Source organism: Salmo trutta, chromosome 39, assembly GCF_901001165.1.
Source record: "Salmo trutta chromosome 39, fSalTru1.1, whole genome shotgun sequence".
Taxonomy (NCBI): Eukaryota; Metazoa; Chordata; class Actinopteri; order Salmoniformes; family Salmonidae; genus Salmo; species Salmo trutta.
This window is the reverse complement of record NC_042995.1, coordinates 22,437,161-22,581,339: the sequence shown is the minus strand read 5'-3', so window position 1 is coordinate 22,581,339 and position 144,179 is coordinate 22,437,161. Positions and strand designations below refer to the sequence as shown.

Below are 144,179 nucleotides of genomic sequence, written 5' to 3'. Positions count from 1 at the left end.
TATGAAATTGAAAGTAAGTTTGAGCACATTTCTTTAATCTAGAGGACCATTTCTATAATACTCAAATTGAAATGAATTGTGATTGAAATTAATTGCGCCTACTCGAATTTGCACCATGAGTTGTCCATTTCCAACTGATTGTGCTGGGTCTGCTGCGTCAAGGTTCAGCACCACAATGTAAGTTACTAAAATCTGGCTTATTTTGAGGTCAATAACTCAAATACATAATATGCAACAAACATATTTTATAAATTCAATTATAGTAGTAGCAAGCTATTAAAGTGCTCTCCTCAAACTAAACAGAACATAGGCTATTCCTCACAGAAGAGAGGTTTTTGGACTAGGCCTAATCATAAATTATTTTCGGAAGAAACCTTTGACTCTTAAACTGCCAACGTAGTGGTTAAGCAGCATACAAACACGTTTTTGATCACTAAAAGCAGAACAGGCCGGGGTTTAGGATTAGAATACAAATTGCAGTGTGTTTACACCATCCCGGGATCTATCTTAGAAATATAACTTCGCTCTGTGCTTCTCTGAGCATGCACTTCCTAGCCTATAGGCTATGGATCATTGAATTGAGACCACACTAAATAGCCTATAGGCGCAATTGATATTGCACGCCCAGTGGAGAATCAGAGATGAGGCACACATCGATATATAGCCTAATAAGAAACTCATTCTAAAACACTGAGAAATATTGAAATGTAATCAATTACATGACCCTCCGCTGGACTGGATTTAAAACATACTAAACCCTCCCCTTGACTGACATTTAAAAAGCATGACCCTCCCCCATTTTCCTCCAGGTAACCATTCTATAAATTTTGATCCATCCCTAACTCAGATGCATTTAGGTACTGAAAATAACAATGGGAATACCTGTGTAAATAGTTTACAGATCATTTGTAAATCCATAAGAAATAATGATTCATTACCTATAAACTAGTATACACACACATATATATATATCCCACTTATTCAAAGTTGTATAAACCCTAAAGATATATATTTTTTAAAGTTAAAACTACAACACGAGTTTCAACTTAGGGGGCTAAGCCCTCTTTGCCCCCTAGTGGAGCCGTGCCCAATACAGCCAAGTCCATTTGCTATGTGGTCTCATCGAACATTTCAGCCTTAAGCTTTTGGTATTTCATTAGGATCCCAAAACCTGTTGCGAAAGCAGCAGCTACTCTTCCTGGGGTCCTCACAACATAAAACATGGCATAATACAGAACATTAATAGACAAGAACAGCTCAACGACAGAACTACATACATTTAAAAATGGCACACAAAGCCTATATATCAATGCATACACACAATTTATAGGCCAAATAGGGGAGAGGAGTTGCTTTATCAGTTTTTTTTAAACTAGGTTTGCTGTTCATTTGAGCAATATGAGATGGGAGTTCCATGCAATAATGGATATATATATATATATATATATATATATAAAACACTGTACGCTTTCTTGAATTTGTTCTGGTTTGGGGACTGTTTTCACGTTTCTTATAAAAAGAAGTGACACAGTCAGTCTCTCCTCAGCTCTTAGCCAATAGAGACTGGACACTGTCAAGTTGATAAGGCTAGCGAAACCTGACTATCCATGTATCAACAGACTTGAAAAATATGTCTCTGAATATGATTAAATATGTCGTTTTTTTTGTATTAGTATTTCTGTTAGCCCTCTCATTATACTGAAGAGCAAGACATGATTGGTTCCCATATGGTCTAGCGGTTAGGATTCCTGGTTTTCACCCAGGCGGCCCAGGTTCGACTCCTGGTATGGGAATTAACTGTTTTAATATTGGGCTCCCAAGTGGCGCAGCAGTCTAAGGCACTACAGCTCAGTGCTAGAGGTGTCACTAGAGACACCCTGGTTTGAATCCAGGCTGTAGCTCAACCGGCCATGATTGAGAGTCCCATAGGATAGCACACAGCCAGTGTAGGCCTTCAGGTAGCCTAGAGTGTTGAGCCAGTAACCAAAAGGTTGCTGGATTGAATCCCTGAGCTGACAAGGTAACATTCTGTTGTTCTGCCCCTGAACAAGGCAGTTAACCCACTGTTCCCCGGTAGGCCATCATTGTAAATAAGAATTTGTTCTTACTGACTTGCTTAGTTAAATAAAATAAACATGCCACTCTGTTCTGGGCCAGCTGCAGCTTAACTAGGTATTTATTTGCAGCACTTGACCATATTACTGGACAATAATCAAGATAAGTCAAAACTAGAGCCTGCAGGACTTGCTTTTTTGAGAGTGGTGTCAGAAAAACTAAACATAACCTCTCCCCATCTTTACAACCACTGAATCTATGTTTTGACCATGACAGGTTACAATCTAAGGTAACACCAAGTAATTTAGTCTCCTTAACTTGTTCAACAGCCACACCATTCATTACCAGATTCAGCTGAGGTCTAGAGCTTAGGGAATGATTTGTACCAAGTACAATGCTCTTAGATTTAGAGATGTTCAGGACCAGTTTATTACTGGCCACCCATTCCAAAACTGACTGCAACTCCTTGTTAAGAGTTTCAGTGACTTCATTAGCTGTGGTTGCTGACGCGTATATGGTTGAATCATCAGCATACATGCATGTACACACAGGCTTTTTTTAATGCCAGTGGCAGGTCATAAGCTTTGTTGCAACAAGGATCCACCATACCTCTGGACTACACCCTTTCCCGTGGGTGGCTGCCTGGAAGACAAAAACAGGGTGATTTAAGTACACAATACAAAATCACATGATACGTTAACCATGCAATAGGAATGCTTGACACATGGAAAGTGGTGATACCTGTGACATTCTCACCCACTTTAAAATTAGTGTTTCCTCACACTAGTGAGTGAAAACACTGCAAAATGACACACGTGCAATATTATGTTTCACACACCGGTTAGCAAAAACGATTAAAATATATAAACCCCCCATATTTACTCAAAACAAACAGTCCCCTTGAACAAAAAGGTCTCCAATATCTTCTAGCTAGCAGCCAGGGCCATTCTTGTAGTCGTCTCCATCCACCGTTTCCTCTCTCCTGGTCGACCTGGGTCATCAGGTGGCCCCATCCTGGTCGCTACAGCCCCATCGCTCACCCACTATGAGTGGACCATTCCATCCATCTCTCTGCAGGCCCCCATGGCAGTGTTATTGCAGGCCCCCATGGCACTCACAGTGGTCATACCTTCCTTTGTGGTGTCTCATACACAACAGAAGTTCCCATGATCCTGGTGCAGAATACACAGGGTTTTCCTCTCCCCATTTTGACTGATACCATTCAACTGAGTAATAAAAAGATTCAATACAAGTAAAAGTTGTCTCTCCATTCAGAGACATCAGTATCAAGCCTGTCTGTCAGTCTGGACTTCATCACATCATCTTGCAAGTCTCCATGTGCTGGCTCCATACATGTTTCTGTGAACACATAGTCACTGTTCTATTTCCAATGGCAGTTAGGGATACGTGATATCTGACACACAAACATACTATGTTGAAGTTTTAACAGGTCAGACTAAACCCACCTAATTCTGTTCTCCCTATCAACGACCATTGGTAATCAGGCAGGAGCTCAGGCTGGAGGTGAAGTCTTTCCCAGATCCCCATTGATGGGCATAGCAGAGTAGATCAGCTCCTGGTGTCACACCCTAATCTGTTTCACCTGTCTTTGTGATTGTCTCCACCCCCCTCCAGGTGTCACCCATCTTCCCCATTATTCCCTCTGTATTTAAACCTGTGTTCCCTGTTTGTCTGTTGCCAGTTCGTCTTGTTTGTCAAGTCAACTAGCGGTTTTGTATCAACGCTTGCTTTGCCCAAGTCTCTCTTTTCTCGTCCTCCTGGTTTCGACCCTTGCCTGTCCCCGCCTGCCGTCCTGTACTTTTGCCCCTGTTGCTGTAATAAACATTGTTACTTCGACATGGTCTGCATCTGGGTCTTACCTTTATCCTGATACCTGGCCCCTCAAAGATAATGGCCGGTCACACACACAGAGCACTGATTACATTATCAATGTTGGTTATGATTATCCTGGTAGAACCAACCTGATTGCTGTGTTCACCTTTCTATTTCACTTCAGATATAATAAAATGTGAAGTGAAATAGAATGGTGACAGGCTGGTTCCACCAGGCTAGGTTATGTCCTGGACATTATATTCCCTGAAGAAGTAGAGAATAAGCAACAAATTCACATAAATTATTCACATAAATTATTTTTCACAATTGGTTTATCAAATGTATCAAAGTAATGAAGTGGGTTACCTTTTGTATTTGTACAATTGATGAGCCTGTGAAAGCTGTTGCCGAAGGTTGCTGGCCGGATACTTGCCATAATGTGGCTGACTGTTCCATTCATAGGAATGCTCACAGCGAGGGCATGTCTGCATGATCTTGATGAGGGCCCCCAAGACCCGTAGGGCGGCGCACAATTGGCCCAGCGTCATTAGGGTTTGGCCGGGATAGGTCGTCATTGTAAATAAGAATTTGTTCTTAACCGACTTGCCTAGTTAAATAAAAAATGTAAAGGTCTGGCACCCCGCCAAGCAATGGTGATATAGTACAGTAATGATATTGTACTAAGATGATACAACAAACAAATTGCATTCAAAACTATCAGGAAAGAGAATGGAAAATATATAAATATGAGAAGGGTAATCTGCTTTCAACAAAATCAAAAAACCACAAACATACATCTTCTAAATATATGTCCACATCTACCCGTGGAAGATATAAGGTGAATGCACCAATTTGTAAGTCGCTCTGGATAAGAGTAATGTAAATGAGTTAATACAATTAGAAACATTATTTTACAAGTCCACTGGGTTGGTGAAAAATGTCACATTTCTGTGAAGCTGAGCTCCCTTTGGTTCTCAAAGCCTCTTTGTCTAAGAGAAAAACAGGGTCAACAATTGTTGTCGTCCTTCAATTATAAATATAGCTAGAGAAACAATGTCATTTGGAAGCTAATTCTGTGCTTTACAGATGAAAACTGACTGGCTCTAAATTGGATTAGATTTAGGCCCGTGATGCCTTTACACGATGCAACCAACTGTGACATGTTGTGCTATGGCCCTGAGTTGGCTTCAGTTTGTTGCTGCCAGTTAGCACATTGTTGTAGTCAGACATGAGTTAGTTATTAACGCCAGAACAAGTCAAAATTCACCCAAGGCTGAAAAACAGCCAAAGAACGTTGGTTGAGCTGGAACACCAGCGCGAGGCCATAGCAACCGGCTGCGCGAGTGAGCTATCGTGCATAAATGTATTTTGTCCCCCTACACCAAACGCGATCACGACACGCAGGTTACAATATCAAAACAAACTCTGAACCAATGACATTAATTTGGGGACAGGTCGAAAAGCATTAAACATGTATGGCAATTTAGCTAGTTAGCTTGCAATTGCTAGCCAACCTGTCCTATTCAGCTAGCTTGCTGTTGCTAGCTCATTTGTCCTGGGATATAAACATTGAGTTATTTTACCTGAAATGCACAAGGTCCTCTACTCCGACAATTAATCCACACATAAAACGGCCAACCGAATCGTTTCTAGTCATCTCTCCTCCTTCGAGGCTTTCTCATCTTTGAAATGATATAGGTGATTGGCATCTACACTTTTACCACGACAACCGGCAAAACATTTCGTCTTTCAATCACCCACGTGGGTATAACCAATGAGGAGATGGTACGTGGGTACCTGCTTCTATAAACCAATGAGGAGATGGTACGTGGGTATCTGCTTCTATAAACCAATGAGGAGATAGGAGAGGCAGGACTTTCAGCGCGATCTGCGTCAGAAATAGCAGTGTGGGTGCAATAATTGAATAACATGGATTTCTAAATTTATTTTGTGACGCAGACGTGTCCGGTCTGGTCAGCATGTTAGAATTCAATTTTCCCTAAATGGCACCAAAAAACGTATACCTTTTATTTTACCACTACAATCTGTTTTTAGGATTAAACTGAAAAAGAACAACTCGTTTAGAAAGTAAACATCCCCATGTTGATGTTGCCAAGTCTGCTTTGGTCGGCATAACGAAGAAGTAGAGAAAAAAAAGTTGACTTCTGACTATTTCTGGTCTAGCGATCGATGACAGAGTACGCTGCCCAACCTTATGTCATTAGAAAGAGGGGATTTTTTTTATTAAAATGGTGTCGACTTGAAAAAAATCTAAATATACACATTGTGAGATATTTGTCAAAGTAGACCAGCATGCCTCTCCATAGGAAAACAATGGGGGGAGCTCAGAGTTCCAAGGGCAAAAAGTATTTCGGGGCTAGCGTTTGATGACAATGGAGCACGCTGTCCAGCCTTACATAATGTCAAAGAGGAGATTCTCATTATTAAAATGGTGTCCGACTTGAAAAAGTTTAAATATACACATTGTGAGATATTTGGCGAAATAGACAGACATGTCCGTGTAGAATTTTCTCATAGGCAAACATTGGATTGGGGCAGCTTAGAATTCCAACATTAATGTGTAATTTCTGACATTTGAAATGCTAGCTTATGATGACAACTGACTACGCTGCTTAGCCTTACATCCTTACAAAGAGGAGATCATCCTAATTAAAATGGTGTAGAACTTCAACCCAGAAAAATACATACATTTTGAGATATTTGATGAAATAGACAGACATGTCCCTATTTCCCCAAAACAATGGCAGTCTGAATGTTCTAAGAGCAGTCTTTTTTTTATAACTAAATGTAAGGTGTTTTTGGTTTCTGTCAGTTTCATTGTTTATTGTTATGCTATAAATTGTTATTTTATGGTTGTAACTGATCAAATTAAATATAACATTTTATAAGTCTGAGTAATTACAACATTAGTAAGGATATAGACTTATTCTGTATTACTGCAATTAATAAATTATTCCAATAGATGGCAGCATAAAGACCACGAATGAAATTTCATAAGATAAGTTATCTTCTGAAATTTCCCTGTAGCTCTGTTGGTAGAGCATGGTATTTGCAATGCATGGTGTTTGCAATGCCAGGGTTGTGGGTTCGATTCCCACGGGGGGCCATGTATGAAATGTAAGTCGCTCTGGATAAGAGCGTCTGCGAAATGACAAAAATGTAAAAAAAATCTCTCTGGATACACCACTCCCCTGCACAGGAAAACTCCTGCAAACATTTTTTCTGTCCCTTTCCACACTGCTAAAGCAAGAGGAAGGACTGAAAAGCATTCAACAGATTAATATAATGATCAGGGTGCAACTTTGGTTTTAGTAGTGGGGGGGACATAACTTTTTTTCCAGTCGGATAAACACTCCAAACAGCCTTCTATACCGCTCGGAGGCGTCTGCATCACATTCCAATGATAAAACTGGGGGGGACAAAAATGCAATTTCATAATGTGGGGGGGGGGGGGGGGGGGGGGGACATGTCTCCACCGTCCCCAGTGAAAGTTGCACCTCTGATAATGATGATTCATGTTTATTATTACCTGTTTTTATGCTCATGTTTTGAAATTATACTTGATTACTATTTCAATAACAATTATCAATAATCCTGAACATTAATTCAGTGACCTCTGTTCGAGAAAATAGTACTTCCCTAGTACATTCATTGTCAAATTCATCAACCAGCATCAATCCGCTCTGCCTTCTCGCACAAGTAGCCTGTTGAGGTAATTTGCTAACCGCAAGGGTTGCATTATTCAATCTCTTGGCGGGCTGTGGAAAATGCACTCTTTTGTACTCAGAGGCTTGCACTGTATTAAGATATTAAGATATTTCAAAATACTGGTATGCTAGGGTTGAGGTTAGTACATCTGACTAGTAATTATTTGGCCGGGTTCAATACTTGTAATAGAATATTTCATGTTTTGCTCTCCCAAAAGCACTTGGCATTCTCTCAACCAGCTTCACCTGGAATGCTTTTCCAACAGTCTTGAAGGAGTTCCCACATATGCGGAGCACTTGTTGGCTGCTTTTCCTTCACTCTGCGGTTCAACTCATCACAAACCATCTCAATTGAGTTGAGGTCGGGTGATTGTGGAGGCCAGGTCATCTGATGCAGCACTCCATCACTCCCGTTCTTGGTCAAATAGCCCTTACATAGCCTGGAGGTGTGTTGTGTCATTGTCCTGTTGAAAAACAAATGACAGTCCCACTAAGGGAAAACCAGATGGGATGCGGTATCGTTGCAGAATGCTGTGGTAGCCATGCTGGTTAAGTGTGCCTTGAATTCTAAATAAATCACAGACAGTGTCACCAGCAAAGCATCCCTACGCTATCATATTCCTCCTCCTTGCTTCCCGGTGGGAACCACACATGCGGAGATCATCCGTTCACCTACTCTGCGTCTCACAAGGACATGGAGGTTGGAACCAAAAATCTCCAATTTGGACTCTTCAGACCAAAGAACAGATATCCACTGGTCTAATGTCCATTGCTCGTGTTTATTGGCCCAAGCAAGTCTCTTCTTATTATTACTGGTGTCCTTTAGTTGTGGTTATTTGCAGCAATTCAACCATGAAAGCCTGATTCATGCAGTCTCCTCTGAACAGTTGATTTTGAGATGTGCCTGTTACTTGAACTCTGTGAAGCATTTATTTGGGTTGAAACCTGAGGTGCAGTTAATTGCCGATTTCTGAGGCTGGTAACTCTAATGAACTTATCCTCTGCAGCAGAGGTAACTCTGGGTCTTCCTTTCCTGTGGTGGTCCTCGTGAGAGCCAGTTTCATCATAGCGTTTGATGGTTTTGCAACTGCACTTGAAGAAACTTTCAAAGTTCTTGGATTGACTGACCTTCATGTCTTAAAGTAATGATGGACTGTCGTTTCTCTTTGCTTATTTGAGCTGTTCTTGCCATGATATGGACAGTCTTTTACCAAATAGGGCTATCTTATGTATACCTTGTCACAACACAACTGATTGGCTCAAACGCATTAAGAAGGAAAGAAATTCCACAAATTAACTTTTAACAAAGCACGCCTCTTAATTGAAATGCATTCCAGGTGACTACCTCCTGAAGCTGGTTGAGAGAATGCCAAGCGTGTGCAAAGCTGTCATCAAGGCTACTTTGAAGAATCTAAAATCTAAACTATATTTTCATTTATTTAACACTGTTTTGGTTACTACATAATTCTATATGTGTTATTTCATAGTTGATGTCTTCACTATTATTCTACAATGTAGAAAATAGTAAAAATAAAAACCCTAGAATAAGTAGATGTGTCGAAACTTTTGACTGGTACTGTATTACAGTACCAGTCAAAATATATATATATACTGCTCAAAAAAATAAAGGGAACACTTAAACAACACAATGTAACTCCAAGTCAATCACACTTCTGTGAAATCAAACTGTCCACTTAGGAAGCAACACTGATTGACAATACATTTCACATGCTGTTGTGCAAATGGAATAGACAACAGGGGAAAATTATAGGCAATTAGCAAGACACCCCCAATAAAGGAGTGGTTCTGCAGGTGGAGACCACAGACCACTTCTCAGTTCCTATGCTTCCTGGCTGATGTTTTGGTCACTTTTGAATGCTGGCGGTGCTTTCACTCTAGTGGTAGCATGAGATGGAGTCTACAACCCACACAAGTGGCTCAGGTAGTGCAGCTCATCCAGGATGGCACATCAATGCAAGCTGTGGCAAGAAGGTTTGCTGTGTCTGTCAGCGTAGTGTCCAGAGCATGGAGACAGGCCAGTACATCAGGAGACGTGGAGGAGGCCGTAGGAGGGCAACAACCCAGCAGCAGGACCGCTACATCCGCCTTTGTGCAAGGAGGAGCACTGCCAGAGCCCTGCAAAATGACCTCCAGCAGGCCACAAATGTGCATGTGTCTGCTCAAACGGTCAGAAACAGACTCCATAAGGGTGGTATGAGGGCCCGATGTCCACAGGTGGGGGTTGTGCTTACAGCCCAACACCGTGCAGGACGTTTGGCATTTGCCAGAGAACACCAAGATTGGCAAATTCGCCACTGGCGCCCTGTGCTCTTCACAGATGAAAGCAGGTTCACACTGAGCACGTGACAGACGTGACAGAGTCTGGAGACGCCGTGGAGAACGTTCTGCTGCCTGCAACATCCTCCAGCATGACCGGTTTGGCGGTGGGTCAGTCATGGTGTGGGGTGGCATTTCTTTGGGGGGCCGCACAGCCCTCCATGTGCTCGCCAGAGGTAGCCTGACTGCCATTAGGTACCGAGATGAGATCCTCAGACCCCTTGTGAGAACATATGCTGGTGCGGTTGGCCCTGGGTTCCTCCTAATGCAAGACAATGCTAGACCTCATGTGGCTGGAGTGTGTCAGCAGTTCCTGCAAGAGGAAGGCATTGATGCTATGGACTGGCCCGCCCGTCCCCCAGACCTGAATCCAATTGAGCACATCTGGGACATCATGTCTCGCTCCATCCACCAACGCCACGTTACACCACAGACTGTCCAGGAGTTGGCGGATGCTTTAGTCCAGGTCTGGGAGGAGACCCCTCAGGAGACCATCCGCCACCTCATCAGGAGCATGCCCAGGCGTTGTAGGGAGGTCATACAGGCACGTGGAGGCCACACACACTACTGAGCCTCATTTTGACTTGTTTTAAGGACATTACATCAAATTTGGATCAGCCTGTAGTGTGGTTTTCCACGTTAATTTTGAGTGTGACTCCAAATCCAGACCTCCATGGTTTGATAAATTGGATTTCCATTGATTATTTTTGTGTGATTTTGTTGTCAGCACATTCAACTATGTAAAGAAAAAAGTATTTAATAAGATTATTTCTTTCATTCAGATCTAGGATGAGTTGTTTAAGTGTTCCCTTTGTTTTTTTGAGCAGTGTAAATATTTTGCCTGAAACGTTGTTCCCTCTGCTGCTATTGGACCAGGTCTCTCTTGAAAAAGAGATGTTATCTTAATGATAAAAGAAATCTAAATTGTCATACTTGAGTAAAAGTAAAGATACCTTAATAATAGAAAATGACTCAAGTAAAAATGAAAGTCACCCAGTAAAATACTACTTGAGTAAAAGTCTAAAAGTATTTGGTTTTCAATATACTTAAGTATCAAAATTAAGATAAATTGCTAAAATGTACTCAAGTATCGAAAGTAAAAGTATAAACCATTTCAAATTCCTTATATTAAAACAACCAGATGGCACAATTTTATTTTTGCCAGGGGCACACTCCAACACTCAGACATAATTTACAAACGAAGCATTTGTGTTAATTGAGTCCGCCAGATCAGAGGCAGTAGGGATGACCAGGGATGCTCTCTGTTTAGTGAGTGTACAGATCAGAGGCAGGGGATGACCAGGGATGTTCTCTGTTTAGTGAGTGTACAGTTCAGAGGCAGTAGGGATGACCAGGGACGTTCTCTGTTTAGTGAGTCCTCCAGATCAGAGGCAGGGGATGACCAGGGATGTTCTCTGTTTAGTGAGTGTACAGTTCAGAGGCAGTAGGGATGACCAGGGACGTTCTCTGTTTAGTGAGTGTACAGATCAGAGGCAGTAGGGATGACCAGGGACGTTCTCTGTTTAGTGAGTGTACAGATCAGAGGCAGTAGGGATGACCAGGGATCTTCTCTGTTTAGTGAGTGTACAGATCAGAGGCAGTAGGGATCACCAGGTATGTTCTCTGTTTAGTGAGTCCTCCAGATCAGAGGCAGTAGGGATGAGCCTCATTTTAACTTGTTTTAAGGACATTACATCAAAGTTGGATCAACCTGTAGTGTGGTTTTCCACTTTAATTTTGAGTGTGACTCCAAATCCAGACCTCCATGGGTTGATAAATTGGATTTCCATGGATTATTTTTGTGTGATTTTGTTGTCAGCACATTCAACTATGTAAAGAAAAAAGTATTCAATAAGATGATTTCTTTCATTCAAATCTAGGATGTGTTGTTTAAGTGTTCCCTTTATTTTTTTGAGCAGTGTATACTTTTTTTTACATAGAATTAAGCATAATTATTATGGCTCTAGATTGCAGGGAAAATCTGTTTCAGCTGTTTCAAAAATGCTAAATTCAGTGTTTAGCCCCCATCGGGGCCACACCCAGAGCTATCCTCAGATTTTTTGGGCCTCTCGCTAATAATTCCGTTCATTCGTTGTCCGGTCAGGTGACTTGGTGCTCGAGCAGCCTCGGTATCGTTCTCCATTAAACAAACACAGTCAGCTGCACTGCCACTGAGACGATCTCTGAATACATACCGACGGAACATAGAATAATACACCATACATAGGACGCGTTGTGACAATAATACGGCATGGGGGACCGTATGGCTTTGTTGCTGCTGGTTGTTGCGACCACGGCGTTAGCAGTTGAGGTAAGAAACTGGGTAAAGATAGTCGGGACAAGGCTGAGCTCCATGGCTATTCTTCTCTTCCGCTGCTATTGCGGGAGCGAGCAGCCGGGTGATTCCAAACCATGGGGGCTAATTACGCATGAATAGAACGAAATGAAACCAGACATTCAGCAAGGCTGTGAACATATTCCACGCCTGAATACATGTTGGACAGCTTTTTATCGAATTTAGTCTGACTCGAAATCATAGAAGTAGCATAGCCCGTGTTTAGATCCCCTTTTGCCCAGTGCTGTTATAAACTGCTATATTTCTGCCATTGCTTGAATTGAAATCTAGTTTTATAACCTATGGATAAGTTTTTTATTTTTCACAATTCAAGATGAGAAATAATGACTTATTTTACACAGAAAGGAAGACCCGATGAAGCGTTCCAATCTAGGCTACGGCTGAGATTCCTGTGTAACCTCTGTAAACGAACGTGATTTTTGTTTGTGTGTAATTGCACTTCAGAACAGCCTAGTCTAAACAGGTTTCTCTAGTGGCAATATTGATTGTTGTATCCGGAGATTATGGGTAATAGGATCACCATTTGTAGCCACTTGTGTAGTTTTTTTTTTCATGGCTTGATGGTATATTTTGGTGGTGGGCGTGAAAGTAAACATTTAACGTTATAGTGGGTTATTCTTTCCTTTAGATTTAGCTTTCTGTAGCCTAAAGACACAGGCTACTCCCTAAAAAGAGCCAACGAGTAGACCTATGACCCATTAATTCTGCACATTGCGCCCATGGATAAGGGTAAAATCGCCTATGTTTTCCCTACGTCAACCTGTTTCATGTTAAACTAGAGAATAAAGATAATGTAGTGAGACAGAAGTAAGATGGCGGCGGTGCACTGCAGCATTCCATGAACCCAGAGGCTCGGGAACGCAGGGACACACCATTAGGTTAACATTTCTCCCGATAGGCTGGCTACCTGTTTTTATTTTATTTATCACAACTTATCTAACCGTTTCAAGAAAATCCCCTGCTAAAATGTCTGTTAAAGTCATGAGTTGTCTGGAATTGGCCCTGGTGTGGAGAGGTTGCACACAATCACCGATCATCTCTCTCTCTCTCTCTGTCAGGCGCTATTCCATGTCGGTGTGAATGTGGCCTTTCACGACATTCTTATAGTGTTACAGTGTAACACAAACGCTACATTTGGTATGCCTGTGTGTGGGTACTGCCGTTTGAATTTGAACAAATGATACCAGGCAGTAAGCGGATACATTTGATATGGGTGGTACTTGAAAGATGCGGGTCTGTGGGCTAGCTAGGCTACCCACACAATAAGCATTACTCTTCTCACACCTCAAGTTCAATATTTCAATGTCACTCAGGTTTTACTAGGCCTTCTCACATCCATACACCTCTAACATAGCTAGTTGTTATATGTATTACCCCTAATGTTTCTGACTATATGTATCAGTTCTTAATCTTAGTTCAATATAGCCAAAGGGTGTTGGTGATATTTCAACATATTAAGATCATTTCAGTCAATTAAATGCCAAATAGTCTATGAAGTCAAACCTCCCAATAAGAGTTCATAGTTAGTTGGTATTTCCCATATTGTGGGTTGTCAATAATTGACAATTAATTCCTTACATTTTTGTTGGGAAAAGAAAGCTGATGTAGTTTATAATGCTTTATTACTTGGTATACACATGTATAAGCCACAAATTGAACAGTCTTAAGGACAGAGGGCAGGGCTCTCTTGTTAATCCGACCTCTATACAGACTGGAGTGTAGGAGCAGAATTTCAGTTTCCCATCCTTGGTCGACGAGCAACCCAGGCAGTCTGTCAATGCACTGCAGTCATTCAAGCCCAGGGCAACACAGCCTCTCACCCATTAGCGTACATTATACCCATTGTCTCCCTTTGGCATCCACTGCTCATGTTGCAGCTTCATCCAACCACCCATTTAAAGCGCCAGTTTCCAATAGCGCGTTAAAGGGACAATTAGCTCTATGTTAGTCTCTACAATTCCTACCCTTGTAATGGTTTGTTGTTGTGTGCCATTCATTGTCTCTGTTTTGGGATGTTTCTCAAGCCATGCCAACCATCCTCCATTTTAAGCCCCTTTTTATGTTTTGGTGGCGGTGCCTCTTTTTCTGCCTGCCAGATAGAAATTCCTGGCCCTTTATGGTGTTGTCATGGTACGTTTATGTTGTTCTCCCCACGTTGGGATGTTCCTCCCCTTTCAGGATTTGTTGTATTTTGTACCCTCTTTCTCTCCCATGTAGCCACACTGGACATCCTCACCTTTTAAGTAATGGGTTTGTCTGAAAAGGTCATGTCACCTATCCCTTTAATGACATGGCAGGTTTTCAGGAGAGCTGATCAGTAAAAAGACCTGGCATGGTGGTGTAAGGCTGGCTTTGTGCGCTGTAAATTGGCCTTTCAGATTGCATCCATGGCTGGTTATCTCTATCTTGCTGTTCAGTTGGCATGAAATGGAGTGAAACAGTGAGTGACTACCTGAACTTGTCCAATGAGAGACGTTTGTTTTCACATTCTGTTGCAAAACATTTTGCGACGGTGTGCCCTAATAAACACGACCATGAAGAGCATTACAGAGCAAATATATGATGATATCACTGTATCATCTGATATGAAATGTGCAGCAGTGTCTGGTACAGACCACATTTAGAAGCTCTCACAACATCAGGATGGGCTCGATTGAGAAGCGACTCAAACCCCACTCTTCACAATCCCTCATCTATACAGATCATTGGTTCTGTGCAGGTGCTGCTCCCCAATGAAACCTGGATGAGAGTTATCAGGGACCCCACCTCCAACCAGGAGAGAATGGGTGTGTTCCAGGTTGTCTTTTTGCATTCATGCTGCACATCTCAAAAGACTACTCTATCATAATAAAGTAGCACCTGAATCATTAAACACTTCTCTAGGCTTTGTGAGTTCTGATCATCTGCAATAATGACGACCTGGAACGCGCCCTATAGCCCTGCTGCTATGGCAACCCCACCACTGCCCTGTACAGGCCAGTGGATCACGTCTTAACTGTCAGTGTCACCGTCATGGACGCTGCGTGACTGACGCGAGTCGTGTGTGTGAGAGACCTTCACGTTCCCTCATACAATCCTGGAACTTGATCATCTGAGCGACCAAGCGCAGTCAAAGAGCCTGGTGGAGGTCGTTCGTGATGATTTCAGTTTTTAGGGGGCTAACTCACTGTGGCTTATAGTTTTGTAGAATTAATCCAAAATGGCACCCTATTCCTTATGTCGCCTTTCCAATAGGGCTCCGGTAAAAAGTAGCGCACTACATAAGGAGTACAGTGCCATTTGGGATGTAGACATAGTCCACGTTAACATAGCTGCAGAGAGTAAGAGCGCGATGGAAAGAGAGGGAGGGCAGTCAATGTGATGTACATCGACGTATGGGACAGTGATCTGTGTGACCCGTTGATTGAGCCCACGTGGATATATTAATTAATAATACAGCCGATGGCAACATGCTCCTGACATACACACAGACAGTTAGATACACATGCACACTCACTCTACACAACAAAGCCAATACATAATCACACAAACACAGCAGCATGTGTCTTAGGAATTATGCAACACATACACAGTCCCTCTGACAACAAAATGGCCACTCCTTCTTCAGTCAGCCTCCTTTATTCTTGATTGACTTGTCCTACTTGACCAAATGTCTCCCAAAGCAATCAAATACTCTAAAACATGTATTTTCTGAATTCCAAATCAACCCCTAGCCCCTACCGTGTACAGGCTACACGCCTAGACACTCCTATAGAGCTGACTGTTTATGAAAGAATTTGGTAGGTATTGGTAATGGCTTACTTTTACCTTTTCATTTAGCTAGGGTGTAAATATAGCCATATTGATTCCACCGATCTAACCATCCAATCCTCTCAGGTCGACAGGAGTGGATAGGGAGTAGGGGGCTAGGGGTTGATTTGAAATTGAGCAATTATCCCTCCTTCTCCCATGTTGGGTCTCCTTTTTGAAATGATTGAGCTACCTGCCTTGCCCACCTCCTCTCCTCCCGCCTTATCCCCCTCTTCCCCCCTCCTCCTGTGTTTTGATGGCGGTGGTGCCCTCCCCGGTCGCCTGGCACCCGCGCTATAATTAGAGCGCCGCCTCCCAGAGATATTCCCGTCTCTGCTCTCTCACGCTTTCTTCCTTTCATTCCTCCCTTATTCAAGGTTTTTTTCACTGCCTCTTTCTTCAGAAGCAACAGGCCTAAGTCTTCCCTCATTCAATATCTTCTCTTTTTCCCATTCCTCCCTTTCATTCCCTCCTTATCTCTTTCTTTTTACTGCCTTTTTCTCCAAGACAGGCTAACGCTTCCCTCGCTCAACCCTCGACAGTGTCCCTTTTGTATATTGATTGGCCTTGTGTATATTTATTGCTACATGTACTGTGAAGGGAGTTATGCGTATCGCTTTATAACAGTTTCAATCAACTATTACCTGACATTTGGAGAATTTAATCAGTGCTGTTCTAAATGTTGATTTGGGCTTTGATTTAATCCACTTGCTCAAAATTGCATTGTTGATTTATAGTTTGCAGTTGTTCCGAAGTATCTAATATCTCTAAAAGGTCCTCTTTGTTTCATGAACTAAATAACTTAGCTGAACTGTGAGTAGCATAGCGTGTGTGTGTGGTGTCAAGAAGGAGTGGGATGTTCTTGGCAGTGCCCTGCTATTCCCAGTTCCTGTTTCCTTGTCCCCACCATTACCTAGGGTTGGTTTCCTGTATTTGTGTGACGCAGGAGGAGACTTATAGCCTACTGTGTGTGTGTGACAGTAATGGAACATGGCTGTGTGTGTACATTTTGAGTTTGTGTGTCCTGGCGCGTTTGTCTCGCACTTGATTCGTTTTGTACATCTCTCCCGTGTGTGTGCATTTTAATCTCACTTGATTAATTGTGTGTGTTCAGTGCCCCACTAAGATATGTGGGACGGGTAAGCAATGCATCACTGCAAGGATATGCTGCTGACCCCGTACATTACCTTATTTCTCAGTATGGGGAGCTTGTTCTTGGAAACATGCAAGCATGTATCGTACATTGACTTCACATAGTAGACTTGTTCCATTGTGGCTCAGTTGGTAGAGTGCTTGTACTAGGCTTGGGCGGTATCCAGAATGTTATACTTTCATTCCGACCTTGTGCCATATTGGCATAATTGGTAACACCGTCACTGAACACCAAGGGGTGCTGTTTTCAAACCCCACTGATACTCTGTAATCCGAAGGTTAGCAATGCTAACAGGTACCTGTAAAATCCCATAGAAAATGCTAACGATCGCATTGCGAACATTTTGTACAGTTTCCGACCTAAACTATACATGACTCAAAAATGCTACTCAGTTTGCTGCACGCACAAAACAAATATTAGCCAGCAAGGCTCTTGATACATGACGAATTTCTCTGTTACCAAGCCTCCCGAGTGGCGCAGCTGTCTAAGGCACTGCATCTCAGTGCTAGTGGCGTCACTACAGACCCTGGTTCGATCCCGGGCTGTAACACAACCGGCCGTGATCGGGAGTCCCATAGGGCGGCGCACAATTGGTCTAGCGTTGTCCGGGTTAGGAGAGGGTTTGGCCAGGGTAGTCCGTCATTGTAAATAAGAATTTGTTCTTAACTGACTTGCATAGTTTAATAAAACATTTTCAAAGTGAATTCTTGTTGGAAGAAGCTAACCACATACAGTAGCTAGATAGCTAACTAGCTACTAAATCAGCAAACCAAATTAGAGGTCGACCGATTATGATTTTTCAGCGCCCATACCGATTTATTGGAGGACCAAATAAGCCGGTGCCGATTTAATCGGCCAATTGTTTTATTTGTAATAATGCCAATTACAACAATACTGAATGAACACTTATTTTAACTTAATATAATACATCAATAAAATCAGTTTAGCCTCAAATAAATAATGAAACATGTTCAATTTGGTTTAAATAATGCAAAACAAAGTGTTGGAGAAGAAAGTAAAAGTGCAATATGTGCCATGTAAGAAAGCTAATGTTTAAGAGCCTTGCTCAGAACATGGGAACATATGAAAGCTAGTGGTTCCTTTTAACATGAGTCTTCAATGTTCCCAGGTAAGAAGTTTTAGGTTGTAGTTGTTATATTATTATAGGACTATTTCTCTCTATACGATTTGTATTTCATATACCTTTGACTATTGGATGTTCTTATAGGCACTTTAGTATTGCCAGTGTAACAGTATAGCTTCCGTCCCTCTCCTCGCTCCTACTTGGGCTCAAACCAGGGCTCAAACCAGGAACACATCGACAACAGCCACCCTCGAAGCAGCGTTACCCATGCAGAGGAAGGGGAAAAAACTACTCCAAGTCTCAGAGCGAGTGACGTTTGAAACGCTATTAGCGTGCACCCCGCTAACTAGCTAGCCATTTCACATCGGTTACACCAGCCTCATCTTGGGAGTTGATAGGCTTGAAGGGGTGGGTATAATTTGTGGAACGTTCCAACAGGAATCTGTTCCAAAAAACATAAAGTAAAAGGTTGCCAACCAACAACGCATACAAAGTAGCAACGCATACAAACCTAGCTAACTAACTGCCAAATAGGCATCAACTCACCACGTAGCTTATTCTTAATGTTTGTCCATAGGCAAACAGACATGTGAGGACAGACATTTTTCGGAATAAACGTGATGAGTGAAAAACGCAATGAAATAGACCACTCCCTACCCGGTGTCTTATTCTCCCGCTATACAACTTTGTATGCGTTGTTTTTTGGAAACCTTGTTATTTATGAAGTTTTTGGAATAGATTCCTGTTGGAACGTTCCACAAATTATACCCACCCAGGTTGAAGTCATAAACAGCGCAATGCTTGAAGCACAGCGAAGGGCTGTTTGAATGAATGCTTACAAGCCTGCTGCTGCCTACCACCGCTCAGTCAGACTGCTCTATCAAATCATAGACTTAATTACAATATAATAAACACACAGAAATACGAGCCTTGGGTCATTAATATGGTCGAATCTGGAAACTATCATCTCGAAAACAAAAGTTTTTTTCTTTCAGTGACATACGGAACCGTTACGTATTTAATCTAATGGGTGACTAAGTCTAAATATTCCTGTTAGGCATTGATGTTTATGGTTAGGTACATTGGTGCAACGACAGTACTTTTTTCGCAAATGCGCTTGTTAAATCAACACCCGTTTGTCGAAGTAGGCTGTGATTCAATGAGAAATTAACAGGCACCGCATCGATCATATGCAACGCAGGACACGTTAGATAACTACACATGGTTGATATTACTAGTTTAACTAGTGATTATGTTAAGATTGATAGTTTTTTATAAGTCTAATGCTAGCTAGCAAATTACCTTTGCTTCTTGCTGCCCTCGCGTTACAGGTAGTCAGCCTGTTAATCCTTGTGGAGTGCAATTTAAGGCAGGTGGTTAGAGTGTTGGACTGGTAACCGAAGGTTGCAAAAACGAATCCCCCCTGAACAAGGCAGTTAACCCCTGTTTCTAGGCCGTTATTGTAAATAAGAATGTGTTCTTAATCTGACTTGCCTAGTTAAAGGAGTAAAAAATAAAATAAAAAAATTGTTGTGAAAACTTGAAATCGGCCCTAATTAATCGACCATTCCAATTAATCGGTTGACCTCTAAACCAAATGCATAACTGCAAAGCATTTAGCATATTTTAGATATTTATCTTAATTGTTTCTCCAAGATGGCTCTGCAGTAGGACGTGTATCTGTCTCGGTCTTTGTCTTTTGTCTTTTCCTGTGTAAATAGCGGGTCTTTTTTGTATATATCTTAATCTCATTTTCAATCTACGAACTAAATAAACTTTCCTGCAACCCACCTCACCCAATGTGGTACGGAGCTGCTAATTTTTAATCCTTATAACTGGAACTTCTATCAGGAGCTAGCCAGTGAACTAGCTGCTAGTCTTTGTTAGCCACAGCTAGCGGTTCTTGCTTTCCCCCCTGTCATCAGCCAGCCTTAGCTTGGACAACACCTGCCAGTGTGCACAACGCGATATCAACCCAGAGCATATCGGACTGCTTCTCTCTACCATATCACTGGATTCCTACCGCTCTAGATCATTACACCGGATCATTACTCCGGATCATCGCAGCTAGCTAGCTGCAAACGAGTGGTTACTGTTAGCTAACGCCTCTGTCCAGAAGCAAGCACCAGCTAGCCTTGAGCTAGGCCCATATACCAACTAATTCTAGGGCTACAATACCTCCTTCGCCAATTGGCCTGGACCCTTTATTGTCGACACGGAGCCCTGCCAATCCATCACGACTGGACTGCCGACGTGATCGCCCGATGTGGTCTCAACAGCCTATTCTGTTAGGATGTCGCCGAAGAACCAGCTACTACCCCCGGCCCGCTAGCTTTTCTGAACGCTGTGCCCCCTGCTCGCCTAGCGTAGTAGTGACAACCGAACAGCATCCTGACTCAACTATTTCTGTAGAGCCTTCAGTCCTGCTCTAAATGCCTTAGATGGGTCTTTCGTTCCACACAGATGCAGAGACCTCACCTGGCTTAACTTGTACATCCAGAGACAAAACCTCTCATCGTCACTCAACGCCTAGGTTTACCTCCACTGTACTCACATCCTACCATACCCTTGTCTGTACATTATGCCTTGAATCTATTCTACTGCGCCCAGATGTCTGCTCCTTTTATTCTCTATCGCCAACACACTAGACGGCCAGTTGTTGTAGCCTTTAGCCATACCCTTATCCTCCTCCTCCTCTGTTCCGCTGGTGATGTAGAGGTTAACCCAGGCCGAGTAGCCCCTAGTTCCACTCTTATTCCCCAGGCGCTATCATTTGTTGACGTCTGTAACCGTAAAAGCCTTGGTTTCATGCATGTTAACATCAGAAGCCTCTTCCCTAAGTTTGTTTTATTCTCTGCTTTAGCACACTCTGCCAACCCTGATGTCCTAGCCGTGTCTAAATCCTGGCTTAGGAAGGCCACCACAAATTCTGAAATTTCCATCCCCAACTACATTTTCCGCCAAGATAGAACTGCCAAAGGTGGTGGAGTTAGCGTGCAGAGTTCTGTCATGCTATCCAGGTCTATGCCCGATCAGTTCGAGCTTCTACTTTAAAAAAACACCTTTCCAGAAATAAGTCTCTCACTGTTGCCGCTTGTTATAAACCCCTTCAGCCCCCAGCTGTGCCCCTGACACCATATGTGAATTAATTGCCCCCCATTTATCTTCAGAGTTTGTACTGTTAGGTGACCTAAACTGGGATATGCTTAACAACCCGGCCGTCCTACAATTTTAAGCTAGATGCCCTCAATCTCACACAAATGATCATGGAACCTACCAGGTACAACCCTAAATCCGTAAACACAGACACCCTCATAGATATCATCCTGACCAAGCTGCCCTCTAAATACACCTCTGCTGTCTTCAACCAGGATCTCAGCGATCATTGCCTGCATCCATAATGGGTCCGCGTTCAAACGACCACCCCTCATCGCTGTCAAACACTCACAAAAAAACACTTCAGCGAGCAGGCCTTTCTAATCGACCTGGCCCGGGTATGCTGGAAGGATATTGACCTCATTCTGTCAGTAGCGGCTGCCCGGTTATTATTTAAGTGCTTTCCTCACTATCTTAAATAAGCATGCCCCATTCAAAAAATGATTCACTTTCCAACAGGACAATGACCCTAAGTACACAGCCAAGACAACGCAGGAGTGGCTTTGGGGCAAGTCTCTGAATGTTCTTGAATTGCCCAACCAGACTCTGGACTTGAATCTGAACGAACATCTCTGGAGAGACCTGAAAATAGCTGTGCAGCAACGCTCCCCATCCAACCTGACAGAGCTTGAGGATCTGCAGAGAAGAATGGGAGAAACTCCCCAAATACAGGTGTTCCAAGCTTGTAGCGTCATACCCAAGAAGACTCGAGGCTGTAGTCGCTGCCAAAGGTGCTTCAACAAAGTACTGAGTGAAGAGTCTGAATACTTATTTAAATGTGATTTTATAAATTAGCGAAAACCTGTTTTTGCATTGTCATTATGGGGTTGTGTGTGTAGATTGAGGGGGAAAAAAACAATTTGATCCATTTTAGAATAAGGCTGTAACGTATCAAAATGTGGAAGTCCATGGGTCTGAATACTGTTTTTAAATCCTTAAACTCAGACTTGGACCACACACCCTCCCCACCGAATAGCAGACAGGGGAAGCAGAATAGGGATTGCTTTGAAATGCTTGCAGTTAGCCACTGATTCTTTCCAAACCAATCATTGTTGAATTTGCAAATTAATATAATTTTAAATAAATGTTTTACTTTTTGTGTAATGTTTATGTCCATTGGCTGCTGAGCACCGATACGTTTATCAATTTCTCTTCATTTGACAGGAATTTAAAAAAGTTTTGACAGTAGATTGTCGACGTGATCAATGAAGACTGCTTGCTAGCTAAGATTTTGAAACTTAAATGTTGACATGATCAGTCCAATCAAAGCTATGTTAGATATGTGATTTGATGTCATTTTATCTTTTGCCTTGAGCCTTCTTGGATGGGCACTTCTAATGTAAATCAAAGGCAGCACCCAAGGGGGCGTGAACTGCTTATCTCTCCCTTAGATTCTGATAAAAATGGAAACCGGATGCACCTGAGCTCAATTTTTAGTCTCATAGCAGAGGGTCTGAATACTTATTTACCTAAGGCATTTCTGGTTTTTATTTGCAAAAATGTCTAAACCTGTTCGCTTTGATTATGGGGTATTGTGTGTAGATTGTTACAGCCTTGTTCTAAAATTGGTTAAATATCAATGTGGAAAAGGTCAAGGGCTCTGAATAATTGCACTGTGTGTGTATATACATGCACATGCAGTACCAGTCAAAAGCCCTCATTCAAGGGTATTTCTTTATTTTTGTATATGAAATAACACATGTAATCATGTAGCTTTGCACACTCTTGGCATTCTCTCATCCAGCTTCACCTGGAATGCTTTTCCAACAGTCTTGAAGGAGTTCCCACATATGACCACTTGTTGGCTGCTTTTCCTTCACTCTGCGGTCCAACGCATCCCAAACCATCTCAATTGGGTTGAGGTCGGGTGATTGTGGAGGACAGGTCATCTGATGCTGCACTCTATCACTCTCCTCCTTGGTCAAATAGCCCTTACACAGCCTGGAGGTGTGTTGGGTGATTGTCCTGTTGAAAAACAAATGATAGTACATTTAAGCTCAAACCAGAAGGGAAGGCGTATCGCTGCAGAATGCTGTGGTAGCCATGATGGTTAAGTGTATCTTGAATTCTAAATAAATCAGTGTCATCAGCAAGGCACCATCACACCACCTGCTCCATGCTTCACTTTGGGAACCACATGTGGAGATCATCCATTCACCTACTCTGCATCTCACAAAGACTCAGCGGTTGGAACCAGAAATCTGAAATTTGGACTCATCAGACCAAAGGACACATTTCCATCAGTCTAATGGCCATTGCTCTTGTTTCTTGGCCCAAGCAAGTTCTTCTTCTTCTTCTTCTTCTTCTTCTTCTTCTTCTTCTTCTTCTTCTTCTTCTTCTTCTTCTTCTTCTTCTTCTTCTTCTTCTTCTTCTTCTTCTTCTTCTTCTTCTTCTTCTTCTTCTTCTTCTTCTTCTTCTTCTTCTTCTTCTTCTTCTTCTTCTTCTTCTTCTTCTTCTTCTTCTTCTTCTTCTTCTTCTTTTCTTCTTCTTCTTCTTCTTCTTCTTCTTCTTCTTCTTCTTCTTCTTCTTCTTCTTCTTCTTCTTCTTCTTCTTCTTCTTCTTCTTCTTCTTCTTCTTCTTCTTCTTCTTCTTCTTCTTCTTCTTCTTCTTCTTCTTCTTCTTCTTCTTCTTCTTCTTCTTCTTCTTCTTCTTCTTCTTCTTCTTCTTCTTCTTCTTCTTCTTCTTCTTCTTCTTCTTCTCTTCTTCTCTTCTTCTTCTTCTTCTTCTTCTTCTTCGCAGCAGCAGCAGCAGCAGCAGCAGCAGCAATTTGGCCATGAAGGCCTGATTTCACGCTGTCTCCTCTGAACAGTTGATGTTGTGATGTCTGTTACTTGATCTCTGAAGCATTTATTTGGTCTACAATTTCTGAGGCTGGTAACTCTAATGAACTTATCCTCTGCAGCAGAGGTAACGCTGGGTCTTCCTTTCCTGTGGCGGTCCTCATGTGTGCCAGTTTCATCATAGAGCTTGATGGTTTTTGCGAGTGCTCTGTAATGGACTGTCTTTTCTCTTTGCTTATTTGAGCTGTTCTTGCCATATGGACTTGGTATTTTACTAAATAGGGCTATATTCTGTATACCACCCCTACCTTGTCACAACACAACTGATTGGCTCAAACGCATTAAGAAGGAAAGAAATTCCACAAATTAATTTTTACCAAGGCACACCTGTTAGCTGAAATGCATTCCAGGTGACTACCTCAGGAAGCTGGTTGAGAGAATGCCAAGTGTGTGCAAAGGGTGGCTACTTTGAAGAATATCAAATGTAAAATGTATTTAGATTTGTTTAGCACTTTTTTGGTTACTACATGATTTCCATGTGTTTTTTTTTATCGTTTTGATGTCTTCACTATTATTCTACAATGTAGAAAATAGTAAAAAATAAAAACCCTTGAATGAGTAGGTGTCTCAACTTTTGACTGTTATTTATTTATATATTTTTTTAATACACACACACACACAGTACAGGGGGTAGGCTGTCATTGTAAATAAGAATTTGTTCTTAACTGACTTGCCTAGTTAAAGACAATACAGTGCATTCGGAAAGTATTCAGACCCCTGACCTTTTCCACATTTTGTTATGTTACAGCCAGTCTTATTGGTTGACAATGAGGTTGTCAACAGTCGTCATAGGGACACAGTAGCACATCTCGACCAGATGGGAAAAGACATCTACGTCATGGCCACGGCAACCAGTCTTCCGTTCCGGGTGCAGGGTGTAATTGGAATGTTGGCAGGCAGGGTGTGAGGGAAATGAGGGGCTGACTGCCCTCTAATCACTGTAACACACTCCCACATCCAACCTACCAGAGGATCCGGTCCCAGAGACTAGCACCGATAACATTACACACACTCATAAACGTGTGCACACACACACACAGAGACACACACTCCAAAGACCAAGCACATGTACCATTTTCCCATAGCGTCCAACCGATATTCCAAACAGAACAAGGCTCTGTCCTCCAGGACAGTGGTGGAAAAAGTACTAACTTGAGTAAAAGTAAAGATACCTTAATAAAAAATGACTAAACTAAAAGTGAATCACCCAGTGAAATACTATTTGAGTAAAAGTATTGTTTTTTTAACCTCTTATAGTTAAGGTACTTAAGAAAAGTGGTGGAAAAAGTACAATTGTCAGACTTGAGTAAAAGTACATGCTATTCATCAAATTCCTTATTGTGCAAACCAGATGGCACAATTTAAAACATTTTCCCTTTTGAGTTAAGGACAGCCAGGGGCACACTCCAACATTCAGACACAATTTACATACGCAATATGTGTTTAGTATCCACCAGATCAGAGGCAGTAGCGATGATGGGTGCCTGAATTGGACCATATTGCTGGTGTGCCTGAGCATTTGAAATGTAACGAGTTCTTTGGGGTGTCAGGGAAAATGGGTGTTAAGTACATATTTTCTTTAGGAATGTAGTGGAGTATATTAATAGTAGTTATACATATGTATGTATATGTTATATATATATATATGATACCCAAGAAAACTACTTAAGTAGTATTCAAAGTATTTTTACTTATTTGTTTGTAAGTCAGTCTGTCTGTTTTTATACAAGGCCTCTGGTTATTTCTCTTTCCTCTCCAGTCATTGTTGATGTGTCTGTCTACTCAGTATCTGTCATTCTTATCGATCTGTTTATGGTCTGTCTCTATACGACCTGGCTGCATCTAAAATGGCATCCTATTCCCTTTAGAGTGCACAACTTTTGACCAGAGCACATTTCAAACACAGCCAGGGAGCTAGACAGACCATAGTGTTGTACTAGTAGTGCACTACATGGGGAATAGGGTGCCATTTCAGACGCACCCTCTGTCTCTGGTGGGTAGAGACGGGCAGAGGACACTCTCCAGACATAATAGCGGATCTCTGGGGCGACATTCGCTCCGCCAAAGGGTCTCCCTAGGTCTGAAGCAGATCCCAGTGGCAGGCCTGGGACACTCAGATAAGAGAGCCACAATTAATGCTGCCCCGGGATTGTGGGACTGGTTCACAGAACAGGGCCCGGGAGGATTAAATCAATGTGTGTGTTTGATATTATACACTTGTTCTTCGGGGTGTGTGTATGCGTGTATGTACGCCACTGCACGTGCATGCATATGAGGTGCGGGTGTGCATGTGCGTTTTCATGCTAATAGAATGACAAAGCAGAAGGTGGACCCAGCCGGAAGAATTATAACCCCTGGTCAAAACCCACGAGATCCCCATGCAAACCAATGGGAAGAACCCTATACCCATTGGTCGAGCTAGAGGAATGGTCAGTGACCCACCAATAATAGCACATTGACACATTCTCACTGGACAATAGGTACCAGGCAAGTTTTCTGTTTAACTGAACGAGTCAATACTGACTCAGACTGTGGATCTTAGATACAATATGGAGCAAAGATCATGTGTGAGAGACCCGGTATGTTTTGTCTGGTTTCAATATAGGTCACTGAACGAGGTCACCCGACTGAAATGAGGCCATGATTTAATTCAAATAACTTTTTGTCCTGTGTAGGGCTGTGTAGGGCATTTTTTTTGTTGACTGGTGGATTGTTTGGTTGGTAGGCTGTTGGTTGACCGATACTGTTTTTTTTAGTTAAAAAAATAAAGAATTTATTGCAGGTCTTTGACACCTTTCTCAGTGGACTAATCCATTGCGGAGGCCGCGGGGATGGCACACGAGTAGTACATTTACCATTTAATTCCCATTTCTAATCTACAATGTTTGTTTAGTTACCGTCATTTCTGTTAATGCAATATACCCAGGTCTGCTTCCCTTACACACTGTCATAGAAAAACAGTCAGCGTGGCTTCTTGTCTCTGTGTAAGTATGTCGACAGTACGTTCCTACTAGTACCAGCAACCAGCTGGCTAGGCGCAGTCCAAAGATTATGCGTGGGTATAGGATTGACTGACTTTATTTTCAGAAATGGACGCTGTCTGTTTCATGGCCCACTTTCAGGATGAGGCAAATCTTCCCTGTGTTTTCAGGCGGTGGCTGGACCTATTGTAATGCGTGTTCTAGTTTCCATGGTATCAACTTTTGCCGGTGGAGATGTGTGCAACTGGGATCACTAACCAATGCAGTGCACCAGCTCCAAAGGCGTGATTGATGAGAGCAGTCTCCCATGTGCTGTGCTAGTAAGGCTAGTACCAGCAGTACCAAGCTTTGGATTAAGGTATATTTACATTGGGGAGTACTGCCATTTTTTGTGAATAAGACTTAGGCATTTGACCAGACTGCTCCTTTCTTCCTGATTCTCCCAGAGAATTGCCCGATGTGCTATCACTTTACATTTGGTGTGCCGGTTGACCATTTTGACCACCGTATAAATTGTTTGTTGGCCGTTTGGGGGGAAAACTCTTGATGTTGCGAGCTGGGACTGTTATTCCTGCATTTCCCTAAATTAATCTTAAATCAACTGTATTAGCCTTTTTACTGTGTGCTTACGACAACAGTACATAGGTCTGTGTTACCTCCAATATGGTCCTATGTGGGGTACTTTACATGCAATATCTAGTTCGATGGTGCAGTAGAGACAACAGTATCTTGTGACAGCAGCAGGAGGGTACCATGGGTGGTATCCGTGTGGATTGGGCCCTCTGTGGGATATCTCGGCCAGGCAGCTCAGCGTAATCCCCCACCCAGATTACTGCCGGCAGGCTGGCCAGCCGATAGATGAGATTGCAATGCTGGCGATGGATGAGAGTGGGCAGAGGCAAGCGATGGAGCAGGTGGCTCAGGGAAAGCCCTGTCTCATGTCCACTACTCCTTTGTTATATTATTCTGTCTCTCTGTCTGTCTCTGTGAACCCTGCACCTAGGAAAACCGTTAATCATTACTGTTCTACCTCTCCCGACTGGTTTGTGCTCCAGGGTGAAGTTTTCCCAAGGTACATATCTAGGATCTGCTTTCCCTCCCCCAATCCTAACCTTAAACTTTGGGTCAGCTTTGTATTTCCTGCACTAAGATCAGGGTCTAGGGGCAACTTCACCCTACTCCACTGGTGCTCATAGTTTATACACCTTACGTACATCACCTTCCTTGAACCTCATACGCACAAAGCCTCATTGTCCATTTATATCCCGCCCTCTTTCGTCTCTCGCTTTGTTGCTTTCTCTCTCGCTCTTTCTAACCTTTCCATGCCAAACAGTCTGATTTATAAGACTGCAGTGGGATTTGGCTGCTCCCCAGGCCACCCCCCCCCCCAACTGTTTGCAGAGGGATGGAGAGTGGTTTAGAGAGAGTGCGAGGGAGAGTGTTCACACATCAGAGTAGCGGGTAGGTCTAAAAGCAATATAGGGATTGCTCCACCTAGGCCTCTGTTCCAATTTCTTCACATTTAAGACACTTAACATCTAAGTGATAAGTAGAGGACGGGGGGCGCGACATGGAACTGGGTCAAATTTCAAACACATTCTAAAATCCTTTATACATCAGCAGTTGTCACAAAGTGGAATTGGGTCATTGTAGTCTTTCTATAACAAAAACCTTTTTCACACTATTGTGTCAACCTGAACTGTGCTCTTTTGGCTCGCTTTCCAGTGAGTACTGACTGGGACGATGGCCAGCCTGCTTTTGTTACGAACTGCTTCTTTCCAGCATGATTTGAGTGGGGCATGGCAAGCTAACTATGCCTATATTCACTTTGGGCTGGAAACAGATATGTTATGGGGCCAGCTCAGCTTGCTTTTAGTGACTGGACCTAGCCATGTGAAAATAAAAGATCCAAGCAAAATGGTTTGGGATGGGACGGTAATGTGGGTATAGGAGCGTCATGTGCTATCTTACCCAATCTACAGGGTTCTCCAACTCCAATCATTTGGTGTGCAGACTTTTGATCCAGCCCTGCAGTAATGCACATTATTCAAATATTAAACTAAAGGTTGTCTCTCTGGACCGGAATTAGCTGAATCAGGTTTGTCAGTAACTGCAGGGCTGGATCAAAAGTTGGAGAACCCTGTTCTACACCATTGATTTCTTGTAGAGCAGAACTAAGACTCTGATCTTGCACACACATCACAAAGGGAGGTGCACCTTTCCACTAGTGTAAATATACAGAAGAAAATTACATGACTGACAAGCAGATGTTTCAGCTAACTGCAGATCTACCCACTGGGCAAAGACATCAGTTCAACGGCTAGTTTTGATTTACATTTGAGTTCAATGTGAAATCAGCAGAAATGTTAACCATGAAATTGGATTTAGTTTTAAAGTTGAGTGAAGACAACAATTTCCCCAAAACCTTCTACGTTGATGACTTTTTGCAAATCCAATCAGTTTTCCATGTTAATTCGAAGTCATCACATTTCCTGGTTGAAATGACAAGGAAACCACATTAACTTCTTATGGACGGTAGCGTCCCACCTGGCCAACATCCGGTGACATTGTAGAGAGCGAAATTCAAAAATACCAAATTCAAATATTTAACATTCTTGAAAATATGTTATACATCAAAATAAAGCTTAACGTCTTTTTAATCCAGCCGCTGTGTCAGATTTCAAAAAGGCTTTACGGCGAAAGCAAACCATGCAATTATCTGAGGACAGCACCCTGCATACAAACACATGAAAATCATATTTCAACCAGGCAGGTGTGCCACAAAAGTCAGAAATAGCGATATAATTCATGCCTTACCTTCGAAGATCTTCTTCAGTTGGCACTCCAAAATGTCCCAGAAACATCACAAATGCTCCTTTTGTTCGATAATGTCCTTCTTTATGTCCCAACAATGTCCATTTATTTGGCACGTTTGATTCAGAAATACACCGGTTTCAACTTGTCCAACATGCCTACAAAGTATCTAATAAGTTACCTGTAAACTTGGTCCAAACATTTCAAACAACGTTCCTAATCCAACCTCAGGTACCCTAAAACGTAAATAATCTATTAAAATTTAAGACGGCATAAACTGTTTCCAATACCGGTTAAAAACAACGTGAGCGCACTCCGGTTCACGAGCATCAAAACCGTAGAGTCCCCCTGGAGTGACACTTACAATGAATAGCCCTACTTCTTCATTTCTCTAAAGAAAAACATTGAAAAATCTCTAAAGACTGTTGACATCTAGTGGAAGCCATAGGAACTGCAACAAGGTTCCTAATAAGGGTATCCCATAGAAAACAATTGGAAAATCCTATGACCTCAATTTTTTCCCCCCTGGATGGCTTGTCCTCGGGGTTTCGCCTGCCATATCATTTCTGTTATACTCAGACATTATTGTAACAGTTTTAGAAACTTTAGTTTTTCTATCCAAATCTACCAATTATATGCATATCCTAGCTTCTGGGCCTGAGTAACAGGCAGTTTACTTTGGGCACGCTTTTCATCCGGAGGTGTAAATACTGCCCCCTACCCAAGAGAGGTTAAACCAGTTTGTGACCCTACTCACTGGGCAGTCTCCCTTTCCTCAAACCTTACCAGATCAAGTTTTATTGGTCGTGTACACATATTTTGCAGATGTTATCGTAGCAGCAAAATGCTTGTGGTTCTTCCTCCAGCAGTGAGGTAATACAGTGAGGGGAAAAAAGTATTTGATCCCCTGCTGATTTTGTACATTTGCCCACTGACAAAGAAATGATCAGTCTATAATTTTAAGGGTAGGTTTATTTGAACAGCGATAGACAAAATTTCTCTCATTAAAATGCAAATCAATTTATAACATTTCACATGCGTTTTCTGGATTTTTTTTTGTTGTTATTCTGTCTCTCACTGTTCAAATAAACCTACCATTAAAATTATAGACTGATCATTTCTTTGTCAGTGGGCAAACGTACAAAATCAGCAGGGGATCATACTTTTTTCGCTCACTGTACCTAGTAGAGGTTGACCGATTATGATTTTTCAACACCGATACCGATTTTATTGGAGGACCAAAAAAAGCCGATGCCGATTTAAAAAAAAAAAAAAAAAAACATTTTTATTTAATTATTTCAATTTAGCCTCAAATAAATAATGAAACATGTTCAATTTGGTTTAAATAATGCAAAAACACAGTGTTGGAGAAGAAAGTAAAAGTGCAATATGTGCCATGTAAGAAAGCTAACGTTTAAGTTCCTTGCTCAGAACATGAGAACATATGAAAGCTGGTGGTTCCTTTTAACATGAGTCTTCAATATTCCCAGGTAAGAAGTTTTAGGTTGTAGTTATTATAGGACTATTTCTCTCTATACGATTTGTATTTCATATACCTTTGACTATTGGATGTTCTTGTAGGCACTTTAGTTTTGCCAGTGTAACAGTATAGCTTCCGTCCCTCTCCTCGCTCCTACCTGGGCTCAAACCAGGAACACATCGACAACAGCCACCCTCGACGCAGCGTTACCCATGCAGAGCAAGGGGAACAACTACTCCAAGTCTCAGAGCGAGTGACATTTGAAACGCTATTAGCGCGCACCCCGCTAACTAGCTAGCCATTTTTCATCGGTTACACCAGCCTAATCTTGGGAGTTGATAGGCTTGAAGTCATAAACAGCACAATGCTTGAAGAATTGCGAAGGGCTGCTGGCAAACGCACAAAAGTGCTGTTTGAATGAATGCTTACGAGCCTGCTGGTGCCTACCACCGCTCAGTCAGACTGCTCTATCAAACATCAAATCATAGACTTAATTATAACATAATAACACACAGAAATATGAGCCTTAGGTCATTAATATGGTCGAATCCGGAAACTATCATCTCGAAAACAAAACGTTTTTTCTGTCAGTGAAATACGGAACCGTTCTGTTTTTTATCTAACCGGTGGCATCCCTAAGTCTAAATAATCCTGTTACATTGCACAACCTTCAATGTTATGTCATAATTACGTAATATTCTGGCAAATTAGTTCACAACGAGCCAGGCGGCCCAAAGTGTTGCATATACCCTGACTCTGCGTGCAATGAACGCAAAATGAGACAATTTCACCTGGTTAATATTGCCTGCTAACCTGGATTTCTTTTAGTTAAATATGCAGGTTTAAAAATATATACTTCTGTGTATTGATTTTAAGAAAGGCATTGATGTTTATGGTTAAGTACAGTCGTGCAACGATTGTGCTTTTTTCGCAAATGCGCTTTTGTTAAATCATCCCCCGTTTGGCGAAGTCGGCTGTCTTTGTTAAGAAGAAATCGTATTCACGCAGTTCGCAACGAGCCAGGCGGCTCAAACTGCTGCATATACCCTGACTCTGTTTGCAAGAGAAGTGACACATTTTCCCTAGTTAAAATAAATTCATGTTAGCAGGCAATATTAACTAAATATGCAGGTTTAAAAATATATACTTGTGAATTGATGTTTATGGTTGGAGCAACGTGTACCTAAGCGATTATATGCAATGCAGGACATGCTAGATAACTACACATGGTTGATATTACTAGTTTAACTAGTGATTATGATTGTTTTTTATAAGATCAGTTTAATGCTAGCTAGCAACTTACCTTGGCTTCTTACTGCATTTGCGTAACAGGCAGGCTCCTCATGGAGTGCAATGTAAAGCAGGTGGTTAGAGCGTTGGACTAGTTAACCGTAAGGTTGCAAGATTGAATCCCGAGCTGACAAGGTAAAAATCTGTCGTTCTGCCCCTGAACAAGGCAGTTAACCTCTATGGGACCGGCGGGACGAATTCGTCCCACCTACGTAACAGCCAGTTGAATCCTGTGGCGCGATTTTCAAAACCTTTGAAATGCTATTACTTCAATTTCTCAAACATATGACTATTTTACAGCTATTTAAAGACAAGACTCTCGTTAATATAACCACACTGTCCGATTTCAAAAAGGCTTTACAACGAAAGCAAAACATTAGATTATGTCAGCAGAGTACACAGCCAGAAATAATCAGACACCCATTTTTCAAGCTAGCATATAATGTCACAAAAACCCAGAAGACAGCTAAATGCAGCACTAACCTTTTGATGATCTTCATCAGATGAAACACCTAGGACATTATGTTATACAATACATGCATGTCTGTTCAATCAAGTTCATATTTATATCAAAAAACAGCTTTTTACATTAGCATGTGACGTTCAGAAAAAGCATACCCACCGCAAACTTCCGGGGAATTTACTAACAATTGACTAAATTACTCACGATAAACGTTCACAAAAAGCATAACAATTATTTTAAGAATTATAGATACATTACTCCTCTATGCACTCGATATGTCCGATTTTAAAATAGCTTTTCGGATGAAGCACATTTTGCAATATTCTGAGTAGATAGCCCGGCATCACAGGACTAGCTATTTAGACACCCACCAAGTTTAGCACTCACCAAAATCACATTTACTATAACAAAAATGGTCTTACCTTTCCTGTTCTTCGTCAGAATGCACTCCCAGGACTTCTACTTCAATAACAAATGTAGGTTTGGTCCCAAATAATCCGTAGTTATGTTCCATCAGCGTCGTTTTGTTCGTGCGTTCTAGACACTAGCCCAATGGTAAATAACGGTCGCACGCATAACGTGACAAAAGATTTCTAAATATTTCATTACCGTACTTCGAAGCATGTCAACCGCTGTTTAAAATCAATTTTTATGCCATTATTCTCGTAAAAAAAGCAATAATATTCCGACCGGGAATCTGCAATTAGGTAAACAGCCGAAGGAAAATACTGCACGGGGTCGAATCGGGCACTCGCCTAATTCCATTGTCCTCTGATGGGCCACTTGGAAAAGGCGATAATGTGTTTTCAGCCTGAGGTTGCCTCGTCATCGTTCAGGTTTTTCCCGGGCTCTGAGAGCCTATTGGAGCCGTAGGAATTGTCACGTTACAGCTAAGATCCTGACTCTTCAATAAACAGAAGCAAGAACAACAACACCTTGTCAGACAGGCCACTTCCTGCATGAAATCTTCTCAGGTTTTTGCCTGCCATAGGAGTTCTGTTATACTCACAGACACCATTCAAACAGTTTTAGAAACTTTAGGGTGTTTTCTAGCCAAAGCCAATAATTATATGCATATTCTAGTTACTGGGCAGGAGTCGTAACCAGATTAAATCAGGTACGTTTTTTATCCGGATGTGAAAATACTGCCCCCTAGCCCAAAGAAGTTAACCCACCGTTCCTAGGCCGTCATTGAAAATAAGAATGTGTTCTTAGCTGACTTGCCTAGTTAAAGGTCCCCCAAAAATTATCGGCCAAATCGGCATCCAAAAATACCGATTTCCGATTTATGAAAACTTGAAATCGTCCTTAATTAATCGTCCATTCCGATTAATCGGTCGACCTCTAGTAAGTACCTAGTGATGCACCGATATGACATTTGATTTTTGTCCAATTCCGATATTTTCCTTGTAAAAAAAATAAATTAAAAAATAAATTAAAAAACGATACCGACATTTACAATTTAGCAGCCTTTTAAGCATTCTAGTACAGTTAAATATTTAACACACACGGACGCAGTGGTCGATGGCATTACAGTCCCTGGTTCGAATCCAGGCTTTATCACATCCGGCTGTGATTGGGAGTCCCATAGTGCGGCGCACAATTGACCCAGCGTTGTTCGGGCCGTCATTGTAAATAAGAACTTGTTCTTAACTGACTTGCCTAGTTACACACACACACCACTGACCAAAAAGTTATTTTGTATGTATACTTCCGACTTCAGCTGTAGATATTTTGTACCTGTTTCCTCCAACATCTTACACGGTCCTTTGCTGTTGTTCTGGGATTGATTTACACTTTTCGCACCAAAGTACGTTCATCTCTAGGAGCTAGAGCGCGTCTCCTTCCTGAGCGGTATGACGGCTGCGTGGTCCCATGGCATTTATACTTGCGTACTATTGTTTGTACAGATGAACGTGGTACCTTCAGGCGTTTTGGAAATTGCTCCCAAGGATGAACCAGACTTGTGGAGGTCTAAATAAAAGCTTAAAATAAAGTGGTAATCCGAACTGACCTATGACAGTGAATTTTTATTAGGATTAAATGTCAGGAATTGCGAAACTGAGTTCAAATGTAGTCGTGGCCAAAAGTTTTGAATGACATAAATATTAATTTTCACAACGTTTGCTGCTTCAGTGTCTTTAGATATTTTTGTCAGATGTTACTATGGAATACTGAAGTATAATTACAAGCATTTCATAAGTGTTAAAGGCTTTTATTGACAATTACATGAAGTTGATGCAAAGAGTCAATATTTGCAGTGTTGACCCTTCTTTTTGAAGACCTCTGCAATCCGCCCTGGCATGCTGTCAATTAACTTCTGGGCCACATCCTGACTGATGGCAGCCCATTCTTGCATAACCAATGCTTGGAGTTTGTCAGAATTTGTGGGTTTTTGTTTGTCCACCCGCCTCTCGAGGATTGACCACAAGTTCTCAATGGGATTAAGGTCTGGGGAGTATCCTGGCCATGGACACAAAATATCGATGTTTTGTTCCCCGAGCAACTTGCCATAAGGCAAAAGTGATAACTATCATGCTGGAAAAGGCATTGTTCGTCACCAAACTGTTCCTGGATGGTTGGGAGAAGTTGCTCACCGGAGGATGTGTTGGTACCATTCTTTATTCATGGCTGTGTTCTTAGGCAAAATTGTGAGTGAGCCCACTCCCTTGGCTGAGAAGCAACCCCACACATGAATGGTCTCAGGATGCTTTACTGTTGGCATGACACAGGACTGATGGTATCGCTCACCTTGTCTTCTCCGGACAAGCTTTTTTCCGGATGCCCCAAATAATCAAAGGGGATTCATCAGAGAAAATGATTTTACCCCAGGCCTCAGCAGTCCAATCTCTGTACCTTTTGCAGAATATCAGTCTGTCCCTGATGTTTATCCTGGAGAGAAGTGGTTTCTTTGTTGCCCTTCTCGACACCAGGCCATCCTCCAAGTCTTCGCATCACTGTGCGTGCAGATGCACTCACACCTGCTTACTGCCATTCCTGAGCAAGCTCTGTACTGGTGGTGGCCCGATCCCGCAGCTGAATCAACTTTAGGAGACGGTCCTGGTGCTTGCTGGACTTTCTTGGGCGCCCTGAAGCCTTCACAACAATTGAACCGCTCCCCTTGAAGTTCTTGATGATCCGATAAATGGTTGATTTAGGTGCAATCTTACTGGCAGCAATAGCCTTGCCTGTGAAGCCCTTTTTGTGCAAAGCAATGATGGCGGCACGTGTTTCCTTGCAGGTAACCATGATTGACCGAGGAAGAATAATGATTCCAAGCACCACCCTCTTTTTGAAGCTTCCAGTCTGTTATTCGAACTCAATCAGCATGACAGAGTGATCTCCAGCCTTGTCCTCATCAACACTCACACCTGTGTTAACGAGAGAATCACTTACATGATGTCAGCTGGTCATTTGATGGCAGGGCTGAAATGCAGTGGACATGTTTTTTTGGGGATTCAGTTCATTTGCATGGCAAAGAGGGACTTTGCAATTAATTTCAATTAATCTGATCACTTTTCATAACATTCTGGAGTATATGCAAATTGCCACCATACAAACTGAGGCAGCAGACCTTGTGAAAATGTATATTTGTGTGATTCTCAACTTTTGGCCACGACTGTATTTGACTAAGGTGTATGTAAACCTCCGACTTCAACTCTAGCTAAACTATATAGCTAGGTGTCATCTAAAATAATCCTAATTTATAAAACAGTTCTTATTTCATTTATGGTGGTTGGACTATGTGAAGCTAGCCACAATTAGGATTAGCCACAATAGTGGGCAGCAGGTAGCCTAGTGGTTTGAGCGTTGGACTTGTAACCGAAAGGTTACAAGGTCGAATCCCCAAACTGACGAGGTAAAAATCTGTCGTTCTGCCCCTGAACAAGGCAGTTAACCCACTGTTCCTAGGCCGTCATTGAAAATAAGAATTTGTTCTTAACTGACTTGCCTAGTTCAATAAAGGTAAAATAAAATAGTGGACTTTGCGGTTTGCCTCCAAAATAAAAGTATTGCATGTTTCTACTATTTGTATTCATTTGCATTGTTGTCAATTAAATTTATTTTGAAGGCAAACCGCAAATCCCACTTGTGCCTAATCCTTAATGTTGCTAGCTTCACAGCACATAACACGGTGCGGTCGAGCTTCACTAGCCAGATGAAGCTAGCTGGCTGCTTATAACGTTAGCTTTGGGCAACAGGGTTAAGTTGCTGACTAGTTATTTATTTTCTTAAACTGAAGTTCAATTTCAATAGGCGAACAACAAGTGGCAACCTAGCTAATACTTACTCACAAGGATTCCTAAATCGTTGCAAAGAATAATGAAAATGACTGCAGGTTTTACTGGTCATTGTTTTCAGGCTGGTTGTATTGGTGCTAGCTAGGTACCAAGCTAGCTACCCCAGAAGTTGTGGTCAAACTTTATTACCAACGCGGTATTGTAAACGCATTGATCGTGGCCGGTGTTTGCATACTTTTTCGTACAGTTTTGACAGTGCTACTGTATCATTTTTGACACGTAAAGACCCAAACGGCATTCCATAGTATGTATGTCGTGAAGCTAATAGCAGTGACGCTATTCCTGTGTAACTTCGGTTGGGCAACATCTAAAAAATAGAGCACTTGGTAGTGTGTACTGGTGTTCGACCAGTTGGCGAAAGCCAACATCACCCACGAAAGAGAACGGTTGATTGTCAAGGGAAATGAATTCCATTATCTTGGCTTTAATGGATTTCGCCTTTGAAATTTTGTTACTCTTTCAAATGACTGCTTGACTTGTTGACCGCTCAATCCACACAGCTGACATTGTGGGCTAGTTTAGGAATGCTGTGTTGTACGTATAACGCAACATTTTACGTGGTGTCATTAAGTCATGCACCTACGTTTATATAGGTATACACGTCAGCTTTGACATCGGTTTTGCACAACGGGGCGTTAAACTAGACATCGGCCGATACCGATGTTGGCATTTTTAGCTAATATCGTCCGATTCCGATATATCGTGCATCCCTAGTAATACCTAACGATGCACACACATCCCCAAAATGTTAAGGAATTAAGAAATATCAAGATGAGCAAAGTCAGCCTGGATTATAAATGTATATGATGGTGTGCATAGATATTATGGACAGTATAGAAAAGGATACAGCCGTAGTTATATAGGGTAAGCCTTGACAAATGTTTGTGGTCCAAAAGATTGGTTGAAAAAAAATGTTTTTACTTGTATTTTTCCATATAGACGCACCCTATGTTTTAATGAAATGAACTATATGTATTGAGCTTGCCTGATGCTGTAAGCACGCAGTTTGATGAAATAGGACAAAAAAGATTAGAGGGAGCTAGAGATCAAGATAACCTTATCCGACCATCCTCCTGCTGGCTTTCTCAGATTCTGACGTTACTCTCCTAAAGTTGCTGGTAATAGGCTACACAAGGAGTCTACAACCTTTCGCATGTGGAATGCCAATTTATCTTAGCATTTCTACCGATCTACATGCCAGTTATGATTTTCATATGCATATTTTTGTGCAACATTTTCATTTATAATACCGTCTTCGTATCTCACAATCATTGGCATGTGGTTAATCAAAAATGAAAATGATACAAACCTACCATTGACAACTAAGTAAAAAAAAAAAAAAGCCCACATAAAGCCAACAAATAACAATTTGGCCTGCAGATAAAAACATTTCCTGATTTGAAAATAAATATCATATAAACCAAAGTGGCTACGCATGGCCTGTCTGCAACGAACTGGAAACGTATCAACTTAGGTCCGGCCCGAAGCTTGCAGTATTATATAAAATGTGTGTGTGTGTGTGTGTGTGTGTGTGTATAAACTCAGAAAAAAATAAACGTCCTCAATATCAACTGCGTTTATTTTCAGCAAACTTAACATGTGTAAATATTTGTATGAACATAAGATTCAACAACTGAGACATAAACTGAACAAGTTCCACAGACATGTGACTAACAAATTTAATAATGTGTCCTGAACAAAGGGGGGGTCAAAATCAAAAGTAAGCCAGTATCTGGTGTGGCCACCAGTTGCATTAAGTACTGCAGTGCATCTCCTCATGGACTGCACCAGATTTGCCAGTTCTTGCTGTGAGATGTTACTCCACTCTTCCACCAAGGAACCTGCATATTCCCAGACATTTCTGGGGGGAATGGCCCTAGCCCTCACCCTCCGATCCAACAGGTCCCAGACGTGCTCAATGGGATTGAGATCCGGGCTCTTCGCTGGCCATGGCAGAACACTGACATTCCTGTCTTGCTGGAAATCACACACAGAACGAGCAGTATGGCTGGTGGGATTGTCATGCTGGAGGGTCATGTCAGGATGAGCCTGCAGGAAGGTACCACATGAGGGAGGAGGATGTCTTCCCTGTAACGCACAGCGTTGAGATTGCCTGCAATGATGACAAGCAGCATCCGATGATGCTGTGACACACCGCCCCAGATCATGATGGACCCTCCACGTCCAACTCGATCCCACTCCTGAGTACAGGCCTCGGTGTAACGCTCATTCCTTCAACGATAAACACGAATCCGACCATCACCCCTGGTGAGACAAAACTGTGACTCGTCAGTGAAGAGCACTTTTTGCCAGTCCTGTCTGGTCCAGCGATGGTAGGTTTGTGCCCATAGGCAACATTGTTGCCAATGATGTCTGGTGAGGACCTGCCTTACAACAGGCCTACAAGCCCTCAGTCCAGCCTCTCTCAGCCTATTGCGGACAGTCTGAGCACTGATGGAGGGATTGTGCCTTCCTGGTGTAACTCAGGCAGTTGTTGTTGCCATCCTGTGCCTGTCCCGCAGGTGTGATGTTCGGATGTACCAATCCTGTGCAGGTGTTGTTACACGTGGTATGCCACTACGAGGATGATCAGCTGTCCGTCCTGTCTCCCTGTAGCGCTGTCTTAGGCGTCTCACAGTACGGACATTGCAATTTATTGCCCTGGCCACATCTGCAGTCCTCGTGCCTCTTTGCAGCATGCCTAAGGGAAGCAGGGACCCTGGCAATCTTTTCTTTTAGTGTTTTCTTTCAGAGTCAGTAGAAAGACCTCTAGTGTCCTAAGTTTTCATAACTGTGACCTTAATTGCCTAGAGTCTGTAAGCTGTTAGTGTCTTAACGACAGTTCCACAGGTGCATGTTGATTTTAATTGTTTATGGTTCATTGAACAAGCATGGGAAACAGCATTTAAACCCTTTACAATGATCTGTGAAGTTACTTGGATTTTTACGAATTTCTTTAAAAGACAGGGTCCGAAAAAAGAGACGTTTCTTTATTTGCTGTGTGTGTGTGTGTGTGTGTGTGTGTGTGTAAAAACTGTTTCGCAGGGGTGTAAGTATAAATACAATAAATCTAAGATGTCAAATGTTATCCCGGTTTGATAGCTAAGGGGCTAGATGTCAAGATCAAGCTTCTTGGTTACAGCAGACATTCAATCCCCTCCTGGAGAGAGATCCCTGTTACCTAAATGGTTTTGTGGGTTGCATTTTAAAAAATATATATTTTTTAAAATGTATAGCGCCCCTTGTGTGCACATTTGGCAATACTGTATACACTGGTATGGTACAGAAACGGTATGACTGGAAATCTAGATACTGTACACATGGACGAATACATTCACACACACACTTCTTTTAACCTGTTTGTGGGTTTTATAACAATCTGGCCTTAAATGGCCGTGTACTGTTATAATCTCCACCCGGCACAGCCAGAAGAGGACTGGCCACCCGTCAGAGTCTGGTTTCTTCGTAGGTTCCAGCCTTCTAGGGAGTTTTCCCTAGCCACTGTGCTTCTACATCTGCATTGCTTGCTGTTTGAGGTTTTCTCCTGGGTTTCTGTATGGCACTTTGACCTCTACGGATGTAAAAAGGGCTTTATAAATGCATTTCATTGATAGAAGACACTAACACAAGTGATTTCACCAGTTTTTCCACTGTGTGTGCATGTGTGTGAGGGATTTACAGATTTGCTTGGCGCTAGGGCATGTGGCCTAACGGGTTGGCATTAAGGACATGAACTTCTTTAGGCGACACATCCGTCCCTCAGAACTACACTGCAATCTGATCTGTCTGAGTGTGTTTGTGTGTACACGTGCATGCCAGAATGTGTGCATGCACAGTGCACTGAGTGCTCGTGCAAATGAATGGGCGTGTGCGCATGCATATGAATGGGCGTGTGCGCGTGTCTGAATGGGCGTGGGCCTGTGTGTGTGTGTGTGTGTGTGTGTGTGTGTGTGTGGATAAGGATTACATTGTGCATTAGGTCGGAAAAGAATCAAGTCCATTCACAGTATGTCATCCTCTACTTCACAAACATTTGTTTTACTGCCAAACCACTAACAAGATTATAGAAAAACACAATGCAATCAGTCTCTTTCTCTCCTCTCGCTCTTCTCCCTCGTTCCCTAGTACAATGCTGTCTTTCAGTCTTTTGTTTGTCCCCACCTCCCTTCTTACAGGATTGTCATTACAAAACCTCCTTATGCAGTAGCAATGGACACACATGCGCGCACACAAACACACTCACATACTCGCAGAGATGGATGTACATCCATCTCTGGAGTTACATAATATAATTAGTACCCGTGAATAGGCATTGGATGGACAACAAAGGGGCGCGCGCACACGTGAGCCAAGCCAAGCATGCATACCCCTTGGCAGGCTGGCATACTACAGTACATGTTCTTTCTCAGTGCTGCCACCTGTAGGATATCGAGGATACGTGCGTGTGTATGCAGTCCAATGTGCGTGCGTGCCTGCGTGTGTAAAAGCTTTAGGTTGGGGAGGTTTCATAAGAGACTGCAATGGTGCTATGGGTTTTTCAATCACAATTCAGTAGGAAAGTCTACAGTAGGAATTTATTTTCTCTCACCATCAAAGATCGTCAAAGAAAGCCTCTCCTTTTGCCATTGATGGGTGTAGTGTGAATTTGCCCCTAGGATGCTGTTCTTGGGACAGTTTTGCATTTCCCACACAGATCTTAAAGGTTAGGATTGGGGGAGGGGAAGCTGATCCTAGATCTGTACTGAGGGGAACCTTACACCGGAGCCTCATTGATGTAACAAGTCAATGCCTGAAACGCCACCCAAACTCTAATCTGTGCATCTATCCCAAAGGCACACGATTGAGCCCTGGTCAAAAGTAGTTTGCGAATAAAGGGTCTATCTCAGCCCTTTTGTCTTTTCCCCGCTTACACCTCAAGCCATCTTCCCCCTATTTTTCCGTCTTTGTTCTCCTCTCATTCCTGCCTCTCCTGCTTTTTTTCTTTAATCATTACCCCGTTCTCTCCCTTACACATTTTCTGTTTTTCTCCAATCTTCCATCACTCTGTCCTCTCCATTCCTCTATTCCCTCCATCCATTCCTTCTCTACATCATTCTGTCGTTTTATGAAAATGTATTTTTAAACATTCTTTGTATTATATTGTTCTATGTATTGCTAATTCTTTGTGGAGCATGTTTTAGAAACTGCTGCCATCTTGAACAAGTCTCCCTGGCAAACAACAATGACAGCAAACTGTATAAATAAAAGCTAAATGAAAGGAACCTTTTTCGTAAAATGTATCAAATATTTTCTGCTGATCATTTGGATTTCTCACTTCTCGCACATGCCTACCTAATACTACAGAACGAGAGTAAATTAATAATTATCTTTTTGTCTCTCCATCCCACTTCTCCTCCCTCCCTCTCAAGGTGCCGACAGATGGTGGGATGGGCCTGCTGGCGGAGCCCCAGGTGGCCATGTTCTGTGGGAAGCTCAACATGCATGTGGATGTCCAGAGCGGCAAATGGGTGTCGGACCCCTCCGGCACCAAGAGCTGTATCGGCACCAAGGAGGGCATCCTGCAGTACTGTCAGGAGGTATGGAGATTGGGGTTAGATACGATACAATAACTTAATATACACTCCCGGTCAAAAGTTTTACAACACCTACTCATTCAAGTGTTTTCCTTTATTTTTTAAATCTTTATTCTGCATTGTAAAATAATAGTGAAGACATCAAAACAATGAAATAACACATGGAATCATGTAGTAACCAAAAATCGAAATATATTTGAGGTTCTTCACTCTTCTTCTTGGTAAAATAGCCCTTACACAGCCTAGAGGTGTGTTGGGTCATTTGTCCTGTTGATAAACAAATGATAGTCCCACTAAGCCCAAACCATGTGGGATGGCGTATTGCTGCAGGAACCAATAATCTCCAATTTGGACTCCAGACCAAAGGACAAATTTCCACCAGTCTAATGTCCATTGCTCATGTTCCTTGGCCCAAGCAAGTATCTTCTTATTGGTGTCCTTTAGTAGTGGTTTCTTTGCAGCAATTCGACCATCGACCTGATTCACTCAGTCTCATCTGAACTGTTGATGTGTCTGTTACTTGAACTCTGTGAAGCATTTATTTGGGCTGCAATCTGAGGTGCAGTTAATTGCCAATTTCTGAGGCTGGTAACTCTAATGAATTTATCCTCTGCAGCAGAGGTAACTCTGGGTCTTGCATTCCTGTGGCGGTCCTCATGAGAGACACTTTCATCATGGCACTTGATGGTTTTTGCAACTGCACTTGAAGAAATTTCTTGCCATTTTCCGTATTGAGTGACCTTCATGTCTTAAAGTACACACACACACACACACACACACACACACACACACACACACACACACACACACCTTGTCATAACACAACTGATTGGCTCAAACACATTAAGAAGGAAAGAAATTCCACAAATTAATTTTTAACAAGGCACACCTGTTAATTGAAATGCATTCCAGGTGACTATCTCATGAAGCTGGTTGCGAGAATGCCAAGAGTGTGCAAGGCAAAGAGTAGCGATTTATTGTTTTTTTTTGGTTACAACATGATTCCATTTATTTCATAGTTTTGATGTCTTCACTATTATTCTACAATGTAGAAAATAGTAAAAATAAAGAAAAACCCTTGAATGAGTAGGTGTTCTAAAACTTTTGACCGGTAGTGTATACTAATATATTCCATTTAGCAGACACTTAGCTTGCGAAACTACCTCTAACTTCCTTCATACTGGACACAGAGATATAATGTTATTCACGAGTTCATCTGACTCTGGAGAAGTAAAGTGGCCTCGTTGGCAAAATCCTGAAGTGTCCCTTTCGTCCCACCCTAATCAACAGCCAGTGGAATCGTGTCGCGCGAAATGCAAAACCTCATAAATGCTATAACTTCAATTTCTCAAACAAATGACTATTTTACACCGTTTTATAGATACACCTCTCCTGAATCGAACCACGTTGTCCGATTTCAAAAAGGCTTTACAGCAAAAGCAAAACATTAGATTATGTCAGCAGAGTACCCAGCCAGAAATAATCACACAGCCATTTTCAAAGCAACTAGATGCATCACAAATAACCAAAAAACAGCTAAATGCAGCACTAACCTTTGACAACCTTCATCAGATGACACTCCTAGGACATCATGTTACACAATACATGCATTTTGTGTTCGATAAAGTTCATATTTATATATAAAAACAGCATTTTACATCGGCGCGTGACGTTCAGAAAATCTTTTCCCTCATGCTTCCGGTGAATTAGCGCTACAATTTACAAAATTACTATTCGAAAACATTGTTAAAATGTAATATTGTCATTCAAAGACTTATATATTAACATGTCTTGAATGCCATCGCTTTGCCAGATTTAAAAATAACTTTACTGGGAAATCACACTTTGCAATAAACGACGTGGTATGCCCAGAAAAATAGTCTAGGCTATACATGTTTTGAGCCATCTTGGAACGATCAACCATCAAAAATACTATTGTAAATAATCCCTTACCTTTGATTATCTTTATCAGAAGGCACTTCTAGGAATACCAGGTCCGTAACAAATGTAGTTTTGTTCGAAAAAGTTAATAATTTATGTCCCAATAGTGTTAGCGCGCTCCGAAGGCTACTGAAAATGTACCGTGTGCGTCGGACTTGTCGTCAGGAATGAGCAAAAAATATATATTTAAGTTCGTTCAAACATGTCAAACGTTGTATAACATAAATCTTTTGGGCGTTTTTCAACTAGAGATAAGATTCCATGGGGACGGTTGCATTGTCTTTCAAAACGTTTCGAAAAGGGAGAGTAGCCATGGGCGCCGACGTTACAATGGTAATGGCCCATCCCCTGTGACCAATATCAACAGCCTCTCTTTGGGTCAGTTTCTACCATAGAAGACTCAAACCACTTTGTAAAGACTGGGGACATCTAGTGGAAGCCATAGGAAGTGCTAAATGATTCATAACCCCCTGTGTGTTTCAATGGCAAATGTTTGAAGTGATATCCACACATCAGATTTCAGTTTCCTGTCAGGATTTGTCTCAGGGTTTTGACTGCCATATGAGTTCTGTTATACACAGACACCATTCAAACAGTTTTAGAAACTTTAGGGTGTTTTCTATCCAAATCAAACAATTATATGCATATTCTAGTTACTGGGCAGGAGTAGTAACCAGATTAAATCGGGTATGTTTTTTATCCGGCCGTGCAAATACTGCCCCCTATCCCCAACAGGTTAAGAGTGTTGGGCCAGTAACCTAAAGGTCGCTGCTTCGAATCCCTGAGCCGACTCTGAAAAATCTGACGTACCCTTGAGCAAAGCACTTAACCTCTCTAGGGTAACAGCCAGTGGAATCCTGTGGCGCGTTATTCAAATACCTTAGAAATGCTATTACTTCAATTTCTCAAACATATGACTATTTTACACCATTTTAAAGACAAGACTCTTGTTAATCTAACCACACTGTCCGATTTCAAAAAGGCTTTACAACGAAAGCAAAACATTAGATTATGTCAGCAGAGTACCCAGCCAGAAATAATCAGACACCCATTTTTCAAGCTAGCATATAATGTCACAAAAACCAAAACCACAGCTAAATGCAGCACTAACCTTTGATCTTCATCAGATGGCACCCCTAGGACATTGTTATACAATATATGCATGTTTTGTTCATCAAGTTCATATTTATATCAAAAACCAGCTTTTTACATTAGCATGTGACGTTCAGAACTAGCATACCCCCCGCAAACTTCCGGTGAATTTACTAAATTACTCACGATAAACGTTCACAAAAAACATAACAATTATTTTAAGAATTATAGATACAGAACTCCTCTATGCACTCGCTATGTCCGATTTTAAAATAGCTTTTCGGTGAAAGCACATTTTGCAATATTCTAAGTAGATAGCCCGGCATCACAGGGCTAGCTATTTAGACACCCACCAAGTTTAGCCCTCACCAAAGTCAGATTTACTATAAGAAAAATGTTATTACCTTTGCTGTTCTTCATCAGAATGCACTCCCAGGACTTCTACTTCAATAACAAATGTTGGTGTGGTTCAAAATAATCCATAGTTATGTTCAAATATCCTCTGTTTTGTTCGTGCGTTCAAGACACTATCCGAAGGGTAAATAAGGGTGACGCGCCCGACGCGTTTCCTGACAAAATTTCTAAATATTCCATTACCGTACTTCGAAGCATGTCAACCGCTGTTTAAAATCAATTTTTATGCAATTTTTCTCGTAAAAAAGCGATAATATTCCGACCGGGAATCTGTGTTTTAGTACAAAGAGAGAGAAAATAAAAACATGGGGTCGCCTCGTGCACGCGCCTCAGTCTGATTGTCCTCTGATAGACCACCTACCAAAGGCGCTAATGTTTTTCAGCCAGGGGCTGGAATTACATCATTCAGCTTTTTCCCGGGTTCTGAGAGCCTATGTGAGCCATAGGAAGTGTCACGTTACAGCAAAGATCCTAAGTTTTCAATAAACAGAGCCAAGAAGCCCAAGGAATGGTCAGAGATGGCACTTCCTGTACAGAATCTTGAGTTTTGTTATACTCACAGACACCATTCAAACAGTTTTAGAAACTTTAGGGTGTTTTCTATCCAAAGCCAATAATTATATGCATATTCTAGTTTCTGGGCAGTAGTAATAACCAGATTAAATCGGGTACGTTTTTTTATCCGGCCGTGTAAGTACTGCCCCCTAGCCCTAACAGGTTAACGCTAATTGCTCCAGGGTCGCCATCAGTAGTGGCTTATTCTACAAAGGTGTCTCGGTGAGTGGGATATGCAGAACTAATTTTCAATTCACATATGCGTATAATACACACTTGCACATGTATGAAATAGGACAAATGAAAGCACCCACTTATTATTATTATTATTATTATTATTATTATTATTATTATTTATTATTATTATTATTCTGGCGTTGCAAGCACTATGCTCTACCAACTAAGCTACAGAGAACCTACTGTAATGTCCATAGACATGGAAATTAATTTTGTTAGGTCACCGTACTAAATACACATTTACGTAATTTAGCAGACGCTCTTATCCAGAGCGACTTACAGTAGTTGGTGCATACATTTTCATATTTGTTCGTACTAGTTCCTCGTGGGAATCAAACCCACAACCCTGGCATTGTAAGTGCCATGCTCTACCAACTAAGCCACACGGGACCTATACACAATATAAATACACTATAATACAACAAAATGCAATGCAAAAATACTGCAAAGTGAGAACACACATGGGGGAGAATGGAGAGGGATGTATTCAAATGTATCGGCATCCTGCAGTACTGGTAGGAGGAGAGAAGAGGAGGGAGTAGAAAGGGTGTCTTTGGCATCAACCAGGACTGCCCGGAGGTGGGAGAGGAAGGGGGGGTAGATGGGGAGGAGAGAGACGTGAATCAAGAGATACATATTGCCAGGAGCTAGGCGGGAGGGAAGGTGGTAGAGTTAGGGGGCGCTGAAGGATCAAGAGCCAAATCGTCACCCTGCAATATTGCTAGGGGGGGGGGGTTCAAGGTCAATAAATGTAATTAATTTACATGGCACAATACAGTTGAACTCTGACTTGTGTGTTGAATAAACTAAAGGGAGAGGGAAAGAGACAACCGAAAGGCATGTGCATAGAGAGGAGTTGGAGTGTAGTGCTGTTAAAATGTAGATTGAGAAGAATTGGGTGAGGGAAACGGTGGATAAATGATAAACCAATTGAAAGGGAGGGGTGGAGTGAGTTAGTGAAGTCATTAGATGAGAGGAGAAAAACAGAAGTAATACTTGGAGAGGTGGATCAGAGATTAACTGAGAACAATTAAGAGGGGGGAGAAGAAAAAGAGAGGGCTGTGACCGGATGGTAGGGACAGATGGGAGGATGTGGACGAACAGTGATTGGGAGAGAGCGAAAGAGTACTCACCGCCCTGTGAACGGATGGTGGGACAGATGGTTGATGATGTGGGAGAGGGGGAGGATGAGAGGGAGAGATCAATCACAGATAGAAAATGGGATGGGGGGGTGAAAGGAGACAGACAGACAGACTCCGTGTTTCTTCTCTCCCAGGTATACCCTGAGCTGCAGATCACCAACGTGGTGGAGGCCAACCAGCCAGTCAGCGTCCAGAACTGGTGCAAGAAGGGCCGCAAGCAGTGCCGCAGTCACCTGCACATCGTGGTGCCCTACCGATGCCTAGGTACAAATGCACTGTATGTGTGTGGGGGGTGGGGAGGCTTGAGCATGCATAGGGGTGTGTGGGTGGGGGTTAACTGTGTGTAGGGGGGAAATATGTGTATGTGAGGGGGGAGTGAAAAAGAGATTGAGATTTATGTGAGCGTTTGTACTATTTGAATTCCATCCCTTAGTAAAAAGTGTTTATTTTTTGTTGTTGGCTGATTTGTATTTTTTTTGTTTGTTTTTAGTTATGTCTGTATATTAATTGGCTCTGTTTATGTATGGTGCAGTGGGGGAGTTTGTCAGTGATGCCCTGCTGGTTCCTGATAAGTGCAAGTTCCTGCACCAGGAGCGCATGGACATGTGTGAGAGCCACCTGCACTGGCACACTGTGGCCAAAGAGGTGAGATCACACGCCGCACACGTACATGCATACAACGCTGACTGCGAGCCAGGCCTGATTTGCCCAACGTCAGTGCCTGACCTCACTAATGCTCTTGTGGCTGATTGGAAGCAAGTCTCCACAGTAATGTTCCAACATCTAGTGGCAAGCCTTCCCAGAAGAGTGGAGGCTGTTATAGCAGCAAAGGGGGTCCAACTCTATATTAATACCCATGATTTTGGAATGAGAAGTTTGTCAAGCAGGTGTCCACATACTTTTGGTCATGTAGTGTTTAATTCACAAAACCTGGAGCCGTATGGATCAATTATCTCAGAGTGTGAGTGCCGATTTTAGGATCAGTTTTGCCTTTTAGATCACCATGAATAGAATGACATGGACAGGGGGGAACTGATCCTAGATCAGCACTCCTACTCTTGATACACGCAGCCCTTGCTTTAACTGCCCCATCCCTCTCACCCAGTCCTGTGGAGACCGCACTTTGAATCTCCACGACTACGGGATGCTGTTGCCGTGCGGCATCGACCGTTTCCGGGGGGTGGAGTTTGTGTGCTGTCCGTCAGACAGGGAGACCGACAGCACTGAGCAGGACGAGGACGACTCGGATGTGTGGTGGGGAGGAGCCGAGACTGACTACACTGACAACAGGTACACACACAGGAGCTCATACAGTACTCCCTTACATTCATACTTCTACTCGTCCCCAGGCTATTGTGCACAGTGCATATCAGCCTGGGATATCAACAATTCAAAGTTGGCCTTAGTGGGAGAGACCATAGAATTCTATGGGAGTGACCTACTGAGTAAAGTATTTGTCAATCACACGACTGCGAGGCTGAACGTAAACTGAAGTGCGCATGACATATAGGGTAGAGGGAAGGTGTTGTGAGAGGTGATTGGTTGGTACATTAAGCCAATGCCTATGCGCCTAAGTTTGACTCGCTGATCCACCAGACTTTTTGCCCATTTGGGCAGAAGTGTCTGGGAACGAGATTATACTTATACCAGCAGTCACACACACAGTACACTCACTCATAACCACGTTACTCACCCCCCCCCATTTCTCTCCCTCTTTCTACCTACCTCCATCCCTCTCCCTCAATCATCCCTCTCGCAGTATGGCAAGGGGGGCAGCAGAGCCAGCTGGATTCACACCCCGGCAGCAACAGGAGGAGGAGGAGACAGCCCCTGCCATGGTAGAGGAAGATGAGGAAGAGGAGGAAGGCCAGGAGGTGCTGGACAACGACCAGGATGGAGACGGGGACGAGGACGATGAGGAGGAGGAGGAGGATGATGACGATGACGTCCTTGACGAGCGCGACGATAGCGAGCCCACCACCAACATCGCCATGACTACCACCACCACTACTACTACCACCGAGTCTGTGGAGGAAGTGGTCAGAGGTGAGAGGGATTGGGAGGGCCAGGGGCCGTGTGTGTGTAAATAATTGACTGTGTATTTACTCTGCTGGTCTATTTAAAGGTTGAGTGAGTGTATGCAGGGGTGGAATTGGGGGGGCGCAATCTAGAAACTCACCACTATTCAGCTAAATCCCCATTCCACCACCCATATTTCACCCGTGTGTGTGTGTGTGTGTGTGTGTGTGTGTGTGTGTGTGTGTGTGTGTGTGTGTGTGTGTGTGTGTGTGTGTGTTCACACACCATTGGTATGCTCACGCCTGTACGATTATAAGAATGTGTTCCAAATGGCACCAAATTCCCTATATAGTCCACTACTTTTTGACCAGGGCCCATTGTGCACTGCTTTTGACTAGAGGCCTATGTAGGGAATAGGCCGGGTGCCATTTGGGACTCACACTGTGTGTGTGCTGACGGCTCATTGCCCCCCTACCAGAGGTATGTTGGGCGAATGCGGAGACGGGCCCATGCCGTGCCATGCTTGCACGCTGGTACTTTGACCGTGAGGAGGGCCGCTGTGCCCAGTTCATCTATGGCGGCTGTGGGGGCAACCGCAATAACTTTGAGTCGGAGGAGTACTGCCTGTCTGTATGCAGCAACGTCAGTAAGTCAGTCACACAGACAGCGTCCTGTCTACCTGTCTGTCTGCGTGTCCACGTCTGAAAGCTAGCCTCTGTCATTAGCCCTCTGGCTAGCTAGCTGCTAACCACGCTAATACTACTTCACGTTACATGCTAACCTCTGGTCTCACGAACCACCCCTTGTACTGCCTGTCTGTCTGCTGCACTGTTAGTAAGTCAGTCACACAGACTACTTGTCTGTCTGCGTGTAGTGTCTATGTTGGCTAGTTACCATCTGATTAGCTGTTAAACATGCTAGTTCTCGCTAACCTGTGGTCTCACTTAACTAAATCTTGTTGTACTGCCTGTCTGCAGCATCGTCAGTCAGACGGACAGCAGAGCTCCCTGCCAACTGTCTGTCTGTGTGTTGCACTGTTAGTGTCCATGTCTGCTAGCTAGTTTCTGGTTAGCCGTCTGGCCCTAGCCATCTGGCTACCTTGGTGCTAACTACATTAGCCATGTTTGCTAGCCACTAATCACTCTGGTCTCACTAACCACCACGCATTGTGTGTTTACTGTAGGCTTGGGTGATATACCGTATACCGGGGTGTTTCGAAATACAGACAGTATGATTTTCAATACCGTTAAAAAGTAATGTGTGTACTTTTTTGGGGGTGGGGCACCCCTGCCTCGCGGGGGTAGGGCCGCTACGCCACTGCTTATAACCATAAGTTAAGTATAAATATAACAAATCTAAGATGTCAAATAAATGTTATCAGATAAATAGAAATCCAAAATGGATGGTGTTAAGAGATAGATGGGAGGGGTTGAATGGAGATGAAGGGTGGGACCAATAACAAGATAACCAATGTAACATACGGGGTCTGTAAAATCTATATAGGTTCAGAAATTTGTGAAATAGCAGTTAAATAGAAATCAAACTGGATGGACATCAGAAATGGAGGAAGGACTAAAAACAAAACATAACTATTGTAAAATAGATTGTCTGTAAAATGTGTATAAGGTAGACGCTTAAGTGTTATTGTTTATTAGTTTACTCCAATTGGGGGAGGGGTGGTAGGGTTTGCAGGGAATAATAAAGGTATATTCAAAAAAAAAGTGTGTGGATATAGTTGCCCTAAAAAAAAATTATGGGGGAAATGATGCAGACAATTACTTTGCTTCCAGAAATCTTTCCGCAATATTAAAGCAGATCCACCCCTTAAATTCTTTTTAAAAATGTTATCCGGGTTGCTAACTGCTAGCTAAGGTGCTAGATGTAAAGATCAAGGTTGTTGGCTACAGTAAAGACATTCAATCCCCCCTAGATCAAGATCCCTGTTACCTAATTTTTATATATATAAAATGGCGGCCGTTGTGTGCACATTCGGTAATACTGTGTGCGCACTGGTATGGTACAGAAACAGTATGACTGTATGAAAATCTAGATACCGCCCAACCCTAGTTTACTGTACTTATGGACAAATACATTCACACACATCTTTTAACCTGTTTGTGGGTTTTAGAACACACTAACACGAGTGATTTCACCTGTTCTTCCACTGATTCCGTATGAGCGGACAGAGTGTGTGTGTGTGTGTGCGACAGATACGGTAGGCAAAAGTTTCTCACGCTGATTTGAGTGTTGTGTGAGGCAGTGACCTGACAGTCGAGTGTGTGTGTGAACGATCCAACCTAGCGATGGTTCACTCTCGCCTCCTCCCCCTACTTTCTCTATACAGTATCTTATGTCTCACACTCCCTCCTTCTCTCACTAATCCTGTCTTTCACACCATCTCACCTCCTCTGTAGCAGCCTCTGAAATTGTGTGTGTGTGTGCGAGATTTCCACTTGGTTGAGCATATTGGAGGTGTGAAAGACAGTGTTGTGGTTCCACCAGCTAGCAACCCTCTACCCTCACATTTAGACTTCCAAGTTAAAGTTGTATTAATGGTTCTGCTTTGTTCAGATCGCAAAATGCTCTTGGTTGTTTTGGGACTATTGAGTGTCTGTGAAAGGAAGTCGTGCTAATCTCTGAGACAAACTAAAATGAAAAACATGCTTCACATGACGCATACACACAGGTTCCAAAGTATCAAATCAGCGCTTCCTTATTCATGTAAGAAATAATATATTTATGCTGTTCAATGTTTAATCAAGGATGATAATGATAGGTACAGTATGTCACGTAATGTGATACACACACACACACACACACACACACACACTTTAGCCTGTGGATATTTTACAACATCGTTCCACTCGGAATGATATTACATAATTACATATTATACGATTTACTTTTTCCTGTCAAACGGAAAGATACAGGTCATGCAAGGTATCCCAGCCTTAAGGCATAACAGCTTTTTACTAGCCTTTTCTGTAGTAGAATATATGGGAAAATTGCTAAAGTAACTCTTCTAGAGGATTTTAATCAAACGTCTAAATGACTTGGAGTGTCTATGGCAGTCACATTAATGGAAGAGATTTGTTAAAAACATTTTTTAAAGAAATCACGGTTGGAAAATTCCCGGAATCTGGAAGGAACAAGCAGGAAATCTGGAATCCTCCAACCAGGACACACACACACACACACACACACACACACACACACACACACAGACACCAGCCACCCTTCAAACGCACACTTCTCTGCTTTTTCACTCTGTATTGTTTACTCTCGTTCACTCGCTCGAGGAATCACTAACCAACCTGTTGTTGCTAACACTAGTATTATTAATCGTCTAGCTTTAGTGTCTGCTATTATGGAGCTGCTACATAGTTTTGGTAGTTTGGAACTTCTGTGCCTCCGGATCCTTATTTCAGTCAAGTCAAATACTCTGAAGGCACTTATCGTAAGTCACTCTGGAAAAGATGGTCTGGATTTTGAAAAGGAAAGCAATGAAAGAAGAAACATAGAAAAAGGGATCCCCGGGGAAGGTGAAGGAACAATGGGGGATATCTGAAGACCAGATTGTAAGAGTCATTTTCTACATTTCTCTCCATCTCATCCCCATCTCTCTCCTCCCTCTCCTCCATGTCCATTTACCCCCCCACCACCCAGTGCCCACCGCCGCCCCCAGCCCTCCCGACGCCGTGGACCGTTATCTGGAGACGCCCGGGGATGACAACGAACATGCCCACTTTGCCAAGGCCAAGGAGAGTCTGGAGGCCAAGCACCGCGAGAGGATGTCCCAGGTAGAATAGAGGGAGCGAGAAGGGTAGGGGTGGAGGGTGGAAGAGCGGGGAAAGGTGGAGGGAAGGGCGATAAAGAGCGGTTGAGAGTGGAAGGGGGAGGGAGGATGGAGAAGGGGTGAGGTTGGAGAGGGTAGAAAAGGAGGAAGGGAAGGAAGCAAAGACCCTGTCGTGCTGAAAGATCATGTATGAATATAGCCGGAAGGAAGGAGTTAGATACAGCAGTAACCAGTCTTTCTTCTTGTATGTGTGTAGGTGATGAGGGAGTGGGAGGAGGCAGAGAGGGAGGCCAAGAGTCTACCTCGTGCTGATAAGAAGGCTGTCATCCAGGTCAGACACACACAGAAGATACTCAAACATATTAATACATGCTAAATCAGTGACTGTCAATGTCATAGCTGTTGTGTGTCTGAATAATTGATAACAGCGTGGTGGTGGTAGGGAATTTTTATTTGTGTGTGTATCATATACTATGTGTGTCTTCTCATGAACCTATGTTAAATATGTTTGTATCATGTATATTAAATGTGTTATGTTGTACAGTATAATAATGTGTGTGTGTCTAGTATAATAATGTGTGTGTGTCTATCACACAGCGTTTCCAGGAGAAGGTGGAGGCCCTGGAGCAGGAGGCAGCCAGTGAGAGGCAGCAGCTGGTTGAGACTCACATGGCCCGGGTTGAGGCCCTGCTCAATGACCGCCGTCGCCTGGCCCTGGAGAGCTACCTGACCTCCCTGCAGGCCCAACCACCCAGGGTAGGTAGAGAGTACATAGTAACAGAGTATAACACACAGTGTTGCCTGGCCCTGTAGAGCCACCTAACTGCCCAGCCACCCAGGGTAGACACACACACACACACACACACACACACACACACACACACACACACACAGTACATATGGGTCATCCTCCCATTGTCTTAATCCTCCCACACACAGACCGACGTTCTGACTCATATCTCTCTCGCTCCCTCTGTCTCTCTCCCTTTTTCCCTTCTTCGCCTTCTCTCTAGCCTCGTCATGTGTTCAGCCTATTGAAGAAGTATGTCCGTGCAGAGCAGAAGGACAGACAGCACACCCTTAAACACTTTGAGCACGTCCGCATGGTCGACCCCAAGAAGGCCGCACAGATCCGACCCCAGGTAATATGCCCACTAAAGGCCCTTTAAAAAAAATCATATTTAAATTCACATTTGAGTGTGTTTTACATGGTGACAGTAATTTTGTCATTCTCATGAAGGCCAGTGACGGTGATGAATAAAGATTTTTATTGATGCTCGTATTACTTTTTGCATGCACCTCGTCTCACGTTGGTTGAGCACCTTCTAGTCCTCTCTAGTGAAGAAACAAAATATTTGCCATTTGTACCAAATAAAATAACAAACCTAGAAACAACATTTCTCATCCACCCCCAATGCCAAATGTACTCACACACACAAACACCTATACACCACTGAAGGGTATTTTGGTAACCTCCTGACATGTACAATGTATGGCTCACAGAAGATGGCTTGTATTAAATAGCATTCAAATGTACTTGTAGGTACTGACCCACCTGCGTGTGATTGAGGAGAGGATGAACCAGTCCCTGGGTCTGCTCTACAAGGTGCCCGGAGTGGCCGACGATATCCAGGACCAAGTTGGTGAGTTTTTTTGTTGTTTTTTTTTCCCTTCCCCCAGTCTCATTTCTCCTTCATTAACCAGGTAAAGGATGACCAGGTCTGTGTGCAAGCGTTAACTGATATGAACCAGTAACCTGCCCTCATCCACACTGTCACCAACCGCTGTCCATAGTTTATATCCACAAAACCCTCATCCACTTTTACTTTTTCATTCATGATACAGATAATCATATAACATCATGACATCTCTCAATTCTCACCTACACCTCCATCAAATCAATAACTAGAACTACTTCTTCCCACTCTCTCCCTCCCTCTCTGTGTTTGTCTGGGTCTTGAGTTGTGTGCGTCACTGAGCCATCTGAGTCCTTCTCAGACTGTCTAGTTTCCCCTTCTCTCAGGCTGCTCCCCTGCCCTCTGCGCACACACACACCGCCTCCCAGCAACAGACACTGGTTTAGTTTTCTTTCTCCTGTCATTAAAACAAATGAGAACAGAGAGCGACCTTGTTTTCAAGTGAAGTGCCTGAGGAAGACTTAAAGGCTGCGTCCCAAATGGTACCCCATTCCCTATATAGTGCACTGATTTTGACCAGGGCCCAAGGGGTACCTAAAGAGCATTCTGAAAGTATTCAGATCCCTTGACTTTTTACACATTCTGTTAGGTTAAAGCCTTATTCTAAAATTGATTTAAATAGTTTTTTCCCCCATCATAAATCTACACACAATACCCAATAATGACAGAGCAAAAACAAGTTTTTATAAATTTTTACAAATGTATAAAAAAAAATATTACATTTAAATAAGTAATCAGACCCTTTACTTTGTTGAAGCACCTTAGGCAGCGACTACAGCCTTGAGTCTTGGGTTTGACCCTACAAGCTTAGCACAATGAGTTTCTCCCATTTTTTGCATATCTTTTCAAGCTCTGTCAGGTTGGATGGGGAGCGTCGCTGCACAGCTATTTTTCCGTTCTCTCTCCAGAGATGTTTGATCGGGTTCAAGTCCGGGCTCTGGCTGGGCCACTCAAGGAAATTCAGAGACTTGTCCCGAAGCCACTGCTGCGTTGTCTTCAAATCAAATGTTATTTGTCACATGCACCGAATACAAAAGGTGTAGACCTTACAGTGAAATAGTTACTTACAAGCCCTGAACCAACAATGCAATAAATAATAAAAGCAATAGAAAAATAACTAAGGAGCAACGATAAAATAACAGTAGCGAGAGGCTGTTGTCCATTTAAAATAACATCAAATAGATCAGAAATAGTGTAGACATTGTTAATGTTGTAAATGACTATTGTAGCTGGAAACGGCAGATTTAAAAAAAAAAATGGATATCTACATAGGCGAACAGAGGCCCATTATCAGCAACCATCACTCCTCTGTTCCAATGGCATGTTGTGTTAGCTAATCCAAGTTTATAATTTTAAAAGGCTAATTGATCATTAGAAAACCCTTTTGCAAATATGTTAGCACAGCTGAAATCTGTGTCCTGATTTCAGAAGCAATTAAACTAGCCTTTAGACAAGTTGAGTATCTGGAGCATCAGCATTTGTGGGTTCGATTACAGGCTCAAATGGCCAGAAACAAAGCACTTTCTTCTGAAACTCGTCAGTCTATTCTTGTTCTGAGAAATGAAGGCTATTCCATGCTAGAAATTGCCAAGAAACTGAAGATCTCGTACAACGCTGTGTACTACTCCCTTCACAGAACAGCACAAACTGGCCCTAACCAGAATAGAAAGAGGAGTGGGAGGCCCCGGTGCACAACTGAGCAAGAGGACAAATACATCAGTGTCTAGTTTGAGGAAAAGATGCCTCACAAGTCCTCAACTGGTAGCTTCATTACATAGTACCCGCAAAACACCAGTCTCAACGTCAACAATGAAGAGGTGACTCCGGGATGCTGGCCTTCTAGGCAGAGTTCCTCTGTCCAGTGTCTGTTCTTTTGCCCATCTTAATCTTTTTTTATTGGCCAGTCAGAGATGGCTTTTTCTTTGCAACTCTGCCTAGGTAGGTTACCTTGGTGTTCTTGGGCACAGGGACTGTGGTTAGCTTGAAGCATGTTGGTATTACAGACTCGGTCAGGGACAGGTTGAAAATGTCAGTGAAGACACCTGCCAGTTGGTCAGCGCATGCTCGGAGTACACATCTTGGTAATCCGTCTGGCCCTGCGGCCTTGTGAATGTTGACCTGTTTAAAGGTGTTACTCACATCGGCTATGGAGAGAGTGATAGCACAGTCGTCCGGAACAGTTGATGCTCTCATGCATGCTTCAGTGTTGCTTGCCTTGACGCGAGCATAAAGCTTGTCTGGTAGGCTTGTGTCTTGGCTGTGTGCTTAGGGTCGTTGTCCTGTTGGAAGGTGAACCTTCGCCCCAGTCTGAGGTTCCTATCATGAAGGCCTGATTAGTGGAGTGCTGCAGAGACGGTTGTCCTTCTGGAAGGTTCTCCTATCTCCACAGTGGAACTCTGGGGCTCTGTCAAAGTGACCGTCGGGTTCTTGGTCACCTCCCTATCCAAGGCCCTTCTCCCCCGATTGCTCCGTTTATCCGGGCGGTCAGCTCAAGGAAGAGTGTTGGTGGGTCCAAACTTCTTCCATTTAAGCATGATGGAGGCCACTGTGTTCTTGGGGACCTTCAATCCTTCCCCAGATCTGTGCCTTGACACAATCTTGTCTCGGAGCTCTACGAACAATTCCTTCCACCTCATGGCTTAATTTTTGCACTGTCAACTGTGGGACCTTTTATATAGACAGGTGTGTGCCTTTCCAAATCATGTCCAGTAAATTTAATTTACCAATCAAGTTATAGAAACATCTCAAGGATGATCAATGGAAACAGGATGCACCTGAGCTCAATTTCTAGTCTCATAGCAAAGGGTCTGAATAGTTTTTTTTTTTTATATTGATGACGGAAAACCAATTATTTAATACATTTTAGAATGAGGCTATAATGTAAACAAAACGTGGAAAAGGTCAAGCGGTCTGAATACTTTCCCGAATGCACTGTTTATAGGAAATGGTGGCCATTTGGGACGCATCCATATTCTAGTGATCCTATTTTCTTGTCTTTGTATGTACTAATGAATAATTGTAATTGTTCAATTACACAGTCATTTACCATTCTATTGCAACAGCATTGACGTTTTCTCTCCTTTTCTCTCTACCCTTGTTTCTTACACCTGCCATCCTCCCCTTTCTATTCTTCTCTCAATCCTCTCTGCTGCTGTCTTTCACCCTCTTCCCCTTTTTCCATTTTCTTCTTTCTCCAGAGTTGCTGCAGAAGGAGCAGGCAGATATGGCCCAGCAGCTGTCCAACCTGCAGAGTGACGTGCGGGTGAGCTACGGAAATGATGCCCTGATGCCTGACAGTCTGCCTGACAGCACCAGGGCCTCCCTGGACCTGCTGCCCCAGGAAGAAGACCTGGGCATGGGCCTGGACGGACTGGGCTTTATCCACCCCGAGAGCTTCAACCAGGTCAACACAGGTAACCAGGGTAGGTGTGCCTAAAGCTATGATCAATACACACAGAATCAGGGTGGGAACAGACAGAACCAGGGTAGGTGTACTATACATACAACCACACATTAAATGTACCGAATCCGTAACTGATTGTAGACAGCTGTCAGGGTCTTGACAGGGATGAGATCAAAGCGAAACTATATTATTAAGAAGATACTCATCCTTCCTTTTCACTTTCTCTCTCTCTCTCGCTAGTTGAGCCTATGGATGCCCGCCCTATTCCTGATAGAGATTTTCCAACACGACCAGTGTCTGGTCTGAAGCCAGAGGAGATCCCTGAGCTCAGGATGGAGGCAGAGGAGAGACACAGCACCGGATTTGAAGTGCACCACCAGAAACTGGTATCTACACACACATACCACCAAAGCTGGTACACACACTACTTCATTTTGTATATTTGCACTCTTTTCATAAATGGCCGGATACAAGCATCATGGAGTTATCCCAGACATATCCATGCCCATATGGGTATGTCTAGCCATATGTATTGGCTGACCGTTGGCATGGTAACCAAGGCCTGCCGAGATGACCAGGGTTAGTAACTGGCGTCTGCGATGCCAGGATGTTAGTTTCACACCAGCGCTAATTTATAATTGTCCTCAGATAAACACTGTCTGAAATTGAAAACGCAGACCTGCCAACATGCACGCATTTTACGTACCAACTACATAATTCTCTGTCCATGTACGCAGGTATGAGATCTGAGTTAAAAGTACGCAGAAATGAATAGGGCCTGATTTTATTTATTTTTTTACATTTTTAATAAAAATAAATCCACTGAGTAAATCTAACATCCCGATTCTCGAGCTGCAACACACAGACATGTGTCAACAGACATGGAGAATAATGCATCATTATTGGACGTAGCTACCCCGTGTCTACCCCTCCTGTTTGTTGTGATGCTGAGTTTGCTGACTGTCAGCTGTACGTAAACACATGGACAAATACCTTTTCAACTCTGTGTTGTGGAAAGGTAAACACTAATTGTTATAATTTCGCTCTCGCATTTACGAGTGAAAGAAATGAAATGCGAATATGAAAAATAACTGGTTGCGTTTGTGCCAGTGTGATATATATTTAATTCTGCGTCCGATAAGTTGTATTTTCCACGTAACATTACGAGGATCACGCAACCTGATAGACTGAAACTGTAATTATGATCCACGTCACAAAAAGCATTACAAAGGTATAATCAAAAATAAGTATAAACATCTTGCCATTAAATGGAGTCGGGAGTTTAGAAGACTCCCCGATGAAGAATGAATGAGTCTGGTATTAGCTATAGAGACAATGCTTCTAAAATGCCTTTGCACTAGATTTGAGATTTTATCAATTTATATCATTTGTTTTTGTTTTCAAAATGATTTTGCTTTTAGTGTTGATTAGGAGCCGTGTCTAAAAAGCCAATACTTGTGAGCTGGCCCTATTGATTGGCCCTGTTTGAGAGACTAAACTTGGGGGCATGTGCTAAGAAAAACATTATAGATAATCATCTCCATTCTACACTGTACATGTAATGGAATAAACATACAGACAATCTGTGCTAATTCCACCACTAATCAGTAGGAATCTTTTATTATGTTTTGTAAATACCTTTTCAGAGGACTGAACTGAACCAGGTGTGATCCATAATGTTTGTCTAAGCACATGAATCTCCAACTTGCCGCGCACGCACGCGTCTGGTACTCTTAAAAAGTTGGACAGGGTTGGTAGGTCTGAAACCGCGATACACATACATTCACACTTAGAAAAACAAGTGGAGTTTCGTGCCCAATTAAATCTCTACATTTAGTAATTTTCCTCATTAAATAAGGGGGGAAAATGATTATGTAACAATCATCTTGTATAACATAACTTTAAGCTTACCTCTAAAATCCCTCGATAATGTAACTCTGAACCTTAATCCCAAACCCCCTCAACTTTACCGCGGCCTCTTTTAACACCTAAACAGTAATCCTAACGTTAGATTACAAATCATATCTTTTGTATTCCATCCAAACCCCAAATTATTCCTACTCTCTCCAATTTAATTTCACCTTAATGCCTTGAACTCCTGACCCCAGATCTGTCTCCATAAATCCAGTCAGTATTTGTGATTGGTTGTGCAGTGTGATTTACAGTCCCTCTCTTTCTCTCTCCTCTCTCTAGGTGTTCTTCGCCGAGGATGTCGGCTCTAACAAGGGCGCCATCATCGGGCTGATGGTGGGAGGCGTCGTCATAGCGACCGTCATCGTCATCACCCTGGTGATGCTGAGGAAGAAACAGTACACGTCCATCCACCACGGAGTCATCGAGGTGAGGGGTAGAGGAGATGTATGTGTGTGTGTGAACTTGTATTACTATCTTAGTGGGTACCGGAAATCCCCAAAACGTGCCCACAAGTATAGTGAAACAAGGGAAATTCTCCCACAAGGATAAAGGTTAGGAGGTAGGGTTAGGTTTGTGGTTAGGGGTTAGGACAGTAGGATTAAGAATGGAAATCAATTTTAGGTCTCCACAAGGATAGTAAAATATATGCTATGCGTGTACTGTTCTTGACTTTGGCTCAGTATTTCCTTTGTCTCTTTCTGTTGTTTATGAGTTTGAGACTTGAATCTAAAGTCTGTGTAGAAGGTAAACAGTGCACATGTACCGTGTCAGCATGGGTACGAATCCATCCTACTGCACCAGTAAACATGTAAGGAGTGGGAACAGCCCCCGCTCGTTAAACAACAAAAAATAACCAGCAGTAGTGTGACACATGTCAAACTCATTCCACGGAGTGACGACTGTCTGCGGGTTTTCACTCCACCCTTGTTCTTGATTGATGAATTAAGGTCACTAATTAGTAAGGAACTCCTCTCACCTGGTGAGAAGAAAAAACAAAAACCTACAGACACTAGGCCCTCTGTGAAATGACTATGAAGCCCTGGTGTACAAGGACATACCATATCTTGTGTGTAACACATCTCTCTGTTCTGCAGGTGGATGCAGCAGTCACCCCCGAGGAGCGCCACCTGTCCAAAATGCAGCAGAACGGCTACGAGAACCCCACCTACAAGTTTTTCGAGCAGATGCAGAACTGAGGAATGACAAACCCCTTCACCCCTATGACCACTACCCAACCCCTCTAACCCTCCACACCCCTATGCCCTTAACACTATCCCCACTCCAAACCAACCCTATCCTACCCTCAAGCAGTGCAGGTTGGAACCAGGCACCACTATCACTCCTGCTGTAGATGGAGACTGTCCCCTTCAACACTGGTCCAGAGTCAGTTTTTAGTTTGATTTGGAATGAGTTGAGGAATGGATTTGGATAGGGAGATCTGACTCCAGACCAGTGTAATTTAAGGGGGCATTCTCTGGCTGTAGTGCCAACCACACTGTCCCCAACCCTACACTACTGCATTCTCTATACACTGGGGAATAGGTGAGGTCTATGGGTCAATGAAGCCTCCTCTCCTCCTATCTTTCCTCCCTCTTTCCTTCTCTGTGCATTCTTATGACAGCTGTGCTGTGTTAGGTCACACAAGGCTAAAATGATGATGATAATGATGATGTACTCTGAATGAGCTCTTTATTTTAGTTATTCTATCGTTTTCGGTTTTGTTTTTCAAAAAAGAAATTAAAATTAGAAAAAAAATCATATGTAAAGAGAAAAACGTCTTTTTTTAAATTGCGTGTAATGTAACAAAGTAGCTGTTCCTATTTAGTGCATGATGACAAAAATTACGACGGGGTTATTATTGAAAGTAATAAAATATCTTTCTGCGTCTCCAGAGAGATTCTCACATAGAGATTATCATTCTAGCAGGATTGTACATTTAGTATCTTTCTCGTGATTACGTGACTTAAATTACATTGGATAAAAAATATATATGAATCTCGGTGAATGGGCTCTCTGTTTGGATATCATGTTAAATACACTGTAAGAGAGATCTGTGCTTTTTGGATTTAAGTTTCTTCCTTTTTTATTTCAACCATGCTATATTTCTAAAACTGCGGGGGGCTGGCTTGATCCGTATTTGTATATTATATTATTATTTGAATTATGATTATCTTTAGTTTATTGCGTTGGCATCCTATTGCGCTTTGCAGACGTTATGAATCAGCCCTATTTAATTTTTGCTTTCTTTCTTTGATTCCATGTTGTCGTGTTTGTTTGTTTTTTGAGATGGGGGTGTGGCGGGAAGGCCGGTTCCAGCCGGGGGAAGGGGAGAATGGAGGGACGGGGGTGGATGACTGTGTTCTCCAGTCTAGTTAGAATTCTTGTTCCGGTTCTATGTTTCCGCAGAAATAAACAACGTTCTTCTCCTCTGTACATTGTTTGTGATATATAACAACAATCAAATACCATTTTGGGCTTACTTACTCTTCCCAATCTGTTCCTTTCTTGCTTCGGCTCATCCTTCTCTCTCTCTGCTGAGACTAGAAACAGAGCAGGATCAGTGCCTGGGGGGTGTGCATGTGAAAGATTGAGTGAAGGAAGGAAGGATTGAGGTAGAGGGAATTACTAGCTGTTCCAGATGGATAGTCAGACAGGCAGTCTGTAAAATGAATCTCCAACCACCCTCCTCCCCTCTTTCCCCCTACAACAGGCATGTGACTCACCTCTCTCTCAAGCACTTGTCTAGAGCCAGCCATACGATGACCTCTACCATGGCCTAGAAGGCAACATTCAGGGGGTAAGCAGGGCCATCAGTAATTGGATGGACTACAGTTTCAGTGAGAAGTAGTGCAAAATATAGACCTGGGATAGGGTGCCATTTTGCGACACAGTACTAGAGGTAAGGCAGTGTTGTGTGTAGAGCTGTGTGCATCACACACTGCTGCAGGTGGGTCAGTCCTTTGCTTGGGTTTTCAGAGGATGCATTACCTCACTATAGCCAGAATAAGGCAGTATAGAGTTAGAGAGAGCAGGGTTTCTTTCTTTATTTCTCTGTGGCTTTATTTCCACTGTGTGTAATTGTGCAAGACATTTGCTTTGACTGGAAAAACGCTTTCTACACTGTATTCCATAAATAAAGTTTTGAACGTACATACAGCTCTCACTGAGTCATGGCTCCTAAGTCTTGGGTGATGGGGATATTTTCACTACCGTAGTGTGTTTTTATGATTTATGCACTACCTCCTTTTAAGCACAGGACCAAATGATTCCCTGATCTAGATTTTGTTTTCTAATGATACATTTTTTTTCACCTTTATTTAACTAGTTAGGCCAGTTAAGAACAAGTTCTCATTTACAACTGCGACCTGGCCAAGATAAAGCAAGGCAGTGCGACACAAACAGCAGTTACACATGGGATAAACAAACGTACAGTCGATAACACAATAGAAAATTCTATATACAGTGTGTGCAAATGTGGTAAGATTAGGGAGGTAAGGCAATAAATAGGCCATAGTGGCAAAATAATTACAATTTAACAATTAAAAATGATGAATGTGCAAGTAGAGATACTGGGATGCAAAGGAGCAAAAAAATAAATAACATGGGGATGAGGTAGTTGCGTGGGCTATTTACAGATGGGCTATGTACAGGTGCAATGACCGGTAAGCTGCTCTGATAGATGATGCTTAAAGTTAGTCTTCAGCTTCAGTGATTTTTGCAATTCATTCCAGTCATTGGCAGCAGAGAACTGGAAGGAGAGGCGGCCGAAGGAGGAATTGGCTTTGGGGGTGACCAGAGAGATATACCTGCTGGAGCGCGTGCTACGGTTGGGTGCTGCTATGGTGACCAGTGAGCTGAGATAATGCGGGGCTTTACCTAGCAAAGACTTAGATGACCTGGAGCCAGTGGGTTTGGTGACGAATATGAAGCGAGGGCCAGCCAACGAGAGCATACAGGTCACAGTGGTGGGTAGTATATTGGGCTTTGGTGACAAAAAATCGGATGTAGTCTGAGTAGTGTTGGAGGCTATTTTGTAAATGACATCGCCGAAGTCAAGAATCGGTAGGATAGTCAGTTTTACGAGGGTATGTTTGGCAGCATGAGTGAAGGATGCTTTGTTGCGAAATAGGAAGCCAATTCTATATTTAACTTTGGATTGGAGATGCTTAATGTGAGTCTGGAAGGAGAGTTTACAGTCTAGCCAGACACCTAGGTATTTGTAGTTGTCCACATTCTAAGTCAGAACCGTCCAGAGTAGTGATGCTAGACGGGCGGGCGGGTACGGGCAGCGATCAGTTGAAGAGCTTGCATTTAAGAGCAGTTGGAGGTCACGGAAGGAGTGTTCTATGGCATTGAAGCTCATCTGGAGGTTTGTTAACACAGTGTCCAAAGAAGGGCCAGAAGTATACAAGAATGGTGTCGTCTGCGTAGTGGTGGATCAGAGAATCACCTGCAGCAAGAGGGACATCATTGATGTATACAGAGAAAAGAGTCGGCCCGAGAATTGAACCCTGTGGCACCACCATAGAGACTGCTAGAGGTCCGGACAACAGGCCCTCCGATTTGACACACTGAACTCTATCTGAGAAGTAGTGGGTGAACCAGGCGAGGCAGTCATTTCAGAAACCAAGGCTGTTGAGTCTGCCGATAAGAATGCAGTGATTGACAGAGTCGAAAGCCTTGGCCAGGTCGATGAATACGGTTGCACAGTATTGTCTTATATCTATGGCGGAAATTTGTGGGGTGGTTGAAAAACGAGTTTTAATGACTCCAACCTAAGTGCATGTAAACTTCCGACTTCAACTGTATATCTCTCCTACCCTCCCTTTCTAAAGTCTTCGAAAGCCAAGTTTAAACAGATCACCGACCATTTAGAGTCCCACCATACCTTCTCCACTATGCAATCTGGTTTCCGAGCTGGTCATGGGTGCACCTCAGCCGCGCTCAAAGTCCTAAACGACCGCAGCGATGATATCATTTAGGACCTTGAGCGCGGTTGAGGTGCACCCATGACCAGCTCGGAAACCAGATTGCATAGCGGAGAAGGTATGGTGGGATTCTAAATGGTCGGTGATCTGTTTAACTTGGCTTTCGAAGACTTTAGAAAGGGAGGATAGGATAGATATACAGTTGAAGTCGGATGTTTACATACACTTAGGTTGGAGTCAATTAAACTCGTTTTTCAACCACTCCACAAATTTCTTGTTAACAAACTATTGTTTTGGCATGTCGGTTAGGACATCTACTTCGTGCATGACACAATTAATTTTTCCAACAATTGTTTACAGACAGATTATTTCACTTATAATTCACTGTATCACAATTCCAGTGGGTCAGAAGTTTACATACAGAAGTTGACTGTGCCTTTAAACAGCTTGGAAAATTCCAGAAAATGATGTCATGGCTTTAGAAGCTTCTGATAGGCTAATTGACATCATTTGAGTCAATTGGAGGTGTACCTGTGGATGTATTTCAAGGCCTACCTTCAAACTCAGTGCCTCTTTGCTTGACATCATGGGAAAATCAAAATAAATCAGCGAAGACCTCAGGAAAAGAATTGTAGACCACAAGTCTGGTTCATTCTTGGGAGCAATTTCCAAATGGCTGAAGGTACCAAGTTCATCTGTACAAAATAGTACACAAGTATAAACATCATGGGACCAGGCAGCTGTCATACCGCTCAGGAATAAGATGCGTTCTGTCTCTTAGAGATGAGCGTACTTTGGTGCGAGAAGTGCAAATCAATCCCAGAACAACAGCAAAGGACCTTGCGAAGATGCTGGAGGAAACAGGTACAAAAGTATCTATATCCACAGTAAAACGAATCCTATATCGACATAACCTGAAAGGCCGTTCAGCAAGGAAGAAGCCACTGCTCTAAAACCGCCATAAAAAAGCCAGACTACGGTTTGCAACTGCACATAGGGACAAAGATTGTACTTTTTGGAGAAATGTCCTCTTGTCTGATGAAACAAAAATAGAACTGTTTGGCCATAATGACCATTGTTACGTTTGGAGGAAAAAGGGGTATGCTGCAAGCCGAAGAACACCATCCCAACCGTGAAGCATGGGGGTGGCAGCATCATGTTGTGGGGGTGCTTTGGTGCAGGAGGGACTGGTGCACTTCACAAAATAGATTGCATCATGAGGTGGGAAAATTATGTGGATATATTGAAGCAACATCTCAAGACATCAATCAGGAAGTTAAAGCTTGGTCGTAAATGGGTCTTCCAAATGGACAATGACCCCAAGCATACTTCCGAAATTCTGGTAAAAGGACTTAAGGACAACAAAGGAGGCCTGCAAACATGACTCAGTTTCACCAGCTCTGTCAGGAGGAATGGGCCAAAATTCACCCAACTTATTGTGGAAGGCTACCCGAAACGTTTGACCCAAGTTAAACAATTTAAAGGCAATGCTACCAAATACTAATTGAGTGTATGTAAACTTTTGACCCACTGGGAATGTGATGAAGGAAATAAATGCTGAAATAAATAATTCTCTCTATTATTCTGACATTTCACATTCTTAAAATAAAGTGGGGATCCTAACTGACCTAAGACAGGGAATTTTTACGAGGATTGAATGTCAGGAATTGTGAAAAACTGAGTTTAAATGTATTTGGCTAAGGTGTATGTAAACTTCCGACTTCAACATGTAGGTCTGTAACAGTTTGGGTCTAGAGTGTCACCCCCTTTAAAGAGGGGGATGATCGCGGTAGCTTTCCAATCTTTAGGGATCTCAGACGATACGAAAGAGAGGTTGAACAGGCTAGAGATAGGGGTTGCAACAATTGCGGTGGATAATTTTAGAAAGAGAGGGTCCAGATTGTCTAGCCCAGCTGATTTGTAGGGGTTCAGATTTTGCAGCTCTTTCAGAACATCAGCTATCTGGATTTGGGTGAAGGAGAAATGGGGGAGGCTTGGGCAAGTTGCTGTGGGGGGTGCAGAGCTGTTGACCGGGGTAGGGGTAGCCAGGTGGAAAGCATGGCCAACCGTAGAAAAAGGCTTATTGAAATTCTCGATTTTCGTAGATTTATCAGTGGTGACAGTGTTTCCTAGCTTCAGTGCAATGGGCAGCTGAGAGGAGCTGCTCTTATTCTCCATGGACTTAACAGTGTCCCAGACATTTTTGGAGTTTGTGCTACAGGATGCAAATTTCTGTTTGAAAAAGCTAGCCTTTGCTTTCCTAACTGCCTGTGTATATTGGTTCCTATCTTCCCTGAAAAGTTGCATATCGCAGGGGCTATTTGATGCTAATGCAGTACGCCACTGGTCAAGGGCAGTCAGGGCTGGAGTGAACCCAGGGCTATATCTGTTCTTAGTTCTACATTTTTTGAATGGGGCATGCTTATTTAAGATGGTGAGGAAAGCACTTTTAAATAATAACCAGGCATTCTCTACTGACTGAATGAGGTCAATACCCTTCCAGGATACCTGGGCCAGGTCGATTTGAAAGGCCTGCTCGCTGAAGTGTTTTAGGGAGCATTTGACAGTGATGAGGGGGGGTCGTTTGACCGCAGACCCATTACGGACGCAGGCAATGAGACAGTGATCGCTGAGATCCTGGTTGAAGACAGCAGAGGTGTATTTAGAGGGCAGGTTGGTCAGGATGATATCTATGAGAGTGCCCGTGTTTATGGATTTAGGGTTGTACCTGGTAGGTTCCATGATCATTTGTGTGAGATTGAGATCATCTAGCTTAGATTGTAGGACGGCCGGGGTGTTAAGCATATCCCAGTTTAGGTCACCTAACAGTACAAACTCTGAAGATAAATGGGGGCAATTAATTCATATATGGTGTCTAGGGCACAGCTGGGGGCTGAGGGGGGTCTATAACAAACGGTAACAGTGAGAGACTTATTTCTGGAAAGGTGGATTTTTAAAAGTAGAAGCTTTAACCGTTTGGGCATAGACGTGGATAGCATGACAGAACTCTGTAGGCTAACTCCACCCCTTTTGGCAGTTCTATCTTGGCGGAAAATGTTGTAGTTGGGGATGGAAATTTCAGAATTGTTGGTTGTCTAGTGCTTTGGGGACAGAGAATAAAAGGAGCAGATTTCTGGGCGTGGTAGAATAGATTCAAGGCATAATGTACAGACAAGGATATGGAAGGATGTGAGTACAGTGGAGGTAAACCTAGGCGTTGAGTGACGATGAGAGAGATTTCGTCTCTGGATGTACAAGTTAAGCCAGGTGAGGTCTCTGCATGTGTGTGGGGTGGGACGAAAGAGATATCTAAGACATTTTGAGCGGGAAGGCTCTACAGTGAAATAAAACAGTAAAAACTAGCCAAGACAGCAGTAAACAGGGCATATTGACATTAGAGAGAGGCATAAAGCAATCAGGAGAGCTAAGACAACGGGTAAATGGCGATGAATGGGCAGAGCGGGTCAGTTAGGTACATACAGGTACCAAAGGAGAGAAAATACATGTTGTCCCCTAATGGATCCACACAGACCACACCTTAATTACCTACGTGTGTGCATTCACATTCACACACACTTAACCTTCAATTCATTCTGGTCACTGCAGTCCAAATGTCGGCAGGCACTGTTTACACACGCAGACACACACGGTTAGGGTACAGTATTGTTCCCTGGGGAACAAAAGATCAATATACACAATGTACCTTCACACCATCATATGTGTACCTCTGAAGTTCCATTTCTGTTTCCCATGGTGGAGATGTGGATTAGTGGGGGTTTAGCTTTCAGTCAGTTTTTTGCCAAACTTGAATTAATGTGTTGAACCATTTTAAGAGGTGTATTGTTATATTAAAGTTTGAGCATGTCTGGTACCAGTACTGAAGTCTTTATAAAGGCTTACATAAGAGCATGTGACAATAAAGAACTGTAATTTAATATTGTAGCGACCATAACGCAACACTGAGCGACCTTGTCAAGAGGTACAGACCTCTTGGCGTAATGGTTAGGGTATTGGCTTGACGATTGCAATACCCAGGTTTTAGTCCTGGTCTGGGCTTCTCCCTGAATTTGCTCCATTGGTGTCAAAATTGGTATAGCAAAGAGGAGTGTACACGTGAGGAACTTGATATAGAGAAGAGGTCAATTTTTGCTGCTTAAAAGGAACAAATGGCTTTATCACTGTGGTGGTACCCTAAAAAGTAAGGAAAGTAGAAAGTAAGGAGCTTGTCTGTCGTGCCTGCATTAAAGACCAAAATTGGCTAAAGAAAATTGTGATAAATAAAAAAGTATACCAGTTTCATTTAAGGACCCTAAAAAATTGACAGCTGTGACATATAGATTGCAAAATAGTTGGGAAGAGGTTTTCGATGTACTGATTCCATGACGCATGGAACTGATACACAAAATGACGCCGGATTCAAAGCGTAGAGTTTTTCAATTTAAATTATTATACAAAATTCTTGCAACCAATAGAATGTTATGTAGATGGGGGATACAACCATACCAGCTCTGCAGATCTTGCTGCGAAGAGACGGAATCATTGGATCATTTGTTTTGGTACTGTCCATATGTAGCTTGTTTTTGGTCACAAGTTCAGGAATGGCTGAAGAATTGTAACATTTACCTGGAGCTTACTCTGCAAATTTATTTATTTTTTTATTTTATTTTTTATTTCACCTTTATTTAACCAGGTAGGCAAGTTGAAAACAAGTTCTCATTTACAATTGCGACCTGGCCAAGATAAAACAAAGCAGTTCGACAACATACAAAAACACAGAGTTACACATGGAGTAAAACAACATACAATCAATGATACAGTAGAAAAAATAAGACTATATACAATGTGAGCAAATGATGTGAGATAAGGGAGGTAAAGGCAAAAAAGGCCATGGTGGCAAAGTAAATAAAGTATAGCAAGTAAAACACTGGAATGGTAGATTTGTAATTTGAAGAAAGTTCAAAGTTAAAATATAAATAATATGGTGCAAAATAAATAAAATAAATAAATACAGTTGGGGAAGAGGTAGTAGTTTGGGCTAAATTATAGATGGGCTATGTACAGGTGCAGTGATCTGGGAGCTGCTCTGATAGCTGGTGCTTAAAGCTAGTGAGGGAGATAAGTGTTTCCAGTTTCAGAGATTTTTGTAGTTCGTTCCAGTCATTGGCAGTAGAGAACTGGAAGGAGAGACGACCAAAGGAGGAGTTGGCTTTAGGGGTGACCAGAGAGATATACCTGCTGGAGCGCGTGCTACAGGTGGGTGCTGCTAGGTGATTTAGCACTGCTGGGTGATTTAATAAGGCAATTTATTTATATTAATTAATATAAGGCAATTGATTAATAATATAATAATACTCTTAGCAAAAATGTTTATCTTTAATTTACAATATGTAGAATCTATGAGAATATAAAGTTTCAAAACTTTTGTGAAACATCAGAGTCCAGTTGATAAATATATGGCAAGTTGTAGAAACATCTCAAGGATGATCAATGGAAACAGGATGCACCTGAGCTCAATTTCAAGTCTCATAGCTACAGAGGTCCTGGATGGCTGGGAGCTTGGCCCCAGTGATGTACTGGGCTGTCCGCACCACCCTCTGTAGCGCTTTGCGATCAAGGGTGGTGCAATTGCCATATCAAGTGGTGATGAAGCCAGTCAAGATGCTCTTGATTGTGCAGCTGTAGAACTTTTTGAGGATCTGAGGGCCCATGCCAAATCTATTCAGCTTCCTGAGGTGGAAGAGGCGCTGCCGTGCCCAGTTCATGACTGTGCGGCTGTGTGTGGACCATGTTAAGTCCTTAGTGATATGTACGCCAAGGAGCTTGAAGCTCTTGACTCGCTCCACAACAGCCCTGTCGATGTGGATGAGGGCATGCTGTCCCCTCTTTCTACTTTAGTCCTCTATCAGCTCATTGGTCAAACTGATGTTGAAGGAGAGATTGTTATCCTTGCACTACACTGCTAAGTCATTGACATTCTCCCTAAGTAGTCTCTGACTGCCCACTCCCATGAAAAATGCAGACTGCTGCAATGATCTCTATCGGGTTCTGCAGGCATCCCGTGGGAATGTAGCCCTCTAGTTTGTACCCATTTAAGTAGGCCTAGACTTTTATGTACCTCTTTTTCTGAGAGAGTAGGAAGGTATGTAATTGAAAAGATTACAGGCTTTATTTCCACTGTGTGTAATTGTGCAAGACATTTGCTTTGACTGGAAAAACGCTTTCTACACTGTATTCCATAAATAAAGTTTTGAACGTACATACAGCTCTCACTGAGTCATGGCTCCTAAGTCTTGGGTGATGGGGATATTTTCACTACCGTAGTGTGTTTTTATGATTTATGCACTACCTCCTTTTAAGCACAGGACCAAATGATTCCCTGATCTAGATTTTGTTTTCTAATGATACATTTTTTTTCACCTTTATTTAACTAGTTAGGCCAGTTAAGAACAAGTTCTCATTTACAACTGCGACCTGGCCAAGATAAAGCAAGGCAGTGCGACACAAACAGCAGTTACACATGGGATAAACAAACGTACAGTCGATAACACAATAGAAAATTCTATATACAGTGTGTGCAAATGTGGTAAGATTAGGGAGGTAAGGCAATAAATAGGCCATAGTGGCAAAATAATTACAATTTAACAATTAAAAATGATGAATGTGCAAGTAGAGATACTGGGATGCAAAGGAGCAAAAAAATAAATAACATGGGGATGAGGTAGTTGCGTGGGCTATTTACAGATGGGCTATGTACAGGTGCAATGACCGGTAAGCTGCTCTGATAGATGATGCTTAAAGTTAGTCTTCAGCTTCAGTGATTTTTGCAATTCATTCCAGTCATTGGCAGCAGAGAACTGGAAGGAGAGGCGGCCGAAGGAGGAATTGGCTTTGGGGGTGACCAGAGAGATATACCTGCTGGAGCGCGTGCTACGGTTGGGTGCTGCTATGGTGACCAGTGAGCTGAGATAATGCGGGGCTTTACCTAGCAAAGACTTAGATGACCTGGAGCCAGTGGGTTTGGTGACGAATATGAAGCGAGGGCCAGCCAACGAGAGCATACAGGTCACAGTGGTGGGTAGTATATTGGGCTTTGGTGACAAAAAATCGGATGTAGTCTGAGTAGTGTTGGAGGCTATTTTGTAAATGACATCGCCGAAGTCAAGAATCGGTAGGATAGTCAGTTTTACGAGGGTATGTTTGGCAGCATGAGTGAAGGATGCTTTGTTGCGAAATAGGAAGCCAATTCTATATTTAACTTTGGATTGGAGATGCTTAATGTGAGTCTGGAAGGAGAGTTTACAGTCTAGCCAGACACCTAGGTATTTGTAGTTGTCCACATTCTAAGTCAGAACCGTCCAGAGTAGTGATGCTAGACGGGCGGGCGGGTACGGGCAGCGATCAGTTGAAGAGCTTGCATTTAAGAGCAGTTGGAGGTCACGGAAGGAGTGTTCTATGGCATTGAAGCTCATCTGGAGGTTTGTTAACACAGTGTCCAAAGAAGGGCCAGAAGTATACAAGAATGGTGTCGTCTGCGTAGTGGTGGATCAGAGAATCACCTGCAGCAAGAGGGACATCATTGATGTATACAGAGAAAAGAGTCGGCCCGAGAATTGAACCCTGTGGCACCACCATAGAGACTGCTAGAGGTCCGGACAACAGGCCCTCCGATTTGACACACTGAACTCTATCTGAGAAGTAGTGGGTGAACCAGGCGAGGCAGTCATTTCAGAAACCAAGGCTGTTGAGTCTGCCGATAAGAATGCAGTGATTGACAGAGTCGAAAGCCTTGGCCAGGTCGATGAATACGGTTGCACAGTATTGTCTTATATCTATGGCGGAAATTTGTGGGGTGGTTGAAAAACGAGTTTTAATGACTCCAACCTAAGTGCATGTAAACTTCCGACTTCAACTGTATATCTCTCCTACCCTCCCTTTCTAAAGTCTTCGAAAGCCAAGTTTAAACAGATCACCGACCATTTAGAGTCCCACCATACCTTCTCCACTATGCAATCTGGTTTCCGAGCTGGTCATGGGTGCACCTCAGCCGCGCTCAAAGTCCTAAACGACCGCAGCGATGATATCATTTAGGACCTTGAGCGCGGTTGAGGTGCACCCATGACCAGCTCGGAAACCAGATTGCATAGCGGAGAAGGTATGGTGGGATTCTAAATGGTCGGTGATCTGTTTAACTTGGCTTTCGAAGACTTTAGAAAGGGAGGATAGGATAGATATACAGTTGAAGTCGGATGTTTACATACACTTAGGTTGGAGTCAATTAAACTCGTTTTTCAACCACTCCACAAATTTCTTGTTAACAAACTATTGTTTTGGCATGTCGGTTAGGACATCTACTTCGTGCATGACACAATTAATTTTTCCAACAATTGTTTACAGACAGATTATTTCACTTATAATTCACTGTATCACAATTCCAGTGGGTCAGAAGTTTACATACAGAAGTTGACTGTGCCTTTAAACAGCTTGGAAAATTCCAGAAAATGATGTCATGGCTTTAGAAGCTTCTGATAGGCTAATTGACATCATTTGAGTCAATTGGAGGTGTACCTGTGGATGTATTTCAAGGCCTACCTTCAAACTCAGTGCCTCTTTGCTTGACATCATGGGAAAATCAAAATAAATCAGCGAAGACCTCAGGAAAAGAATTGTAGACCACAAGTCTGGTTCATTCTTGGGAGCAATTTCCAAATGGCTGAAGGTACCAAGTTCATCTGTACAAAATAGTACACAAGTATAAACATCATGGGACCAGGCAGCTGTCATACCGCTCAGGAATAAGATGCGTTCTGTCTCTTAGAGATGAGCGTACTTTGGTGCGAGAAGTGCAAATCAATCCCAGAACAACAGCAAAGGACCTTGCGAAGATGCTGGAGGAAACAGGTACAAAAGTATCTATATCCACAGTAAAACGAATCCTATATCGACATAACCTGAAAGGCCGTTCAGCAAGGAAGAAGCCACTGCTCTAAAACCGCCATAAAAAAGCCAGACTACGGTTTGCAACTGCACATAGGGACAAAGATTGTACTTTTTGGAGAAATGTCCTCTTGTCTGATGAAACAAAAATAGAACTGTTTGGCCATAATGACCATTGTTACGTTTGGAGGAAAAAGGGGTATGCTGCAAGCCGAAGAACACCATCCCAACCGTGAAGCATGGGGGTGGCAGCATCATGTTGTGGGGGTGCTTTGGTGCAGGAGGGACTGGTGCACTTCACAAAATAGATTGCATCATGAGGTGGGAAAATTATGTGGATATATTGAAGCAACATCTCAAGACATCAATCAGGAAGTTAAAGCTTGGTCGTAAATGGGTCTTCCAAATGGACAATGACCCCAAGCATACTTCCGAAATTCTGGTAAAAGGACTTAAGGACAACAAAGGAGGCCTGCAAACATGACTCAGTTTCACCAGCTCTGTCAGGAGGAATGGGCCAAAATTCACCCAACTTATTGTGGAAGGCTACCCGAAACGTTTGACCCAAGTTAAACAATTTAAAGGCAATGCTACCAAATACTAATTGAGTGTATGTAAACTTTTGACCCACTGGGAATGTGATGAAGGAAATAAATGCTGAAATAAATAATTCTCTCTATTATTCTGACATTTCACATTCTTAAAATAAAGTGGGGATCCTAACTGACCTAAGACAGGGAATTTTTACGAGGATTGAATGTCAGGAATTGTGAAAAACTGAGTTTAAATGTATTTGGCTAAGGTGTATGTAAACTTCCGACTTCAACATGTAGGTCTGTAACAGTTTGGGTCTAGAGTGTCACCCCCTTTAAAGAGGGGGATGATCGCGGTAGCTTTCCAATCTTTAGGGATCTCAGACGATACGAAAGAGAGGTTGAACAGGCTAGAGATAGGGGTTGCAACAATTGCGGTGGATAATTTTAGAAAGAGAGGGTCCAGATTGTCTAGCCCAGCTGATTTGTAGGGGTTCAGATTTTGCAGCTCTTTCAGAACATCAGCTATCTGGATTTGGGTGAAGGAGAAATGGGGGAGGCTTGGGCAAGTTGCTGTGGGGGGTGCAGAGCTGTTGACCGGGGTAGGGGTAGCCAGGTGGAAAGCATGGCCAACCGTAGAAAAAGGCTTATTGAAATTCTCGATTTTCGTAGATTTATCAGTGGTGACAGTGTTTCCTAGCTTCAGTGCAATGGGCAGCTGAGAGGAGCTGCTCTTATTCTCCATGGACTTAACAGTGTCCCAGACATTTTTGGAGTTTGTGCTACAGGATGCAAATTTCTGTTTGAAAAAGCTAGCCTTTGCTTTCCTAACTGCCTGTGTATATTGGTTCCTATCTTCCCTGAAAAGTTGCATATCGCAGGGGCTATTTGATGCTAATGCAGTACGCCACTGGTCAAGGGCAGTCAGGGCTGGAGTGAACCCAGGGCTATATCTGTTCTTAGTTCTACATTTTTTGAATGGGGCATGCTTATTTAAGATGGTGAGGAAAGCACTTTTAAATAATAACCAGGCATTCTCTACTGACTGAATGAGGTCAATACCCTTCCAGGATACCTGGGCCAGGTCGATTTGAAAGGCCTGCTCGCTGAAGTGTTTTAGGGAGCATTTGACAGTGATGAGGGGGGGTCGTTTGACCGCAGACCCATTACGGACGCAGGCAATGAGACAGTGATCGCTGAGATCCTGGTTGAAGACAGCAGAGGTGTATTTAGAGGGCAGGTTGGTCAGGATGATATCTATGAGAGTGCCCGTGTTTATGGATTTAGGGTTGTACCTGGTAGGTTCCATGATCATTTGTGTGAGATTGAGATCATCTAGCTTAGATTGTAGGACGGCCGGGGTGTTAAGCATATCCCAGTTTAGGTCACCTAACAGTACAAACTCTGAAGATAAATGGGGGCAATTAATTCATATATGGTGTCTAGGGCACAGCTGGGGGCTGAGGGGGGTCTATAACAAACGGTAACAGTGAGAGACTTATTTCTGGAAAGGTGGATTTTTAAAAGTAGAAGCTTTAACCGTTTGGGCATAGACGTGGATAGCATGACAGAACTCTGTAGGCTAACTCCACCCCTTTTGGCAGTTCTATCTTGGCGGAAAATGTTGTAGTTGGGGATGGAAATTTCAGAATTGTTGGTTGTCTAGTGCTTTGGGGACAGAGAATAAAAGGAGCAGATTTCTGGGCGTGGTAGAATAGATTCAAGGCATAATGTACAGACAAGGATATGGAAGGATGTGAGTACAGTGGAGGTAAACCTAGGCGTTGAGTGACGATGAGAGAGATTTCGTCTCTGGATGTACAAGTTAAGCCAGGTGAGGTCTCTGCATGTGTGTGGGGTGGGACGAAAGAGATATCTAAGACATTTTGAGCGGGAAGGCTCTACAGTGAAATAAAACAGTAAAAACTAGCCAAGACAGCAGTAAACAGGGCATATTGACATTAGAGAGAGGCATAAAGCAATCAGGAGAGCTAAGACAACGGGTAAATGGCGATGAATGGGCAGAGCGGGTCAGTTAGGTACATACAGGTACCAAAGGAGAGAAAATACATGTTGTCCCCTAATGGATCCACACAGACCACACCTTAATTACCTACGTGTGTGCATTCACATTCACACACACTTAACCTTCAATTCATTCTGGTCACTGCAGTCCAAATGTCGGCAGGCACTGTTTACACACGCAGACACACACGGTTAGGGTACAGTATTGTTCCCTGGGGAACAAAAGATCAATATACACAATGTACCTTCACACCATCATATGTGTACCTCTGAAGTTCCATTTCTGTTTCCCATGGTGGAGATGTGGATTAGTGGGGGTTTAGCTTTCAGTCAGTTTTTTGCCAAACTTGAATTAATGTGTTGAACCATTTTAAGAGGTGTATTGTTATATTAAAGTTTGAGCATGTCTGGTACCAGTACTGAAGTCTTTATAAAGGCTTACATAAGAGCATGTGACAATAAAGAACTGTAATTTAATATTGTAGCGACCATAACGCAACACTGAGCGACCTTGTCAAGAGGTACAGACCTCTTGGCGTAATGGTTAGGGTATTGGCTTGACGATTGCAATACCCAGGTTTTAGTCCTGGTCTGGGCTTCTCCCTGAATTTGCTCCATTGGTGTCAAAATTGGTATAGCAAAGAGGAGTGTACACGTGAGGAACTTGATATAGAGAAGAGGTCAATTTTTGCTGCTTAAAAGGAACAAATGGCTTTATCACTGTGGTGGTACCCTAAAAAGTAAGGAAAGTAGAAAGTAAGGAGCTTGTCTGTCGTGCCTGCATTAAAGACCAAAATTGGCTAAAGAAAATTGTGATAAATAAAAAAGTATACCAGTTTCATTTAAGGACCCTAAAAAATTGACAGCTGTGACATATAGATTGCAAAATAGTTGGGAAGAGGTTTTCGATGTACTGATTCCATGACGCATGGAACTGATACACAAAATGACGCCGGATTCAAAGCGTAGAGTTTTTCAATTTAAATTATTATACAAAATTCTTGCAACCAATAGAATGTTATGTAGATGGGGGATACAACCATACCAGCTCTGCAGATCTTGCTGCGAAGAGACGGAATCATTGGATCATTTGTTTTGGTACTGTCCATATGTAGCTTGTTTTTGGTCACAAGTTCAGGAATGGCTGAAGAATTGTAACATTTACCTGGAGCTTACTCTGCAAATTTATTTATTTTTTTATTTTATTTTTTATTTCACCTTTATTTAACCAGGTAGGCAAGTTGAAAACAAGTTCTCATTTACAATTGCGACCTGGCCAAGATAAAACAAAGCAGTTCGACAACATACAAAAACACAGAGTTACACATGGAGTAAAACAACATACAATCAATGATACAGTAGAAAAAATAAGACTATATACAATGTGAGCAAATGATGTGAGATAAGGGAGGTAAAGGCAAAAAAGGCCATGGTGGCAAAGTAAATAAAGTATAGCAAGTAAAACACTGGAATGGTAGATTTGTAATTTGAAGAAAGTTCAAAGTTAAAATATAAATAATATGGTGCAAAATAAATAAAATAAATAAATACAGTTGGGGAAGAGGTAGTAGTTTGGGCTAAATTATAGATGGGCTATGTACAGGTGCAGTGATCTGGGAGCTGCTCTGATAGCTGGTGCTTAAAGCTAGTGAGGGAGATAAGTGTTTCCAGTTTCAGAGATTTTTGTAGTTCGTTCCAGTCATTGGCAGTAGAGAACTGGAAGGAGAGACGACCAAAGGAGGAGTTGGCTTTAGGGGTGACCAGAGAGATATACCTGCTGGAGCGCGTGCTACAGGTGGGTGCTGCTAGGTGATTTAGCACTGCTGGGTGATTTAATAAGGCAATTTATTTATATTAATTAATATAAGGCAATTGATTAATAATATAATAATACTCTTAGCAAAAATGTTTATCTTTAATTTACAATATGTAGAATCTATGAGAATATAAAGTTTCAAAACTTTTGTGAAACATCAGAGTCCAGTTGATAAATATATGGCAAGTTGTAGAAACATCTCAAGGATGATCAATGGAAACAGGATGCACCTGAGCTCAATTTCAAGTCTCATAGCTACAGAGGTCCTGGATGGCTGGGAGCTTGGCCCCAGTGATGTACTGGGCTGTCCGCACCACCCTCTGTAGCGCTTTGCGATCAAGGGTGGTGCAATTGCCATATCAAGTGGTGATGAAGCCAGTCAAGATGCTCTTGATTGTGCAGCTGTAGAACTTTTTGAGGATCTGAGGGCCCATGCCAAATCTATTCAGCTTCCTGAGGTGGAAGAGGCGCTGCCGTGCCCAGTTCATGACTGTGCGGCTGTGTGTGGACCATGTTAAGTCCTTAGTGATATGTACGCCAAGGAGCTTGAAGCTCTTGACTCGCTCCACAACAGCCCTGTCGATGTGGATGAGGGCATGCTGTCCCCTCTTTCTACTTTAGTCCTCTATCAGCTCATTGGTCAAACTGATGTTGAAGGAGAGATTGTTATCCTTGCACTACACTGCTAAGTCATTGACATTCTCCCTAAGTAGTCTCTGACTGCCCACTCCCATGAAAAATGCAGACTGCTGCAATGATCTCTATCGGGTTCTGCAGGCATCCCGTGGGAATGTAGCCCTCTAGTTTGTACCCATTTAAGTAGGCCTAGACTTTTATGTACCTCTTTTTCTGAGAGAGTAGGAAGGTATGTAATTGAAAAGATACGTATGTTTTTGTCCTGTTTGATTTTGCTTTGATCAACACCACATGAATGCTTATTGTCATGTTATTATAACCCATGTAGTATTTTATTTCAGTAGGAGATCATATACAACTAAAATCAGATGAATGAGATTAAAACAATCAGTAGGTTACTGGTGCACACTGTAAATCCAATTTTCACTAGCCTAAAGAAAAACAAAATAGATTTAGAGGACTGTACAAAGAAGTTGAGGGAAAGACGAAATCATTTGTGTAAATCCAGCAAGTATGTTTTTTGTGTGACAGTTGTTGCTTTGCCACAGGGGCAAAGACATGCACCTTCAAGGCGTTGACTAGTTTGATTTTCATTTCAGAATAAAATACCAAATAAGGTAGCAAATAAAGCATCATTATTATGTCAGTGATATGAAAGCTGTGCACATTGCTATGATAAAAAAAACTGTGTAGTGCTGAAAAGAACATCGCTGTAGAGATGCGCAGCCAGGACGCACGTTGATGTTCCAGAACACGACCTATTGAAAAATAGCCACAATGCACAGCGGTTTATCACATTGGAAGTAATCACTGTGAACGAGTGTCAAATCCAAGGTGAGTGGTGTTTTATTTAGCAGAATTAAACGCATTATAATCGTTTTCATTGTATTAACGCCAAATCGTACATGTTCGTTATCTTCATGCTAATACAAGTCATAGCCAGCCGGTAAGAGAGTCGACTAATACTATACTGTAAGTTAGCTAGTGTCATGTTTTTGTTGCTGCTTCAGATGGGTGTATGGAAGATATGCACAGGGTTGGGTTTCCACTAGTTACCACAGCCACGTTACCGCCGTCAGCTATCCAGCTTGCTAGGAACCGTTAACTAGCTAGTAACGTTAACTTCAGCTAGCTACTGTACACGCACTGTTTAGCTTTCGCCAGTAATATTCATGTTCAGTTTAGCTAGTTTGGTAGCGTTACTGTCGAACTTAACAGTTGTCATTTGTCCCTCTCTCTGTCTGACAGTATGGCTCTTCATAAACTATTCCGGCTGTCCTCGTTGTTCCGCTCAGCGGGGTCATTGACACTGCGCAGGAATTTCGGCCTGTCTGCTGTCCTCTTCAACCGGGCCAAGGACCTGGACCCTATCCAGAAACTATTCCTAGACAAGATCCGCGACTACAGCACCAAGAGCAAGTGAGTGCGATAAATAACCGCACTATTTGTCTTACTGTCACTACTGCTAACTTACTTGTTTATTCATGTTGGTAGGCTATAAATTAGCTAGGCGTAAGTGGAATGACCCGTGATGTCATGTCAGAGATGGTGGCAGGGAGTCTGCACGTCCTTTTAGCACTGCAGAGCTATTTGCAGAAGGCTGGGCCATATGTTCAGTAGGCGACCGTTGTGGGACGTTGCAAATAAAAATGTCGGGAACAGAGCTAGCAGACTTGATTCTTGATTATACAGTACATGTCAGAGTCGTGTTCATGCTACATAATATATTTCTATCTGAACGTTCCACACTGTTGTGCACCTTCTGAACATGTCCCTATATGCCTAGATGGCAAGATCCATGAAAAGCGTAGAATGCTGAAGGTGTTTTGATAGGTTTATATATGTCTGACTCATTATAGGGTATTATAATTACGTGGTTTCTTGAGCTCACCCACTGCAACAACGGTAGGACTGTCCCCGACGACAACAAAAAATCTTGGTCGACCAAGATTTGCCTGTTCTGTGCATTAGCCAAATCAACTATATTCACTGAGCTTGTCTGATGCTTTAAGCACACTGTTTGGTTAAATAGTTAAGACACACAAATCACTAGAGGGAGTCCGACCAGCAGTTGGTATGATTGTGCCAGGCTGGGCTAAGACTTGCTGTGTTAAAAAAAGAAGACAGCGAGTGACTTTGACTAGCACCCGTTGTCTCTGTCTCCTCCCTGCTGCAGTGACCACCACAGAACATCAGTGTTTCTCGTGCTGTCTCTGTTGCTTAAGCTGCCACATAATTACAGCCATTTCTGACTGAAAAGTTCTGTTGCCCGAAATCCCTCATTTGTTTAGGAAAAACATTCCCTCAACACTTGCTCTCTTTACATGACACGTAAGCATCGCACGCACGTGACCTATAGGGCCTGATCTATAGCATATCATAATATATCATATCATAATCACATCAATAAATTGGTTCTAACAAATTCCGAACACCGTGGCAGCAAAATGGATGCAGAGGACGTGACAAATAAACTCGACTAGAACGGTTTATTTATTGTTTAAGCTAATTATTCAAGGTTCGCTTTATTTTAAAACGAAATCATAAATGACTCATATGCTTTGATGACATGAACTTATGAAGGATTGATACAGTATCCAGTAAGTATTTCAAATGTAGGCCTAAGTAAGTTAACATATTAGGACTAAATAGGATGCGCTCTTAGGCCTACAGCTCAATGGTGGTTATACAATGCTGCTAAACTCACCCTACTAATGATAATGACATTACTTATTATTATAATTATTATTTTTCTGCCAATTTGGAACAGTGTAAACACTAAATAAATAATATCAGAGGGGCTGTTCTACAGGAAGAAAAGTGTAAAGAAAAGATTAAAGGTGCATCCTGTTTCCATTGATCATCCTTGAGATGTTTCTACAACTCGATTGGAGTCCACCTGTGGTAAATTCAATTGATTGGACATCGTTTGGAAAGGCACACACCTGTCTATGTAAGGTCCCACAGTTGACAGTGCATGTCAGAGCAAAAACCAAGGCGTTAGGTTGAAGGAATTGTCCGTAGATTTCCGAGACAGCATTGTGTCGAGGCACAGATCTTGGTAAGGATAACAAAACATTTCTGCAGCATTGAAGGTCCCCAAGAACACAGTGGCCTCCATCATTCTTAAATGGAAGAAGTTTGGAACCACCAAGACTCTTCCTAGAGCTGGCCGCCTGGCCAAACTGAGCAATCGGGGGAGAAGGGCCTTGGTCAGGGAGGTGACCAAAAACCCAATGGTCACTCTGACAGAGTTCCAGAGTTCCTCTGTGGAGCTGGGAGAACCTTCCAGAAGGACAACCATCTCTGCAGCACTCCCTCAAGTAGGCCTTTATGGTAGTAAAAGTGGTAGTCCACAGTAAAAGGCACATTACAGCCAAAAAAAAAGGCACCTAAAGGACTCTGACCATGAGAAACAAGATTCTCTGGTCTGATGAAACCAAGATTGAACTCCTGAATGCCAAGTGTCACATCTGGAGGAAACCTGGCGCCATCCCTAAGGTGAAGCATGGTGGTTGCAGCATCATGCTGTGGGGATGTTTTTCAGTGGCAGGGACTGGGACACTAGTCAGGATTGAGGGAAAGATGAACGGAGCAAAGTACAGAGGTCCTTGATGAAAACCAGCTCCAAAGTGAAGGGGTCTGAATACTCTCCAAATGCACTGTATATGAATGATTTATAAAGCCAGGCACATTTAATAGTAAGGCTACTGATTTCTAGACCTAAATACGTTGGTTTCCTCACTTTTCTTACACAATAAGGCAAGGGCTGTTTTGTCGTCTCCTCATTCTGCTGCTGCCTCCGCTGCATTGTTCAACACAAATATGCTCGTTAACTTTGCTATTATGCACATAGCAACATGGTCTAGGAAAAGGTGCCAATTCAACGGCGTGTTTCAGAACCGTGGACAGCGACCACTAGCCAACGCGGGAGAAAGCAAATTTGTTATAAAACATATTTTTCATTATTGTTGCACCATTGTTCTTATATAATATAATATAACCATATACAATTTTAGTAGCACATGTATTAGAGTGATGGACTGTGCCATCCCCACGGCCTCCACAATGGATTAGTCCACTCACAGGGGCAAATCAGACCGGTGTCTTCTACACAACTATATATATTTTTGCTACTGCTCGAATAAAGAACTATCGGTCGACCAGTCGACTAAATGGGGTCAGGCCTAAACAACAGAGTAGTGTATTCTATGCTAGTGTTGTTTTAAAGGTTCATTCCCCATCTTTCTCTTTTCTCCAGGGCTGCAGCAGGTGGGATTGTTGATGCAGGCCCCTCTTACGAAAAGGGTGTCTCAGAGGAGATCACCAAACTGCAGAGGTTATACGGGACCGGTGACCTCACCAAATTCCCTGACTTCAAATTTACAGGTTCGTTAAGGCTGCAGTATAGAGCTGGGATCAGACGTTTTACTGATATCATTAATAACGACAAGTTGCCTACAGTAGAGAAATGTGATGTTTGAAATAATATGGGCGATTGCTAATGGAACAATAGATAGCTACGACATTTAAAGTGTAATAGAAAAAGTAACTGGGGTGTAAATTCATTTGAACAAATGTGTTTGATTTGTCATTATTGTAATAATTGTCAATTTATTGTGATATGGATGTCACCCAGCTCTACTGCAGTAGAAGCATTTCTTGGTTGCTTGGTCATAGACTAAACTGTAATACCACCGTCTCACCCTACGTAGTTTACTCATTCTATGCTTAAAGCAGGGGTGTCAGTCATTCCATGGTGGTTCTAGTGTCCGCGTGTTTTTCCTTTCAATTAAGACCTAGACAGCCAGTGAGGGGAGTTCTTTAGTAATTAGTGACCTTAATTCATCAAGTACAAGGGAGGAGCAAAAACCCACAGACACTCAGCCCTCCATGAAATGAGTTTGACACGGGTGGTTTTAAAGAATTCATTCACCATCAACCAGGGTTGTATTCATTAGGCACCAAAAATAAATGTATATATATATATATATATATATACACACGCACACACACAAAACATGAAAGGAACTACCGGAACAATAAACGCTTGTTTTTGTTTTGCAAAGTGTTTTACTACGGTATGCACTAATGAATACGACCCAGCATTACTCAATCTCCCTTCTCTCTTCTCCAGAGCCCCAGCTGCAGGAAGTGGCCAAGTGAACACTGGCCATGATGACGTTGTCTCTGTCCTACATGTCACCACTATAATGTACTATTTAATAAATGATGTTGGATTAAACGTGAGAACATTTGTTTTCTTACGCTAATCAGTCAAGGGGTTATAATAAGAGTGATTTTGCAAACCATGTTCAACCTTACATGCTTGCATTTTTGATCATTTACTGATTTTGAATGATAACATATGATGACGTTACAGTACAGTCTCGCTCGCCTGACTCATGGCACTCCACCCTGTTCCAGCGGCTGTGGGAGAAGGCTACATGGCGAGAAATGATTGAAAAAGTTTATGATAGAAAATCTTTAATACTGAATAAGCATCTTACAAAGAATAAACTTACAGCAACCCCTTCATCCATAGCCTAAGAAACATACACTATTAGACAAAAATGCAGTAGCACAATAATACTTTAGCTTAAACAAAACAAGAAAACACTTACAAAAGAGCCCCTAGATAGAATATAACAACTACTTTTGAAAGGCACTGGGCATCACAGAAAATGTAGGCATCTTCGGGTGAGCAGGGGTCCATCTCAAAGGTCTCAATTCAATTAGTATTGCTGAAATTCAGCGCTATTGCACGATTGAAATGTAAAGGTAATTTATGATTGAGCCAACATTATGCAGCGTTCAACGTGAAGGAAGTCTACGAAAATAGGAACATCGCCTTTTAATTTCAATCATAGCACTGAACTTCGTCATTACGGATTGAATCGATCCCAAAGTGTCTCCTTTCCTGCACTGTTCTGAAAGGCATATAGTGGATGGCCAATATTCAAAATGGAGGAGGCAATCCATAAGACTTGTGGTGATCTCTGGTGTTTTTCGGGATGTCTCCTGTTCTGACCAACACTGCTTTACTATTATTGGGGCGCGGCCCATCCAAAAAAACAATTTCTCCATCTTAAAACAGATGGACTTTGATGTGGATATTTTTTATTTTTTTTTACCTGTATGCTAATTAGACTAACGGGGGGGCGAGGACATCGACTATGTAATTTTGGGCTCCCGAGTGGGGAGGCATCACTACAGACCCTGGTTCGATTCCAGGCTGTATCACAACCGGCTGTGATTGGGAGTCCCATAGGGCGGCGCACAATTGGCCCAGCGTCGTCTGGGTTTGGCCGGGGTAGGCCGTCATTGTAAATAAGAATTTGTTCTTAACTGACCTGCCTAGTTAAGTAAAGGTTAAATAAAAATCCAAACCGACTGAATGAGGTCTACGCGAGTACTGCCCTCAGAAGAAAATGGATTGGTCAGTTAAGAACAAATTCTTATTTACAATGACGACCTACCCCGTCCAAACCCAGACGACGCTGGGCCAATTGAGCGCCGCCCTATGGGACTCCCAATCACAGCCGGATGTGTTACAGCCTGGATTCGAACCAGGGACTGTAGTGACACCTCTTGCACTGAGATGCTGCGCCACTCGGGAGGCCTAATGTGATGGCTACCTTGTATCCACAACTTTCCCTTAAGTTCACATCAATGCTTATCCAATAACCATCAGAAAATATGTACAGTATATCACACTCAGATGCCATGTTCAAGTCTTTGGTATAAAATAAGATTTAGGTAGTTCATGTTTTGGCCAGTTGAGGGGGAAGTGAGCATGTGTGGGACGTAATTCCATGGGTCCACCACAAGATGGCGATAGGCTGTAGTTTAACAACTTGGCCACCAGAGGGGAGTAGAGTACCATGTGACTAATATAATAGGCTTGCATTGAAGGCCCAGGGACAGCAAAACAGGAGGAATAAATGGCCTCTACGCAGAGTTGTCTGTCCCTCCTTGCTATCCATCCACAAGGGTGAGGAGAGCAGGGTTGGTCAGTCCCCCAAAAATGATTAACTATTCTTAGAGCTATTCATTTGGGTCGAATAAAACTACTCCAGTGTTGTCATGATGCTGGTATGTGTGGTGTCTTCCAGGGGGTTGTCGCGGTCCTCACAGCATGAAGGACTGGGTGTGTTTGAAGTCCGCAGGCTGAGCGAGAGAAAACAGTAGCATATTTTCATTCAGTCAGAACTACTGCAATTCAGATCTTTTTCTCCATTATTAGTAACCATTTGGAGAATTTTACTTACTACTACTGCCAAGAGAATTCTACTAGAAATGATCATATTGTCTTTTAATATGGTTATAAAATGTTATCTAGAAAATGTCACATGTAAGGGGTAATGCTCAAGTCAACATTTCCTGTGAACATAATACCCATCCATGAATACATCAACAGAGAAAATCTGAGGAAAAACACTCACATCTTGGGGTGGAGGGTTGTAGTTGGCATTAGTCCTGGAAGACAGAGGCATTTATAAAGACAATGGATTGTTTGACACAGTGGAGGGAGCGAGAGGGAGGGAGTTTCCTAAATGTGATGCAGCTGTGGTCTCAGTAAAAACATTGGCATCTATCAAAGAACACCATTACATCAAACACAGCACAGGACACGGTCCTATGGAGCGGAGCGGAAAGGGCAACTTTTTCTGTAAAGGACTCCTGGGCGCACACGTCCACGCGCAAGCGCACACAAACAGTGTGCTTCTATATAAAGTCCTGTTCATTGTCAATTGTTAAATTGTCTACTTTTAAATCTATTACTCGGTCTGTCTGTGGTTCAGACTCACTTGTCTTTTGTTCTATGGAGGTCCTGGCTGCTGATGTGGGCCACACCATGACACTGAGGGATCCAAAAGGACCTGGGGGGGGTCAAAGTTGAGTGAGGGGGTGATGAGGTTCACAATCCATGCTCAGGGTTACTAACAACACGACCACACGGAGGGGGTAAGCGAATCACAATTCAGCCGAGAGGGAAGTTAATTAGCAGTCAGGGTTCACTTGAAAAAGAGATGTCAATCACAATGTGACTTCCCTAGATAAACAATGACTCATTATTGGTATTATTTGTAATTCATTCAAAATAATCATGATAATATACCTAGTCATCTAACTGGCCTAATCTAGAGTCAGTCAGTCAAAATAACAAACCTAGTTTTTCCTAACTGGGTCATAAAACACCTGTTCGTGTCTCTCTCTGTGAGAAGAGACAGGCTTGCATCGCTGGGCTCAATCACACCTGTCACTCTCTACTGAACTCACTCGGAACATTCAAACGCACACACCTCTATTAGTCAGTGGTAGTTACACAGCAATGCAGATGTATTCCGTGGCAGGGTGTCGTCGCTGTATTTTAATAATTGTTCATGGATTTAAGGACAACTCTTACCTTCCTCTGTGTTCTGGAGATGGATAGAAATGAAGAGGAGAGTGGAGACAGAAAGTAAGAGGAAGTGAGTGCAAATGATATTTTCTAACAGAGAGTCAGACATATTGTATGTACATGGACAGACAGAGAGAGGGGCAGACAGACTCACTGCTGAAGTAGCCATTACGGTGTGCATAGTACCCCCCGAAGCCACAAATGGCGATGACCAGACAGATGACCACGACCGCAGCAACGACCCCTGCCATGTTTACATCCTCTGAAAGAGAGAGTGAGAGAGTTTGAGAGTCACGCTAGTTGGTTACAATACTGAGGGCACCTCTAATAACATTTCTCTACACGCAGATGACATTCTCCTCTATATAACCAACACTCAAGCCAGTATCGGAGATATCTTGGATCTGATTCATTTGTTTTGTACCTTCTCTGGCTACAGAATCAATTGGAATAAGTGAATTAATGGCTGTTTGAGTGCAGGACCCTTCTTGGTTAAAACATCTCCCATTTAAGATTTCCTCAGAAAAAATGAACCCACCTGGGGATTGAAATTACAAAACTGTACTCTTCCCTATTTAAAGCTAAAAACCCTGCCACGTTTTGGCTCGATGACGCACCTGTGTCATACTTTTGGCTTGACATGGAGCATGAGGATTGCTTCCCCTACTCCATTGGTGCAGTGATGATGTCCCTTATACGCCTTGGGAAATCGCTTTATAGACACAAACCCATTGCACATAGCACAATCTGTATTTGGAAGCAAGTTAAGGTACTCTTTGACCTCAGACCAGTGTCATTGCTGCTCCCGATAGTGAGGAATCCTTCCTTTGCCCCTTCCAACTTAATAATTTTGATCGCTGGGGAGAAGTTCGGATCCATGCCATAAGGGATCTGTACCTAGTGGGGGCCTTTGCCTCCTTTGAACAAGTGAGAGAAAAGTATGACCTTAAGATATTTGTGGAACAGTGTTGCTTCTGTCCCTCTCCTCGCCCCAACCTGGGCTCGAACCAGGGACCCTCTGAACACATCGACAAGTCACCCTTGATGCATCGTTACCTATCGCTCCACAAAAGCCACGGCTCGGTTATCCTTCTGGGGGTTATTCAAGAGGTCTTTTCTTTTTTGTTTATCTTTTTGAAAAACAACTTCTATTTCTTTCATTACTGTTTATGTTGTACCATTTGTTCTAATGTTTCCTTAGCTTAGAAGACCAATTGTACAGTTGTATGCCTATATACCTACACTTCACAATTTAATTTATTTTGTGTAACAGACATATACAACAAAATGTACAATCTGGACCCAGAGGATATCACTTGAAAGTATTAATTAAAACGCTTGTTTCCAAAGTGGTCCCAGATGGTAAAAACAATAACACATTTAATAATTAAAAAGGCAAGACAAAATTACAAACAACCATAAATACATTAATTTATATTGACAACCTAAAAAGTGGCACTATTCACTGCACCTTTCCCTAACCTTAAAAATCAATCTATTCATTGTAGATCATACCGATCCTTCAGATAAATACACCTGACCAGCAGTAGGGGGCACAAGGGGCAGTGTAGTGGTTTCTCTTACTTAGACAACCTTATCCAAATGAAAACCTTTGCCTGGTTTTTGAAGCTATTTCCACTTTTTCTTTGCTTGATCTCCAGGGGGAGGCTATTCCATAGACAAATGCCTGTATAGAAAAACGTGCCCCTCGCAGTACTGTTTAATCTTGGGATTTTACAAGACATAACACTAGCTCTGGTATTGTAACTGTGTTGGTTATAGACCATATCAATGTGGTTTGAAGCACGAGAGTCACGCCAGTTTGTGGAAAGACAAAACTACACTAATATGAACCACAATCATTCTCATAATTACACACACACACTTGCATACATGCACGCACACTCACCTATCTTCATGTGTTTAGCCTCACACATCTTGGGCGGCCCCACTTTGTTTGATGCCAGACAGCTGTACTGTCCCGTGTCGCCTCTCGCCACAGTCTTAAACTCCTGCCAGAGGAGAGGGAAAGAGACAGATGGAGGGCTCAATGGAAAGAAAAAGAGAGAGGAAGATGATATGATGCACAGAACCTGTACCGTTTTTTTGCAATTGGTCTAGAGTATACCAGTGTGCTTCCGAACTAAGGGTCTATATGGGTTGATGTCTGACCAAAGGGAAGTGACCTATATCAGAATATTGATTGTCGCACTCGCGCTGGCAATACACTGGATCACTGCCACTAACTTCCGCGATGCATACAAGGCTCTCCCCTGCCCTCCTTTCAGCAAATCTGACCACAACTCCATTTTGCTCCTCCCTTCCTATAGACAGAAACTCAAACAGGATGTACCCGTGACAAGGTCTATTAATAACCGCTGGTCTGACCAATCGGAATCCACACTTCAAGATTGTTTTGATCACCCGGACTGGGACATGTAGCCTCAGAGAATAATATTGATTTATACACTGAGTCGGTGAGTGAATTTATAAGGAAGTGTATAGGAGAAGTTGTACCCACTGCGACTATTAAAACCTACCCTAACCAGAGACTGAATGAGCGAACCACCTCATTTAACCATGGAAACCCCAGACTGGGAATATGGACGAATACAAACAGTGTAGTTATTCCCTCTGCAAGGCAATCAAACAAATGTTAGTATAGAGACAAAGTAGAGTTGCAATTCAATGGCTCAGACACGAGATGTATGTGGCAGGGTCTACAGACAATCACAGGCTACAAAAAGAAAACCAGCCACGGACACCGACGTCTTGCTTCCAGACAAACTAAACACCTTCTTTGCCCGCTTTGATGATAATACAGTGCCACCGACGCGACCCGCTACCAAGGACTGTGGGCTCTCCTCCGTGGCCGACGTGAGAAAGACATTTAAACGTGTTAAACCTCGCAAGGCTGACGGCCCAGACGGCATCCCTAGCCGTCTGGGCCGGTGATGATCGTGGACTTCAGGAAACAGCAGAGGGTGCATCCCCCTATCCACATCGACGGGACAGCAGTGGAGAAGGTGGAAACTTTTAAGTTCCTCGTCGAACACATCACGGACAAACTGAAATGGTCCACCCACACAGACAGTATGGTGAAGAAGGCGCAACATAGTCTCTTCAACCTCAGGAGGCTGAAGAAATCTGGCTTGTCACCTAAAACCCTCACAGTTTTTTACAGATGCACAATTGAGAGCATCCTGTCGGGCTGTATCACCAACTTGTACGGCAACTGCACCGCCCACAACCGCAGGGCTCTCCAGAGGGTAGTGAGGTCTGCACAACGCATCACCAGGGGCAAACTACCTTCCCTCCAGGACACCTACAGCACCTGATGTCACAGGAACGCCAAAAAGATCATCAAGGACAACAACCACCCGAGCCACTGCCTGTTCACCCTGCTACCATCCAGAAGGTGAGGTCAGTACAGGTGTATCTGGGACCGAGAGACTGAAAAATAGGCCATCAGACTGTTAAACAGCCATCACTAATACAGAGAGGCTGCTGCCTTCATACAGACTTGAAATCATTGGCCACTTTAATAAATGTATCACTAGTCACTTTAATATTGCCACTTTACATAACGTTTACATATCTTGCATTACTCATCCCAAATGTATATACTGTATTTTATACCATCTATTGCATCTTGCCTATGCCGCTTGGTCATTGCTCATCCATATATTTATATGTATATATTCTTATTCCATCCCTATACTTAGATTTGTGTGTATTAGGTAGGTGTTATGGACATTTTTGATTACTTGTTAGATATTGCTGCACTGTCGGAACTAGAAGCACAAGCATTTCGTTACACTCGCAATAACATCTGCTAACCACGTGTATGTGACCAATAAAATTTGATTTGATTTCTGAGGTAGCCACTGTTGGTCTGAACTGTAACTAAGGTTTCAGTGTCCTACTGAGGTTTGTATTATCATATACTGTGTTAGTGGTTGGTTATACTTCCATGTATTGGAGTCTGTAATGGAGGCCTGCTACATCGGATGAATAACTTACAGTGTACAGAGCGTGAGGCGCTCCTATTAATGGCAATGAAACTTGGGCGTAAGTGAGCTGTAGGTGAAGTTATACTTTTGTTCTATTTTCATTTTTTTCCCCGCAGCTCACAATAGGATAAAGGACCTTGCACATTGCTCTCGCTGGCCAAAAATTACACATCCAGTGAAGTAGGTAAAAATAAAATCTCGATGCCCTAGTGTGGCTCCTATGTAACACAGTCTGTGGGTGTGGCTGGGCCCTCATTCTGTCAAATTCAAATTGCTTTACTGGCACATACAGCGCATTCGGAAAGTATTCCGACCCCTTGACTTTCTCCAAAAATGTTTACGTTACAACCTTATTCTAAAATGGATTAACACCTCTTAAGGATCCACCCCTTTTTTCAATTTTCTCCTAACATGACATACCCAAATCTAACTGCCTGTGGCTCAGGACCTGAAGCAAGGATATGCATATTCTTGATACCATTTGAAAGGAAACACTTTGAAATTTGTGGAAATGTGAAATGAATGTAGGAGAATAACACATTAGATCTGGTAAAAGACAATACAAAGAAAAAGCCATGCGTTTTTTTGTATTTTTTTTGTACCGTCATCTTTGAAATGCAAGAGAAAGGCCATAATGTATTATTCCAGCTCAGGCGCAATTTAGATTTTGCAGTGTATGTGCAAAGTTTTAGACTGATCCAGTGAAACATTGCATTTCTGTTCAAAATGTTGTATCAAGACTGCCCAAATGTGCCTAATTGGTTTATTAAATAGTTTTTTTCTCCCCTCATCAATCTACACACAATACCCCATAATGACAAAGCAAAAACAGCTTTTTAGAAATGTTTTGCTTGCAAAAAAGAACTGAAATATCACATTTAAAGTATTCAGACCCTTTACTCAGTACTTTGTTGAAGCACCTTTGGCAGTGATTACAGCCTTGAGTCTTCTTGGGGATGTCACTACACGCTTGGCACAACTGTATTTTTGGAGTTTCTCCCATTCTTCTCTGACAGATCCTCGAAAAATTCTGTCAGGTTGATGATTGGGGACTACAGGAAAAGGAGAACCAAGCACACCACCATTCTCATCGACGGGGCTGTAGTGGATCAGGTTGAGAGCTTCAAGTTCCTTGGTGTCCTCATGACCAACAAACTATCATGATCCAAACACACCAAGACAGTTGTGAAGAGGGCACGACAAAGTCTATTCCTCCTCAGGAGACTGAAAATATTTGGCATGGGTCCTCAGATCCTCAAAAGGTTTTACAGCTGCGCCATCGAGAGCATCCTGACTGGTTGCATCACTGCCTGGTATGGCAACTGCTCGGCCTCCGACCGCAAGGTACAACAGAGGGTAGTGCGTACGGCCCAGTACATCACTGGGGCCAAGCTTCCTGCCATCCAGGACCTCTATAACAGGCGATGTCAGAGGAAGGCTCTAGAAATTGTCAATGACTCCAACCATCCTAGTCATAGACTGTTCTCTCTGCTACCGCACAGCAAGCGGTACTGGAGCGCCACGTCTAGGTCCAAAAGGCTTCTTATCAGCTTCTACCCCCAAGCCATAAGACTCCTGAACAGCTAATCAAATGGCTACCCAGACTATTTTCATTGCCCCCCCTCTTTAACGCTGCTGCTACTCCCTGTTAATTATCTATGCATAGTCACTTTAACTCTACCTACATGTACATTTTACCTGAATTACCTCGACTAACCGGTGGCCCCGCACATTGACTCTGTACTGGTACTGCCTGTATATAGCCTCGCTATTGTTATTTTACTGCTGCTCTTTAATTACTTGATACTTACATTTTTTACTTAACACTTATTTTTCTTAAAACTGCATTGTTGGTTAAGGGCTTATAAGTTAGCATTTCACTGTAAGATCTACACCTGTTGTATTTGGTGCATGTGACAAATACAATACAATTTGATTTGGATGGGGAGCGTCACTGCACAGCTATTTTTCAGGTCTCTCCAAAGATGTTCGATCGGGTTAAAGTCCGGGCTCTGACTTGGCAACTCAAGAACATTCAGAGACTTGTCCCGAAGCCACTCCTGCGTTGTCTTGGCTGTGTGCTTAGGGTCGTTGTCCTGTGGAAGGTGAACCTTCGCCCCAGTCTGAGGTCCTGAGCGCTTTGGAGCAGGTTTTCATCAACAATCTCTCTGTACTTTCTCCGTTCATCTTTCCTTGATCCTGACTAGTCTCCCAGTCCCTGCCGCTGAAAACCATCCCCACAGCATGATGCTGCCACCACCATGCCTCACCTTAGCAATGGTGCCAGGTTTCCTTGATGTGTTGCTTGACATTCAGGCCAAAGAGTTCAATCTTGGTTTCATCAAACCAGAGAATTTTGTTTCTCATGGTCTGAGAGTCTTTAGGTGCCTTTTGGCAAACTCCAAGTGGGCTTTCATGCCTTTTACTGAGAATTGTCTTCTGTCTGGCCACTTGACCATAAAGGCCTGATTGGTGGAGGGCTGCAGAGATGGTTGTCTTTCTGAAAGTTTCTCCCATCTCTATAGAGGAACTCTGGAGCTCTGTCAGAGTGACCATTGGGTTCTTGGTCACCTCCCTGACCAAGGCCCTTCTCCCCCGATTGCTCAGTTTGGCCAGGCGGCCAGCTCTAGGAAGTGTCTTGGGGGTTCCAAACTTCTTTCAATTAAGAATGATGGAGGCCACTGTTTTCTTGGGGACCCTCAATGTTGCAGAATTGTTTTGGTACCCTTCCCCAGATCTGTGCCTCGACACAATCCTGTCTCGGAGCTCTACAGACAATTCCTTCGACCCCGTGGCTTGGTGTTTGCTCTGGCATGCACTGCCAACTGTGGGACTTTATATGGACAGGTGTGTGCCTTTCCAAATGATGTCCAATCAATTGAATTTACCACAGGTGGACTCCAATCAAGTTGTAGAAACATCTCAAGGATGATCAATGGAAACAGGATGCACCTGATCTCAATGTTGAGTCTCATAGCAAAGGGTCTGAATACTTATGTAAATAAGGTATTTCTGTTTTTTATTTGTAATACATTTGCAAACATTTCTAAAAACCTGTTTTTGCTTTGTTATTATGGGGTATTGTATGTAGATTGAGGAGGATTTAAAAAAATATATATTTTAGAATAAAGCTGTAACGTAACTAAATGTGGAAAAAGGGAAGGGGTCTGAATGCTTTCTGAATGCACTGTACATTGAGTAAATCGTGCCAAAGCATCAATGGTACGACTGTATATACACTGTTCTTAAAAAGTATCTCACCAATATGCCCGTGATTGGGTTGAGATGGTAGGTGGCGTTGGCCATGCGGGAGGGGGTCAGAGGCTTGTCATCTTTGTACCAGGAGTAGGTGGCTGGGGGGATGCTCTGCTGGTCCCTACAGCGCAGCTGCACCACAGAGCCCGTCAAGGCCGAGCTGGGGATCTCACAGGATGGGGTGTGGGGGGGCACTGTGAGGAGGGTACAGCCGCAATGTCAGCTGGGTTTAAGGGGGTGCTCAAACAGCACGGGCAGCATGTCTGAGACAACACACAGACACACTCAGAACACTCAGTCAGGCAGACAGATGATGTGGTACACACCCAAGACTTCGAGGGTGATGTTAGTCTCCCCCAGGGTGATGGTGTCGTGAGGGGCAGTGATCTCACAGCGGTATTCGCCTGCGTCTTTCTGGGTCACCCTCTGTAGGGTCACCGTTGCCCCCTTGATCCTGGCACGCCCCGCAAAGGCTCCTGGGAGAGTGGAAACCGGTCAACACAGATGTGGTTTCTTAAGAACAAAAGTTCTACTTAAACTAACATCAACCATCTGGTAACTTCTCATACAAATGTCTTTGTAATGTTCATCACATTCAGCTTTATGTTGATGAAGCTCTTAAAATGTGTTTCCCTCATGTGAGGAGAGTAAATGAAATCTGAGAGTCTGAAGATGGGCTCTGGACAGGGATTAAATGAGACTGAAAGAGAGCAATGGAAGAAAATGTGCCAGGACAGCCAATCACCTCTGAAGTGTCCCTCATAGTAAACAAATGATACATCTGTTCCTTTCTTCTTCCACTCGATTCGAGGATTCTGTTCCTTCTCTGTCCGGAAATCACAGCTCAGAACCGCATCAGAGTTCTCATGGACCTCCACCTTGGGCGTGGTTGTTGACACAGTAACAGGGACAATGGGGAGGCCTGAGGGATGGAGAGAGAGAGAGAGAGGTGCCACATATGGGGTTGGGGGAAAGGGTTGTAAGATGGAGGACCAGTTATGAACACGTTAATGCAGTTATAAATCAGCTATAAAGCAATTAGAATCAGTTATGAACTAGTTTATAATCTGTTATAAACCAGTTATATTCAGTTATGATGAACCAGTTGTGAATGTTGTATGAACCAATTATATCTGTTATGAACCAGTTTTTCCTCTGGACCAGATTGACAGTGGAGCATGAAGACTCATGGCTGATTGTTTGGTTGGCTGGCTGTGTCTGTGTGTCGCTCCAGTTGAACATGTACATCTAGACAGGAACAGGAAATAGGAGCATCCCTTCCTGTCGGTTGATTGGTGCAGGGGTCAGGATTATTGTTTTGTCATCCTGTTGCTGTCCACAGGTCGCCCGGGTAACGCCCAACCATTGAGGGAGGAGCACGTGTTGCGTGTGTATGTGCATATGTATGTGTGTGTGGGGGAGATTAACTGGACCACAGTTTGGTACAATAACGTTATGTACAACACACACTTAATATGTGGGTCGTTCCATGAAAAGACTGCCTTTTATGTCCCTTTTGACATCTTATGTAGAAATTGTGCACCAATATTGAATTTTTAAAGCCTGTTATAGTAAATGAAGAGCCTTTTAAAATATACTATACCCCATGGAGAAAATCAGGTTTTTCAGTGGTGGAAAAAGTACCCAATTGTCATACTTGAGTAAAAGCAACCTTAACAGAAAATGAATCAAGTAAAAGAGAAAGTCCTCCAGTAAAATACTATTTGAGTAAAAGTCCAAAAGTATTTGGTTTTAAATATACTTAAGTTTTAAAAGTAAATGTAATTTCTAAAATATACTTAAGTATCAAAAGTAAAAGTATAAATCATTTCAAATTCCTTATATTAAGCAAACCAGATGGCACAATTGAATCGTTTTATTTATTTATTTACGGATAGCCAGGGGCAAGCATTTATATTTAGTGATTAATCAGATCAGAGGCAGTAGAGATGGCCAATGATGTTTTCTTGATAAGTGTGTGAATTGGACCATTTTCCTGTCCTGCTAAACATTCAAAATGTAGCTAGTACTTTTGGGTGTTAGGGAAAATGTATGGAGTAAAAAGTACATTATTTTCTTTAGGAATGTAGTGAAGTAAAAGTAGTCAAAACTATAAATAGTAAAGTACAGATACCCCCTAAACTACTTAAGTAGTACTTTTTACTTAAGTACTTTACACCACTGGGTTTTTTATTATATGAATAACACTTGCTAAAGTGCCATAATTCAGCATTTTGACATGTCCCTCTGTGCACCCTCTATGATTCTAGAAAGTTATTAACCCACTTAACCCCAACATTTCACCATCATTGTAAAGCCCTAGTTATTTTGTTGCTTTGCCTAGAGTCCCCCTGAAGTACCCCCTCGTGTGCATTCATGAGCCCATGCTCATGAGTCTTATCAAGTACCCCCTTGGATAGGCCAAGTACCCCTGGTTGGGGAACCCACTGGTCTACACTGTACTTAACTGAGGTCAACAACCAAATGAGTCATTCACTGTTAGCAGTTCGCTAGCTTCCTGTTTCGTTAGCTTCTGTTTGTTGCACTATTAGTGGACCAGAGGGTGGGGTGGGGCAGAGGAAAGGTCCTAACCAATCCTCCTGGTCTCCTGCTTTTCCCCACTGTTAGCAGTTCGCTAGCTTCCTGTTTCGTTAGCTTCTGTTTGTTGCACAACTTCCTGTGGTTCTATTAGTGGACCAGAGGGTGGGGTGGGGCAGAGGAAAGGTCCTAACCAATCCTCCTGGTCTCCTGCTTCCCCCCACTGAAGGGCAGGAGTGCGTCCCAAATGGTATCCCACTTCCTACATAGTGCCCTATGGGCCCTGTTCAAAAGTAGAACACTATATAGGGAATCTAGACGCAAACCGGGTCTACGTGGAAGAATTGAGGGAAAGAATGGAGGCCAAAGTGAGACAAAGGCATTGGAGAGGCACAGGAAGTGATAATGGATATACAGGTCCTCTCAGGGTGGAGGTGGCCATCTTAAATGGCCAGGACAGCAGAGCAAAAGTTGGGAAACAAAACGTAAACAACTTGCTCGCTGAAAAACAATGAAGCAAACAATGAAGCATACTCAATTTAATTTCAATCTAGTCGATTCACAGGAAATAAACGGAAAAACTGAATGTGTGTCCCATTGATTTTGAATTATCGTTCTGAATCCTAGTTATGAGTATTTAGGCAATTAGGTGTACATAGGCCTACACATTATCAGTGGCAGAATGCTATCTCTCGTTTGATGTGCGTAAGTACAGTATGAATTCAAACTGCAGACTCATGTTGCCTATTCACATTGTCCTTCAGATGTTTGAGTACAGTAGGCGGTAAAAGTGCAGCCTTGTGTATTTTGTCCCTCCCTGCTTGCTGTCTGTGTTACTTTGTGAGTATGTGTAACACTGTTATCACTGCAGCTGTGTTGGGAGTGTGTGTGTGCCTCATCACTCCCTCTTTCTCTCTGAGGATGAGCATTGTCTCTCCCTGGCTGGATGGACAAAGAGAGAGAGGGAGAGAGAGAGAGAGACAGAAGATAAGTCAATTCAAATTGAAGTCAGTCAATTCACGAAGAAAACTACAATTCCAATTCAAGAATTTAAAAAAGGGGCATTTATTTTAAATGACTTTGCAATAAACGGAAAATGAGATGCTACTTCTATAAAAAATGTCTAAATGCAAATACTTCATAATTGAGTGACTTCAATTGGAATTGAACCCCCCCACCACCAATTACCTATTATTATAAACTACAACTGAACACTAAATCTGTGCTAGGAGCATTTGATATGTTAGGCATCTATTAGCATCTAAGAGGACATCCATTTCCAGACAGAGAGTGATCTAGAGAGACAGAGAGAATGTGTGTGTGTCTTCCAAGGAGAACAAAGCCCCTCTGTATCCGTGTAACCCTGCACTGCCCTGTCAGGAACAGCTGTGCCAGTCAGGGGTGGTGGTGGTGGTGGGGGGCTTGTTTGCTAAATGTTGGCATCTCACTGACACCATGGAATCGTCCCAAATGACACCCTTTGTAGTGCACTACTTTCGAACGGAGCACTATGTGCCCTGATAAAAATGTAGTGCACTATAAAGGGAATATAGAGTGCCATTTGGGATGGGACAATATGGTGACCTGCTGTTATCAAAGTTGGTGGTACCCGCCCTTGGGTTGCCCGCATCCAGATTAGACTGGCCTGTTTCCAACAAAAACTTAAGGCCACATTAGTGGTCCGTATCTGTTTTCTGTAGTTGCATGTAGTCCAATATCATCGCAATAAGGCGCACACACAGTGAGGAAGGCTGTATACGAAAGACCGGCAACGTTGGAAACTCTAGTACGGCCATAGTGGTTAGAGCGTTGGGTCAGTAACAGAAAGGTTGCGAGGTCGAATCACGGAGCTGACAAGGTAAAACAAACTGACGTTCTGCCCCTGAACAAGTCAGTTAACCCACTCACTGTTCCTAGACCGTCATTGTAAATAAGAATTTGTTCTTAACCAACTTGCTTAGTTAAATACACTTTAAATGTAATAAGTGAAGTCAATTGCAACCGAAAGAAGTGCTGGCCCCTTTTTTTATTTGTGTGTGAAGCACTAGAAGCATCAACACAGTAAGATCACAATAATAATGTATATATTTTTTAAATTGTGCTTTATCAATATTTTCCTATCTAAAATGGCTTATTTTTTCTAAACACAAACAGCTGACATGGCATTACACATAGAAAAGCAATAGGGATGACGGTAATTTAATTATCAAGAACACCAATACAGATCAACCCCAACATGCATTAAATACGCCCACAAGTACGTAAACAAACACACACACGAATTACTCATTACCATACAGAATAACCTAAATGCAAAAGTTTACTTACATTGTATCAGTAGAATGACAAGGGGCAAAAACAGTGACGCTTTCTCCATCCTGAACTCCTGCTGTTCAAAAGTCTGTCCTTCCTCGAAAGATGAGTTGCTCTTGAGCGACAACCTATTCCCGCACTTGTCCACAACTCCAGTAATTCCAGAATCTCGTCGCTCCTTTGGGGAAATGATGTTTCAAAACTCAGTAGTATTTCCTGAGCAGTTAGGCAGCACGCCGGCGGTTCAGAAGTCGCACTTTCGGGACTTTCTGTAAACTATTACACTAGCCGCAGGGCATTCGGCTGCAGAGTGGCTGTCCACTCAGTCACTTTAGACGGTCTCTCTACTATTCTAATGTTATGGTAGGGAGGGGTTTGGTGGGGCGAGGAAGCGAGTTGGTGGGGGACTCCTGGAGAAGGAATGCGGAGAGCGCAACGCTGTGTCCAAGACGCGCACTACACTTGTCCATCGTGCGCAACGCGCCAACAATGGCCAACTGCACTGATGACTGTTTTTTTTTTGTGAGTATGTATCATCATAGTCTCAGCACTTACATCCTATCTACCCTGGCATAACGACATGCTATTTACTTTGAGACATTTTGATGAATTACCATTAAAGAGGACCACCACCAATGGTATAGGAAGCGACACCTGTTGCCAGGTGTGATTGTCGGAACAAATCAAATCAAAATGTATTTGTCACATGCGCCGAATACAAAAGGTGTAGACCTTACAGTGAAACGCTTACTTACAAGCCCTTAACCAACAATGCAGTTAAGAAAATCCCCCCCCCCCCAAAAAAGTAAGAAATAAGAATAACAAATAATTAAAGAGCAGCAGTAAATAACAATAGTGGGGCTATATACAGGGGGTACCGGTACAGAGTCAGGGGGTACCGGCACTGCCCTTTCCCACCTGGACAAAAGGAACACCTATGTGAGAATGCTATTCATTGACTACAGCTCAGCGTTCAACACCATAGTGCCCACGAAGCTCATCACTAAGCTAAGGACCCTGGGACTAAACACCTCCCTCTGCAACTGGATCCTGGACTTCCTGACGGGCCGCCCCCCAGGTGATCTTTCGTCTCTCTAGTGTTTCATAATTTTCCTTCTATTCGCAAGAGGCTGAATGTATCTTACAGGAGAAAACAGAGCGAGCGAAACAGCGCCTCTCAGTCTCTATGTGTAGGCCAACTATCTGATGCTGTCTGGTCCAAACGAGTATATTGTTGCTGCCCGTAGCATTGAAGGCAAGGGAAGCCAGCAAGCATCTGGCCTCCCTTGAGCGTTGCGCTAAACTGAGAGAGCTCAACTGTGTGGCGCACCAAAAAAAAGTGTAAAAGGGAAGCCAGCTTGGATTTTGGCATCACTCCTATCAAAACCATTGAGAGCATACTTAAATTACATAACTTGAATTGTTGCATGTCGTTGTTGTCCTCCAGCGGCCAGCTAGCTAGCTAAAATTGGCCCTTTCCTTAATTAGCCATGGATGCATAGGGATTTAGACTCATGGTTTTACATAATTCTCCGTACTGCCAGTGATCATAATGGTGATTATGATCCAACCATTAATCCATACATTGTTGTGCCACTGGCCTGAGAGGATGGAAGTTCAATCTGTAGCTAGATGTAGAAGGCTAATGTTAACTAGCTAACGTTGCCCATGAATGGAAGTTAGGCTAGTGAGCAAGCGTTTAAGCCAGGTAGCCTAGGACAACAAAAAATAAAAGCATGTACTGTATGACAGAGTGATAGACCATTTTGTCTACATGAGAGAGAGGAGGATGGCATTTCTCTAATAGAGTCAGTCAACATATTTTTCTAATTGCACGAACACACGGGCACACACAGAAATCAGCACCATGGACAGCCACATATTTGGCTTACATTGATTGGACTAAATAGTTTTTGGTATCTTTCAGTTGTCACTGTATTAGACTAAGCAGAGGTGATTTGATGATGTTGAAGGTGAAATGGTGCTGGAATAGTGGCGGCAGCTCCTGTTTTCTTTGCGACTTGCGGTAACTCCATGGTTCTAAATCAATAGTTGTTTAGTGGTCTGAAAATGTTGGAAACATTAACTTGCTTGACCATGCAATTGTCTGTTACTACATGCAATATGCTGGACAGAGTTTGCTATCTGGTTTTGTGATAAAACAAAGGTGTGGTTTATTTAATCTGCCACCATTTTCTTATTGTCTCGGTCTTTAGGCCTATGTATCACGGTCACAAGACTATGAATTAACAGGTTATAGAGCAAAATACGCAATTATCATCACACATAGATTGCGATATGGCTTTTTGGGGGGCTTCCACAGTGATTTTACCCACGCAGCGTTACTGCCTTAGCGATCTCAGTTTTTAACTTTATTGTATGGTTGTGGAATAATCCATTGTGAATGTTTCTTGTACAGGCTTATAGTCCAAGCTATATTTTACAAAAGCATATAGGCCTATCCCATCATTCGTTAATTCAAATATCGAATTGATAACGGATTACATAAACCAGGAATTTACATTACATTCCTCTCACTAACTTTAAACATCAGCTATCTGAGCAGCTAACCGATCGCTGCAGCTGTACAATATCCATCTGTAAATAGCCCACCCAATCTACCTACCTCATCCCCATATTGTTTTTATTTACTTTGCTGCTCTTTTGCACACCAGTATCACTACTTACACACCACCATCTGCTCATCATCATCTGCTCATCTATCACTCCAGTGTTAATCTGCTAAATTGTAATTACTTTGCTACTATGGCCTATTTATTGCCTTACCTCCTCATGCCATTTGCACACACTGTATATAGACTTTCTTTTTTTTCTATTGTGTTATTGACTGTACGCTTGTTTACTCCATGTGTAACTCTGTGTTGTTGTTTCTGTCTCACTGCTTTGCTTAATCTTGGCCAGGTCGCAGTTGTAAATGAGAACTTGTTCTCAACTAGCCTACCTGGTTAAATAAATGTGAAAAAAAAGAAAGAATACTTTTTGTGGACAACAACATTTAGGTTACATTTTGACGCATTTGTCTGGATAATATCCATGGAATATAGTAGTCTGGAATTCCAGGCACCGGTTCAAACATCTCAGTTGGTGAGAGGGGGACTGTAATTTGTCCTTGGGTGTGTCTTCCATACTGTCGCTGGCTGTCGGGGTGGGGCTGGCTGTTTGAGCGGGGCGACAGCTGTGCAATGGGCAACCTCTCGATCTGTCTCACAGTACTGTGGATATTAAAAATGTCCCATCACCATTGTTGAGACTCTAGACACGGAGCATCCTAGATCAAGATGAATTATGCAGCATCACATTTATGCATTCATTGTTATATTTCTTTTTATACATCACAGTTTGAGGTATATACTGTAACTGTTGACATGTACTGTAGGCCTACAGTTACTGTATATGGTCACACTTTTCTTCGTCCCAAACGGAACCCTATTCCCTATACAGTGCACTACTTTTGACCAGAGCCCTATGCACCCTGGCCAAAAGTAGTGCACTAAATAGGGAGCCGTTTGGGACGTAACCCATGTCAACTACTCTGATCCGGTAATCTGTGACAGCTCATGCCCACTTTTACACACACTCCTCAAACACCTGTCCCAAAGCGACATACACAACAGCTGCTGTGCCCCTGATGGTCGAGCAGCACACACCCGTCTTTGTGTGTTAGCAAACTGCTGATCACTCAATACATACACTTTTTGCACACATACCGTCAGCTGAGCAGTTAAAGGCCGCAGAGGGGTGTGTTAGTGTAAGGCTTTAACATGCTCGAGCATGGCACGGACCGCAGCTTTCATTCCACACAGAAGACAGATGGCTATATCACACAACACAGGTCATCAATTCATTTGACTTTGGGTTCAAATCCCCGGCAAGCATAACAGATTAAGGAAAAGTAAACTGTGCTGTTGTAACAGAGTAGGTTCTGTCCCTGTCCCTCACTGGGCACAAACCAGTTACATTCTGCACAACAATACTTTGATTCCATATCAGCTATTATGTACAGATCTAGGATCAGCTTCCCCACCCCCAAACCTAACCTTAACCATTAGTGGGGGAAATGCAAAACTGACCCAAGTTCAGCAACTTCACTCTACACCACATCAGCTACACTGTCATAAACCAATAACCCACTTAAATTTCAGCAAGCATTTAGTATACAGAGGAGAGGGGACGAATTCACCGCGTTAAACATTTTGTACACATTTATTCCACAAATATTACAAAGACATATATAATGACAAGGTTATAGTCATGATCATTGTTGGGCAGTATGGGGAGGAGTTTGTTCAGGGGCAGAGGGCGGAGTCAATGTATCTGAAATGGCTTCATTGGCTGATGCTGTGGGCACCTCAACCTATGGAGAGGGAGAGCCAATAGGATTAAACCGGCAGTTCAATAATTCATTATGAATAGATACTGATAGAGATTCTTAAAGGAATGTTTCACTTTTTAAAGGATCACTTCACTCAAACATATTTTCCCCCCAAAATTTTTATTCCATTAGTCAACTGTTGATATGAACCCAAACAATTGTGCACATCAGCAGTAAAGATTTGAGATACTGCAGAACCCCTTTCAGTAAAAATCTAAAAGTGAGATCAGGATGGGTTTTAACTCATTTTGACTTACCTAGGTGTTGTTGTTTCATCCAAACCACTCAAAATAATGTGGAGAGATGTAACCTGATCCTCACAACATTTGTAATGCTTTTGAATGCACCGCTAGCTGGTACAAACAATCTCCACTAGTATTGCTACATGCTCCAAAAATGCCAGCCAGGAGATTCTGGATGTTGTTAAATAACCAGCAAACAAACTTAACAGTTCAGATGGAATGACAATACCCTAGCTATGTCGCATACAAGCTACAACTTCAAAAAAGTGAACTTGGTCTTTAAAATTGTGAAGAGTAATATTTTCTTACCAGCTTCTCTGCCCTGCTCCTCAGTTTCCTCCACACAGTGTGGTGGGCCTACGGAAAGAGAACAGGAGAAATTAATGAATGACTCACTCAGTGGCACTCATCACTCATTCACTCACTGACACTTATTCACTGACACTCAGACACATCCAAAGATGCTTCATACATTGACTGAGTCCTGCATTTTTGTGCGCATATGTACCTGTTGCTGGAGGGGCAGTGAGAGCCCCTGGGCCCGGCGGTGGAGACCCCACACGCACTCTCCTAGAGGGTGGATGGCAGTGACCTCATACTGAGAGCACAGCCCTGTCCTTGCCACCAAGGGGCCCCCACTCAACAGAACATGGTCCCCACACCTAAGAGACAGATACGAGGCGAGACAAGAGTGTGTGTGTCATATACGTGTATGAGAACACAGTGAAGATGAGCGGGTCGCAATAAGGATGTCAATAGTGTATGTGAGTGAGTAAGTCATCAACCGCGGTACAGTTCCTGTAGCTCACCTGTAGAGCATCACTGTGCCTTTAGGACTTTGTGCTGACTTCTCCTCCACTTCCTCCTGCTTACACCTGCAAACACAAACACAGGTACAGCTAGAACACTGGAAGAGAATACGAAACAGAGTAAAATAAGTGAAAAAGTGCTTTGAAAACATGGAGGAAAAGGCATAGAAGGGAAAATATTGCAAGAGAAGAGGTTTCGAAACTGGCTTTGCCAAATCGGCTTTCAGTCCAGAAAAATGCCAGGCGGTTATAACCTGTTATAACAGCACTTAACAAGCTGCAACACCTTCTCAGTCCTCCGAAAGGGGGTATTGATGGCCAAATTCAATACCTTTGCATTATTTTGGTTTGTCTTGTATATTTTATCCCCAAAAAATGATACAATTGAACAAGAGAGTATAGAAATAAAGTACCTGCTGTGAGAGAAGGCCTCCAGGGCAACAGGGGGCGCCACCTCCAGAGGCTCCCAGGGCAGGTCCCGATGGATCAGCTGCTGAGCACCACGCGTCAGAGAGCGCAGGGACTCCTGGGACACACACACTCTCAGGTCATTTCACTTTGCTCAACACTCATGCACAGTGGGGTCCGAAATGATTTACACCCTTGAAAAGATGAGCAACAATGACTGTATAAAACAAATAATTCAAATACAGAGCTATATTGTATGCAACATTTAAAATATAGATTTTATACTAATACATTTTTTTTTATTATTGACATCCCTAAAGATTCTTATGAATAAAGTAGACAAAGTTAAGTAATTAGTCCCATATTCCTAGCACACAATGACTACATCAAGCTTGTGACTACAAACTTGTTGGATGCATTTGCAGTTCGTTTTGGTTGTTTCAGATTATTTTGTGACCAATAGAAATTAATGATAATTGATTGTCATTTTGTAGCCAATCTTTTTGAAAATAGAATATGTTTTTAAACACTCCTACAATAATGTGATGGCTACCATGATTACAGATAATCCTGAATGAATTGTGAATAATGATGATTGATTACCCCCAAGACATTCTAACCTCCTCTGTTACTGGCATACAACATAGCTCAGTATTTGAATTATTTATTTTATACAGTCATTATTCAGGCTGCCGAGTGGCGCAGCAGTCTAAGGCACTGCATCTCAATGCAAGAGGCGACACTACAGTCCCTGGTACGAATCCAGGCTGTATCACATCCAGCCGTGATTTGGAGTCCCATAGGGCTGCGCAAAATTGTCCGGATTTGGCCGTCATTGTAAATAAAAATTTGTTCTTAACTGACTTGCCTAGATAAATAAAAGGTTACACACATACCTACCCACCCACCCACCCCCACCCACACACACAAATGTAGACCTACACAAGTCTGGCTCATCCTCGGGAGCAATTTCCAAACGCATGAAGGTACCACGTTCATCTGTACAAACAATAGTACGCAAGTATACTGCTCAAAAAAATTAAGCGAACACTTAAACAACACAATGTAACACCAAGTCAATCACACTTCTGTGAAATCAAACTGTCCACTTAGGAAGCAACACTGATTGACAATACATTTCACATGCTGTTGTGCAAATGGAATAGACAACAGGTGGAAATTATAGGCAATTAGCAGAACACCCCCAATAAAGGAGTGGTTCTGCAGGTGGTGACCACAGACCACTTCTCAGTTCTTATGCTTCCTGGCTGATGTTTTGGTCACTTTTGAATGCTGGCGGTGCTTTCACTCTAGTGGTAGCATGATATGGAGTCTACAACCCACACAAGTGGCTCAGGTAGTGCAGCTCATCCAGGATGGCACATCAATGCGAGCTGTGGCAAGAAGGTTTGCTGTGTCTGTCAGCGTAGTGTCCAGAGCATGGAGGCGCTACCAGGAGACAGGCCAGTACATCAGGAGACGTGGAGGAGGCCGTAGGAGGGCAACAACCCAGCAGCAGGACCGCTACCTCCGCCTTTGTGCAAGGAGGAGCAGGAGGAGCACTGCCAGAGCCCTGCAAAATGACCTCCAGCAGGCCACAAATGTGCATGTGTCTGCTCAAACGGTCAGAAACAGACTCCATGAGGGTGGTATGAGGGCCCGCCGTCCACAGGTGGGGGTTGTGCTTACAGCCCAACACCGTGCAGGACGTTTGGCATTTGCCAGAGAACACCAAGATTGGCAAATTCGCCACTGGCGCCCTATGCTCTTCACAGATGAAAGCAGGTTCACACTGAGCACATGTGACAGACGTGACAGAGTCTGGAGACGCCGTGGAGAACGTTCTGCTGCCTGCAACATCCTTCAGCATGACTGGTTTGGCGGTGGGTCAGTCATGGTGTGGGGTGGCATTTCTTTGGGGGGCCGCACAGCCTTCCATGTGCTCGCCAGAGGTAGCCTGACTGCCATTAGGTACCAAGATGAGATCCTCAGACCCCTTGTGAGACCATATGCTGGTGCGGTTGGCCCTGGGTTCCTCCTAATGCAAGACAATGCTAGACCTCATGTGGCTGGAGTGTGTCAGCAGTTCCTGCAAGAGGAAGGCATTGATGTTATGGACTGGCCCGCCCGTTCCCCAGACCTGAATCCAATTGAGCACATCTGGGACATCATGTCTCGCTCCATCCACCAACGCCACGTTGCACCACAGACTGTCCAGGAGTTGGCGGATGCTTTAGTCCAGGTCTGGGAGGAGATCCCTCAGGAGACCATCCGCCACCTCATCAGGAGCATGCCCAGGTAATGTAGGGAGGTCATACAGGCACGTGGAGGCCACACACACTACTGAGCCTCATTTTGACTTGTTTTAAGGACATTACATCAAAGTTGGATCAGCCTGTAGTGTGGTTTTCCACTTTAAATTTGAGTGTGACTCCAAATCCAGGCCTCCATGGGTTGATAAATTGGATTTCTATTGATTATTTTTGTGTGATTTTGTTGTCAGCACATTCAACTATGTAAAGAAAAAAGTATTTAATAAGATTATTTCATTCATTCAGATCTAGGATGTGTTATTTTAGTGTTCCCTTTATTTTTTTGAGCAGTGTATAAACGCCATGGGATCACGTAGCCATCATACCACTCAGGAAGGAGATGCGTTCTGTCTCCTAGAGATGAACGTACTTTGGTGTGAAAAGTGCAAATCAATCCCAGAACAGCAGCAAAGGACCTTGTGAAGATGCGGGAGGAAACAGGTACAAAAGTATCTATATCTACAGTATAACGAGTCCTATAAACGACAACCTGAAAGGCCACCCAGCAAGGAAAAAGCTACTGCTCCAAAACCACCATAAAAAAAGCCAGACTACGGGGACAAAGATCGTAGCTTTTGAAGAAATGTCCGGTGAAACAAAAATAGAATTGTTTGGCCATAATAACCATCGTTATGTTTGGAGGAAAAAGGGGGAGGCTTGCAAGCCGAAGAACACCATCCCAACTGTGAAGCACAGGGGTGGCTGCATGATGTTGTGGGGGTGCTTTGCTGCAGGAGGGACTGGTGCACTTCACAAAATAGATGGCACGAGGGAGGAAAATTATGTGGATATAATGAAGCAACATCTCAAGACATCAGTCTGGAAGTTAAAGCTTGGTCGCAAATGGGTCTTCCAAATGGACAAAGACCCCAAGCATACTTCCAAAGTTGTGGCAAAATGGCATAAGGACAACAAAGTCAATGTATTGGAGTGGCCATCACAAAGCCCTGACCTCAATCCTATAGAAAATGTATGGGCAGAACTGAAAAAGCATGTGAGAGCAAGGAGGCCAACAAACCTGACTCAGTTACACCAGCTCTGTCAGGAGGAAGGGGCCAAAATTCACCCAACTTATTGTGGGAAGCTTGTGGAAGGCTACCCGAAACATTTGGCCCAAGTTAAACAATTTAAAGGCAATGCTACCAAATACTAATTGAGTGTATGTAAACTTCTGACCCACTGGGAATGTGATGAAAGAAATAAAAGCTGAAATAAATCATTCTCTCTACTATTATTCTGACATTTCACATTCTTAAAATAAAGTGGTGATCCTAACTGACCTAATTTCTACTAGGATTAAATGTCAGGAATTGTGAAAAACTGAGTTTAAATGTATTTGGCTAAAATGTATTTAAACTTCCGACTTCAACTGTATATATAAAATCTTTATCAAGGCTGTCAATCATTTCGGACACTCCTGTATGCACACGAACACAACAGAGAATAACAAGCGTATGCACACACCAGAGATTAACACACGTAGTTACACACACCCGAATATAACACACACTGACCTCTGAAGGGTTCCAGGCGTCTAACTGAGGATCCAGCACCACATCACAACAGAACGCTCCTGAAGTTACTGCAGAGAGAGAGATTACATACATTGTATGAATTATATACACTGTGTACAAAACATTAGGAACACCCTCCTAATATTGAGTTGCACCCCCCCCTTTTGCCCTCAGAACCGCTTCAATTCGTCGGGGCATGGACTCTACAAGGTGTCAACACGGATGCTGGCCCGTGTTGACTCCAATGCCTTGCACAGTTGTGTCAAGCTGGTAGGATGTCCCTGGGATGGTGGACCATTCTTGATACACATGGGAAACTGAAAAACCCAGCAGCGTTGCAGTTTGTCACAACCCTCAATCCCGTTCGTCATACCCCGTTTTAAATATATTGTCTTGCCATTCACCCTCAATGACACACGTACACAATCCATGTCTCAATTATCTCAAAGCTTAAAAATCCTTCTTTAACCGGTCTCCTCCCCTTCATCTACACGGATTGAAGTGGATTTAACAGGTGACATCAATAAGGGATCATAGCTTTCACCTGGATTCACCTGGTCAGTCTATGTCATGGAGCGAGCAGGTGTTCATAATGTTTTGTACATTGTATATAACTTACAAGTAATACGTAGTGTAACCATCAATGTACATTTTGTTGTTTATCGATGAAGCATTTAATTACATCTATCGACCGAAGACCACACAATACAACAGCAGTAGTATACATGATTATATTTACTATTATTACGACTGAAATAAATGTATTTCATTATCCTTATTGCATATTTACTGAAATGCTGTACAGTACCACTATATCTACAAACTGTATTTCATGCCAACAAAACAATCTGAAAAAGACAGCGAGACAGCGAGAGAGAGAGCAAAAAAAGCTAGTGATAGAACGAGCGAAGTAAAAGCTGGTTACATACGGTGCATTTGGAAGGTATTCAGACCTCTTGACTTGTTCATCATTTTGTTAAGTTACAGCCTTATTCTAAAATGGATTTGTTTTTTCCCCTCATCAATCTACACACAATATTCCATAATGACATAGCAAAAACAGCTTTTCATACATTTTTGCAAATGTATATAAAAATAAAAAACTGAAATAACATTTACATAAGTATTCAGACCCTTTACTCAGTACTTTGTTGAAGCACCTTTGGCAGCGATTACAGCCTTGAGTCTCCTTGGGTATGATGCTACCAGCTTGGCACACCTGTATTTGGGGAGTTTCTCCCATTCTTCTCTGCAGACCCTCCCAAGCTCTGTCAGGCTGGATGGGGAGCGTCCCTACACAGCTATATTGAGGTCTCTCCAGAGATGTTCGATTAGGTTCAAGTCCAGGCTCTGGTTGGGCCACTCAAGGACATTCAGAGACTTGTCCCAAAGCCACTCCTGTGTTGTCTTGGCTGTGTGCTTAGGGTCGTTGTCCTGTTGGACAGTGAACCTTCACCCCAGTCTGAGATCCTGAGAGCTCTGGGGCAGGTTTTCATCAAGGAGCTCTCTGTACTTTGCTCCGTTCATCTTTCCCTTGATCCTGACTAGTCTACCAGTCCCTGCCGCTGAAAAACATCCCCACAGCATGATGCTGCCACCACCATGCTTCACAGGAGAGATGGTGCAAGGTTTCCTCCAGACGTGACACATTCAGTCTTGGTTTCAATTTTGGTTTAATCAGACCAGAGAATCTTGTTTCTCATGGTCTGAGAGTCCTTTACGTGTCTTTTGGCAAACTCCAAGCGGGCTGTCATGTGCCTTTTACTGAAGAGTGGCTTCAGGCCACTACCATAAAGGCCTGATTGGTGGAGTGCTGCATTCCTTCTGGAAGGTTCTCCCATCTCCACAGAGCATTACAAGCATTTCTCTACACCCGCAATAACATCTGCTAAACATGTGTATGTGAAAAATAAAATGTGATTTGATTTTTTAAGCTCTGTCAGAGTGACCATCGGGTTCTTGGTCACCTCCCTGACCAAGGCCCCTCTCCCCATCTTGCTCCGTTTAGCCAGCTCCAGGAAGAGGCTTGGTGGTTCCAAACTTCGGAGCTCTACGGACAATTCCGTCAACGTCATAGCTTGGTTTTTGCTCTGACATGCACTGTCAACTGTGGGACCTTAGACAGGTGTGTGCCTGTACAAATTATGTCCAATCAATAGAATTTACCACAAGTGGACTCCAATCAAGTTGTAGAAACATCTCAAGGATGATCAATGGAAACAGGATACACCTGATCCCAATTTGGAGTCTCATAGCAAAGGGTCTGAATACTTATGTAAATAAGGTATTTCAGTGTTTTCGCTTTGTCATTATGCGGTGTTGTGTGTAGATTATTCTAATCAATTTTAGAAAAAAGCTGTAACATAACAAAATGTGGAACTAGTCAAGGTGAGAATACTTTCCGAATGCACTGTATATAGGATTCACTGTATATAGGATTCAGTTCCAAGCTAGTCATATCTTGATGGTTTTTTTTACTGAAAATGGTAGGGAAAACATGGGTATGTGTGTTTATATACCTAGCACCTCTGGGACTCTGAGCAGCTCCACAGAAAAGTCCTCTTTAAAGGCATCCTGAAGGACCTGGCCAAGGAGGGCTGCACACGACCGCCAATATGCCTAAGGAGGGAAAGAGAGGCCGGCCACACACACACACAAAGCAGCAGCCAATCCCCACAGTCACAGTCTGAGACCAGTCAGTCAACACCACCACTTTGGGGGCAAATATGTCTGGTGTCAAAAGTTTGCCGTATACAGTATCTATGGCCCTGTACACTACCTAGATACAGTATCTCTTAACATTAGAATGCAATGACATCTTCAAAAGGTAATTATCTCAGTGCACTGGGGCAAATCATTTTGCTTACTTTAACCTAAAAAAAAGGCTTGAAACAAGTCAGAATATCTTAAAACAAGACCAATTATCTTGATGCATTTTCTGGGTCAGCGAGATCAACTCAAAAGTGTGTGTGTGTGTGTGTGTGTGTGTGTGTGTATATATATATTTACTTCAATGCATTTACTGTTCAGGAGTCTTATGGCTTGGGGGTAGAAGCTGTTTAGAAGCCTCTTGGACCTAAGGTCCCTCAGTCAAGTAGTGAATTTCAAACAGATTCAACCACAAAGATCAGGGAGTTTTTCAATGCCTTGCATATTTTTTATTTAACTAGGCAAGTCAGTTAAGAACAAATTCTTATTTACAATGACAGCCTAGGAACAGTGGGTTAACTGCCTTGTTCAGGGGCAGAACGACAGATATTATTTTTACCTTGTCAGCTCAGCAACCTAGCAACCTTTTGGTTACTGGCTCAACGCTCTAACCACTACTAGGCTACCTGCCGCCCCTAATTGGTAGATGGGTAAAAATAAAATATAAAGCAGACACTGAATATTTCTTTGTGCATGATGAAGTTATTAATTACACTTTGGATGGTGTATCAATACACCCAGTTACTACAAAGATATAGGCGTCCTGCCTAACTCAGTTGCCGGAGAGGAAGGAAACCGCTCAGGGATTTCACCATGAGGCCAATGGTTATTTTAAAACAGTTACAGAGTTTAATGGCTGTGATGGGAGAAAACTGAGGATGGAACAACATTGTAGTTACTCCTCTATATCAACCTAAATGACAGATTGTAAAGAAGAAAGATTGAGTATTTTTTATTCTGTACAAACATGCATCCTGTTTGTGGCATTTTTAAAAACCTTTTCTCCTGAATACAAATAGTTATGTTTGTGGTAAATCCAACACATGACTCAGTATCACTCTTCATATTTTAAAGCATGGTGGTGGCTGCATCATGTTATGGGTATGCTCATCATCGGCAAGGACAAGGGAGGTTTTTTTTGGATAAAAAGAAACGGAATAGTGCTAAGTACAGACAAAATCCTAGAGAAAAACCTGGTTCAGTCTGCTTTCCAACAGACACTGCGAGACGAATTCCCCTATCAGCAGGACAATAACCTAATACACAAGGCCAAATATACACTGGAGTTGCTTACCAAGACGACAGTGAATGTTCCTGAGTGGCCTATTTAAGAGTTTTGACTTCAATTGGCTTGAAATCTATGGCAAGACTTAAAAATGGCTGTCTAGCAATGATCAACAACCAACTTGACAGAGCTTGAAGAGTTAAAGAATACATGGGCAAATATTGTACAATCAAGATGTGCAAAGTTCTTAGAGACTTACCCAAAAAGGTCAACATTCACAAGGCCGCAGGGCCTGACGGATTACCAGGATGTGTACTGCGAGCATGCGCTGACCAACTGGCAAGTGTCTTCACTGATATTTTCAACCTCTCCCTGTTCCAGTTTGTAATACCAACATGTTTCAAGCAGACCACCATAGTCCCTGTGCCCAAGAACACTAAGGTAACCTATTCTAAATGACTACCGACCCGTAGCACTCACGTCTGTAGCCATGAAGTGCTTTGAAAGGCTGGTCATGGCTCACATCAACACCATTATCCCAGAAACCCTAGACCCACTCCAATTTGCATACATCCCCAACAGATCCACAGATGATGCAATCTCTATTGTACTCCACACTGCCCTTTCCCACCTGGACAAAAGGGACACCTTCGTGAGAATGCTATTCATTGACTACAGCTCAGCGTTCAACACCATAGTGCCTTCAAAGCTCATCACTAAGCTAAGGACCCTGGGACTAAACACCTCCCTCTGCAATTGGATCCTGGACTTCCTGACGGGCCGCCCGCAGATGGTAAGGGTAGGTAACAACACATCCGCCACGCTGATCCTCAACACAGGGGTGCGTGCTCAGTCCCCTCCTGCACTCCCTGTTCACTCATGACTGCACGGCCAGGCACGACTCCAACACCATCATTAAGTTTGCCGATGACACAACAGTGGAAGACCTGATCACAGACAAAGACGAGACAGCCTATAGGGAGGTCGTCAGAGACCTGGCCGTGTGGTGCTAGGACAACAACATCTCCCTCGAAGTGATCAAGACAAAGGACATGATTGTGGAATACAGGAAAAAGAGGACTGAGCACACCCCATTCTCATTGATGGGGCTGCAGTGGAGCAGGTTGAGAGCTTCAAGTTCCTTGGTGTCCACATCACCAACAAACTGACATGGTCCAAGCACACCAAGACAGTCGTGAAGAGGGCACGACAAAACCTATTCCACCTCAGGAGCCTGAAAAGATTTGGCATGGGTCAGATTCTCAAAAGGTTCTACAGCTGCACCATCGAGAGCATCCTGACTGGTTGCATCACTGCCTGGTATGGCAACTGCTCGGCCTCCGACCGCAAGGCATTACAGAGGGTAGTGCGAACGGCCCAGTACATCACTGGGGCCAAGCTTCCTGCCATCCAGGACCTCTATACCAGGCGGTGTCAGAGGAAGGCCCTAAAAATTGTCAAAGCCTCCAGCCACCCAAGTCATAGACTGTTCTCTCTGCAACCGCACAGCAAGCGGTACCGGAGCACAAAGTCCAGGTCCAAGAGGCTTCTAAACTGCTTCTACCCCCAAGCCATAAGACTCCTGAACAGCTAATCAAATGGCTACCCAGACTATTTTCATTGCCCCCCTCTCCCCCTCTTTTACACCGCTGCTACTCTCTGTTGTTATTATCTATGCATAGTCACTTTAATAACTCTACCTTCATGTACATATTACCTCAACTAACCGGTGCCCCCGCATATTGACTCTGTACCGGTACTCCCTTGTATATAATCCTGCTATTGTTATTTTACTGCTGCTCTTTAATTACATGTTACTTTTGTTTCTTATTCTCATCTGTATTTTTGTTTTAACTGCATTGTTGGTTAGGGGCTTGTAAGTAAGCATTTCACTGTAAGGTCTACACCAATTGTATTCGGCGCATGTGACTAATACAATTTGATTTGATTTAACCATTAGTGGGGGATATGCTAAACTGATCTAATATCAGCGTCTAAGGGCAACTTCACCCTACATCGGTGCTATATACCTCAGTGTATGTATACCTATATCTGTGGTGCTGTGTTGTACCTGGTTGACCATCTGTGGGTCTGTGTCTTTGAAGGTGAGCAGGGAGAGGGAGCAGGATTGGGTGAGGGGCTGGTGCAGGGGCCAGGGCTTTCCGTCTACTAAGGCCAGGGCAGAGCTGGTTACATACCACTCTGTCAAGTCTAAGAGAGAGAGAGAGAGAGAGAGAGAGAGATTTAATATGATTCATACTATAGAATTTTTCTGACTGCCTTGACAAATTCAATGCTGCACACAGACAAACCACAGGTATTGTCCCTGTACTCACGGCGTGCACAGCTGTTTGGTGTGGACACTCCCTTGTTCATGACGAGCAGGGTGCCCTGCAGACCGGGTATTTGCAAGGTCACCTCGATCTTCTCTGTGCGCGGGTACAGGGAACGCTGGCGAGCCTGCTCCCGGGAAAACACAGCGCTGCGCTGACCACGCACGTCAGCAGCCGAGAGACGCACAGACGCAGCACTGGATGCCAACCCTGAGTCAATGAATGCATGATAAGACAATACACATTTCCTATGCCTAAACTAGTTTGAAGATTCAAGATTTAATGGAATTCGCCATTCGTTGGTCATCATTGGAATAGTGTTATTAGGAACTAGCTATCCCTTGAAAAATCGATTCCCGAAAAACGTATATTGAACAAATGTTAACTTTACGTATTGGGCACTACAACTGCATTGCCGGAGCCACAAAGCAAGAATATGGCAACTGATTTTCACAATCCCACATCCTATACACAAATTAGCGATGCAGAAACCCAGATTATCTATATAAAAACGGTCATAGTTTACATCATGAACATTTGTTGACGATGTCATGATCTAATACTGTACTTAGCAACCACCCAAGGTCATTTTGTATCGAGTGAAGCTAGCTAATTAGCATTCGGTAGCTAGCCCATGTTATGTGAGTGGCAGCGGTTGTGTGGTCAGACATATGTTGTACTTACGGCGCTGTAGAAGTTGACATACGGTACGACACGCCATTGTTGCTTTTGGCGATGAATCTCTAGAAATGGGCACCAATGCCTGGCTAAATGATGTGTATTTTACACTGCTATTTCTATAGAGTTCGTTTGGACCCCATGCCTGTCTGAAGAGCAACGTTGATTTCGGTCCGGGTAGAATAAATTGTTGGGGTGTGGAATAGTTCCCACATAAACACTTTAGAGGACATTATGTTCCAAAAACAGTCAGCAGGTGTAGTTGTACTGTTTCAGTAAAGCATGAACAATATTATTGATAGTTTTGTCTGTTCAGAGATGTGACTCACTAACAAAAATGTTATTGTTGACATCTGACGTAGGCTTAACGTATGGAGATATCCAGTTTGGACAGTCGCTAGTGGTCACTATTGTATTTACATATACAATATCCCCATGATATGGCAGGCCCTATAAAATGCAAACTCATTAACGTCTCTTTCATTTCATAATTTTTTGGAGACAGTGGTGGGATAACAATTGCACAGAATGAGCATGCATAGCCATATAAACATGAATGTTTTTCTCCAAGGGGTAGAGTTCAAGGCGTGGCACTCAATTAGGTGCGTGGTTAAATGGCGCCATCGTGTGTTCAATAAATCAAATCACATTTTATTGGGCGCATACACAGTACCAGCCAAAAGTTTGGACACACCTACTCATTCAAGGGTTTTTCTTTATTTGTACTATTTTCTGCATTGTATAATAATAGTGAAGACATCAAAACTATGAAATAACACATGGAATCATGTAGTAACGAAAAAGGTGTTAAAAAAATCAAATATATTTTAGATTCTTCAAGTAACCAAACTTTGCCTTGATGACAGCGTTGCACACTCTTGGCATTCTCTCAACCAGCTTCAACGAGAATTATTTTCCAACAGTCTTGAAGGAGTTCCCACATATGCGGAGCACTTGTTGGCTGCTTTTCCTTCACTCTGCGGCCCAACTCATCCCAAACCATCTCAATTGGGTTGAGGTTGGGTTATTGTAGAGGCCAGGTCATCTGATGCAGCACTCCGTCACTCTCCTTCCTGGTCAAATAGCCCTTACACAGCCTGGAGGTGTGTTGGGTCATTGTCCTGTTGAAAAACAAATGACAGTCCCACTAAGCACAAATCAGACGGGATGGCATATCGCTGCAGAATGCCGTGGTAGCCATGCTGGTTAAGTGTGCCTTGAATTCTAAATAAATCACTGACAGTGTCACCAGCAAAGCACCCACACCACACCATCACACCTCCTCCTCCATGTTTCATGGTGGGAACCACACATGCAGAGATCCTCCGTTCACCTACTCTGCTTCTCACAAAGACACGGTGGTTGGAACCAAAAATCTCAAATTTGGACTCATCAGACCAAAGGACAGATTTCCACTGGTCTAATGTCCATTACTCGTGTTTCTTCGCCAAGCAAGGTGCCGTTAACTCTAATGAACGTATCCTCTGCATCAGAGGTAATTCTGGGTCTTCCTTTCCTGTGTAAGGCGTGGGTGTTTGTTGATGAGGAATCAAGTGCAGGAAAACAGCGATTCAGGGTATTGGCTTTAATAGGCTTACAGACCAAACGACAGCCAACCCAAACAGCGCACAGAGCGCACTACAAAGCAAAGTGCCCCAAACACATGGGACAAAAACACAGCTTGCGCAAACATACGCACCACTGAAAAAATGTGCAACAAACAGCGTGTAACCACGCACAGCATACAATAGAAATAATCCCGCACAAAGAGCAGGCGGGCCTGCTGGCTAATAAAGGCCGCTAATTAGCCCAACTAAGAACAGGTGCAACTAATAACGAAAAGGGGGAAACAAAAGGGAATCAGCGGCAGCTAGTAGGCCGGTGACGACGGCCGCCACCTGAGCAGGAGGGGGAGCCACCTTCGGTAGGAGTCGTGACATCCTGTGGCTGTCCTCATGAGAGCCAGTTTCACCATAGCGTTTGATGGTTGTTGTGACTGCACTTAAAGAAACTTTCAAAGTTCTTGAAATGTTCCAGACTGACTGACCTTCATGTCTTAAAGTAATGATGGACTGTCATTTCTATTTGCTTTTTTGAGCTGTTCTTGCCATAATATGGACTTGGTCATTTACCAAATAGGGATATCTTCTGTATACCACCCCTGTCTTGTCACAACGACTGACTGGCTCCAATGCATTAAGGAAAGAAATTCCACAAATTAACTTTTAACAAAGAACAACTGTTAATTGAAATGCATTCCAGGTAACTACCTCATTAAGCTAGTTGAGAGAATGCCAATAGTGTACAAAGCTGTCATCAAGGTAAAGGGTGGCTACTTTGAAGAACCTCAAAAATAAAATATATTTGATTTGTTTAACACTTCATTTTGGTTACTAGACGATTCCATGTGTTATTTCATAGTTTTGATATCTTCACTATTATTCTACAACACATACAAACCCACAACAACACAGAATTTGGGGAACGTAACACGCATTAAGAAGCAAAGAAATTCCACAAATGATATTTTAACAAGGCACACCTGTTAATTGAAATGCATTCCAGGTGACTACCTCATGAAGCTGGTTGAGAGAATGCCAAGTGTGCAAAGCTGTCATCAAGGCAAAGGGTGGCTATTTGAAAAATCTCAAATGATTTGTTTACCACTTGTTTGGTTACTACATGATTCCATATGTGTTATTTCATAGTTTTGATGTCGTCACTATTATTATACAATGTAAAAAATAAAATAAAAAACATTGAATGATCAGGTGTTCTAAAACTTTTGACCAGTAGTGTATATAGTAAAGTAACAAGATAATTAAGAAATAAGAGAGGAAGCTATATACAGGGATAGACAGATACAGTGGAGAGAACAAGTATTTGATACACTGCCGATTTTGCAGGTTTTCCTACTTACAAAGCATGTAGAGGTCTGTAATTTTTATCATAGGTACACTTCAACTGTGAGAGACGGAATCTAAAACAAAAATCCAGAAAATCACATTGTATGATTTTTAAGTAAATCATTTGCATTTTATTGCATGACATAAGTATTTGATACATCAGAAAAGCAGAACTTAATATTTGGTACAGAAACCTTTGTTTGCAATTACAGAGGTCATACGTTTCCTGTAGTTCTTGACCAGGTTTTCACACACTGCAGCAGGGATTTTGGCCCACTCCTCCATACAGTCCTTCTCCAGATCCTTCAGGTTTCGGGCTGTCGCTGGGCAATACAGACTTTCAGCTCCCTCCAAAGATTTTCTATTGGGTTCAGGTCTGGAGACTGGCTAGGCCACTCCAGGACCTTGAGATGCTTCTTACGGAGCCACGCCTTAGTTGACCTGGCTGTGTGTTTCGGGTCGTTGTCATGCTGGAAGACCCAGCCACGAGCCATCTTCAATGCTCTTACTGAGGGAAGGAGGTTGTTGGCCAAGATCTCGCGATACATGGCCCCATCCATCCTCCCCTCAATACGGTGCAGTCGTCCTGTCCTCTTTGCAGAAAAGCATCCCCAAAGAATGATGCTTCCACCTCCATGCTTCACGGTTGGGATGTTCTTGGGGTTGTACTCATCCTTCTTCTTCCTCCAAACACGACGAGTGGAGTTTAGACCAAAAAGCTCTATTTTTGTCTCATCAGACCACATGACCTTCTCCCATTCCTCCTCTGGATCATCCAGATGGTCATTGGCAAACTTCAAATGGGCCTGGACAAGCGCTGGCTTGAGCAGGGGGACCTTGCGTGCGCTGCAGGATTTTAATCCATGATGGCGGAGTGTGTTACTAATGGTTTTCTTTGAGACTGTGGTCCCAGCTCTCTTCAGGTCATTGACCAGGTCCTGCCGTGTAGTTCTGGGCTGATCCCTCACCTTCCTCATGATCATTGATGCCCCACGAGGTGAGATCTTGCATGGAGCCCCAGACCGAGGGTGATTGACCGTCATCTTGAACTTCTTCCATTTTCTAATAATTGCGCCAACAGTTGTTGCCTTCTCACCAAGCTGCTTGCCTATTGTCCTGTAGCCCATCCCAGCCTTGTGCAGGTCTACAATTTTATCCCTGATGTCCTTACACAGCTCTCTGGTCTTGGCCATTGTGGAGAGGTTGGAGTCTGTTTGATTAAGTGTGTGGACAGGTGTCTTTTATACAGGTAACGAGTTCAAACAGGTGCGTTTAATACAGGTAATGAGTGGAGAACAGGAGGGCTTCTTTAAGAAAAACGAACAGGTCTGTGAGAGCCGGATTCTTACTGGTTGGTAGGTGATCAAATACTTATGTCATGCAATAAAATGCAAATGAATTACTTAAAAATCATACAATGTGATTTTCTGGATTTTTGTTTTAGATTCCGTCTCTCACAGTTGAAGTGTACCTATGATAAAAATTACAGACCTCTACATGCTTTGTAAGTAGGAAAACCTGCAAAATCGGCAGTGTATCAAATACTTGTTCTCCCCACTGTATACATGAAAACAGGGCTGAAAAGTGACTGGTAGCAGGAACATATATACACTTCTGGTAATATACTAGTGGTAAGATATACAGTTGAAGTCGGAAGTTTACATACACTTAGGTCGGAGTCATTAAAACTTGTTTTTCAACCACTCCACAAATTTCTTCACAACAAACTATAGTTTTGGCAAGTCGGTTAGATCATCTACTTTGCGCATGACACAAGTAATTTCTCCAACAATTGTTTAGACAGATTATTTCACTTATAATTCACTGTATCACAATTCCAGTGGGTCAGAAGTTTACATACACTAAATTGACCATGCCTTTAAACAGCTTGGAAAATTCCAGAAAATGTGGTCATGGCTTTAGAAGCTTCTGATAGGATAATTGACATAATTTGAGTCAATTGGAGGTGTACCTGTGGATGTATTTCAAGGCCTACCTTCAAACTCAGTGACTCTTTGCTTGACATCATGGGAAAATCAAAAGAAATCAGCCAAGACCTCAGAAAAAAATGTGTAGACCTCCACAAGTCTGGTTCATCCTTGGGAGCAATTTCCAAACGCCTGAAGGTACCACGTTCATCTGTACAAACAATAGTACGCAAGTATAAACACCATGGGACCACGCAGCCGTCATACCGCTCAGGAAGGAGATGCGTTCTGTCTCCTAGAGATGAACGTACTTTGGTGCGAGAAGTGCAAATCAATCCCAGAACAACAGCAAAGGACCTTGTGAAGATACTGGAGGAAACAGGTACAAAAGTATCTATATCCACAGTATAACGAGTCCTATATCAACATAACCTAAAAGGCCGCTCAGCAAGGAAGAAACAACTGCTCCAAAACCGCCACAAATAAGCAAACTTTTTGTAGAAATGTCCTCTGGTCTGATGAAACAAAAATAGAACTGTTTGGCCATAATGACCATCGTTATGTTTGGAGGAAAAAGGGGGAGGCTTGCAAGCCAAAGAGCACCATCCCAACCGTGAAGCAGCTTCATGTTGTGGGGGTCTGGTGCACTTCACAAAATAGATGGCATCATGAGGGAGGAAAATTATGTTGATATATTGAAGCAACATCTCAAGACATCAGTCAGGAAGTTAAAGCTTGGTTGCAAATGGGTCTTCCAAATGGACAATGACCCCGAGCATACAAAGTTGTGGCAAAATGGCTTAAGGACAACAAAGTCAAGGTATTGGAGTGGCCATCGAAAAGCCCTGACCTCAATCCTATAGAAAAGTTGTGGGCAGAACTGAAAAAGCATGTGAGAGCAAGGAGGCCTGACTCAGTTACACCAGCTCTGTCAGGAGGAAGGGGCCAAAATTCACCCAATTTATTGTGGCAAGTTTGTGGAAGGATACCTGAAACGTTTGACCCAAGTTAAACAATTCAAAGGCAATGCTACCAAATTCTAATTGAGTGTATGTAAACTTCTGACCCACTGGGAATGTGATGAAAGAAATAAAAGCTGAAATAAATCATTCTCTCAACTATTATTCTGACATTTCACATTCTTCAAATTAAGTGGTGATCCTAACTGACCTAAGACAGGGAATTTTTTACTAGGATTAAATGTCAGGAATTGTGAGAAACTGAGTTTAAATGTATTTGGCTAAGGTGTATGTAAACTTCTGACTCCAACTGTACATGTAAACAGGAATAATAGTGACCAGTGGCAGGATAGATAGATATATACTGATGGTGATGGCAATCAATCAATGGATAGCAACGTAATGGAGTAATAAATCTAATCAAGAATTATTTTGGTAGCAGCGTAGTTTGTGTCTGAGTGGGTAGAGTACCTGTGGATGGGCATAGAGTCAGTGTGGATAGTCTGTGGGAGAGTGAGAGCTGTAGTTGTTAGCACAGGTACTGCCTGCCGGACGGGAGCATAGAGAACAGCTGGAGTGCTTGGCATTAGTTCAAGCCTTTCTCAGACGACACATGGCATGTACGTCCTGGATGGCTGGGAGCTCGCCCCCAGTGATGCGCTGGGCTGTCTGCACCACCCTCTCTAGGGACTTCTGGTCGCAGGTGGTGCAGTTGGCTTACCAGACAGTGATACAACCGTTGTGTCATAAGCAAGCTTTATGATGGGGTAGTGGTAATAATACAGCGTAGTGGTAATAATACATCTAATCAATCATCATTTTAGCAGCAGCGTAGGTGTGAGGGGGATTAGTAGTAGTTGTAGGTAGCTGTTTAGGAGTCTGTTGGTCTGAGCCTTGATGCACCGGCACCGTCTGCAGGAAGGGAGCATAAAGAACAGTCCATGTCTCGGGTGACTGGAGTCTTTGGGATTTTTTCAGGCCTTAGATACCGCCTGGCATGTACGTCCTGGATGGCTGGGAGCTCACCCCCAGTGATGCACTGGGCCATCCGCACCACCCTCGGGAGCGTCTTCCGGTCGAGGGCAGTGTATACCAGACAGTGATACAACCAGTCACTTCTACTCTACACCAATGACTGCACTTCCAACAACACCACGGCAATGAGTCCATGTACCATGGAGAGGTTGACAAGCTAGTGGCCTGGTGCAGTTGCAATAACCTGGAACTAATCCCAGACAAAACTGTGAAAATGGTGGTTGACTTCAGAAAACGCCCTCCACCAGCTCTCCCCCTCGAGATTGATGGCTCAGTTGTTAGCATGGCTGAATCATTCAAATTCTTGGGGACCATCATCTCCCACAACCTCAAGTGGGAGGACATCATCACAGCGGTCACCAAGAAGGCACACCAGCGGATGTACTACTTGTGGCAGATAAAAAAAACTCAATCTCTCAGTCAATCATGATCCGGTTTTATGCATTAATCGTTGAGTCCATCCTTACCGCCTCCAATACCGTCTGGTTTGGGTCTGCGTCTACCCGCTGCAAGGGCAAATTGCAACGCATTGTCCAGTCTGCAGACAGGGTCATTGTCTGCCACCTGCCCTCCATCAAGGTCCTGCACGACTCCAGGGCAAGGAAGAGTTCAGGAAAGATTGCCAACCCTTCCCACCCTGGTCACCCCCTCCTCCAAAAATTAACCCCTAGCAGGCGGTTCAGGTCACTCATGACCAAAACCTTCTTTGCCCGGGCTGTGGCCTTCACCAACAGACCATCTGGCCGTTTCCCTTTCCCTGGATCGCTATCCTGCTCTTCATCCTGACGGTTTTCCTGACCACCGGTGAGTGTCTAAAATAGTCCAAACTGGTGGAGTGAAATGGAAAAAATAACTTTTTTCAAAAAATTCAAAAAAATTTAAAAAAGGAAAAGTGGTGTGTGCATATGCATTCATCCCCTTTGCTATGAAGCCCCTAAATAAGATCTGGTGCATCCAATTACCTTCAGAAGTCACATAATTAGTTAAATAACGTCCACCTGTGTGCAATATAAGTGTTACATGATCTCAATAAATATACACCTGTTCTGAAAGGCCCCAGACTCTGCAACACTCTCCAAACAGGTCAGGGACAAAGTTGTGGAGTACAGATCAGGGTTGGGTTATAAAAAAAAATATATATATATATATATATATATATAAAATATCCGAAACTTTGAACATCCCACGGAGCGCCATTAAATCCATTATTAAAAAATGGAACGAATATGGCACCAAAACAAACCTGCCAAGAGGGCCGCCCACCAAAACTCACAGACCAGGCAAGGAGGGCATTAATCAGAGAGGCAACAAAGAGACCAAAGATAACCCTGAAGGAGCTGCAAAACTCCACAGCAGAGATTGGAGTATCTGTCCATAGGACCAGTTTAAGCCGTACACTCCATAGAGCTGGGCTTTACGACAGAGTGGCCAGAAAAAAGCCATTGCTTGAATAAAACAATAAGGAAACACATTTGGTGTTCACCAAAAAGCATGTGGGAGACTCCCCAAACATATGGAAGAACATACTCTGGTCAGATGAGACTAAAATGTTGCTTTTTGGCCATCAAGGAAAACGCTATGTCTGGCGCAAACTCAACACCTCTCATCACACCGAGAACACCATCCCCACAGTGAAGCATGGTGGTGGCAGCATCATGCTGTGGGGATGTTTTTCATCGGCAGGGACTGGGAAACTGGTCAGAATTGAATGATGGTGCTAAATACAGGGAAATTCTTGAAGGAAACCTGTTTCAGTCTCCCAGAGATTTGAAACTGAAACTGGGTTCACCTTCCAGCAAGACAATGACCCTAAGCATACTACTAAAGCAACACTTGAGTGGTTTAAGGGGAAACATTTAAATATCTTGGAATGGCCTAGTCAAAGCCCAGACCTCAATACAACTGAGAATCTGTGGTATGATGTAAAGATTGCTGTACACCAGCGGAACCCATCCAACTTGAAGGAGCTGGAGCAGTTTTGCCTTGAAGAATGGGCAAAAATCCCAGTGGCTAGATGTGCCAAGCTTATGGAGACATACCCAAAGAGACTTGCAGCTGTAATTGCTGCAATAGGTGGCTCTACAAAGTATTGACTTTGGGGGTGGTGAATAGTTATGCACGCTCAAGTTTTGTTTTGATGTCTTATTTGTTTGTTTCACAATAAAACATATTTTGCATCTTCAAAGTGGTAGGCATGTTGTGTAAATCAAATGATACAAACCCCCCCCAAAAATAAATTTTAATTCCAGGTTGTAAGGCAACAAAATAGGAAAAATGCCAAGGGGGTGAATACTTTCGCAAGCCAATGTAATTGTCCTCCTATGTAATCCCTGTGTCCCAATTTGCACCTTATTCCCTATGGACCCTGGGCAAAAATAGTGCACTAAATAGGGAATAGTGTGCCATTTGGGATGTTTCCTAGATGTCCTCTACATGTAACTTGTACCACAATGTCTCCCCCCACAGTATTTGTGTATCTGAATGCATTCTCCAACACAAACTTCAATCTGGCTGGTACATGAGACAGATCCGCTGTCCACCCCGACCCTAGTGTGTGTGTGCGCACGCGCGCGTCATCCACCCCACAGCTATTTTTTTTTACAATATCTTATCTCTCTATTGGGTAGAATTGGAGTGGTTTACTTTGTGCACACAAAAATCCATTATTTACTGACACCTGATGCTTTTGCTGAGGTTGACACCAGGTCATTGGTGGGTTGGCATCACTGCTGCAGGTCAGGGTCATTGAACTGCCCTCCACTATTTCAACAGAGGAACAAATTACATACAAAAAGTAGTTTGTTGTTATTTAACCTGGCAAGTCCGTTAAGAACAAATTCTTATTTACAATGACGGCCTACCCCGGCCAAACCCGGGCAACGCTGGGCCAATTGTGCGCCGCCCTATGGGACTCCCAATCACGTCCCGATGTGATACAGCCTGGATTGGAACCATGGACTGTAGTGACGCCTCTTGCACTGAGATGCAGTGCCTTAGACCGCTGCACCACTCGGGAGCCATATAATTTGACAGAGTTCCAATATGATTTTATATACCCATAGGGCATACTCTGCTCAAAAATAGTGCACTAAGGAATAGGGTGCAATTTGGGACGGAGACCTTTACCGCAAACAACACACTGACTTTACCCAACAGGATAAATATTGGCAGTAAATACCATCAGCCCTTTCTCTCCTCATAATTGCATTGTATTTACCAGGTTCCATTCTATTCCAACAGCACAACATCCAGTAGATTGTTACTGGATACATAAATCACCAGTCTGACTCACACAGTTCGTTTTTTGTAAGGCATACAGAAACACAACCTAATCAAAAATATGACTATAAAAGCCTGTACAATGTGGTGTGGGAAGTCATGTTCAAAGTCTAGAGTTTCATAAAAACCTGATGATCTAATAACTAACACACTTATATAATTTATATCATTTACACATGTAGGATTTTCATTTGAGCCAGTTTGCTACAGCAGCAACAGGAAATGTGAATTATTATGTGGATAATAATGAATTACATTTTTTTGTAGGGGTTGATACATTTTACATTAGGGCAAATCAAGTCTGAAATTTTAAAGTGGAAATGTAAAAATTTGGAAGCCTTTTGAAACCTTGAATACACTACAACAAAAGTGATCAAATTAAGATCCTACATCTGTATGATACGGATATTTGTATTGTAGCCTATTAATAATTGTACAAATGTCATTAAATACATTTTACTATTTTTCCACATTTGTTGAAAATGTATATATTGAGGTGCAAAACAAAACCGAAGTGGGAGATTAAATGTAACTGTACACATTTAAAACATCTGAAGTCAACCACGAACCTCAGGTAACAAGGCAAACAATTTGTTGTGTATGTTAACCGAGATGCACAGACAACGTCAACCTAAACTATGTGAAGCATTACAGATTGCACAATAGAAATGTAAATTCCAATTGAGTCCGACATACAGTATGCAGTGTTTACCGTAAATGCCGTCTCCGCTAACACCGGAAAATTGGCTTTAAATTTCTATCACGCTGTAAGGCTAAACTTTCGCGATACAGATTTAATAGAGCCCTTAGACTGTCTTTCTGTCTGTCTGTCCGTGCTTCTGTCCGTCCTTCTGTCTTGGTGAGTTTGATTCTACGTACTCAACAGTGTCCCATGCTCTGCCCCATCCTTTTGAGTCAACACACTATGTAGGCCTACAATGTTTATCTGTTTTCTTTCACCCGTTTCCAAATGCTTCTCTGGCGAATGTGTAATTGAGGGAGTTCGGTGTTCGGTGTACCACTGTCGCATGAAGAGTAACCTTGCCTGAGACCTAAAGACCTAAAGACTTCGATAGCTCACCATCACAAACATGTTTTATTCATTGGGGGCGGTATTGTCCTGTCTTGGCCCCTCCCACTGTCACCCTCTCACAGCGCCGCCCCCCTGGTGTTGGTAAATGCTGCAGACGGAGCAGCTGTATTCCTATTTGTCCAGCCCCCTGTCCGCCACCTTCTCACAGATCCGCCTCCCCGCAAGCTACTGTATACGGCAGCAGGGTTCCTCTCTGTCGGGCAGCGAGGAGGAGTCCATCTGTCGGACAATTTCAGTGAAAAGCTCATCCACCATGGTCTTGCTCTTCGCCGAGGTCTCCAGGAAGGGACAGCCCCAATCCTCGGCCAAAGCCTGGCCCTCTCCACAAGACACCTCCCTCTCTCCCTCCTGGTCCACCTTGTTCCCCACAAGAATCACCGGCACACTCTCGTACCTAGGAGGGAGGGAGGGAGAGAGAGAGAGAAAGTGTGAGAGAAAGAGAGATGGGGGAGATACAGTATATCTGTATGCATCTCTGTATTTATTAAAGCAATGTACAGAATAGAGATACAGAATAGAGATAGAGAGATAGACAGATACAGTGCATTCGGGAAAGTATTCAGACCCCTTGACTTTTTTCACATTTTGTTACGTTACAGCCTTATTCTAAATTATTCAATTGTTTGTTTTCCTCATCAATCTACACACAATACCCCATAAAGACAAAGCAAAAACTGGTTTAAATTATTGTGCAAACTTATAACAAATAAACTGAAATATATTTACAGAAGTATTCAGACCCTTTACTCAGTACTTTGTTGAAGAACCTGGCAGTGATTACAGCCTTGAGTCTTCTTGGGTATGTGCTGTTGTAACAGAGTAGGTTCTGTCCCTGTCCCTCACTGGGCACAAACCAGTTACATTCTGCACAACAATACTTTGATTCCATATCAGCTATTATGTACAGATCTAGGATCAGCTACCCCACCCCCAAACCTAACCTTAACCATTAGCGGGTGAAATGCAAAACTGACCCAAGTTCAGCAACTTCACTCTACACCACATCAGCTACACTGTCATAAACCAATAACCCACTTAAATTTCAGCAAGCATTTATTTTGGGGGGTTTCTCCCATTCTTCTCTGCAGATCCTCTCAAGTGCTGTCAGGTTGGATGGGGAGCATTGTTGCACAGCTATTTTCAGGTCTCTCCAGAGCTGTTTAATCGGGTACAAGTCTGGGCTCTGGCTGGGCCACTCAAGGACATTCAGAGACTTGTCCCGAAGCCACTCCTGTGTTGTCTTGGCTGTGCGCTTAGGGTAGTTGTCCTGTTGGAAGGTGAACCTTCGACCCAGTCTGAGGTTCTGAGCACTCTGGAGCAGGTTTTCATCAAGGATCTCTCTGTACTTTGCTCCGTTCATCTTTGCCTCTATCCTGACTAGTCTCCCGGTCCCTGCCGCTGAAAAACATCCCCACAGCATGATGCTGCCACCACCATGCTTCACCGTAGGGACGGTGCCAGGTTCTCTCCAGATGTAACGCTTGGCATTCAGGCCAAAGAGTTCAATCTTGGTTTCATCAGACCAGATAATCTTGTTTCTCATGGTCTGTGAGTCTTTAGGTGCCTTTTGGCAAACTCCAAGCGGGCTGTCATGTGCCTTTTACTGAGTGGCTTCCGTTTGGCCACTCTACCATAAAGGCCTGATTGGTGGAATGCTGCAGAGATGGTTGTCCTTCTGGAAGGTTCTCCCATCTCCACAGAGGAACTCTAGAGCTATGTCAGAGTGACCATTGGGTTCTTGGTCAACTATACGACCAAGACCCTTCTCCACTGATTGCCTAGTTTGGCCAGGTGGCCAGCTCTAGGAAGAGTTTTGGTGGTTCAAAACTTCTTCCGTTTAAGAATGATAGAGGCCACTGTGTTCTTGGGGACATTCAATGCTGCAGAAATTTTTTGGTACCCTTCCCCAGATCTGTGCCGACACAATCCTGTCTCGGAGCTCTACAGACAATTCCTTCGACATCATGGCTTGATATTTCAACAGGACAATGACCCAACACACCTCCAGGCTGTGTAAGGGCTATTTGACCAAGAAGGAGAGTTATGGAGTCCTGCATCAGATGACCTGGCCTCCGCAATCATCCGACCTCAACCCAAATGAGATTGTTTGGGATGAGTCGGACTGCAGAGTGAAGGAAAAGCAGCCAACAGGTGCTGAGCATATGTGGGAACGCCTTCAAGAATGTTGGAAAAGCATGCCAGGTGAAGCTGGTTGAGAGAATGCCAAGAGTCCGCAAAGCTGTCATTAAGGCAAAGGGTGGCTACTTTGAAGAATCTCAAATAACCATTTGTTTAACACTTTTTTGGTTACAACATGGTTCCATGTGTTATTTAATGGTTTTGATGTCTTCACTATTGTTGTACAATACAGAAAATAGTCAAAATAAAGAAAAACCCTTGAATGAGTTAGTTTGTCCAAACTTTTGACTGGTACTGTAGGTTCCTCTCTACCTTCCAGCTGTGCCAGTCCATAAACAATAAAAATACCTCAAAATGTATTTATTATTATTATGATTATTATTATTATTGCACTCATAATGGCTTGATTTTGTCAGTTCTCTTCCAGGCCTCCTCTGGCCTTGTAGGGGATCCTGCCATTATCACTAATGTTACATTGCTCTGCCCTCTAGCCTCTCTTCTGAACAATACTGATCCAGTGACAGATTCCCATTGCCTTGGGCACTGCTGCTATGACAGTGATTCTCCAGAGTCCCAGGCCGTTTCCATTACTCCATTGGCAGCAGGTAGCCTAGCGGGTTAACAGTGTTGGCCCAGTAACTGAAAATGTTGCTGGTTTGAGTACCCAAGCCGACTAGGTGAACAATCTGTCAATGTTCCTTTGAGCAAAGCCCTAATTTCTCTGGATAAGAGTGTCTAAAATGACTCAAATGTAAGAAAAAAGTGACTCAGCGATTCTGAGTGGGGTGCTTGCTCTGGTGAGCACAGAGACCGGTTGACCACCGCTCTGTAAAAAGGGCAGTATCCATACTGAAGGCCAATTCTCAAGCACCAACAGATAAACACAGTTGGCTCTGAATGAAATAAGGAATGACTAATGGTCATGGATTGACAGTGTCTGAGCCTGCTATCAGGGTTGTGTTCATTAGGTACCAAAGAACAATACGAAATCTATTTGACTCTTATATGAGATTCATATATATTCAAAGCTTTATTGTGATTAAGCTAGCCACATTTAGTCAACCGCAACAAACAATTGCAGATATTGTTGTCCATCACTCTATATTTACAGCCTGACCGTTCACACACCCCAGGATACGCAGTCAATAAAATGACCGTAGCACATTGCCCTTTACCAGTGCTTAGCACGGTAAACACATCCGACAGGTCCGGTGGATCGCTGGCAACTAGCCTGGTTACAGATCTGTTTGTGCTGTATAGACACATCCAGAGGGCTACCAGGCTATGTTACTGAGAGAAAACAATAGGGTTATATAGAGAATGTGAAGATGACTAGCCTGGTTCCAGATCTGTTTGTGCTGTATAGACACATCCAGAGGGCTACCAGGCTATGTTACTGAGAGAAAACAATAGGGTTATATAGAGAATGTGAAGATGACTAGCCCGGTTCCAGATCTGTTTGTGCTGTATAGACACATCCAGAGGGCTACCAGGCTATGTTACTGAGAGAAAACAATAGGGTTATATAGAGAATGTGAAGATGACTAGCCCGGTTCCAGATCTGTTTGTGCTGTATAGACACATCCAGAGGGCTACCAGGCTATGTTACTGAGAGAAAACAATAGGGTTATATAGAGAATGTGAAGATGACTAGCCCGGTTCCAGATCTGTTTGTGCTGTGTAGTCAAATCCTATCACAGCGCAAAATTCCTCTGTATCAAGACCTGACATGACTTGACACACATTCTGACACAGCAAATTATATCAATGAGTATCTGAATATGTCAAGGTCTGTTACAACAACGACAATAGGAGTTTGCAATACAGCACAAGCAGATCTGGGACCAGGCTAGATGACAGCATATGGAGTGAATCCATATGAATGGATTCTATCATAACACAGCCTCACTGTAGAACACATTCACTTATGGTTATGGAAAAATAAGCTTGGACGTACGGAAAAAGGACATTATTTAAGCACGGCAAAAATGCAGGTCTTTCATTCAAATTTCAATTACTTTCATTTGGATTTATCCAATGAATGTTATCTAAAGTTACTTTAAATGTACTCTTTATCAAATCAAATTTTATTGGTCACATACACAGAGTGAGCAGATGTTATTGGTCACATACACAGAGTGAGCAGATGTTATCGGTCACATACACAGAGTGAGCAGATGTTATTGGTCACATACACAGAGTGAGCAGATGTTATTGGTCACATACACAGAGTGAGCAGATGTTATTGGTCAGATACACAGAGTGAGCAGATGTCATTGCGGGTGTAGCGAAACGCTTGTGTTCCTAGCTCCAACAGTGCAGTAGTAGCTAACAATTCACAACAATACGCACTAATCTAAAAGTAAAATAATGGAATTAAGAAATATATAAATATTAGGATGATGTCGGAGTGGCATACACCAACATACAGTAGAATACAGTATATACAGTTGAAATCGGAAGTTTACATACACTTAAGTTGGAGTCATTAAAACTTGTTTTTCAACCACTCCACAAATTTCTTGTTAACAAACTATAGTTTTGGCAAGTCGGTTAGGACATCTACTGTGTGCATGACCCAAGTAATTTTTCCAACAATTGTTTACAGACAGATTATGTCACTTATAATTCACTTTATCACAATTCCAGTGGATCAGAAGTTTACATACATTAAGTTGACTGTGCCTTTAAACAGCTTGGAAAATTCCAGAAAATTACGTCATGGCTTTAGAAGCTTCTGATTGACTCAAATGATGTCAATTAGCCTATTGGAGGTGTACCTGTGGATGTATTTCAAGGCCTACCTTCAAACTCAGTGACTCTTTGCTTGACATCATGGGAAAATCAAAAGAAATCAGCCAAGACCTCAGAAAAAAAAATTGTAGACCTCCACAGGTCTGATTCATCCTTGGGAGAAATTTCCAAATGCCTGAAGGTACCACGTTCATCTGTACAAACAATAGTACGCAAGTATAAACACCATGGGACCACGCAGCCATCATACCACTCAGGAAAGAGACAGGTTCTGTCTCCTAGAGATGGACGTACTTTGGTGTGAAAAGTGCAAATCAATCCCAGAACAACAGCAAATGACCTTGTGACGACGCTGGAGGAAACAGGTACAAAAGTATCTATATCCACAGTAAAACAAGTCCTATATCGACATAACCTGAAAGGCCACTCAACAAGAAGCCACTGCTCCAAAACCACCATAAAAAAGCCAGACTACGGTTTGCAACTGCACATGGGGACAAAGATTGTACTTTTTGGAGAAATGTCCTCTGGTCTGATGAAACAAAAATAGAACTGTTTGGCCATAATGACCATCATTATGTTTGGAGGAAAAAGGGGGAGGCTTGCAAGCCGAAGAACACCATCCCAACCGTGAAGCACGGGGGTGGCAGCATCATGTTGTGTGGGTACTTTGCTGCAGGGGGGTGGATGATGTGGATATATTGAAGCAACATCTCAAGACATCAGTCAGGAAGTTAAAGCTTGGTCGCAAATGGGTCTTCCAAATGCACAATGACCCCAAGCATACTTCCAAAGTTCTGGCAAAATGGCTTAAGGACAACAAAGTGGCCATCACAAAGCCCTGACCTCAAGCCTATAGAAAATGTGTGGGCAGAACTGAAAAAGCGTGTACGAGCAAGGAGGCCTATAAACCTGACTCAGTTACACCAGCTCTGTCAGGAGGAATGGGCCAAAATTCACCTAACTTATTGTGGGAAGCTTGTAAAAGTCTACCCGAAACGTTTGACCCAAGTTAAACAATTTAAAGGCAATGCTACCAAATACTAATTGAGTGTATGCAAACTTCTGACCCACTGGGAATGTGATGAAAGAAATAAAAGTTGAAATAAATCATTCTCTCTACTATTATTCTGATATTTCACATTCTTAAAGTGGTGATCCTCACTGACCTAAGACAGGGAATTTTTACTAGGATTAAATGTCAGGAATTGTGAAAAACTGAGTTTGAATGTATTTGGCTAAGGTGTATGTAAACTTCCGACTTCAACTGTACATATGAAATGAGTAAAGCAGGTTGTAAACATTATTAAAGTGACTAGTGTTCCATTATTAAAGTGACCGGTGATTCCATGTTATGTACATAGCGCAGCAGCCTCTAAGGTGCAGGGTTGAGTAACCGGGTGGTAGACGGCTAGTGATGGCTATTTAACAGTCTGATACAATTTCAAATTGTCAGTGATCTGTACTCCAAGGAACTTGAAGCCTTTAACCTTCTCCACTGCGGTCCCGTTGATGTGGATAGGGGCGTGATCCCTCTGCTATCTCCTGAAGTCTACGATCAGCTCCTTCGTTTTGTTGACGTTGAGGGAGAGGTTATTTTCCTGGCACCGTGCCGCCAGGGCCCTCACCTCCTCCCTGTAGACTGTCTCGTCATTGTTGGTAATCAGGCCTACTACTGTTGTGTCATCTGCAAACTTGAGGATTGAGTTGAAGGCGTGCATGGCCACACAGTCATGGGGGAACATGAGGCACAGCTGGAGGCTGTGTTGAGGATTTTGGGTCAACACCAAAAGCCATTTACTGACGGGGGAGTGGTGATGGAGTGCATGAATGCTGTTGCTGAAACTTGACTTGACGGTAAACAAAAAGACGAGCTGTGTGAAAAGATCACGCAAATCCCAATGTCATGTACAACAACAGCAAGAAAGAGTGAAATACTAAAACAGGATGTATTAACACAGCTTGATGAAGCTATTCGGAGTGTACCACGCATAGCATTAGCATGAATCTACTGAGGTGAGTGATAATGCCCAGCTTCTGGTGTATATTATATTTTACCACACAGAGAAGAAGGAATTCTGTGAAGACCTGCTAGGTGTAACACCACTCGAGACGCATACAAGAGGAAAGGACATATACGTGGCCATAAAGGAGATGCTGAGAAAGAGGGGGATAGATCTAAAACAAGTGATCTCCATCACCTCAGACGGAGCCCCTGCCATGATAGGAAGAGAGAGAGGAGCTGTGGCACGACTGAAAGAGGACAACCCTGATCTCACAGCTTACCACCGCATCATTCATCAGTCTGCCCTGTGCGCCAATCTGTCAGAAGAGGATGCTGAAGTGATGAATACAATGATGGAACTCATCAACTTCCTCAGGGCATCCTCATCTCATCAACATCGCCTGCTGAGAGAATTCCTGAAAGAAGTCGAGGCAAATGCAAATGACCTACTGCTGAACAACAACGTAAGATGGCTCAGTAAAGGCAGGGTGTTGGAACGCTTTTGGTCCATTTGAAAGGAAATAACAGCTTTCCTAGTACAGCTCAAGAGTCAGAAGGCAACACAGTTTTTACTTTTTTTGCAAGACGAGAGCAAAATGGATGTTGTTGCTTTTTTGGCAGACATCACATCACACCTTAAAGAGCTCAACGTGAAACTACAGGGCAAGAACAATTCAGTTAGTGATTTGATGACATCTGTCCGCTCCTTCCAGAGGAAACTGGAAGTGTTCAAGGAAGATCTTCAATGAGACTTTGCACACTTCCCAAAAGTGCAGGAACAGATTCAGGGTGAAAGAGATGTTCCTCCTCATGCTGACTTCATAGATAAGCTGATTGGAAACTTCAGAAATCGCTTTGACAGTTTCAGCCTTGGACAGCCTTCCCCGTAGCTCAGTTGGTAGAGCATGGTGTTTGCAACACCAGGGTTGTGGGTTCGATTCCCACGGGGGGCCAAGTACGAAGAAAAAAAAAAATTATGAAATGAAAATGAAATGTATGCATTCACTACTGTAAGTCGCTCTGGATAAGAGCGTCTGCTAAATGACTAAAATGTAAAATGTAAAATGACAGCAGCTCCTTCTTCTAATTGAGAATCCATTCCTCATCACAGATGTCAGGGGGTTTTCAAAGGAGGTTAACACAGACCTTCAAGTAGGCACATGCTGGATCTCTACAGATGGAACTGATTGATCTGCAAGCAAATGTGGCACTAAGAGAGCACTTTCAACTAACTGATCAGGACTCTTTCTGGCTGCAGGCTGTGTCTGAGACTGTTTTCCCTGGTCTAACCAAAGACACAACAAGAAAACCGCGGTGTTTTTGAAAGGCATTTCCATTCTTCGTTTCGCCTGAAGGAGCATCAGCCCTATGGCTACCTGCTCCCTTAACCACCACACCTACACCAGCTTCCTAAAGCACAGTGCAATTACACAAATGACTTCAGAGCATGCGCCCTCTCCAGCACGATGCCCCCCCAAGCCTTGAGCTGCTGTTGTTTCATTGTTTCATTGTACTCATCTGTCGTTAAGTAAAAGTGCAATCTAGTATATTTGCATGCAATTTTTTTTGCAGGCAAGACATCTGCAAGAAATGTTTGGTCATTCAAATGAATGGGGCAGTGCAGTGAAATACATGCTTTTTCTGTGTTTTATATACAGTTCCACACTATGATGTTGGACTAATTCTGTGAAATTGTAACAATGATGATAATACCTTTTTAGTGTAAGAGCTGTTTAAAAGGCTGCCTGTAATGTCAGCTTGTTTTGCATGGATGCAGTTTTGGCTTGCCTGGCAACATCAAGTTAATAGATCAATAACAAATGATTGGGTTTTCAACCTTTCTGCCAATAACAGCTAGTTTTAAGGTTACATATCCCTCCCATTAGGCTCCTCCAATTAGGTCCCTCACGCAGACCTATCCCAGACAGTCCTAGCAAAATTCTTGCTTAAATTGTTTTTTACGAAGAAGCTATTTTTGTTTATTTTTGATCATCTCAATTGAAAACAATCCCAGTAAGGTACTTCATTTTTACCCAGAAATGGTTAGAGATTATTGAGATAGAAATGATTGCATTGGACCTTTAATGATATATCCCCATTGATTCTTGAAGAAAATAACTGCAATTGGGATGAAACACAAATACCAGATTGTGGCTTTCCCAATCCTGTAACCTTATGGTGGCTAAGCTAACATACAGTACTTAGATAGATGTTCCTTTGGAGTACTGAGGGAGAGCTAGGGAAAATAAGAACAAAATGGATGTGGAGTCCCAAGAGATGCTGTGATGACGGACTTCCCACACTGTGCTGCTGCTGCTGGGCTGTGTACGTGTGCGTGTGTGTGTCTTCACATGCGGGGTAGGGAGTCATTCTGGTTAGAACTTATAAAAACTAAACACAACACAACAAAAGGCCACAAATAGTTTTTGACCAAAAAATCAGTGCATTCAACATGAACCATAACAGTAACTTGAACTAAATAATGTTCCTTCCTGGAACTTTAAAGCTCTATGGCAAACCGGGGAATGAGGCCTAAAAAAATGGGTCTACATTGTCAAAAACAGGCTATTCGTGATACTTTTCAAATTGAGTCCCAGTACTTCTAAAACATAGCTACAAGTATTGGTTTGTATTCTATTTCATAGCCTATGTTTATGTTCTCTAAATCATGGTGACCAATACCCATTTTTGTCTTTTTAGAAAAATGTATCCAGATAGACTTACAGTATTGAGTGCATACATTTTCATACTGGTCCCCCATGGGAATCAAACCCACAACCCTGGTGTTGCAAGCTCCGTGCTCTACCAACTGAGCCATGCAGGACCCTGTGGGTACCAAACATTTTGCTAATTAACCCCACCACCACCACGTTGAGCCAGGACGTGGGTTAAACGTCAGAACTTCAGTCACATCCCTCCTTAGAAGTGTAGTTTGAGACCACACCCCATTGCACAAATGACTACACTTAACAGCCCGTGATGTTGTTCCTCTCTTGCTATTAAACACAGCATCAGTGCAGCGTGAAACCCATCTGAAGTGCTTTGAAAACACAGCCTCTAGGTCGATCGACTCATTATCCTTCACATTCATGCGAGGAAATCGTCAAGATCAAGTTGGAGCACACCCAGGTTGGATTTCCGAAACAATATACACGATACAGTAATTTATTTGGTTATTTGGTTGGGTGCTGTAGCAAGAGTTGAAGGTACACACACACACACACACACACATACATACACATACATACACACACAGAGCCCAAATTACCTCACTCTTGGATCCCCCCTAGTTCCGAGGATTCCGCTGCTAGGAGTCAAACGTGGCGTTAGGTTATGTGCCTTCTCACTAATGGAGGCCTGATGTTTCCTTGGCTTCCAAATCACACACAATCCCGAGTTGTGGTGAGTGAGGATATAGTGCACTTCTGCTCGCTGGCTCAGCAATAATGGGTTTTGTGAGGCAGTAAAAGTACTGTAAAGCCACTTTCTGGAGTTAGCTAATGGGAGTAGAGTGACGTTTCCCCTAGATGCTGATCTTGGTTCAGTTTAGCATTTTCCACACTAATGGTTAAGATTAGGCCTGTGGGAGGGGAAGCTGATCCTAGATCTGTATCCAGGGGACATTTTACCACGGAGGAGTACTATGCATCTTAGTAATGACAGGCTGGAAAACAGAAGCTAAACCAAGCAAAACCAACCCGAGCTGTACTGGGATGGCCAGTAAAGTATGGTTCGCTTTGGCCCTATAGTGTGAATCAGGCATCTGATTTGCCTTTGCCACTTCATCGTCTCACTTGTTCCAACTAACAGAGTGAAACTTCGAGTAGGGGACTTTCATTTTTCTTGATCATGTAATCTGAGCAGGACAGGTTATTGCCAATATCTAGGACCTGGAGTTTTTCCTGGGCTTTTCTCTAAACCATCGTGTCTAACATCTCTGGTTACAAAGATACAGTACCTCCTAAATGAGTTGCCAGGGAGGAGGGAAACTGCTATTCTGGACCAGGTCTACATTGGCATGGAGATGACCTACAGCGCCTTCAGAAAGTATTCACACCCTTTGACTTTTTCCACATTTTGTTGTGTTACAGGCTGAATTTTAAATTTAGATTTTGTGTCACTGTTCTACACAGACAATATCCCATAATGTCAAGGTGAAATTTAGTTTTTAGAATTTTTTACAAATTAATCAAAAATTAAAAGCTAAAATGTCTTGAGTCAATAAGTATTTAACCCCTTTGTTATGACAAGACCAAATAAGTTCAGATGTAAAGATAATACATTATTATCGCAAAGAAGGACACCGACTGGTAGATGGGTTAAAAAAGGAATAAATACAGACACTGAATATCCCTTTGAGCATGGTGAAGTTATTAATTAGGCTTTGGATGGTGTATTAAAACACCCAGTCACTACAAAGATACAGGGAAGGAAACCACACAGGGATTTTACCATGAGGCCAATGATGATTTTAAAATGGTTACAGAGCTTAATGGCTGTGGTAGTAGAAAACTGAGAATGGAACAGCATCCTTGTAGTTTCTCCATAATACTAACCTAGTGTCACGTCCTGACCAGTAAAAGGGGTTATTTGTTATTGTAGTTTGGTCAGGGCGTGGCAGGGGGTGTTTGTTTTGTGTGTTTCAGGGTTTTGATGTATGTTCTATATTTTCTAGTTCTATGTTCATGCTATGTTCCCTATCTATGTGTTGTATTTCTTTGTTTTGGCCTGGTATGGCTCTCAATCAGGGACAGCTGTACATCGTTGTCGCTGATTGAGAGCCATACTTAGGTAGCCCTTTTTCCACCTGTCTTTTGTGGGAAGTTGATTTTGCATTGCTATTAGTAGCCTGCGAAACTGTTTGTTCGTTGTGTTGCATCTTGTTTATTGTTTTTGCTGGTTCACCGTTTATATTAAAATATGATGAACCCAAACCACGCTGCGCCTTGGTCTCACTCTAACGACGGACGTTACACCTAGATGACAGAGTGAAAAGAAGGAAGCCTGTACAGAATAAACATTTTCAAAAACATGCATCCTGTTTGCAACCAGGCACTAAAGTAAAAAATGTGGCAAAGAAATGTACCTTTTGTCCTTAATAAAAGCATTAAGTTTGGGGCAAATCCGAACACATCACTGACTAACACTCTTCATATAGACACCTGAAACCCCACCTCTTTAAGGAATACCTGGGATAGGATAAAGTAATCCTTCTAACCCCCCCCCCCTTAAAAGATTTAGATGCACTATTGTAAAGTGGTTGTTCCACTGGATATCATAAGGTGAATGCACCAATTTGTAAGTCGCTCTGGATAAGAGCGTCTGCTAAATGACTTAAATGTAAATGTAATATTTTCGAGCATGGTGGTGGCTGCATCATGGTATGGGTATGCTTGTCATAGGCAAAATCCTAGAGGAAAACCTGGTTCAGTCTGCTTTCCAACAGATACTGGGAGTTGAATTCACCTTCCAGCAGGACAACAACCTAAAACATAACGCCAAATCTAAATCTAAATTGAATGTAGTTACAGTTTTGTCTTAAAACTGCATGAAAACCTATGGCAAGACTTGAAAATGACTGTCTAGCAATGATCAAACACCAACTTCACAGAGCTTGAAGAATGTTAAAAGGAATAATGAGCAAATATTGTACAATCCAGGTGTGCAAAGCTCTTAGAGACTTACCCAAAAAGACTCACCGCTGTACCAAAGGTGATTCTAACATGTATTGACTCAGGGGGGTGAATACTTATCTAATCAAGATATGTGTTTTTCATTAATACATTTTTTTTATAAAAACAAATTCTTCCACTTTGACATTGCTGCGTACTTTGTGTAGATAATTGACAAAAATGACAATTAAATCAATTTGAATCACACTTTGTAACACAACAAAATGTGGAAAAAGTCAAATGGTGTGAATACTGAAGGAACTGTATGTGGGACAATCGGAATGATGGCCTATGCTCTGACCTGTTCAGGTTTCGTATGGGTCCTCCATCTAGCTAGAAGTCCAACATCAAACCACAGGACTTCTGGGCAATAGAGTACAGGTGAAGAACAGCTAGACTTTCATGACTAACACATGACCTGGATGAATCAGATAATATCTCCTCAAAGAACAGGAAGCTTGTTTGGTTCCACATGTCCAAGATAAAACTAAGCAGATGTGAGCCCAGCCCTGCTCAAGTATTATCGATCCAAAGGAATCAAATCACACACACGTGCACGCACACACACACACACACACACACACACTCATTTGCAATTAGTAGTGGAATAAACTAGAGTAATTACTAGACCATTAGAATTTTCTAGAATATAGCCTATATTCATTGATTTCAATAGGGCCATTGGCCATGACTCTGATCGTGTTCCAAATTAACTTTCAATGTAGTGACACAGTCAGGGAATTAATATCGAACACAGAAATCACCTTTTAACTCTGATGATCTGATCTCTCATTGGCTTGATGTCTTGGAAACTCTGTTGGTTGACCAGACTGTAGACTATTATGAAGCCCTGGCCGTTCTTGATGTAAAGGTCTCTCATAGAAGCAAACTGCTCTGTCCCAGCAGTGTCCAGAATCTCCAGCACCGACGGGGAGGAATCCACCTCGATCTCCTTTCGATAAAAATCTTCAATTGTCGGGTCATACTTCTCTATGAAGGTCCCGGTCACAAATTGCACGGTGAGAGCAGACTTGCCAACACCTCCGCTGCCGAGGACCACGACTTTATACTCACGCATTGCCCCACTGCTGCGGTCAAGGATGATTAGAATAATTTGTCAAAATGCCACTGCCTCCTAACGATATCAAAGCAATTAAATAGGCTAAACTAAAGCAATAACATTTTATAGAATGTCCATTTCGTAACACAAAATAGCCTACGGCAGTTGATGGGACATTATAGCAACTAATAACTTAATTACAGAAAATACCACATTAAATAATCTAAGAAAGAAAATGTTAAAAAAGTATCGTTTTGTTGGAAAAAACTTAACGTAATGCATTTGAGTTCAACTGTATAGGCTGATTAGCTCATCATTTCAGGCCATGGTTTAAAAACTTGCTTCTTTTCTGCGTGCCTTCTTCAGGAATCCTTTGGAGACTCCAGGATGATTTACGCAAAGGAAATGAATAGTTTTGAAATACCTTGCAGAAAAATGTTAAGTTGGCATATGTAGGACATAAGCACTTTCTATCACTCTATGTCCACCACTCACGCCTGTCTGACATTCTTCAGTCGCCATTCCCGCGGGTGGTGACAAAATATTTCGTCTCTCCTCGGCTTCCGTAGGCCTATATGCAATATGTCTCCCATCTCAATGACGACAATACATGAAACAATATAATATGCCTACTCTCTCTTATGGAAAGAGTGGGCTGACAGACGAATGGAGCTCTTCATTTGTTATGTTCCACTTGAAGCCTCGCCCCCATGTTGTACGTCAGGTTGTATCAGATACTTTTTATTGAATATATGTAGCCCCTCAGTAGTCTGTACAATAGTGACATCTTCAGACAGAACAGAATCAAGTATCCCTATCTCAAATCAAATCAATCCAATTTTATTGATCACAAACACGTGTTTAGCAGATGTTTTTGCGGGTGAAACGAAATGCTTGTGTTTCTATTTCCAACAGTGCAGTAATATCTAACAAGTAATATCTAAGAATTTCACAACAATACACACAATACACACAAATCTAAGTAAAGGAATGGAATTAAGAATATATAAATATATGGATGAGCAATGTCAGAGCGGCATAGACTAAGATACAGTAGAATGGAATAGAATACAGTATATACATATGGGATGAGTAATGCAAAATATGTACACATTATTAAAGTGACTAGTGTTCCATTCATTAAAGTGGCCAGTCATTTCAAGTCCATATATATAGGTAGCAGCCTCTAATGTGCTAGTGAGGGCTATTTAACAGTCTGATGGCCTTGAGATAGAAGCTGATTTTCAGTTTTTCAGTCCAAAGCTTTGATGAACCTGTACTGACCTCGCTTTCTGGATGATAGCTGGGTGAACAGGCAGCGGCTCACGTGGTTGTTGTCCTTGATGATATTTTTGGCCTTCCTGTGACATCGGGTGCTGCTGGTGTCCTGGAGGGCAGGTAGTTTTCCCCCGGTGATGAGTTTGGCAGACCGCACCACCCTCTGGAGAGCCCTGCGGTTGCGGGCGGTGCAGTTTCCGTACCAGGCGGTGTTTCAGCCCGACAGGTTGCTCTCAATTGTGCACCTGTAAAAGTTTGTGAGAGTGTAAGGTGCCATGCCAAATTTCTTCAGCCTCCTGAGGTTGAAGAGGCGCTATTGCACCTTCTTCAACACACTGTCTGTGTGGGTGGACCATTTCAGTTTGTCAGTGATGTGTACGTGTAACAGTGTAGGTTCCGTCCCTCTCTTCGCCCCAACCTGGGCTCGAACAAGGGACCCTTGCACACATCAACAACTGACACCCACGAAACATTGTTACCCATCGCGCAACAAAAGCCGCGGCCCTTGCAACGCAAGGGGAAACCCTACTTCAAGTCTCAGAGCGAGTGACGTCACTGATTGAAACGCTATTAGCGCGAACCACCGCTAACTAACTAGCCATTTCACATC

General features: G+C 42.8%; 5 protein-coding genes and 1 non-coding gene across 9 annotated transcripts; 3 read left to right on the top strand and 3 right to left on the bottom strand.

Annotated features, from left to right (window-relative positions):
* The first annotated feature begins 1,721 nt into the window (after window positions 1–1,721).
* On the top strand, window positions 1,722–1,793 carry trnae-uuc (transfer RNA glutamic acid (anticodon UUC)). Its single transcript has one exon. It is a non-coding gene; the product is annotated as a tRNA-Glu (tRNA).
* A 10,272-nt stretch (window positions 1,794–12,065) lies between these two features.
* appa (amyloid beta (A4) precursor protein a) lies at window positions 12,066–64,599 on the top strand. 3 transcript variants are annotated; one of them, XM_029740450.1, is made up of 16 exons: window positions 12,066–12,264; window positions 43,069–43,236; window positions 48,749–48,878; window positions 49,147–49,259; window positions 49,720–49,904; window positions 50,374–50,660; window positions 51,112–51,279; window positions 54,300–54,433; window positions 54,686–54,760; window positions 55,027–55,185; window positions 55,443–55,571; window positions 55,973–56,072; window positions 59,324–59,539; window positions 59,770–59,915; window positions 61,723–61,869; window positions 62,538–64,599. In XM_029740450.1, exons 1-16 carry the CDS (start codon window positions 12,205–12,207, stop codon window positions 62,637–62,639), a joined length of 2,319 nt encoding a protein of 772 aa, XP_029596310.1. In that variant the 5' UTR covers window positions 12,066–12,204; the 3' UTR covers window positions 62,640–64,599. The 3 variants fall into 3 exon arrangements, with proteins under 3 accessions (XP_029596310.1, XP_029596311.1, XP_029596309.1); XM_029740449.1 differs by having other exon boundaries at window positions 12,067–12,264; window positions 59,324–59,548; XM_029740451.1 differs by lacking the exon at window positions 51,112–51,279 and having other exon boundaries at window positions 59,324–59,548.
* Window positions 64,600–81,011: 16,412 nt separating this feature from the next.
* On the top strand, window positions 81,012–85,565 carry atp5pf (ATP synthase peripheral stalk subunit F6). Its single transcript, XM_029740387.1, has 4 exons — window positions 81,012–81,149; window positions 81,564–81,734; window positions 84,577–84,704; window positions 85,453–85,565. The coding sequence occupies exons 2-4, from the start codon at window positions 81,565–81,567 to the stop codon at window positions 85,479–85,481; spliced, it is 327 nt and encodes a 108-aa protein (XP_029596247.1). The 5' UTR covers window positions 81,012–81,149; window position 81,564; the 3' UTR covers window positions 85,482–85,565.
* Window positions 85,566–87,369: 1,804 nt separating this feature from the next.
* On the bottom strand, window positions 87,370–101,194 carry jam2a (junctional adhesion molecule 2a). 2 transcript variants are annotated; one of them, XM_029740385.1, is made up of 10 exons: window positions 100,854–101,192; window positions 96,733–96,909; window positions 96,314–96,463; window positions 95,994–96,181; window positions 90,629–90,731; window positions 88,874–88,981; window positions 88,726–88,738; window positions 88,127–88,198; window positions 87,761–87,794; window positions 87,370–87,485 (listed from the first exon to the last, which is right to left on the bottom strand). In XM_029740385.1, the coding sequence occupies exons 1-10, from the start codon at window positions 100,900–100,902 to the stop codon at window positions 87,447–87,449; spliced, it is 933 nt and encodes a 310-aa protein (XP_029596245.1). In that variant the 5' UTR covers window positions 100,903–101,192; the 3' UTR covers window positions 87,370–87,446. The 2 variants fall into 2 exon arrangements, with proteins under 2 accessions (XP_029596245.1, XP_029596246.1); XM_029740386.1 differs by lacking the exon at window positions 88,127–88,198 and having other exon boundaries at window positions 100,854–101,194.
* A 3,844-nt stretch (window positions 101,195–105,038) lies between these two features.
* On the bottom strand, window positions 105,039–117,648 carry mrpl39 (mitochondrial ribosomal protein L39). Its single transcript, XM_029740706.1, has 10 exons — window positions 117,468–117,648; window positions 116,787–116,993; window positions 116,522–116,661; window positions 113,036–113,135; window positions 110,517–110,584; window positions 106,696–106,808; window positions 106,283–106,348; window positions 105,982–106,135; window positions 105,783–105,830; window positions 105,039–105,213 (listed from the first exon to the last, which is right to left on the bottom strand). The coding sequence occupies exons 1-10, from the start codon at window positions 117,502–117,504 to the stop codon at window positions 105,115–105,117; spliced, it is 1,032 nt and encodes a 343-aa protein (XP_029596566.1). The 5' UTR covers window positions 117,505–117,648; the 3' UTR covers window positions 105,039–105,114.
* An 11,178-nt stretch (window positions 117,649–128,826) lies between these two features.
* On the bottom strand, window positions 128,827–143,093 carry LOC115179276 (ras-related protein Rap-2a-like). The gene is made up of 2 exons (XM_029740655.1): window positions 141,996–143,093; window positions 128,827–129,055 (listed from the first exon to the last, which is right to left on the bottom strand). The coding sequence occupies exons 1-2, from the start codon at window positions 142,307–142,309 to the stop codon at window positions 128,827–128,829; spliced, it is 543 nt and encodes a 180-aa protein (XP_029596515.1). The 5' UTR covers window positions 142,310–143,093.
* Between the last annotated feature and the right edge of the window lie 1,086 nt (window positions 143,094–144,179).

Coding starts and splice junctions, on each gene's coding strand:
- appa (XM_029740449.1), top strand. CDS start 12,205: ATGGGGGACCGTATGGCTTTGTTGCTGCTGGTTGTTGCGACCACGGCG. Junction 12,265..43,068: donor CCACGGCGTTAGCAGTTGAG/GTAAGAAACTGG, acceptor CTCCCTCTCAAG/GTGCCGACAGATGGTGGGAT. Junction 49,260..49,719: donor GGCACACTGTGGCCAAAGAG/GTGAGATCACAC, acceptor CCTCTCACCCAG/TCCTGTGGAGACCGCACTTT.
- atp5pf (XM_029740387.1), top strand. CDS start 81,565: ATGGCTCTTCATAAACTATTCCGGCTGTCCTCGTTGTTCCGCTCAGCG. Junction 81,735..84,576: donor GACTACAGCACCAAGAGCAA/GTGAGTGCGATA, acceptor TCTTTTCTCCAG/GGCTGCAGCAGGTGGGATTG. Junction 84,705..85,452: donor CCCTGACTTCAAATTTACAG/GTTCGTTAAGGC, acceptor TCTCTTCTCCAG/AGCCCCAGCTGCAGGAAGTG.
- jam2a (XM_029740385.1), bottom strand. CDS start 100,902: ATGGAGAAAGCGTCACTGTTTTTGCCCCTTGTCATTCTACTGATACAA. Junction 88,982..90,628: donor GGCTAAACACATGAAGATAG/GTGAGTGTGCGT, acceptor TCTCTCTTTCAG/AGGATGTAAACATGGCAGGG. Junction 87,795..88,126: donor CTCCATAGAACAAAAGACAA/GTGAGTCTGAAC, acceptor TCTGTCTTCCAG/GACTAATGCCAACTACAACC.
- mrpl39 (XM_029740706.1), bottom strand. CDS start 117,504: ATGGCGTGTCGTACCGTATGTCAACTTCTACAGCGCC. Junction 116,994..117,467: donor ATGTCAACTTCTACAGCGCC/GTAAGTACAACA, acceptor TCATTGACTCAG/GGTTGGCATCCAGTGCTGCG. Junction 116,662..116,786: donor ACCAAACAGCTGTGCACGCC/GTGAGTACAGGG, acceptor TCTCTCTCTTAG/ACTTGACAGAGTGGTATGTA.
- LOC115179276 (XM_029740655.1), bottom strand. CDS start 142,309: ATGCGTGAGTATAAAGTCGTGGTCCTCGGCAGCGGAGGTGTTGGCAAG. Junction 129,056..141,995: donor CAGATCATCAGAGTTAAAAG/GTGATTTCTGTG, acceptor CCTCCCTCCTAG/GTACGAGAGTGTGCCGGTGA.